Source organism: Dreissena polymorpha, chromosome 1, assembly GCF_020536995.1.
Source record: "Dreissena polymorpha isolate Duluth1 chromosome 1, UMN_Dpol_1.0, whole genome shotgun sequence".
NCBI classification, from domain to species: domain Eukaryota; kingdom Metazoa; phylum Mollusca; class Bivalvia; order Myida; family Dreissenidae; genus Dreissena; species Dreissena polymorpha.
Window position 1 is genome coordinate 51,884,292 of NC_068355.1, and position 120,576 is coordinate 52,004,867.

General features: G+C 36.1%; 1 protein-coding gene across 4 annotated transcripts; it reads right to left on the reverse strand.

Annotated features, from left to right (window-relative positions):
• Positions 1–10,946: 10,946 nt before the first annotated feature.
• On the reverse strand, positions 10,947–119,054 carry LOC127880612 (uncharacterized). Of its 4 annotated transcripts, XM_052427923.1 has the most exons (20): positions 119,012–119,054; positions 105,692–105,779; positions 100,956–101,048; positions 98,926–99,117; positions 95,564–96,848; positions 54,771–55,084; positions 53,225–53,269; positions 50,682–50,825; positions 38,596–38,688; positions 37,610–37,750; positions 34,508–34,568; positions 32,731–32,879; positions 31,219–31,233; positions 29,184–29,264; positions 25,788–25,980; positions 23,391–23,533; positions 20,692–20,807; positions 19,901–20,047; positions 16,209–16,308; positions 10,947–15,623 (listed from the first exon to the last, which is right to left on the reverse strand). In XM_052427923.1, the coding sequence occupies exons 3-20, from the start codon at positions 101,040–101,042 to the stop codon at positions 15,477–15,479; spliced, it is 3,453 nt and encodes a 1,150-aa protein (XP_052283883.1). In that variant the 5' UTR covers positions 101,043–101,048; positions 105,692–105,779; positions 119,012–119,054; the 3' UTR covers positions 10,947–15,476. The 4 variants fall into 4 exon arrangements, with proteins under 4 accessions (XP_052283883.1, XP_052283896.1, XP_052283889.1 ...); XM_052427936.1 differs by lacking the exon at positions 119,012–119,054 and having other exon boundaries at positions 34,508–34,565; XM_052427929.1 differs by lacking the exons at positions 105,692–105,779; positions 119,012–119,054 and adding an exon at positions 101,965–102,833.
• Between the last annotated feature and the right edge of the window lie 1,522 nt (positions 119,055–120,576).

Here is a 120,576-nt window from a genome sequence, read left to right on the forward strand (position 1 = left end):
ACTTGGTCAGAAGATTTGTCCCATCGATATCTTGAATGAGTTCGAAAATGGTTTCGGTTGCTTTAAAAACATGGCCACCAGGGGGCAGGGCATTTTCCCTTATATGGCTATATATGGCTTTAGTAAAACCTTGTCAACACTCTAGAGGCCACATTAATAGTCCAATCTTCATGAAATTTTGTCAGAAGATTGGTCCAATTGATATCTTTGATTATTTCGAAAATGTTTACGTTTACTTTAAAAACATGGCTGCCAGGGGGCAGGCCATTCTTCCTTATATGGCTATGTATGGCTATAGTAAAATCGTGTTAACACTCTAGGGACCACATTTATTGTCCGATCTTCATGAAACTTGGTCAGAAGATTTATCCCAATGATTTCTTGGACGAGTTCACAAATGATGCCGGTTGGTTGAAAAACATGGCCACCAGAGGGCGGGGCATTTTTCCTTATATATCATAGTAAAACCTTGTTAAAACTCTAGAGGCCATACATATCGTCCGATCATCATGAAACTTGGTCAGAAGATTTGTCCCAATAATTTCTTGGACATGATCGAAAATGGTTCCAGTTGGTTGAAAAACATGGCCACCAGGGGGGCGGGTCATTTTTCCATGTATGGACTTATGAATCTTCATGAAACTTTGTAAGAATATTAATTAATTTGTTTGAATGATATTTTGGATGTGTATGAAAAAGGTTCTGGTCTGTTGAAAAAACGTGGCTGCCAGGGTGTTCACTAGTCATGAAAGTTGGTAAAAACATTTTGTTTTAATGACATCTTGGGCTGCACAGAACAGGTAAGTTCCTTTGAATCTCAGGTGAGCGACTTTGGGACTTAAAGGCCCTCTTGTTTCTATATGTGTATCAATTGTACTGAATACAAACACAGAAACGACTATAATTTCCAAATGTTGACAAACACGTTTGTTAACATATCTTAGAATGTCTCATTGCAGAAATGTATCAGCTACTAAGTCAGTGACACTTTGTTTGTTATGCAGGATTTTGAAGATATCTGAAACAAGAAATATCTTAAAACTAGAAGGCAAAGATGGCCCTAGTTCGCTCACCCTTTTTTACAAGGCCTTGTTCATTGCTTTGTTGAAAATTCAGTACTCTAGAGCATATTAGATTGGTTCTCTGCTGTTCACATTTGAAGTGTGAGCATATGATTAATTCTGATTGAGTACTGTCAATGTGCATGTTTTTTTTGCATGCAAACATTGGCAAGTAATGCTTATTCTACATGTGTTTACAAGGTTTTTGTAAGATTTGGACCTCGTGACAAAGATTTTGACCTCACATGACCCAATAACAAACTTTGCCTAGATATCATCAAGAAAAACATCCTGGTCAAGTATCATCATTATTATTGGACCAAAACTATGGCCTCTAGTGTGTTTACAAGGTTTTTGTAAGATTAGACCCCATGACCTAGATTTTGTCCCCATATTACAAAATGTCAAACTTGACCTAGATATTGTTCAGACAAACATCCCGGTCAAGTTTCATCATTATTGAACCAAAACTCTGGCGTATGGAGTGTTTACGAGGTTTTTGTAAGATTTGACCTGGTGACCTATGTTTTGACCCCTCATGACCAAACATCAAGTTTTGCTTACAGAAATAAATATTATGACCAAGATTCATAAAATATGAAACAAAATTGTGACCTCTAGAGTGTTTACAAGGATTTTGTATTATATCATGAAATTTTTGACAATCTAATGGCATTTATTATGCCATTTTGCTCATTATCAAACTTGACTGAGATCTTGTGGTCATAGCTTCTCAGCAACTTTGATAAAGAATGCTTGAGAAATGTGAATGCTAAAGTGTTTACAAGCCAAATGTGGGCAGACGGATGACGGACAAAAACAGATCCTCAAACCTCACCTGAGCAATCAGGTGAGCTAAAGTGTTTTTTAAAAGGCCTTGTCCATATACACATGCATACCAAATATGAAGGTTACATCTGAAACGACGTAGAAGTTATGAGCATTTTTTGAAACCTAAACGCAAACGTGTGATGGACAGACAGACAGAGGGACAGTGCGAGCACTATAAGCCCTCTTTGAGGGCATAAAAACGTGACTTCTAGAGTGTTCACAAGGTTTCTCTATAGTCATTTAGAGACTGCCCCACCCCCCTGGCAGCCATGTTTTAAGACTGGTCTGGACCATTTTCGAACTCATCTGAGATATAAATATAAAAATACCAAGTTTCATGATGATTGGGCAAAAATGTGACTTCTAGAGTGTTCACAAGCTTTTTTTACTATTTAAATATAAGGAAAATGCGCCCCCCCCCCCCTCCCTGGAAGCCACGTTTTTCAACAGACCGGAACCATTTTCAAACTCAACTCTCATATCTAGAAAACAAAGGTTCTGACCAAATATCATTGTGACTTCTACACTGTTCACAAGGTTTCTCTATAGCCATATAAGGAAACTGCCCCCCCCCCACTGGCCGCCATGTTTTGCAACGGACCAGAACCACTTTTGAACTCAACCAACATATCATTGAGACAAACATTTTGACAAAGTTACATTAAGATACGACATGAAATATGACTTCTCCAGTGTTTACAAGGTTTTTCTTTTTTGACCTAGTTTTTGACCTAGTTTCAAACTTGATCAAGGTATCATTGGGAAAAATCTTCTGACCAATTTTCATGAAGATCGAACAAGAAATGTGCCCTCTAGAGTGTTAACAATGTGTCTCTATAGCCAAATAAGGAAAACTGCAACGCCCACTGGCGGCCATGTTTTTCAACAAACTGGAACCACTTTTGAACTCAACCAACATATCATTAAGACAATCATTTTGACAAAGTTACACGAAGATTGGGCATGAAATGTGACTTCTACAGTGTTTACAAGGTTTTTCTTTTTTTTACCTAGTGACCTAGTTTCTGACCCAGCATGACCCAGCTTCGAGCTCAATCCAGGTATCATTTGGACGAATCTTCTGCCCAAGGTTCATGAAGATTGGACAAGAAATGTGGCCTCCAGAGTGTTTACAAGGTTTCTCTATAGCCAAATAAGGAAAACTGCTACGCCCACTGGAGGTCATGTTTTTCAACGGACCGGAACCACTTTTGAACTCAACCAACATATCATCAAGACAAACATTTTGACAAAGTAACATGAAGATTGGGCATGAAATGTGACTTCTACAGTGTTTACAAGGTTGTTTTTTGTTGTTGACCTAGTTTTTGACCCGGCATGACCCAGTTTCGAACTTGACCGAGGTATCATTGGGACAAAGCTTCTGACAAAGTTTCATGAAGTTCGGACAAGAAATGTGACCTCTAGAGTGTTAAGAAGGTTTATCTATAGCCAAATAAGGAAAAGTGCCCTCTCCCCCACACAGGCACCCATGTTTTTCAACGGACCAGAACTACTTTCGAACTCAATCAACATATCATTAAGACAAACATTTTGAAAAAGTTACATGAAGATTAGGCATAAAATGTGACTTCTGCAGTTTTTACAAGGTTTTTCTTTTTTGACCTAGTGACCTAGTTTTTTACCCGGCATGACCTAGTTTTGAACTCGACCGTGGTATCATTGGGACAAAGCTTTTGACAAGTTTCATGAAGATTGGACAAGAAATGTGGCCTCTAGAGTGTTTACGAACAAATATGGACAGACGGACAGACGACGGACAAAGACCGATCACAAAAGCTCACCTGCGCAATCAGGTGAGCTAAAAAGATATACGGCGTTGATTGTGGTCGGTGTTTATGAACGATAAAAAGTTATTTCTATGAGATCAAAAATAGTGAATGCCCTTTTTCTGCGCAATTCTTAGCTGCATCAGACGCAAATCAATTTCGCTTTATTAGATATTATTACTCAGATATCTATATTTACAGAAAAGAAAAACACAAGAAGCATGAAAATAAATGAAAGCGTATAGGTCAGCCGGTAACACTCCAATCTTATTTGATTCCATTATTAATAGTATCGTGAATCGTCGTGCTCATGCTTAATAAATTGGTCTAAATGGATAAATATTTCTAATTAAATTAATCAAAATTGATCCATATCATGGTTCCAAGGTTGATATCACCGAGGAGTGACAATGGTGGATAAGCTCCCATTGTCTATAAAATGCTTCTCAATGGTGGGCGTAAAACATAGCCTCTGTCAACTAAGTCCAGCTCCTGGCCTGCTCGTGTGGCTTGTCTATAGCCCGGCAGAACTGCTACTACTGACAGGAGAAGGGGCAAAGGCGGATCTGTGGCGCCATAACCACATGCTTCAGGCAGATGGAGCTCGCTAGTCTTGGAAGACAGTCCATCTAAGAGAAGGACAACTCTGACTTCAAACCTCCGCTGCCTTGTGGCCATACACCTCCATGGGAAAGTGCTAGGTGAAGGATATCACTGATATAAAAACCAAGGACAGAGTAGGTTCTCAAGCCATGGTAGGCCGCTATTCTTGGGGAGGAAGACAGCCTGAGTAAAAACCTCAACCACCGAAGTCGGCGATTGTCAGCCAGAAATGGCGTGGGAAGTCAACCGGACATTCACGCATAACCCATCACATGGTTGTACAACTAACGTTGGAACGATGTGGTGTCGTCCTGCTGAATCGTAGACAGGGTAGTGCGACATCAGGACCCGAGCCTCGAAGGGGCCCACCACAAGCTACTGGCTGCGGCTCTGATACTCCTGCAGTGACTAGGGGAGGACAGAGTACAGATACTAGCCATGCACAATCCCTCCGCATCATGCACTGGAATGCAGAGGGTATGCAGCGTAAAAAGCTAGAGCTGCAAAATTTCCTAAAAACCAACAGCATAGACATCTGCTGCATCCAAGAAACCCATCTAAACGAGAATCACAGGTTCTTCATCAGAGGGTATGAACACTATAAACATGATAGACTGAATAGACCAAAGGGAGGGGTCTGCACCCTTGTGAAGAACAGTATACCATCAGTGGAGAAACAGCGCTCCTGTGACTCTGACACAGAATACATCAGTGTTGAGGTTATTCTTCCTGACAAGAATCTGACAGCGCTCAACCTCTATAGTCCTCCAAACAAACATATTGGGCTACCCCAACTTGAAGCAAATCCAAATAACTGGATAGCTGTAGGCGACTTCAACAGCCATTCTCCTAGTTGGGGGTACAAGGAGCTAAATGCCAAAGGCGAAGAGGCTGAAGACTGGATGGTTTCAAATTGTCTTGTCCTTCTCAACAAACCAGATGACACACCAACATTCTACTCCAGAGCGTGGCATAAGACAAGCAGCCCAGACTTAGCTATTGCCACAGATGATATTCAGAAAATATCTCAACGGGAAGTGTTATCACAACTAGGAGGTAGTGACCACCGACCGGTCATTATCAAGGTACAGAAAAACATCACCAGAGAAGGCAAATGACCACCAAGTTGGAATTACAAGAAAGCCGATTGGGAAATCTTTAAAACACTGGCAGACAGAAATCGTGCCGACATCATCACACAGACGTCAGACATGGACAAGGCTGCAAGCTTATTCACTGAAGCAATTCTCAACGCAGCTCACAAATCTATCCCAAGAGGTAGAAGGCGGGACTACAAACCCTTCTGGTCACCTGAGCTAGACAAACTCCACAACCAACTGAGCGAAGCCAGAGAAGAAATGGAAGAAAACCCTTCAGAGCAGAACATCCTGAAAAGCAAACAACTGAGAGAACGTTTTGAAGAAGAGAAGGCTAAACAGGCAAGGAAAAGCTGGCAGGAAAAAACGGAATCTCTGAATCTCGAAAAAGACACAAGAAAGCTTTGGCATCTCACCAATCTGCTGAATGACGACAACCGCCGGCAGAAAAAACTGCTCTCCTGGTAGATGGCACACCTGTCACTAGAAAGGCAGCCGCGTTATTGCAAAAGTCTACGAGGCAGAGAGTAGAGTAAACCTCCCACAAGAAAGAATCAGAGATGTAAGACGAGAGACCAAAACACTCTCAAATCGCAAGGCAGAAGAAGAAGTAAGCCCATACATGTCAGATAGTCTCACCATGCACGAGTTACAGACAGCCTTAAAGAAGCTGAAGAAGAAGAAATCACCAGGCGCAGACGGCATCACAAATGAAATGCTGACACAACTAGGTCATAAAGCATAGACTACTCTTCTACACATCTTCAATCTAAGCTGGCACTGTGGCAAATTCCCATCGAAATGGAAAGAAGCTCACATCATTCCTATTTTCAAAAAAGGTAAAGACAAAAGCAAACCAGAAAGTTACAGACCAGTCAGTTTACTTAGCTGCACCGGCAGACTTCTGGAAAGAATAATCAACAAGCGGCTTGTCTGGCACCTAGAGTCAAACAATTTACTTGCCCCAACACAGACTGGCTACCGACAACACCATAGCACAGAAGACCAACTAGCCTACTTCACACAAGACATTGAAGATGCTTTTCAAGAAAAAAAAGGTGCTGGCTGTCTTCTTTGACCTCTTAAAAGCATTCGACAAAAACTCCTCCAAAATGGGAAACTTCACAAATGGATCAAGGGCTATCTATTCAACAGAACAGCAAGAGTCAAACTTGACAACACTCTCAGCCAACAAGTAAAAATGAGAGAAGGAGTGCCACAAGGGGGAGTTATATCCACCACATTGTTCCTCGTATACATTAACGACCTTGTGCCAAATCTACCAAGATACGTGTTGAACACCCTAGATGCTGATGACCTTGCCATTTGGAGCTCAGAGACAAGTGTTGGCACTGCTTCTGTCAGAATCCAGACAGCAGTTAACAAGGTAGAGGTGTGGACAGACAAGTGGGCATTGAATATCAACAAAACCAAAATAGTTTCATTGCTCTTCTCACTATCTACTTCCAAAGAGAGAATCAATCTACCTTAAACAAACCCCAGTAGCAAACGTAGAAACAACAACATTCCTTGGAGTAACGCTTGATTAGCGCCTGACATGGAACACACACCTAGACAAACTACAAGAAAGATCCATCAAAAAGACAGCCATTATGAAAAAGCTTGCTGGTACAACCTGGGGAGCCAATAGAAAAATTCTGACACAGATATACACGGGCACTGTAAGACCAATAGCCGAATATGCCTCTTCATCAAGGATAGCAGCTTCCAAATCCAGCAAGAGCAAACTTGACAAGGTACAAAATTCATGTCTGCGCATCATACTAGGAGCCATGAAAACTACACCAATCACAGAAATGGAGAAAGCAGCCAATCTAGAACCATTAGAAACAAGGCGACAATACAAAGCTCTAGTACAATCGGAGAAAGCACGGAGACTTACATCCCACCCCATCCACTCAAAGCTACAGAAGAGACCAAAATGTATACTCAAAAGACAAAGTCTCAACCACGTTGTCAAACAACTAATCAGTGAAAAGGGAGTGACAATAGACACAGACATCGAACCACTCACCCCAGACACATGGATCCCAAGACAACAAACCTCAACCATCATAGTCGATGTTCCAGGAGTTGAGAACAAGGCACAAAACCCTGTCCAACTGAAATTCTGTACTCAAGACATGATCAGCCAGCGCTACCCACCACACTCATAGATCCAGGCCTATACTGATGGATCAGCAGAAAAGGCAGTCAAGAACGCTGGAAGCGGGGTTTACATAACATACCCAGCAGGACCCACTTTTGCCTCTTCAGTCAGCAGCACTTCATCTGATTGAGCAGAGTGTACAAGAAAGAAACATTGTCTTCCTCACAGACTCACTGTCAGCCCTACAGTTCCTCTCAGCAGGACCATCAGATACCACAAGACAGCTGCTGGCACACATTTGCCACCTGTCAGACCACAACAATGTTGTGCTACAGTGGATACCTGCCCATGTAGGCATAGCCGGTAACGAAGCTGCAGACAAGCTTGCCAAGGAGGGATCAAAGAAGGAGCAGCCCCAACCCCCAATATCATACCATGATGCAAAAACCTTACTCAAGAAAAAATTCACCACAGAATGGAATGACAAAAATGATGGATACCAACCCCAGAAAGACAGCATCGACAAACTCAACAGACACAGTCAAACCATCATCTTCAGGCTCAGAACTGGACACTGTTGTCTTCAAAAGCACATGAATAGACTTGGACTTGCTGAAACAGCTTCATGTCGATGCCGAGCCTAAGAACGCCCTTCCACATACTACAGAGCTGCCCCAACCTGGAAGAGGCCCGCCAAACATATTGGCCAACAGAAACAACCCTTTAAACCAAACTGTGGGGCAATTCCAGACAACCTACCACAAACAGTGCAGTTCATCACTGCATCACAACTGCAAGTATAACGGCCATAAGAAGATGGAACGCATAAGTAAGTAAGTAAGGTCCTTATTATGCAATTGTTGAAAACACATTAAAAATCTATGATTAACATACCATAATAATATCGCCGAATATCTTTATTAAGTATCTTTCTGATAAATAAACTTCAAGTTTCCCGATAGCATTTATATAACAATTTCTGTAACTGACCGCAAACTGACCTTGATACCTTGCGGGTTGGAATGCAATGCATTGAAGTGAGGTAAAAATTCCACTGCTGGATTGTGTTTAATGGCCAATTTGAAAACAATTTTAAATATTTTAGTCAAAGCATATATCAGGTTACTTAACAAAAATACTAATATGATCTAAAATTTATGAGTGCACAGAATGCAATATTGTAATAATTACCAAATATGAGAACACATCCTTTAAGTACAAACGCTCGGGCGCTGACATTCTTCTTAATAATAAGGGGCACACACTCTGTATTAATGTTGAGAATTGAGTGTGAAACTGGTCTATCTCTCAAACCTTATTATTAGAGATACAATATTATAGTTTCATGCTGAATACGCAGTTAACATCGTTGCTGAACGAACTGTAGTATCCCTTTTCATACCTTATACTTCCCAAAAATAAGACAGTCTATGAAATAACATATTAATGTTAATGTGAAATCTATTTGTAGAATGCACGTTTTCTACTGAGAAAAGTTTAAGGCCTTCTGGCGGTCAATTTTATATTCAAATTGATTGGTCGCTTACAATGGTCAGGATTAGGTAAAAAGCTGGCGTATACAGCTACGCCAAAAAATGTAAGAACATAACAACAAAGCAAAAAGGACACACAACCATTAAATGAACAAAAAAAATTCGCTGTATGTTTCTATAATCTTTATAATATACATAAACACATATATTTTAAAAAGCAAAAGTAAGTTACAGTATGACATCATTTTCTTCTTTAAACAAGTAAACTGTATATGCCCACAAAAAAAGAACAAGGGAATAACATATACAACACATGTGGTACACAACACCTTTGGAAATCACAATGAAAACAAAATTGAGGATATTAATATATATAAATTTAAAAGAAGCATTTAATGGTATAATTTAACAAGAGCACCGCCGTGCAGACGGCTCATCTATTTTTCTTTTTAAAGGTGAAGGGACCTATCTCAATTTCAATCACAAAGGAGGGAGGGGTGGAGTGGAGAAGGGTGTATAGTGTGGGGGTGTGGTCATTTATTACATTATCTTCCAAAAATGAAAAAAAAAATTGTTGGGGGGGGGGGGGATTCTTGGATGAGATGGTTGGACGGTATTTCAAAAATAAAATAACCAGTTTTTTCCTTCGGAAAACCTGGTTAATAATAAAAATAAATATTTGTGTTTTTTTAACCATGTTTAAAAAAATAATAATAATTATTTTTTTTTTGGGGGGGGGGGGGTGGGGGGTTATATTGTAAGAGTGTGGTGGTCATTTATTAGATGATCTTTAAAAAAAAGGGGGGGGGGGGGGATTCTGAGGGGGGGGGGGGGGGAAGGGGCGTGGGGAATGGTTTGGGTGGAGTCTATTGTGGTATGTCAGGTAAGAGTTGTTTTGTCAAAGTATCAATCAAATCTAATCATAAATAAAGAAGTTATGGCAATTTTAGCAAAATTTAATAATTTGACCTTGAGAGTCAAGGTCATTCAAAGGTCAAGGTAAAATTCAACTTGCCAGGTGCAGTACCCTCATGATGGCATGAAAGAATTTGAAGTTTGAAAGCAATAGCCTTGATACTTTAGACGTTAAGCGGATCTTAACACAAAATTTAACAATATATTCAAAGTTACTAAGTAAAAAAAGGGCAATAATTCCGTAAAAATGACAACCAGAGTTATGCAACTTGTCCTTTACTGTCCCCTAATGATAGTTTGCAAGTGTTCCAAGTAAGAAAGCAATATCTCTGATACTTTAGGGGAAATGTGGGCCAAAACACATAACATAACACAATTTTCAATTTTTTAAGTATAAAAAGGGCACATAATTCTGTCAAAATGCCAGTCAGAGTTACATTACTTTGCCTGCACAGTCCCCTTATGATAGTTAGTAAGTGTTGCAAGTATGAAAGCAAAAGCTTAGATACTTGAGGAATAAAATGGACCTAAATTTTCAATTTTCTAAGTATAAAAAGGGCACATAATTCTGTCAAAATGCACGCCAGAGTTATCTAACTTTGCCTGCCCAGTCTCTTCATGATAGTAAGTAAGTATACCAAGTTTGAATGCAATAGGATTGATACTTTATGAGAAAAGTGGACCTAAACGCAAAACTTAACCGGAAACCGACGCAGACGCCAACGCCAAGGTGATGACAATAGCTCATAATTAAAAAAAAATAAATAGATGAGCTAATAAAAATATCTTAAATATCATTCAACAATTTACATAAGGCATGAAATACTACAAAGGGTAGTACAATCATTAAACTACAACTGTTTCAATTGTTTTTACAATATCTAAGATCAATTTTGTTTAAATTTCAACTGTTAAATGCCTAATCCTGAAACTACATTTCACTTTTACTCCTGCTTGTTATATTTTCATTTTTGCAGGATGCATTTACAACAAGAAAATAACTTAAATGTATGTATTCAATAGAACAAGTGAAAATCATGATGTGGAATTAGAGAAACAAATTTTAACTCGGATGTATTTTTATCGATCTTTGAAAGCACTTTGAAATGCCATTACTATTAATGGTAATAATTATTCCCCAATGGCATGCCTCAGTGTATCTTACCTACAGGTATTCCTACAGTTTAATGTACTAATGACCCTGTAAGGAATAAATACTAAGGTGCAAAAATCTGTAGCAGTTTTTTAACTTGCAGTTATCTTTACTATAAGATTTGACATACATAAAACTAAACTGGCACTTCTTTTTCTTAGAAGAATACAATATTTGGAGATAAAATCTGTATTACACTAAATGTACCAAACCCACCAGATACAACATGGGAGATCTACAACAAAATGTAATTCAAAAGCTGGAATGTGGTTTTGGACACCAAAGCTATAGTTTTCACTGTCTACAAGAAAAACAAAAACAAAATACACATGTGTAGGAAAACTTGGTCCCATTTTATGAGCAGGCACGACTACACCCTAAATGGAATGTCATTGAACAGTACTTGAATTATAATAAATGTGGTTATGCAAGAATGATAAGTTGAACATAATGTAATTATGCTTATAACCAAAACTCATTTGTGCAACTTCCATTATGCTCAGTATATTTCAATCTTTGTAAACTTTTTATGGTCTTGATGAATGATAACAGAGCTAATTTGCAGCTGTTTCAATTTTAAAAAATCCTTAAAAACAACAACAATTCCGATCAACGATGTAAGAATTGCAAAAAAAGTGTAATCGCTAGGTACAATTCAAATGGATAAAATCACCAAATCAAAAAATATGTACACTATGAAAGCAAATAATTACTGAACGTATATTTTTAAAGGCTGACACGACAAAATTGTGTAGTCAGTAGGCTAATATCACAAAATGTATACAAATGTATGGAATGCAAAAGTAAACAGCATAAAATGCACAAACACAATCACCAACATCCAATACAGAGTCCTCTAGTTTTAACACTTTACCACTTTGATAGGTATTTTGACGCATTTGTACACCAATAGAAAGTTGAATTTATTTAAATACCCTTCTTAACAAATTCAAGGCTTCATTTCTAACCCTTAGATACTGATGAGCAGCAAAAAGCATAAAACCTGAACAGACTGCCAGTTACTCGAAGGCTGTTATGGTTTTATAGTGGAAAAGCCATTTTCACTTTGCTTCTTATGGGGGAAAGGGTTAACAAAAGCTTGCCACAATAGTGGCAAACACACACACACCCCATCATGAATGTTTTTATGTGTAGCAATTTGTTAAAATCATGGTTATATAGAAGTTGTTATAATCATGGTTATATTGAACAGACGTCAATGTTGTTTCCAGAATAGAGGCTCCAACTTCTTCACTGTGGTATAAGTGGTATAATAAATAAGTATTGACATAAACATTCATTACGTATAAAGGCTAGAGAAAACCAAAATATAAAACAATAAAGCTATTTGCCACAAAATCATTTGAGAGCATCATAATATACAAATACATATGCAAATAGTCCGGTAACCAAAGCATGAAACATGAAATCAAAATCATGCAGGTAAGACAAAAAGCATTTTACCGTATCACAAATGTAATTATGATATAATAAACATTTGATAAGACAATCATATTATAAAGCCTTTTTATTTCCACCAAAATTTCATTTGACCAAACACAAAATTACCTGTAGCCAAGAACAAATATTCACTACATTATACATAACAGACTATATTCCTTATAAATGAAATACTTGCCTTTGAGTCTGATTAAAATCCAATACAATTTTGTTTGTAAGATCTAAAACAGTAAGTTTAAAAATTAATTGATTCCGTTATCACTGCAAAACTAACATTCGTTTGAAGTACAAAATAGTCACTTTTCAGGGATTGTGTGAAAAAAAAAAAAGGATTACAATCATAAGTAAAAACGGGTCATAAAATGGTGTAAAGAAACTTTGCAAATTAATTAATTTTCTTGGGGGAAATCATCAACTATACTGTACGCATGTCAGAGTAAAGGCACCATGGTAACCAAATGGTATGTGTTTACAAAATCCTCATGCAGCCATATAAAAAGCCTACAAAGTGAAGAGTAAATAGATCAGTATATCTTACAATATTCTCATTACTGTAAAGTTATGGGAACTCAATATAATTTTCACACAAAACTAGAATATTTTATCTATGACAACATACATTTTAAATTGATATATATTGAAGTAAAATGTGTTTATCTATTTGATATATGCTAGTAAATCTAGCTTAGGTTGTTTAAATTTAACAAATGAATAATATATACTTTTGCAATATATAAAAATAAAGTCATATATACTCAAAGATAAATAGCATATTTATATTATATCTACAATATCAAACATCATTCTTGGTGTACATTTGTACATAAAAACATTTGGGTATTCTGAAAGAAAATACATTTCTCTAAGAGTCTTTTCATAATAAATAAATAAACATATCTAAACTATTTCTTCTGCACCTGTGGCCTACTTACATGACAATACTAACATAAAATCATATATATTCAAGTTTAACATATAAATGTGAAATGATTGAATATCATAATTGCTTATGACAAATAAACAACTGTATTGAACAATCCATTTTTACATTTTATATCACATAGCTAGACTACATACTTTTAGTACAGAACAATATTTGCAATTTTAATTTAATTTCTGTGACCTTGCACCTATGTTCAAAACGTCTCTTTTCAAATAATAGGACTGTATATTCTATTTAACTGCAACATTTTATCAGAAAAAACACACTTTGTCAACTTAAACATGACGACCTCGGACAATTTAGTATAAAACTTAATAGCAAGCAATCTTTTAAACATCATCCTTAAAGTTGAAGCTATGAAAAATCATTAATACTTAGATAGTATTTTGACGAATTTGTTGTCCCATAGATAGTTTAATTAAAACCTTTCTTACTAAATTCAAGTTTTAAAGGCTTCATTTCAAACCCTAAGAATAATAGATACTGATGAGCAGCAAACAGCATAAAACCTGAACAGACAGCGAGTAACTTAGGCTGTTCTGGTTTTATGCTGTTTGCATATAGCAATTTTCCCCTTGCTTCTGAGCGGGAAAGGGTTAAATAAATTAATACCATATAATAAGTTGCCATGCAAATGACATCATAAAGATGAAGTGTTCAAATCAGTCTAGTTCTGGAAAAACTCAGCTTAATGTAAAGAGTCATCCCAGTTTAGTCTGTACAGTTTAGGGACGACAATTTCCGCCTTGACTTTAGTTTTGTCTTAAAGAGACTTTCTCTGAATGAAAAATTCCATAAAAGCGGAAAAAGTAGTCCCTGATTAGCCTGTGTGGACAGCACAGGCTAATCTGGGATGACATTTTCAATACATGCATTAAGCCCAGTTTTCCCAGAACAAGGCACACATGTTTATGCCATATGACATCATCAATCAGTGCACTTCACATTTTTGGTGATCAAGTGACCAATTCACTAGGCCACATAATAATCACTTGTATTGAAAATGATATGATAAATTGTGTTAACAAAATTATCAGTCTACCCAAACAACATTAGTAATTTTTGTGCACAACATTATAGTTGAAAAGCACATGATGTGACATTTAAAATACTACTAATTTTGTATGATAACACACCAAGTATTTATTTTTAAGCATTCTTGTTTGACCTTATCTGAACAAAATAAAAGAATGCATTAAAAAAAGGTAAAAATTATGGGATACAATATTTATACTGAATACTTCATGTACGCATATTTAATCTTGATTAATTGATTAATAAGCCACATTGCTCTTTGCTTATTCAATACATGTTTGAGTTATAATTTCAACCATTAGCACTGCATGATCAATGATTGGTATCCTAGTGACATCTTCCATTGCTGTGTATCGCATAAGCCTTGTGCTGGGAAAAATGGGTTTAATGCATGTTAATTAAGTGTCGTCCCAGATTAGCAAGTGCAGTCTACACAGTCTTTTCAGGGACAACACTTTTTACCTAAACTGGAATTTTAGCTTAGGAGAGACTTCCTTTAAACGAAAAATTCCATAAAAGTGCAATGTGGCGTTGCAAATTAGACTGCACAGGCTAATCTGATGACACTTTACGAAAATGCATGAAACCAAGTTTTTCCCTGAGGCTCACAGGATCAATTCGATGGGGTACCAGTGACATCTCCATATATGGGCATCACATGGTAAGTTAGTTGTGATCCAAGTAACATCTCCATAAATGGGCATCACATGATCACTCAGTTGTGGGCCCAGTGACATCTCCACATTATCAGTTGGTGCCCCAGTGACATCTCCATATATAGGCATCACATGATAAATTAGTTGTGATCCAAGTGACATCTCCATAAATGGGCATCAGATGATCACTCAGTTGTAGGCCCAGTGACATCTCCATATATGGGAATCACATTATCAGTTGGTGCCCTAGTGACATCTCCATATATGGGCATCTAATGATCAGTTTGTTGTGGTCGCAGTGACATGTCCATATATAGGCATCACATGATCAGTTGGTTCCCCATTTACTGCAGGCTTTCACTCCGTGCTTTCTCCACTCCTCAGTAGAGACACAGCTCATTTCAAATATGTCCATGGAGGCCACAGAGCAGGCTCCAATATACGCCGCATGGTAGCGCTGTGGAGAGGCATGCACCTACAAAGCAAATACACTATGCAAGTACACAGGAGACATTTTGACAATATGAAAACAACTACAGTATCTTCACAAATAAAAATGAAGTATAATGAGGTTTTTGACATAACGAAAATCTATAATAGTCTCTAAACACATTGAACATGAGATATATCTGTGACTTCATTCAGATATGTAAATCCATATTCGATTAAGAAAATGGACAAAAATGTATGGTATTTCTTTAGTCAATAAACATTTCTGTATATTTTGAAATTTATCTCATCACAAAATTTACGCATCCAAACAAAATGCCCTTGAACACAAAAACTTGTATATTACTTGAGCCTCTCTCTATGATAACGGGCTTAATGCAATTGCATTAAGTGTTGTCCAAACTGGTATTAGCCTGTGCGGACATTGGATGACTCCCCGTTTGTGGGGGGTTTTTTGGTTAAGGAAGTCTCTTTTTAGCAAAAAAACAGAAAATGTTGTCCCTGATTAGCCTGTGCAGACTGTACAGGCTGATCTGGGATGACATTTTACGTAGATGCATTAAGCCCTGTTTTCCCAGAGCGAGGCTCGTATGTAAGTACTGCACATTACCTCTACAACCACGGAAGGAGGGGCAAGCTTATGAAGCTCCTCCTGGAGCCGCTCTGCAAACCCTGGGATCATTGTCACACCTCCACTCAGATAGACAGACCTGCAAGCAGACGCAAAAACATTTGAGCCGTGTTCTGGGAAAAACCAGGCTTTGCGTAAAGTGTCATCCCTGTTTTGCGTGTACAGTCCGCACAGGCTTATCAGGGGTGACACTTTCCGCTTTTATGGTATTTTTTGTTAAAAATAGGTCTATTCAGAAAAAGTCCAGTTATGGTGGAAAGTATTGTCCCTGTTTTTCCTCTTAGTTTCTGGAACTTATAATTATTGAGCAGGCAACTGAAAATTAGTTTATCATAAATGACCACATTTTGAGAGTTAAGCATGACATTCATTTCCAGTTAAGGATTGAAAAAATACTTTCTTTATAGTTATGACCATATGAATTTCAGGAAAAAAACAGTTTTGACCCTCGCACCATTATTTTAGAATAGAAAATTTTAACTTAAATGTTATTTTAGCAAATAAAATCTGTATAAAATGTTTGACCATTAGGGTCTCATTTAACAAAAGTTTGTATAGGACGTCAAATAGCAAATATATTAGCTCTGGACCTTGTGGTTTCAAAGAAGAATTTACAAATGTTAGTTTGCTATATCAGTTTACCGATATATAGACCCTGTTACTCCAGGGTCATCATTTGAGCTACCTTTGTAGTAGACTACACTATGATGACAGGATAATAATCCTCTGGGAGTTGTAGTTTTTGTAGTTTAAGAAACAAAGACTTACACTTTTTAAAATCTATTTTTAGCTTTGGGGACTCACATATGCAGCGAACCAGAATGATTTGAACAAAGTCACCAAATGATCATTCAATAGTTTCATGTAAACCTGTCCAGATGTTGAGGAGGAGATATATTTTGAATGAAAAATATACAGACAATTACAACTGACAAAATGTGCAAACAAAAGCTCACCCTGTAGTGAGATGAAAACAAAACCAAATGGGCAATGATGGTCCTTAAACACTGACCTATTTTCTCAGATATCAATTGTTGAAGACATCACCTGGTCATCTAGTGCTTGACCTATCTTGACAAAGATTCAAACTTATTTACAAAAACATTCAGACCAAGTTTCATCAAGACTGAGTAATAAATGAGTCCTATAGGGTTTTAACAAGTTCTTTTTAAGCATTTGACCTGGGTCTGTATTCAACAAACAATTCTTAAACTTAAGTCTAAGAATCAGTTGGTGAATAGGGGCCTTTGTGACGTAGGTTTTGGATGCGCCTGATCAAGATTAAAACTTGACCTAGTTTAACATTCAGACCAAGCATCATGAATGTTTTCCCTAGAATGGTAAGTTTAGTTTGAACTGGTGACCTAGTTTCCAGACACAAATTAACCAAATTTAAACTTTGCCTTGATATTGTGCAGATAAACATTTTGACTAAATATCATCAAGATTGCATCATGGATGTGGCCTCTAGAGTGGAAGCAAGGTTTTTCTTAAATTTGACCTAGTTTTTGGATGCACATGACAGCGATTCATGCTCGGCCTTAATATTGTTAAGATAAACATTATGACTAATTTTTTATCACTATTGTGTAATAAATGTGGCCTCTAGCTTTTTAAAAGGATTTTTAAGATGTGAACTGGTGACTTAGTTTGTGTTTGCTCTGGTGACCTACATATGCAAAAGACCAGAACAATTTCCATAAATTTGAAAAAGAGTCACCCAAAATCATTCCTCTTACCTTTAAAAAACAAAACAAGGACTGTTTTTAAAACATGATTGCCCCCCATATGGGCTGACAGTTGTAGTGGCAGCCATTGTGTGAATACGTTTTTTGTCACTGTGACCTTGACCTTTGACCTAGTGACCTGAATTAATAGGGGTTATCTGCCAGTCATGATCAATGTACCTATGAAGTTTCAATATCCTAGGCCTAATTATTCTTGAGTTATCATGAGGACACCATTTTACTGTTTCTAGTCACTGTGACTTTGATCTTTGACCTAGTGACCTGAAAATTAATAGGGGTCATCAGCCAGTCATGATCAATGTACCTATGAAGTTTCATGAATCTAGGCATAAGCATTCTCTAGTTTTCATCCGGAAACCATTTTACTATTTCGAGTCACTGTGACCTTGACCTTTGACCTAGTGACCTGAAAATCAATAGGGGTCATTTGCCAGTCATGGTCAATGTAACTATGAAGTTTCATGATCCTAGGCATAAGCATTCTTGAGTTATCATCTGGAAACCATTTTACTGTTTCAACTCACTGTGACCTTGACCTTTGACCTGAAAAAACATAGGGTCATCTGCCAGTCATGATCAATGTACTTATGAAGTTTCATGATCCTAGGCCTATGCAATCTTGAGTTATCATCCGGAAACCGTTTTACTATTTCGAGTCACTGTGACCTTGACCTTTGACCTAGTGACCTGAAAATCAATAGGGATCATCTGCCAGTCATGATCAATGAATCTATGAAGTTTCATTATCCTAGGCCTAAGCGTTCTTGAGTTATCATCCGGAAACCATCTGGTGGACAGACCGACCGACCAACAGACAGACCTACCAACCAAACGACATGTGCAAAACAATATACCCCCTCTTCTTTGAAGGGGGGCATAAATATACCCAGCAGTACAGTAAAAAATAAAACATGAAAAACTAATGAATGGACTAAATTACGTCTGATGGAATCCTAAATGATCCCCATGAGAACTCTGAGCTTTCATGAGCAAAAATAACTATCAACAAGCCTAGACAATAAAATGTTCTTAACTACACCTAATATTTCTAGACCTTATTTCTGGGACCTAATGGCCGCTAAGCCAACACCAGATCCACTACTGCCCTGTGACCTCCAATTACCATCCATTACCTGTACATGTGTTTATGTGAGTCCATGGGGCACTGCTGTATGGCATTGAACACCTGTCTCTGTCCATTACCTGTACATGTGTTTACTTGAGACCATGGGGCAATACTGTATGGCATTGAACACCTGTCTCTGTTGATTACCTGTACGTGTGTTTATGTGAGTCCATGGGGCATTGCTGTATGGCATTGAACAGCTGTTTCTGTCCATTACCTGTACATGTGTTAATGTTAGTCCATATGTGTTTACATGAGTCCATGGGACACTGCTGTATGGCATTGTACACCTGTCTCTGTCCATTACCTGTACATGTGTTTACGTGAGTCTATGGGACACTGCTGTATGGCATTGTACACCTGTCTCTGTACATTACCTGTACATGTGTTAACTTGAGTCAATGGGGAACTGCTGTATGGCATTGTACACCTGTCTCTGTCCATTACCTGTACATGTGTTTACGGGAGTCCATGAGGCACTGCTGTATGGCATTGAACACCTGTCTCTGTCCATTACCTGTACATGTGTTAATGTGAGTCCATGTGGCATTGCTGTATGGCATTGAACACCTGTCTCTGTTCATTACCTGTACATGTGTTTACTTGAGTCCATGGGACACTGCTGTATGGCATTGTACACCTGTCTCTGTCCATTACCTGTACATGTGTTTACGTGAGTCTATGGAACACTGCTGTATGGCATTGAACACCTGTCTCTGTCCATTACCTGTACATGTGTTTACGGGAGGCCATGAGGCACTGCTGTATGGCATTGAACACCAATCTCTGTCGATTACCTGTACATGTGTTTACGTGAGTCCATGGGGCACTGCTGTATGGCATTGAACACCTGTCTCTGAAGGTTCTTGTAGTCCATCTCCCAGAGCTCAGTGTTGAAAAAACCCTCTGGGCTCTTGAAGCATGCATAGTCCAGCTCCACCAAGCTAAAATGGAATGAAGAAAGCACTTTTTTCATCAAATGAGCTGCCATCTAAATGAAAATCCTGTGAAGGCAGAAAGCATCCTCACTGATTAACCTGTGCAGGCTAATCTCTGATGTCACTTTACACACATGCAAAACAACAGTTTTCCCAGACGGCGACTCAAATTATTTATATAATAATTCATAATGTCTTATAATCACCAATCATGTTTTGGTTTTAAAAGTATCGAAATTCCAGTCTAAGGTGAAATTGTATAAACAATTTAAATGAAACTTAATAATGATAATTCAATACCATCAAACATTTTATGAAGATTTGGGAATAATGTTTGAAAAACTATTAGAACTACCATGTTGTCAAAAACATATTACAATCATTTATATACGCCTTGTTGTGGTAAAACTGGGCTTAATGTATGTGAATATTAAAGTGTCGTCTCAGTTTAGACTGTGCAGTCCACATAGGTTAATCAAGGACAACGCTATAGGCCTTATCTTTATTTTTATATTGATTTTCCTTTAAACCCAAAATACCATAACAGCGAAAAGTGTCATCCCAAATAAGCCTGTGCAGACTGCACAGGCTAATCTGGGACGACACTTCACGCACATGCATACAGCCAGTTTCTCTCGTCTGCATCGTACCTATGAGCACCCTCTGGCAGGTCAAACTCTGTGAGATCCACCTGGCGCCTGAAGGGGGTCGGGTCACCATCACACTCCGTCTTGGCCTGATTGTAGTCACCACTCACATAGCACGCCTGCATGGGAGAACACAACCATTGAGATTGACTTTATCTTAACCCTTTCCCAGTTTAAGTCACCACTCACATAGCACGCCTGAATGGGAGAACATAACCCTTGGGATGGACTTTATTTTAACCCAATCCCAGTTTAAGTCACCACTCACATAGCATGCCTGAATGGGAGAACACAACCCTTGGGATGGACTTTATCTTAACCCTTTCCCAGTTTAAGTCACCACTCACATAGCATGCCTGAATGGGAGAACACAACCCTTGGGATGGACTTTATCTTAACCCTTTCCCAGTTTAAGTCACCACTCACATAGCACACCTGAATGGGAGAACACAACCCTTGGGATGGACTTTATCTTAACCGTTTCCCAGTTTAAGTCACCACTCACATAGCACGCCTGAATTAGAGAACACAACCATTGGGATTGACTTTATCTTAACCCTTTCCCAGTTTAAGTCACCACTCACACAGCACACCTGAATGTGAGAACACAACCCTTGGGATGGACTTTATCTTAACCCTTTCCCAGTTAAAGTCACCACTCACATAGCACGCCTGAACGGGAGAACACAACCCTTGGGATGGACTTTATCTTAACCCTTTCCCAATTTAAGTCACCACTCACATAGCACGCCTGAATTGGAGAACGCAACCCTTGGGATTGACTTTATCTTAACCTTTTCCCAGTTTAAGTCACCACTCACATAGCACGCCTAAACGGGAGAACACAATAATTTAGATTGACTTTATCTTAACTCTTTTCCAGTCAAAAGCAAAGTGGAAATAGCTATAAGCAAACTGCATAGAACCATAGCAGCCTGTGAGTAACTTGCAGTCTGTTCGTGTTTTATGCTGTTTGCTGCTCATCAGTATCTTTTGGCAGGAGATTAAGGCTTTAAATCAAGAATGTTGAATGCAAAAACTTAATTTCACTTGATTTTCTTAGAGACCCAAATGCATATCTGAGCGGGAAATAGTAAACTTATACAGAATACTTGTGTTAAGTTGGCTAAGCAAGATCGATCACATGGCTACAATTTATTTTCCCGATATGTTCAACACGAGTGATTTATATCCTGTTTGTAGTCATTGTTTAAAATTAAAGTTTAATAACATCATGGTAATAACTGAGATGACATTATTAAATACAGTATAGCTATGATTAGTTACATTATGATGTTGATGGTGGGTAAAGAATGTTCCTCAGAAGGATTAATTCGTTACACAGCTCCTTCCAATGTCACAATAATTTATACATGGTAGTAAATTGATATTTGGCTCAAGCTATGCTCCCATCCAATATGAATTTTCTATCACAAAGTTCAGGGTCAGTAAGAAGAGATGTTACTTATAATTTAGATTGACTACAACTGCTTATAAACTTGTAGTCTGACAGGCTGACATGTTGTTACTATAATTGTGCCTTGGCCTACATCTTTTCACTTGCAATAAAGCATGCCTGCATGAACTACAATTTGTGACAACAGTAACAAAGAATACCTCTGACGCTACATGTTGTGATTTGAAGAACGATGTTATAAAATGACTAAGTTGAAAAAGGGGCATAACTTTTGCAATGGGGTATATCTTTTGTATAAACGTGGCATAACTCTTAGAAAGGGGCATAGCTTTTGTGAAGGGGGCATAGCTTTTGTGAAGGGGGCTTAGCTTTTGTGAAGGGGCATGACTTTTGTAATTGGACATAACTTTTGTAATGGGGCATGGCTTTTGTAATGGGGCATAACTTTTGTTTTTTTAACATAGGAAGGACAAAAATAAAAACAAGAAAAACTTCCTATGATATGATAAAAGGCTTTCAAGTTTGAATGTTGTACATAGAACAGTTTATGAGAACACAGACAGACAGATTTCCTTGGTCATCCCAGTATACTACCATTTACTTCCCCATGGAGGCAATAATCAATACAGTTCAGCATTACAAGGTTATGAACTTTCTAATTATATTATGTGGACACGTGCATCAAGGCAAGAACCATTAATGATGATGAAGCAGCTGAGTACAAATAATGCTTTATTTTCATCTGAGAATGTTCATTTTGATTTATTGAACTTTTGGACTCGATAAATACTTCTTGTAATGCATCTATTCAGATTGTATAACTCATAGTTAAAGTGGACTCACCAGCTATTTCAAGAAATCTAAACTTGGGTCTTCTTATGGTGGTTGACATTTGTGCGAAGTTACTTTAAATCAAACAATGTAAGGCAAAGTTATGGCTGAGGTAGGAAACTTCGCATAGAGGTACAGATACCCAGACATTGAGACAGAGAGAGTGAATGCTTTAAGCCCCATTTTTGGATAAGGCGCAAAACATTTGAGGTAACATATTAGCCTGTGCAGTAAACACAGGCTTATCAGGGACGACACTTTCTGCTTTTATAGTATTTTTTGTCTGAAGAAAGTCTGTTCTTAGTAAAAATTCACTTAAAGCAAAAGTGTTATCCCAGATAAGCCTGCATGGACTTCACAAGCTAATCTGGGACAACACTTTAAGCACAAGCCCAGTTTTAGAACCAGGCTCCATTAAACCCCAGACTGACAGTCCTAGTGAATGACACCCTACCTGTTCACAGATGTACTTCACAAGCAGTTTCTCAACTGGTGTGCTGAACTTGTATCTATTCTCCAGGAGGGAGATGTGAAGCGAGTCCTGTATCTTGGTACCACCATAGGCTTGCCTGGATACACCACCCTCAATAAGAACTCCTAGAAACAACAAAAAAACACTTTTAGCTACAATAGTAGCTATGACCAAAATATCCTTAAAACAAATACAATGTTTATACAGAACAGGCATTCAACATATCTTTTCTACTTTTCTGCCAGTTAATGAACGTACACATACTAACAGACTACTATCAGTAGTAGCATTTTAACCCTTTGCATGCTGGGAAATTTGTAGTCTGCTAAAATGTCGTCTGCTGAATTTCTAAAATTAGCATTTTCTTAACAAAATAAGAATACTATCAGAATAGCAAACAGTTTGGATCCTGATGAGACACCACATTCTGTGGTGTCTCATCTGGATCCAAACTGTTTGCAAAGGCCTTCAAAATTCGGTTCCAGCACTGAAGAGTTAACAGAAAAGTTTACACAGTGTTTATTTCGCACAATTTTGGTAATGGGGCTGGGGCCAGTTGCATTGGAAGAATCGCTTTGTTTTGACCAATGGGGAAATAGGTGTTGTTGTATTTTTGGTAACAAAAACCATAATAGTTGTAGATACAACAAGATGTGTTTGTGAAACACAATGTCTCCCTATATGATGTTTGACATTGTAGGATGACCTTGACCTTGTCAAGGATGACCTTGACCTTGACCTTTCACCACTCAAAATGTGCAGCTCCATGAGATACACATGCATGCCAAATATCAAGTTGCTATCTTCAATATTGCAAAAGTATTAATAAAATAAGCGATTTGGGCCACATATATTTGACCTCTGACCTTGAAGGATGACCTTGACCTTTCACCACTCAAAATGAGCAGCTCCATGAGATGCACATGCATGCCAAATATCAAGTTGCTATCTTCAATATTGCAAAAGTATTCATAAAATGAGCGATTTTGGCCACATATAATTGACCTCTGACCTTGAAGGATGACCTTGACCTTGACCTTTCACCACTCAAAATGTGCAGCTCCATGAGATACACATGCATGCCAAATATCAAGTTGCTATCTTCAATATTGCAAAAGTATTCATAAAATGAGCAATTTTGACCCATATATTTGACCTCTGACCTTGAAAGATGACCTTGACCTTTCACCACTCAAAATGTGCAGCTTCATGAGATACACATGCATGCCAAATATGAAGTTGCTATCTTCAATATAGCAAAAGTTATTGCAAAATGTTAAAGTTGGCGCAAACAGACAGACCAACAGACCAACAGACCAACAGACAGACCAACAGACAGGGCAAAAACAATTTGTCCCCCACTACTATAGTGGGGGACATAAAAATATTCAAAAGATACAGATGTCCGAAAATTTAGAGACAAAGATACAGGTGTTCAAAAATGTAGAGATACTTAAAAAATATTACATTGACGATCGGATACGGGTATGCAATCTGTATCGGGTTTATTGTTGAAACGAATACTAGCATGTGCTTGTAAAATACCACGGCGCATATGGTATAAATTACATTGACATATGTTTCACTTCAAGCTTTTGGGTAAAATACCTTTCTGTCATCATCATACATACATGTACATAGCTGTTTACCTCATAAACCAAATTTAATGGTCCATTGACTAAATGGCATTCATGGGCCAGGTTTAATGACCTTAATCAATTGTAAAATCGCATAATTGAAGTGTCAACAGATAAGTGCAACAGGGCAGAATTCTGGGTAAATAATATTGTATAATTTTTTAGAGTCATTAATAATGGACTAAAACCCTGTACATTGGAAAATTTAGAGACACAAAAAAATAATTATTTTGTCCATAGATTTAGAGTGTCTTAATTAAACCGAGGCAAATTACGGTACTTTTAAATTGATAATAAACATGTTTTCAATATCATATTTAGTTAGGTTTAAGTTACACATTTGAATAGGGAAATGTTTTTTGTGGATTTTTTTTGTTATTAGAAACCTTCAATTGGGAATTTAGGCATTGATTTGGGAAACATATATACTTTTTTAGATTGGGAAAAAACAAAACTGTTATGTATCACAGAACACAGACCTTCATACATGGGCAGTAAAACAGAACACAGACCTTCATTATGGGCAGTATCACAGAGCACAGACCTTCATACATGGGCAGTATAACAGAACACAGATCTTCATATATGGGCAGTATAACAGAACACAGACCTTCATATATGGGCAGTATAACAAAACACAGACCTTCATACATGGGCAGTATCACAGAACACAGATCTTCATATATGGGCAGTATAACAGAACACAGATCTTCATATATGGGCAGTATAACAGAACACAGACCTTCATATATGGGCAGTATCTCCAGTCTCTCCCCAATGTCCACAATGATGCCCGACATGGCGTTGTACGAGTAGAGCGCCAACAGGGACTGCTGGACCATGCACGCACCGCGCACACGCAGCTCATCTATCAGGATGTGCATCATGGCCTCTCGCATCTTCTCTCCCAGCGTCTGAGGCGTGCTCAGCATCACCTTCAACAGAAATGACTCGGATTATAAACCCTTTTATCACAGTATCACCTTCAAGAGAAATAATTCGGATTCGTGACCGTTTTTTAAACTCAGCATAAACTGCAACAGAAATAACTCAGATTCTTAAGTTTTATCACAGCATCAACTTCAACAGAAATAACTTGGATTATTAAAAGTTTTGTCTCAGCATAACCTTCAACAGAAATAACTCAGATTATTAAAAGTTTTGTCTCAGCATAACCTTCAACAGAAATAACTCGGATTATTAAAAGTTTTGTCTCAGCATAACCTTCAACAGAAATAACTCGGATTATTAAAAGTTTTGTCTCAGCATAACCTTCAACAGAAAAAACTCGGATTATTAAAAGTTTTGTCTCAGCATAACCTTCAACAGAAATAACTCGGATTCTTGAAAGATTTATCTCAGCATAACCTTCAATAGAAATGACTTGGATTCTTGAAAGATTTATCTCAGCATAACCTTCAACAGAAATGACTCTGATTCTTGAAAGACTTATCTCAGCATAACCTTCAACAGAAATGACTCGGATTCTTGAAAGATTTATCTCAGCATAACCTTTAACAGAAATGACTCGGATTCTTGAAAGAATTATCTCAGCATCAGCAAATTTTTGTTGAAGTTATGATACTTGCCTGGAAATAGTAATACTGAACATCTAACATGCTCTAAAATATCCATTAAATGCATCTTTTGACTATTTAAAAACCTGATAATTATTAAGCGTCACAAACGCTAAACGATTGAATAATTTGGAGAGTTCAATTATTATCGTTATATTTTGTGACACTACCATGATTGCTTATATAAAGAATAAAATACACCACTCACTGTATGAAAACGGATGGCCGAGTGGTCTAAGTGAAAGATTTTACTTCAAAGGAGAGTTGTGCCAGCTCAGAAACTGATTCCTTTTTTTCTTTCTTTAATTGCATTTTTGTTTGCTTTTTAATGGAGCTTTTTAGTTCCAGTGTTTATATTAATCAATTTAAAGCATTCAATGACAAACTTCAGAACATGCCAAAATCTGTGAAGAGGTCCCTTTAATTTCTTTGTACCCCATTTAAAGAACATGCTGAAAAAAATGCATGCTGGCATGAGCTATCTATCAAAATTTGAATAGGGTTAGACAGAGTGCATTTGGACAGTTAACTTCCAAAACCCAGTTCTTTCCGTTTTGTCGCCATATTATAGTTTATTTATTGATATTGCAAGTTTAACAAACACAACAATGTTGACAATAATTATCTCCACACAAGAAAGACCCATGCACACAAATAAGCCTGCTCACTCTGGGAAAATGGGGCTGAATTCATGTGCGTAAAGGGTTGTCCCATATTAGCCTGTGCAGTTTGTGCAGGCTAATCAGGGACAATATACTTTCCGTCTTAACTGAATTTTTGCTAAGAGGCTTAATTAAAACAAAAAAACATGTACAATAAAACCGAACTAGAGCTCTGTCACAGATGTGACATATACCCCCAAATACCGCATTGACACATAATATTTTGCATGTTGTCTTCACAAAAAACAGCGGACACCATGCTCAATTTTTAAAACGCACTTAGTGACCCCTTGACCTAGTTTTTGACCTAGAAAGGCCCATGTTCTAACTTGGCCTAAAGATCACCTCCATTAAACTTCTGACCAATTTTGGTGAAGATCGGATGTAAAGTATTTGAATTAGAGAGCGGACACCATGCTGAATGTTAAAAAACGCACTAAGTGACCCCATGACCTGGTTTAAGGCCCGGAATGGCCATTGTTCAAACTTGTCCTAGAGATCATTTAGATAAAACTTGTGACCAAGTTTGGTGAGGATTTGATAAAAACTACTTGAATTAGAGAGCGGACAACATTGTGATATTTAAAACGCACTAAGTGACCCCGTGACCTTGTTTTTTGACCCGGCATGACCCATATTCAAACTTGCCCTAGACATTATCAAGATACAACTTCTGACCAATTTTGGTGAAGATTGGATAAAAACTACTTGAATTAGAGAGCGGACAACATGGTAGGTTTAAAACACACTAAGTGACCCCGTGACCTTGTTTTTTACCCGGCATGGCCCATGTTCGAACTTGACCTACACATCATTTAGTTACAACTTCTGACCAAGTGTGGTGAAAATCGGATTTAAACTACTTGAAATAGAGAGCGGACACCATGCTCAATGTGTAAAACGTACTAAGTGACCCTGTGACCTAGTTTTTGATCTGGCATGGCCCATGTTCGAATTTGGTCTTCAGATCATCTAGATAGAACTTCTGACCAAGTTTGGTGAAGATTGGATGAAAACTACTTGAATAAGAGAGAGGACACCATGCTGAGCGTTAAAATACGCACTTAGTGACCCTGTGACCTAGTTTTTGACCCGGCAAGGCCCATGTTTGAACTTGGCCTTAAGATCATCTAGATAAAACTTCTGACCAAGTTTGGTGAAGATCAGATGAAAACTACTTGAATTAGAGAGCGGACAACATGCTGAATGTTTAAAACGCACTAAGTGACCCTGTGACCTAGTTTTTGACCCGGCAAGGCCCATGTTCGAACTTGGCCTAGACATCATGTAGATACAACTTCTGACCAAGTTTGGTGAAGATTGGATGAAAACTACTTGCATTAGAGAGCTGACAACATGCTGAATGTTTAAAACGCACTAAGTGACCCTGTGACCTAGTTTTTGACCGGGCAAGGCCCATGTTCGACTTGGCCTAGACATCATCTAGATACAACTTCTGACCAAGTTTGGTGAAGATCGGATGAAAACTACTTGAATTAGAGAGCAGACAACATGCTGAATATTTAAAACGCACTAAGTGACCCCGTGACCTAGTTTTTGACCTGGCAAGGCCCATGTTCAAACTTGGCCTAGACATCATGTAGATACAACTTCTGACCAAGTTTGGCAAGATCAGATGAAAACTACTTGAATTAGAGAGCGGACACTTAATACGGACCGACAGACCGACCGACCAAGGGACCGACCGACCGACAGACAAGTTCACTCCTATATACCCCCCTAAACTTTGTTTGTGGGGGTATAAAAATGTCGTCTCTGATTTATCCTTTGCAAACTGCATAGGCTAATCAGGGATGACATGTTACACCAATGTATTAAGCCCCATTTTACAAGAGCTTGGCTCAAATGTAAGTGTTGTGTGAGCACCAGTCTACTAACCAGGAACTGGGTGGGATTGATCTGTAGGTCGGAGAACACCTTGTGGAAGATAGCCTGCATCACCTCCATATCAATGTTGAACTGCAAAGAGAAGACAATATATAATAAATCTCCCATTATTTCAACAAGAAATGTACAGATATTATAAGAGTTACCTCTCTTCATACATAAATAATCAAAATAAGGTAAATAACTATAATAGTCAAAAGCTTTTTAAGGTCACCATGGCATAGTGGATGTGGTGTATTTGTCCTACCCAAGAAATGGACTCGAGAGCATTTTAATAAGCCTTTCGATGCAATCAAATTAAAATACATAGGTTTAAACTTAAAAAGCTTACATAATTGATAATAGCAAACTATTAAGTATGTATTCCTTTTAGTTTTTAATATTGTTTTCTGTGTTGGAGATTTATCTTTTACTAATTTGTAATTCAACATCATAAAATAAATATTTTTTTTACATTTGACCTTGAAAGATGACCTTAACCTTTTACCACTCAAAATGTGCAACTCCATGAGATACACATGCATGCCAAATATGAAGTTGCTATCTTCAATATTTCAAAAGTTATGGCAAAATGTTAAAGTTGGAGCAAACTTTAGTGGTGGGGGACATAAAAAGGATGAGTGGCTGAAAGGAATATCTCATTCAGACATGACTGACAGTGGGTTTAAGATTACATAATGGATAAGGACGCTTAGTAGAATGTGTTCACATGTTTAAATATATTTAATGCAGGAAAGGGCATGAAAGTGGTGTTATATTAGCCGCAATCTCGGAAAATCTGGCTTAATAAATGTGTGTAACGTGTTGTCCCAGATTAGCCTGTGCAGTATCCACAGGCTTATCAGGGGCATTATTTTCTGCTTTTATGGAATTTTTATTTCAAATAAGTCTCTTATAACGAAGGTCCAGTCTAGGTGAAAAATGTCGTTGGGGTTTAGCGCCTGCAGACTGCACAGGCTATTCTGGGACAACACTTTACGCACACAAATTAAGCCTGGTTTTTCCAGAGTAACACTCATATCAATTTTTCATTACACAGATTCAATTCATGCTCAAACTTTCATATTTGTCATCATTTTTACTATTTTGAATGAAGATATGCATTTGCTCACACATTAAATTAATTAAAAGCAAATTAAACGAGTACTATTTTACAGTTATGTCCATTATGTTGACAAAAAGACCCTCCACCAATAAAGCAAGTTTTTTTTAATGAAACTTTGATTAAGAATATAAAATAAATCAATTGCAAACACCTAAGAAAAAATACACTGTCGATCAAATATAACAAGCTCAGTTAGGAACACTGATTTTTTATGACAAAATATTTTGCAAAATGTTAGTTGATTTTGAGTATGTTACTTTAATGTTTTTACTTTTTATATACCATTTCAGGTAAGAGATTGCACAGGTGTGAAGTTGTATTTATTTCAAAGCAGAGAAATAAGAGTACAACACGATAAAACACTGCACATTTATTTTTTTATTATTATTTTATTTATTTTTATGTTTTTATTTCCATATAACAATTCATTAACAATTTTAACATATTTGTCCCAAAATGTTTGGACATCTGTATTTTTATATACATTTTTCGTATCTTAATTTTCGGATACAAATTTTTAAGTACCCAAAAACTGACAGTAATTACGGTATTCACTGGAAGTTTGTATATGAAAGCAATAAAAAATTATATGGATTTGCTTTTACGATGATCCCTCCATTATAAATAAAATACTGCCATCAGCTTTTACTTAAGTTTTCTTAAGTTGAAATTTAGATTTATGGAACTGATGAACCCACTTATATAATGTGGAAAGATTAAAAGGCATGTCTTCTGTTAGCTCATCAGAAATTATGTGGAAATGTTTTGCATTTACTAAATGATAATTTAAAGTTTATATAAATAATTAATGAATCTGAAGCACTGGGCATTTTGTAAGCAAAATCCTATAGATAGAGAACCACAATGAGTGATGGTGTGAAGACACAAAGGAAAGGCAAAATGAGATGAAATGGAACTTACTGGTAGAACCTGGCCCTACAAAAGTAAACAACACTGATGGTGAAGGTACCTGCTGAATGAGGGAATGGGGGCATGCAAACAATAACAACTTGGCATGCAAAATTAAGGTAAACAAACCAAAACCAGCTTCAGTTATAACAAATAAGCATAATGGAAAATTTGGCATAATGGCTGTGTAAAGTGTCATCCCCTTTAAAGCCTGTGCAGTCAGCAAAGGCTTGTTATCAGGGTTGACACTTTTCACTTTTGTGGAATTTACAGTTTTAAGTCACATAAATACTTAAAATCAAATAAATTTACCCATAACAAATCAGTGTTCATTATAGCAATAGCCTAAATATCAACACTAGATGTTGTATGGTAACATGGATTGAAGATTTACTGAGATACAAAATGCTTGCTTTTTTGTGCTACAATATATTCCACGTCATGATGTGAATTTCCTGCGACGATATCCAAACATTTAGAAGTGAAAGCGTGACTGGCTTCGGGCAGCGTCGGAAGACCTACGTATTCATGAGAACTACAGCGTGCTGCAGACGCTGCCCAAAACCAATCTCACTTTTGCTTGTAAATGTTCGCATATCGTCACAGGAAATTCACATGGAATATATTGTCACAAAAAAAACACTAGCATTTTGTATCGCGTTAAATCTAAGTTACCAGACAACATCTAGCGTTGAAAGTTTGGCTATTGCTATAAGGAACAATTTTTTTTTTCTTTTATGTGTTAACTGAATTTTTCTAAATATTGTACGAAATATTCATTGATATTGAGGGTTTATGGGATTTTAAAGGAAGTCTGTTCCTGTCTAAAGGCTGAAAGTGTTTTCCCTGATAATCCCTGATAAGCCTGTGTGGATGCCTGTGTGGACAGCATGGGCTTATCTTATAAGGATGACACTAAACACACATGCATTAATCCAGTATTCCTAGAGCAAAGCTCCTATTATCAGTCAAAGGGCAGGCAAAATAATTGTCAGAACAGGTATGTATTTCTTCAAGTTAAATGTATACTGTAACAATATTTTATTTTGAACTATGCCTCTCAGTACAGAAATTAAAAGAGCCTGACTCTGGGAAAACTTTTGCTTAATGCGTATGCGTAAAGTGTTGTCCCACATTAGCATGTGTAGTCCAAACACTTTAAGCCTCTAAGACTCGATTTTCAGTGGACTGCACAGGCTAAATCTGGGATAACACTTTGCGCATATGCATTAAGCCCCATTTTTCCTGACCAGGGCTCAAATGAATGTGTGTAATACTACTTGATGACCTTTGCTTAAGAAGATTTGGATGTTTTTATATTGTACAGTAAATACAATCTGCACACTGACTTAATCATACCGGTTAATTCAACCAAATGATTTGTGCTTTATTTTATATAACACGATGATTAAACAAATTTATGCATACAGATGAATGCTTTTTGTTAAAACTGAGCACCTCTCAACAACATCACATGAATGTTAGTTGCTTTTAACCCAAAAAGTACACCAAAATCAACCCTACCTTATCCACCTTGTTGGTTGGTTGGATTGGATTGATCACATTGGATGACTGCCGAACTTCAGGTTTAAGAGCATGAGGTCCAACAATGATTTTCCCTGTGGACTTATCGATGGCAACAACACTTGGAAAGAACACCTGGGGCAGAGTGGCTGTGTGCAAGGAAAAATATCAATACATGTATATAATTATTTATAACTTTACAATACATAAAATGCATGACTAATGTGCAAATATAAAATAATAGAAACAACAAGATTCATGAAAATTTTAAACCATATTAATAACAAGCAAACAATTTAGTTTTTAAAATACTGTTTTATTTCATTTTAAAGTGGATTGTATACTATGCATAGTATGTGTTTTCAGATATATACATCTTATTTTGAAATTATTCTTGAAAAAGATGGCCATGAGCCTATTTTTAAGTCACTATTCTGACTCAACTAATAAAAAAAAATTGAGATAAGTTTGACCATATGCAAAACTTGGCGTCAAGAAAATATTTTTTGAGTTTTGAGTCTGACTCAACCCGGAGTTTGAGAGGGGAATATGTGCATAATTGTATACCAAACATTTGAGATTGTTCATGAGCTGACCCAAATTCTAAATTCTCAGCTGAGTGAATGCTCAAAGCTCATCTTCTGAATTGAGCAAACAATTAAGACTGTTCTTGATACTGGGCCCTGGACACAAGACTGTTCTTGATACTGGGCCCTGGACACTTTTAAGGCGCCATCATGATCTGTAAGAGCTGTTCAGCATGTGAGCTTACATTCACAGATCTGCTATAGCAGTTGGTATTTTCTACATGGAACACAATACATTACCATATGGTGCTTAATATGTGAGCATTGGTCTACGTGTATACAAATAGTTTTAACATTTTAATATTAAGACATCAGCTTTTGTACATGATTAATCCCCTGCTGTTATTTTATAAATAACAAGCGCCCCTTTTCATTTTATGAAATGGATAAACTAAGCATTTTGAAGATTGCAAAGTTTTAATAAAGAAGGCGAAGTGGACTTCTACTTCATGTCATTAAAGGGAAAAGTATTACTTTTTGGCACAGTTATCACCCAGGTTGCCCTCTCAGAAGAGCCCTGTGTTCACCATATGGCCCTCTATGTGAACAAAGATTTTCATCAACCCTGCTCAAATATTTTTTCAGTTGTCCCAGGATGTAGATGTTAGTTTTCACTTATTGCTGTTATCACAATTTTTGCTTGACAAAAAACTGAAATTTAAACAAGTGCATATTCCCCTATTTGACCGTCTATAATCATGCCATATTTTGTCAACCTAGCTAACACACTTTTTAAGAGATCACAAGAACCAGATCTTTTTTTTTACTTGTTTCCACAACCATAGCATTTGTAACCATAGCAACCACAATTTTTGCCTTAAGAAAAAAAAAACAACTGAAAAAAAACCATAATTATTCCCTATAATGCTCTCTCTAACCACATACCAAGTTTCATCAACATAGCTTGAGTACTTTTTGCAGGATCAAGATTTGATGTTTTTATATCATTTCCATGACATCATCAATCACAATTTCTGTCTAATTTAAAACAACAACACTGAAATAAAGTGCACACATGGGGACAGACCTATTGTCCTCACTGGTAATTGATTAATAATATGGTAAAACCCACCATTGCTAACAGAAAAACAATTTCTTAACATTATGTTTTGGTAAAGTACCCCTAATCAGTATGAAAGAATACCAGCACCCATTCTAACAATCCGGGAGAGTGCACAGGCAGGACTTACGTCTTTCTCCAAGAACACCAGCTCTGATCCCACTTGTGCCAATATCAATGATTATCACCTTCTGAAAAGAGTCAAATGTTTAGCAAACTTGGTTTATTAATTCCTCTTGTATATTAACTGCAAGATCTCATTTTATAAGAAGATCAATCTTTTCTCCACCCTTTCTTTCATCAATCGCAAAGCTTGCGCAGTTAATAACGTCAACTTTAGATATGACATTAACAAAAGGAAACTAAGAAAGACAAAGTTATTTATTTCATATCTTTCTTTAACTATCTATTCAATACATTTTTTCTTGTATTCATAATAAGAAAACAAGAAAATTCGTTGAATTTATATCCCCCGCCAATATGCTTCTGGACACAAAAGTGTTATATTTGACACTAAAAAAGCATTTTTTCAAGATAAAAAGGGCCATAACTCCGTTATTAACAGATGGTGTACAATGCCATTTGGCGTGCATCATCCTGTTATCCATATATATACTCATACTAAGTTTCAATGAAATCATCCAAAGCACTTCCAAGATATGGCTCCAGACGGACGGACGGAAAGATGGAAAGTCGGATGGACAACGCGAAAACAATATCCCTCCGCCTATGGTGGGGGATAATAACTTATTGAGGTTTGGACACATAGTAAATAATAATTTATCGCAGCTTGGTAGGATAGTAAGTGGATAATGACCTTCTTATGCGTTGGTAGCATAGTAAGTAAAACTGGGGGATTTGAGAACATAGTAAGTAAATACCTTATTGTGGTTTTGTAGCATAGCAAGTGAAAACCTTCTTGGGGTTTGGTAGCATAGTAAGTTAATACAAATGTACCTTCCTGAGATTTGGTAGCTTAGTAGGTGAATACATTCTTGGGGTTTGGTAGTCAGGGTAAAGAATCACATGACTTTGTGGGGTTCACAATTGAACTTAAACAGATGTAAAAACACACCAGTATGTGGTGCGTTTCTTCAAATAACTTTTTACAAAATTTCTTTAGAAGTGCAAAAAGTGCATAAAAGACAGTTTTTTATGCTGCTTATGGCAATGGCCTAAAGCTTGATGTGTATCGCATTCATTTACACGGTTATGCTGCACACAACGTGAAAATTTGGCACTGATTTCAGACGTATGAAATGGTTTATTATTAAATCTTAAGATATCTGCAAAAACTGCAAGAAAAACTGTCTTTTAGTCATGAAAGATGTTTGTTAATGTATTTCAATAACTTATTTGCAAAAAATTAAGTTATTAACAGTGTGTTTATTAACAGTGTGTTTACATTCTGTCCTGCTCGTGTGTAAACCCCATGTGAACCCCCGTTGATCCAGCACCCTGTAGTATAGTAAGTGAATACCTTCTTGGAGTTTGGTAGCATAGAAAGTATTCAAATACTTTCTTGGGGTTTGGTGGCATAGTAAGTGAACACCTTCTTGGGGTTGGAAGCATAGTGAGCGAATAATGTCTTGAACTTTGGTAGCATATTAAGTGAAATATGTGATATGGTAGCATATTAAGTGAAATATGTGGTTTGGTAGCATATTAAGTGAATACCTACATGGACTTTGGTAGCATAATAAATAAAACTGGGGTTCGATAGCACAGCAAGTGAAAACCTTCTTGTGGTTTGGTGGCATAGTAAGTGAATACTTTCTTGGGGTTTGGTGGCATAGCAAGTGAATACCTTTTTGGGATTTGGTTGCATAGTAAGAGAATACTTGTTTGGGGTTTGGTTGCTAAAGTGAATACTTTCTTGGGGGTTGGTGGCATAGTAAGTGAATACTTTCTTGTGGTTTGGTTTAATAGTAAGTGAATACTTTCTTGGGGTTTGGTAGCATAGTAAATGAAACTGAGGTTTGATAGCATAGTAAGTGAATACCTTCTTGGGGTTTGGTGGCATAGTAAGAGAATATTTGCTAAGGCTAGGGTGGCATGCATAGTATGTGAATACAGTCCACTCTCGTTATCTCGACATTGAATATCTCGATATTCTCGATATGTCGAAGTAAGCTCAATGTCCCAACTTTTTTCCTTCTTTATCTATATAAATAAACATCGCATATCTCGATTTTCCTTATGTCGAATAATTCGATATCTCGATATAAAATTTTGTCCCGAGGTCCGATTTTACATGTATTTAATGTGGTTTATCTCGAAGTGCGAATAACTATTCCAGTGTCGGCAAAAGGTGAGAAATGTTGTCTTTGATACTTCACCGTCCCGCTTCACCCGGCTGCTCCCGATACTGTGATGTAGGAAATTAATCTGTTAATTGCATCAATGATCACACGTGTGTAATGTCGTTCGCCATTAACACTTGAGTAAGGCCTGTTACTCTGGGGATATTGAGTAATAAAGATAATAAGACAACACTCAAAATGGCTTTTCATTTTTATTCGATCCTGTACTAATAATGGATTGAACTTTGCATTTCAAACTACAAAATGTACATGTACAGTTCAGTATTCCGGATATACGCATGTTCAGATGGAAAACCCTCGTCTTGATTGGAAGTCAATTGCATCATAACTTTAAATAGCAACATTACCGGATGTTCACTTGACAGTTTAGAAAAATTAACTGCATGTGTTCATGCAATTCTGTAATACTTAAAACGTCATTTTAAGCATTTAATAGCAACATTAATCGTGCCTCGTAAAAACGCGTATATATCAGGTAGAGAGTATTATGCCACACGGTGACGGCTTTAGTAAGACCACTTAGCAGGTATTTAGAAAGGTAAATTTTCGTCTCATTTTTTTCTTTGAAAACGCCTAATCGGATATCTCGAACTCTCGTTATCTCGATATTTTTTCTTGTTCCCGCCGACTTCGAGATAACGAGAGTGGACTGTACCTTCTTGGGGTTTGGTGGCATATGAAGTGAATACCTTATTTGGGTTTGGTGGCATATTCTTGGGCTGTGGTGGCATATTAAGTGTATACTTTCTTGGGGTTTGGTGGCATAGTAAGTGAATACCTTCTTGAGGTATGGTGGCATATTAAGTGTATACTTTCTTGGGCTTTGGTGGCATAGTAAGTGAATACCTCCTTGGAGTTTGGTAGCATAATAAATGAAAGTGGGGTTTGATAACATAGCAAGTGAATACCTTCTTTGGGTTTGGTATGGATGCAGGAGAGGGTCTGACGTAGGTGGCCTTGACATTGTCAGCAGTCTGTGACTCCAGAGCGATCTTCCATTGGCCATACTCATGATCCGTAGGCACTCGTACCATCAGGTATTTCCCACGCTAGGGAATGGGAGATTAACAATTTTCATTAGTAATAAAAAATAATCAAGTTTTATCTGTTCTATGGTGAAGTAAAATGGAATCTTCAAAAAGCGCTTTCCTTTACAGCATTAGTATTAACCTATTTATGTTAGCTTCATGGCATCAAAAGACTTAGGCTTGAGAAACTCAAGTAGAATGACAAAAGTCTGACGTGATACAATTATAGATCCTTTTTTTAACTGCAACTATGTGTTTGTGAGAACAATCCTTATGTGTGATATATACCTATACATTATAATAAATGCATTAAGAGGTACTATAAGTATTAACACACAGGGAACAAACATTAATCAGTTACTTTTGACCTCTTTTAGTTACAATAAATAACTCATATAAAAGTTTGCCATACTTACACATGGTTTAGTCCTTGTATGTGTTTCACAAATTAAGCGAAACACTAACAGTATTTTCTGTGCCAAACTCGTTTTTACGAGTACATTCTTCAATTTATAAACTAATGAATGCATAATAAAGGCTTTTTTCATTCAGAACTACATCAAGGTAAGTGTAAATAGCTTACGAGCTATATATAATATATATATGAGCAAACCTCATATTGGGCTTAATGCATGTGTGTTGTCCCCTTTAGACTGTGCAGTCCACAGGCTAATTAGGGACGACACTTTCTGCTATGGAATTTTTGTTTAAAGGAAGTCTCTTCTCAGCCAAAATCCAGTTTAGGCAGAAAGTGTCATCCCTGATAAGCCTGTGTGGACAAATCTGTGTGCATTAAATCCCTTTATCCCAGAGCGAGCCTCATATTATAGAATTGTAAGACATTGCCTTTAAAACCAGGTGCGTACCCCGTCATCGACGCCAAGTACCCTGGGTCCAAGCTCCTCCACCTTTCCTCCCATCAACTGCAGGCTGTCACTGGGCTTGTCCCGATTGCTTGTCTGTAACCATGGTAACCGTAGTACTATTACACAGCTGATTGCAGTCACATATACTATCACATCTCTCATGTAAAAAAAAACAGTACATATAAAAAGTAATATGCAAACCTCATAGCGTAAACCTAACATCAATATCACATTTGCATTTACTATCAAACAAAATTACGCTGGTCTTTTAAACCTGCTTCTCACATACAGAAAAGTGGTAATGCCTCTTTTACACATGACAAGCTTCGATGCCATTAAAGCAGGCTCATGCTATATGTGTCTTCAGCAGGGACATGTCTGTTCAAATGCTATAGAAGTAGTCAGAGTTCTATAGTCAATTTCATGTTGTTGTTTTTATCAATGGCCAATTATAACAAGGTAAATTGTCTCAAAAACTTTGAATGACATCAAATGCATCTGTATAAAACAATATTATGGGTACACAGTAGAAGTATACTTATAATGTTGTATTTATAACCAGGGATCATATTTTTTTCGGTTTTGTCGGTCCTAGACCGATTAGGGTCATGAAAGACCGATTGAAAATCCCAAACAGTCGGTCCGATTCTGTTTGCTATTAAAATTCCCATGTCATGAAATCGATTACACAGTGTACATGCTAACACACCCTTATGACATTCTTATCTCGAGTAGGTGTGATAAACCATTCGCTGCAGTCTCTAAACCGGTCAGGACCGGTTTATTGCACGTCAGACCAAGAATAAAAAACTTGTGAACAGCGGATTAAAGACGCATCCGAAAAGACGCGTCTGAATGCACGCGCTGTAACTAAACAAAACATGCCGATACATTTTCCACCAGCGTAATAATTCGGTAATATAATTATGAATGAAAATCGCGAATCTGATCGACAGAACAGCCGAAGTTATTTTTATGGGCGGAACTTCACATAAAATAGTACACAAGAAAAATAATATACTGTGAATAAATCTTTAGTAAAACCGTGTTAGAATCGAAATAGTTCGTGTACTTTATACTTTGTTGTTGAATAACTCACGACCGGAAAATTAGATGCGTGGTTTCAAATGCTTCGCTCTCGTGATTAAATCCATACTCATCTAAACTATCGGACGTGGGTTATTTGACAACAAATTATTTCTTAATTATTTGGTTTGTTGTTGTCAGTAGCCAACCTATGCACAGACATTTGTTTGGTTCAGTGCATGTTTGTAAGATATTATCGAGTCGACAACAATTTAAAACATCGGTATAGACTTACACAGATTAATAATATTGACAACGATGAAAAAAGTCTGATAAAACAGCGCACGAAACAACAATGAAATACCAAATGATAAAAGCAGTTGAGAAAACTCGTTCCGTTTAAAAAAAATGCGTAAGGAAATTTTACTTGCACATGTAGTATACCACCTTCATGAATGACAAAATCAATGGTATATATTTTAATGTAATTTGTCATGATTTCGGATACACATTTTCGGATACTTTTCCCCATTTATATCCGGACCGATTGATGTTGCGGGAAAATATGATCCCTGTTTATAACACACATATTAAATTTTGTTATCTCTAGCATCATTTGATTCTGCATTTGTAAATGGTATAAACTATTTAAATTGCTGACAATTGCAGATAAACCAACTGACAAATATTTGTAAACCAAAATGTAAGTGGAGAGCATACAAATCTGTTGAAACATGTTTATCCTTTGGTTATTTTGTATTAAATATGTTGTTAATATGATTATACTATACACTTGTCTTAAAATATTTAACTATACAATCTTTTAGTTCATGCAAATAGAAAACTAAACTACCTTGATTAGTTTGATTACACACAAGCCAAAATGTAAGTTTTGCTTTAGCAAAAAGTCAACCCTTAACCACTTAGAAACGTATTATCACTGATTTGTAGTCCCTTAGAAAGTTACATTTAATTTAATACCTTTCTTACTAGATTCAAGTTTTAATGGCTGCATTTCCAACCCTAAGATACTGATGAGCAGCAAACAGCATAAAACCTGAATAGACTGCGAGTTACTCTCAGACTGTTCTGGTTTTATGCTTGTTGCAAAAGCCATTTTCACTTTGCTTCTGATGGAAAAAGGGTTAACTAGAACTGCTACTATTGTGCCTGAGATAATGGCTACATGCCACTTATTATTATGCTAAGATTAAAGAACTGGTTTCCCAACAATGCAAGCTTCCTATTGATGAACTATTGATATCTTGATACCCAATATTATAGTCAAGTTATGCCCTGTACAAAATTTCAGCATGAAAATTCATGTGGGCAATAACTGCGAAATTGTGAAAGCAACAATAAACAGACACATTTAAAAAATAGCCAAATTAATAACATTTGCAAGTAAAATAAACATTAATCTGGTTTCAAGGTAATTGAAATACTATTTATACAATACTTAAAAGTTAAAAGGTAAGTGACCAAGATTGTTAATAATAAATCAGACAATTGTGAATGCTATATATACAATAAAAAGTTTCAAGTTTAATTTTTAGTTTAGAATTCAAACGAGGTACATGTTTAAGAAAGATACAGTTTCATCTATTGTACATTTAAACTGACAGAGCTTGTACATAAAGACTTGATTTCTACTAGGTGTGATGAACTCACCAGTTTTGACACCTAGAAACAGGTTTGCAGATGATTACAACATAAGAAGATGCAAATACATGCAGATTTTCATGCTCTGTATATCCTTTAGAGTTTTTAACAATACTGTATTGAACAAGATAGCAGTATGATCACTAAAGAAAATTAATGACAGGGAAATGTGTTTGGAAAATAAATTTCAAAAGACATTTTTCTTTATTGTTTGAAATTTGGCGTTCAATTTTAATTATAAGAGACAGCAAACCAAATTTGTTTTTGAAAACCAAACACTTGAGGAATTATATACCAAATAATTCTCCAACATCTATAATTGGTTATTTTCAGACCTGTTGTAAAAAGATAATTACATGTATGTAAACAACTTTGACTTAAAGTTAAGCCATATCATTAACTAGCAGATTTTTTTTTAAAGAAAATACAAGGTTTAAATTTGCAGCCCATACAAAACACATATGCAACATAATATAGCATTTCAATAAAATATAACAACCAGATCAGCTAGCAGACAGAAGTGCATGCAGGTTGCCATGCAACACAAAGCCTGGAAAATAAGGGCCCATATGAGAATTGTACAGAGAAAACTGGGCATTATGCATGTGCCTAAAGTGTCACCCCAGATTAGCCTGTGCAGTCCACACAGGCTAATCAGGGACATAACTTTCCGCTTTTATATTTTTTTGTTTAAAGGAAGTCTCTACTTTGCAAAAATCCATTTTAGGAGGAAAGTGTCGTCCTGACAAACCTGTGCAGACTGCAAATGCTAATCTGGGACGACACTTTACACACATGCATTTAGCCAAGTTCAGCCAGAATAAGGACCCTTATAGTAATGAGATTGCTTCAACAATGTAAAATTAAGAGCATTTAAACAGTTCTTGGATGCTGACTTTAAAACAAGAGATGTGTTTGTCAGAAACACAATTCCCCCTTATTGCGCCTCTTTGAAGCCATATATTTGACCTTTGACCTTGAAGGATGACCTTAACTCGAACTTTCACCACTTAAAATGTGCAGCTCCATGAGATACACATGCATGCCAAATATCAAGCTGCTATCTTCAATATTGAAAAAAGTTATTAGCAAGGTTAAAGTTTTGTGACACACACAACGAATGAATGAATGAATGATGGACAGACAGGCCAAAAACAATATACCCCCGATCATTTGATCCGGGGGCATAAAAACCAGAACTGACAATTACAAGAGATCTGTGCTTGTGGACATAAAAAATTTGAGTGTGTCTATAAAGAATTATTTACCAACAGTCAATTACATTTTGCATGTATGATAATTCAAAATAATTAAAGAAGACCAAAATATATCAGTCATTGTTACTTTATTATTCTCTTACATTGTGCTTTTTTATTACAAAATTGCCTGCCGATGTGTTTTTTTACGAGCCTTTTAAAGGCATCATATTCAAATGTTTATGTTTTAAATTTAAAATAAATTCAGGTCATTGTTCTGGGTAGTAAGTGCACTTATTTTTTGCAAATAAACTTTAACATAAACCTGCAGTTCATCACACATCATTTATTGATTGCAGGCATTATGAAAATATTTGTTATTATCTAGAGCAATAATGGGCTGACTTCAAAATGTTTTTTCAGGCAATCATAATGTCTCAATGGCAGCAAAGAATTTACAAAGCCAGTGGTTGTTTGGACAAAATTTAGACGGTTTGATTGCGCTCAAAACATAAGTTCTTTTCTTTTCTCAAGTGCAGGCAATTCAATTTGGGTATAATTTGACATTTTATGCTTAATCAGCCATTAAGCCCTTTAAGCTCTGCCAATCAAGCAGCTTAACCATAAAAAGCTGACACGAGGTTTAAAATACCTGCCAAAATATTTGAAGTTTAAAAGTGTTAACAAAGAATCTAGAATTTAAATTGTGTTCAACAAATACTTTGAATGAACATACATTTATCACACCTTGTTGCATTTTAATGTCAGCACAGAAATTATCAGAAATAATAATTTAAAAAAAACTACTTTTAGCTTATAGACCCTGTCATTTGAATCCCATACTATGATGGCTGAGTAAATAACAATGAATATAACATGTTTACAGCATTATATTAAGCGTATTTAAGCATTATTCAGAGCATAAACATTGGTTGATAAATATATTATTATTCTTTTTTTCACCAACTAAACTTATCACTCAGTTTTCTGACAGAATTCTCTTTTACAGATTTAAAGAGAACTTGTGCTTTGTTACCTTATAATAATCCAGCTAACCTTTTCCCAGCGAAGTAAACAACAGATTAAAAAAGAACTTGACCTTTTGTTACCTCATAATAATGCAGCCAACCTTTCTGACAGAAATAAACAAGAGGGCCATGATGGCCCTGTATCGCTCCACTGTTTTTTCTTTGCGAAAAAAACGTGTAATGCGCATGGGTTGAAATGTACTCAAGCATGTGACTTTCTCTTTCTATCCCTCGTCCTACTGGGCGCATAAAGTTGGAAGGGTGAGCATTTTTATATATGGAAAAAGTTAATACCGTGTTAACTAAACAGACAAAAAAGCCCGGGAATTGTTACACAGGTCCTTTGCTTATAACGTAGGTACATTTATCTCTCCAAAAGATATTGTCGTTCTTTCTATTTCACATATTTTTAGATGCTGAAGATCAAATCTACGCATTTGATTTGAAACAGATTCACAAGACCCATAGGAATCAAAATGCCTTAACCCTTTACCAAACAACACATTTTGGACTTTCCCAATTTGAAAGAGGTTGCAGACGTCAATTGAATTAAAATGGAATATGAAGGAAATAATCAGGTAGGGTAGAAATAATTGTGATAAAAGGAGAAATTGCTCATCAACCCACACATGCCTAAGACCAACAGGCCTGAGAATATTATGATAATCTAAAGATTATTTCTTTATATTTATAAATGTATTTAATTAAGTAATACATTTGACTTCTAAGATCAATTCATAACTTGTATTAAGAAAATTATAAAATGGTCAGAAATATATATGGATTGTTGTGCAATTGACAATCATTTCAACAATTCATGATCAGTCACTATTCACAAATGGAACAATTAATCATAAGTTATTAAAAAGCAGCATATACGATAGTTAAGAACATTGCACTTCATTAATTTCAACACCTTCTCTTGGATACAAAGTTTGAGTTTACCGTGCAGTATCATATATTGACTTTCCTTGAAATAATAATGTTCATGGAAGTTGTGTTTTTAAAATCAATAATATATTATTAAACTGGTTTTAACACTACAAAAAAGACATGAAATTAACATGTCATCCAAAATATTTTCATCCGGATATATGGTCACTTTCGACATATTTAAATAAAACCCGACTTTTTACAGTTTATAAGAAAAACATTCATAACACATGTTCTTACTTCAATGCCTTTGTAAGCAGTCACCATCTGACCTTAAATGGCACTAAATGACAGGGTTTTATCTCATGTTTACAAGATGTTGATTTTGTTGTTGGTCACAGCCAAACGGCCGCAGTAATCTCCACTGGTAAACGTCATATGTTCAGTTTTGTGACCCCCGGGGCCGGGTCAAATTTGAGCCCACGGGAATAATTTGAACAAATTTGGTAGAGGACTATTAGATATCACTACATACCAAATTTAGTAGCCCTAGGATCTATAATTAAGAACAAGAAGATTTTTAAAGTTTGCACAAAATAGGCCTTATTTAAGCATATGTTCATTTTTGTGACCCCTGGGGCAAGGTCAAATTTGTTCCTAGGGGCATAATTTGAACAAACTAAGTAGAGAACTATTAGATGTCACTACCTACCGAATTTGGTAGAAATAGGCCCAATGGTTATGGACAAGATTTTTATAGTTTGCACAAAATGGGCCCAATATAAGCATATGTTCAATTTTGTGACCCCTGGGGAACGGTCAAATTTGATCCCAGGGGCTTAATTTAAACAAACTTGTTAGAGGACTATAAGATGTCATTACATACCAAATTTGGTAGCCCTATGCCATACAGTTATGGACAAGAAGATTTTTAAAGTTTGCACAAAATAGGCCTTATATAAGCAAATTTTCGATTTGTTGACCCCCCAGGGCAGGGTCAAATTTGACCCCAGGGGCATAATTTGAACAAACTTGGTAGAGGACTTTTAGATGTCACTACATACAAAATTTGGTAGCCCTAGGCCCAATGGTTATGGACGAGAAGATTTTTAAAGTTTTCACAAAATAGGCCTTATATAAGCAAATTTTCAATTTTTTGACCCCCCGGGGCAGGGTCAAATTTGACACCAGGGGCATAATTTGAACAAACTTGGAAGAAGACTATAAGATGTCACTACATACCAAATTTGGTAGCCCTTGGCCCAATGGTTATGGACAAGAAGATTTTTAAAATTTACACAAAATAGACCTTATATAAGCAAATTTTCAATTTTTTAACCCCCCGGGGCAGGGTCAAATTTGACACCAGGGGCATAATTTGAACAAACTTGGTAGAGGACTATAAGATGTCACTACATACCAAATTTGGTAGCCCTAGGCCCAATGGTTATGGACAAGAAGATTTTTAAAGCTTGCACAAAATAGGCCTTATATAAGCAAATTTTCCATTTTTTAACCCCCCGGGGCAGGGTCAAATTTGACCCCAGGGGCATAATTTGAACAAACTTGGTAGAGGACAATAAGATGTCACTAAATACCAAATTTTGTAGCCCTATGCCATACGGTTATGGACAAGAAGATTTTTAAAGTTTGCACAAATAGGCCTTATATAAGCAAATTTTCAAAGTTTTGACCCCCCGGGGCAGGGTAAAATTTAACCCCTGCGGCATAATTTGAACAAACTTGGTAGAGGACTATAAGATGTCACTACATAGCAAATTTGGTAGCCCTAGGCCCAATGGTTACGGACAAGAAGATTTTTAAAGTTTGCACAAAATAGGCCTTATATAAGCAAATTTTCAATTTTTTAACCCCCCGGGGCAGGGTCAAATTTGACCCCAGGGGCATAATTTGAACAAACTTGGTAGAGGACTATAAGATGTCAATACATACCAAATTTGGTAGCCCTAGGCCTAATGGTTATGGCCAAGAAGATTTATAAAGTTTGCACAAAATAGGCCTTATATAAGCAAATTTTCAATTTTTTGACCCCCCGGGGCAGGGTCAAATTTGACCCCAGGGGCATAATTTGAACAAATTTGAAAGAGGTTCACCACAGGAACATTCCTGAGAAAGGGCTAGGTTCACGAAGGGGTGAAAAATGCCCTGTTACAGAAATAAATTAATCTACTTTTATTTTAAAGGGAAATATATTAAGTAAAGGAAAACGACAGTTTTATAGTTAATATCGCTGTATTATGGTTGCCATGGCAACATCATAAATACATGTGAAAATGTGTTATAATATATAACATCAATTGCAAATGTAAATAAATATACATTATACGTCATTATTAAAATTATAAAAATGTACATGAGTATTGAACACACACAGCATGTCGTGAAACAGCAACTTATTGCCGTTGGTTGTCATGGTAACGAGCTACATGCTGAAATGGTGTAGGCATTTTTTTCCAAAGAAATCAAATAGAAGACAACTATCATGTATTATGAACTGCAGCTTTTTCCTATGGCATACCCTATTGATCAATATGATATGCAGAAATGTTTTAATTCATAATGTGTTTACCAACAATAGCTGTTTCCATGGAAACAATTCTATATGTATATGATATGATATGTAATTTTGCTAAGTAAATATCGACTGGAAAACAAAATAAACAAAACAACTTAACAAATATTTATCTTAATTATTTTCCTTATTACAATTAATAATTATTACATGTACAAATAATCGTATAATAAATACTTTTACATGTTACCATGGTAACGGATTAAAATTAAAATTAAAAGAACAAAAACATAATGTAAATACTCAATACACGCTCAAGTATCTGATAAAAAATGAAACATAAATCACCAGTATCACATTATAATCCACTACGTATTTTCCCACTGCATACTATGAATATAAAAACTTAATAAAATAGTGTCCTATTGTTGAAACAATTATGGGTTAAAAGTCGAGATACGCATTTAACAAATTCAGATACACATTACGTTTTACCAATAGAATACTTACATAATACGGAATCCGGAAAGTGCCGTCTATAATCTCGCACTTCTTTCATCAAGGGCGACACTAGACACACAAAGCGATACTTGATATTTTTCTTGACAGTCGCGGCGACGCACGACATATTCAACACGATATATCGCCCTTGTGTAGGTAGCCCAAAAGGCGATATATCGTGTTAAATATATCGTGCGTCGCCACGACTGTCAAGAAAAGTATCAGGCGTCGCAGCAACTGTCATGAAAAATATCCTGCGTCGCCGCAACTTTCAAGAAAAATATCAAGTATCGCTTCGTGTGTCTAGTATCGTCCTTGATGAAAGAAGTGCGAGATAATAGATGGCACTATCCGGATTCCGTAACATAAGGAGGAGTATATAAGACTTAAGTCGTTGTTATTCTTTTATAAATATTTAAAAGACTTAAAACTTTTTTACTCCTAAACAGTACTGACCTCGGACTCGGAGTCGAAAGTGTCCACAGTTTGTGGCACATGAGACGTTTCATCAACATATTTTCCCCAGTCCTGAATGCCACAATCGTTTATTGGCCCAGATAAACCAGACAAATACCAAATGACCGATGCAACGTGGCAACACGTGCCGATAGTACCCGCACCTGCCCTGCATTGACAATACCATGCTTTTACATGGTCCGAGTCATATTGAATCCAAACTTGATAAGTCTTTGATGAAATATTACAGCTTTGAAGACGAACACGAATGAGATCACAAGTTTCTCTGAACACATCGATTGCACATTTAGAGCCCTTATATTCCTGAATGTAAGACGGACAGAGTAACTGGTATGTGCCTAGTGTCAGGAGTTTTAACATAGTTTCATCAAGTTGAGGAAAGTTAGAAACAGATTCATTGACAGACGACCATTTATTGATGCTACGGCGATGGAGGTTGTTCTTTTCTACAAAGATCTGCATTTAATTTTCTTCATTTAGTTTGGCCATCATCATTTCCGCACATAACATATCTTCAGAAGATTAACAATTGGCACTCAAGGGTGGCAGAAACTTGTTACATAAAGCACAAATAATTTTAACATAGTCGCCTATGTATGGCACTTGATTTGTTGGCAGGATGTGATCTAAATACTTCCACCGCTTGATTCTTGCCTTAGCCGCTTCAACTACCCATCTCACCTAGAAAGGTATTGTAAAATATTTAAAAGTCAATAAATCGCTTTTGCAGCTTACATTTGGTTTAAATAAGCCCACTTCCATACAACGTTCGATGTATCTACCTATAAAGATCAGTTTATTACGGAATCCTGATAGTGCCATCTATAAACTCACCCTTCTTTCATAAAGTGCGACACTAGACACACAAAGCGAAACACGATATTTTGCGCGACAGTCGCGGCGACGCACGATATTTTGCGCGACAGTCGCGGTGACGCACGATATTTTGCGTGACAGTCGCGGCGACGCACTATATATTTAACATGATATATCGCCTTTTGGGCTACATACTCAGCGGCGATATATCGTGTAAAATATATTGTGCGTCGCCGGGACTGTGGCGCAAAATATCGTGCCCTTGATGAAAGGGCTAGATTGTAAATGGCACTATCCGGATTCCGTAGTTAATTGTTCCAATGCATAGAAATTAAGTTAAATCGGTATGCTGACATTTGACATTCATGCGCGGTTAAGACACACCGTTGGTCAATTGCAGATACAAACGTGCATTTGAAATATTTATATTCCAGTGATTGATCTTGTGTTGTTTCTATAAGAAAATTCTTTTTTAAATATTTTGAGACATGTTTATTTACAGGACGGCGCTGGTGTATTTACAGCCGTTTTTCGCATAAAATACACGTTTTGAGAGGCATTCTGCAAGAAAAAGAAAAATTATATCAGCTTTCTCTTTTTAACACACTCATTAAAATAATGTTAAAATATAAGGTGCAATAGTTTTTTTACAAAGTTACGTTTATATTTTTGCAGTTATTGTAACAAAAAAGGTGACTTGAACGAGAATCGAACTTCTAACACTCTCGTGTAAGTCTAACGCTGCATCCATTACACCACTCATGCAACTGCAAAGCACCGACGATAATAATTTATATATATTGAGCAATTTGACGTTCACTGCAAGTATCATTCGTCTTTTTAAATGGGTTTTATTGTTTATATCGTAATTTCTCCAAGCTTGCACGTTTTCAAAAGTTTAAACATTGTTTCAATCGATTCTATACAACTATATATAACATTACGATAGAAATGAACAGGTTTCACAAGAATATTGCTCTAGTTGTCTGCAGTCGCAATACACCAGAATACTCCGAGTGGATTGTCAACAATATATTGACTATTTCAACAGAAGGAAAACCATTTTAACGATAATAAAACATTTAAAATGGTAACCTAAAATTATGAAAGTAAAATAAAGGTTAAAACTTACATGAATGCTAGTGATCCTTTAAATTATCCATCTGAGTGTTGACTACATGTTGTCATGGAGCGATGTAAACAAACGTGAGAGTTGATTCCCTTACTAACAGTAGTTAACAAAATTCGTTAATTTACATAAAAAATAGTTTTCTTCCCATAAATTAAAAGAAACATTACATTGTGCATGGAAAACGTGTTCTTAATATAACTACATATGAATTGACAACAAAACACATATAATTTTCTTTGTGTTTTAATGTACATAAGAACAAAGAAATTGGGTTACACTGTAACTTAAAGCGCAATTTTAAAATTCACAAAACTTCAAAATTAAATATGAAGGCATGTTTCCCACACAAAGAAACTTTTTGTTTGCATCTATCTCCGAAATATGAATCCAAACTTAAAATATAAAAGTGAGGGAAACTTGCCTTCATATTCTTTTATGTCATTAAATGTCCAAAAATTGTCAAAATTTAGGTTATTTTGCTTAACTATATGTGTTTGTGTTAAATTTTAGAGATGTTTAACGCGATTTGTACGGTAAAAGTGCTTTTGAATGAAACAGTTAAGATGTTAAGCTCCACAAATATACAAAATTTATGATGATTTGTTGAACTTATTTTTTACAATTTCATAGGGCATATAAAGCTGCTTCGTGAACCTAGTCCTTTCATCAGATTTGGACGAGTAGTTTAGGACAAGAAGATGTTTAAAGAAAAAGTTAACGCACGCACAGACGCACGCACCGACGCACACACGACGGACACAGGACCATGACATAAGCCCTGCTGGCCTTTGGCCAGTGGAGCTAAAAACGGTCTCAAAGAATATACACGTCCTTTCTGTTACCTCATAATAATGCAGCCAGCCGTCTTGTGCTCGGAAGAACCTGCGTTTCCAGGTCTTGAGTAGCGTGGCCTTTTTCTTGTTCATGGGCAGCTTCTCCATCAGTCCCTCCATGCCTATGAACTTGTGAGAGATGTCCTCAATGTTCTAGGGACATAAAGGAATGGGAGAAACTGTGGCACTGTTGTAATTTGTACTCAACGTTTTTATATATACCCGATAGATACAATAGTTTTATAGATGTCTTCATAGTTATGGGAAAATATGGGCAAATACGGGAATGGGGTCAAGAGGGACACTGTTCTATGTACTCAACGTTTCTATATACAGGGGTGTCAATTGTCCCAAATTTGAAATCCGGAAAATTAAGCCGAGAGTCTGAGGCCGTAGGAGGGCCCAACCCCCCAAGCCCTAGCTTATTGTTCTTTTTTTATAGTCTTTCTAGGTGCAAATTCTGGTGAGTACAATGCGAAATATTATAAACCAAACCATCCGTAACAACGCATGTGTATTTGTCATTCTAAACAAATGATATTAAGAACTTCAAAATTAAATTAAAATGGACAAACCATACCGTATCCGAAAACGACTGTCCGAAAACATGTCCCGATATATCATTAATTTTGCAAATGAAATAAAATATGCATATCGTTTGACTGCAGAAAATGTAAACCAGTAACCAGTAACCTAGCAAATACGCAGTCAATATATAATTTGATTAACATATTGTTTTAAAAGATGATATTGCAGTGCTTTACTTTGTCAGTTACTGCTCATGTCAGTGCCAGCCGCTTACCGATCAGAAATCAATAAATAAAATCGGTACCAAGCGCAAATGTCCGGAATGCCGACGATGCTATAACAATATTCGTTCTGAAATGATCCCGCACTAAAAGAATTTTGTCCCTACCCCCACCCCCCTTAAACAAACTCATTGGATTTACATTCACCTCAAAATCAACCCTGGACGGCTCAAATCCGGATTTCCGGAATAATCCGGAAATTTGACACCCCTGTATATATACCTTGGTCTGGGAACATACGGGAATGGGTGATCCCTTTACTGCTCAGACACACATTTTGACACATTTGCAGTCCGTTATTAAATTAAATTAAATTGTAGACTTTTCTTCAAAGATTCAAGTGTTAAAGGCTTCATTTCCAACCCTTAGTTATTGATTAGCGGCAAACAGCATTAAACCTGAACAGCCAGCGAGTTATAGGCAGGCTGCACTGGTTTAATGCTGTTTGCAATTAGCCATTTTCACCTTTGCTTCTGAGCGGGAAAGGGCTAAGTGTGACACTGTTGAATGTCCTCAATGTTTAGGAACTATATGAACCGCATTCTGGAAAAACGTGGTTAAAGCTTGTGCCTTACGTGTTGTTTCAGATTAACCAGCGAAGTCTGCACAGGCTAATGAGGGACGAAACCGTCTATATGTATGTGTGTTTTTTGTTCACGCTTTAATGGTATATAATATTTTTTGTTTAGAGGAAGTGTCTTTTTAGCGAAAATCCACTTTAGGCGGAACAAGTAATCCCTGATATGTATAGACTGCATAGGCTTATCTGGGTAACACTTTAAGCGCATGCATTAAGCCCATTTTCACAGAGACAGGTTCATATACACACTATAGATACAGTACGACAGTTTCATTCAGAAACATTTAATAATTTACGGAGAGGATATTTGTTGATGTCTATGTCTCGGTTTATTTCTAGTGTGTTTCTTAACATATATTTTTTTCATGTTGAAGTAAAATATGATATAATACTTAAGTTAACAAAATTAAAATTGTGTTTTTATTGTATACTTGTTTTTCATAAATTCATTTCAAATTGAAACAAGCAAATTTGTTGATTTGATATCCCGCAAAATAAATTGTGTTTATGGATGGGTGCAAATCCCTAAATAAACAGTATAAACCTAAACAAAAATAATTTATTGTTTTCATGAATAGCACTTCTCTTCTTTGATATCTATGAAGTTTCATGCTGAAATCTTGTAAGGTATCTAAGATATAGCTCTGAAAATTAGATCATACAATAACAACAAAGAGCAATAACTCTTATTTAAAATAGTGTAAGGTTATTGTTCTTGTGCAAGGCGTTTTTCCCCATTGATCTGTACACCCCCTTGCAGTTTCATGTCAAAAACTTATATCATATCTGTGATATTACTGTTAAGTTACTTCATACACAACAACACAGGGCAATTACTCTTATTTAAGAAAGTGTAGAGTTATGGTTCTTAAGCATGACACTTCTCTATATTGATAATCATACACGCATGAAGTTTCATGTTGAAATTCTTTTATGGTATAAGAGATATAGCCCTGAAAACTTTTTGACAGACAGACAGATGGACGGAAGGACGGAAAACACCAATTCTATATCCCTCAAACTTTGGTGGGGGATAAAAAGAACCTGAACTAGAACTATCTTTAATTATAAAGCATTCAAAGACAAACACCTGAATTAAAAACAATATGAATCTCAACATGTTTAATGCAGTCGCAGATGCAAATGTGTATATTTGTACATACATCTGGCATCATTTTAACTTCATACAGCTTTGCCAGCAACTTGCTCTGGAAAAAATGGAAACATATCAGTAACATTACAAACTGACTCAGTAATTTATTCATGGTATACAATTTTGTTCACATATAATTTGTCTGGAAAACAGGTGCACATTGTTATTTAAACAATTTTACAGGCATAACTGTGTAAATGAGTACATAGAAAAGGGTTAAGATTTTAACTTTTTTATGCCCCCCTTCGAAGAAGAGGGGGTATATTGTTTTGCACATGTCGGTCTGTCCGTCTGTCCGTCCGGCTGTCCACCAGATGGTTTCCGGATGATAACTCAAGAACGCTTAGGCCTAGAATCATGAAACTTCGTAGGTACATTGAACATGACTCGCAGATGACTATTGATTTTGAGGTCACTAGGTCAAAGGTCACAGTGACCGGAAATAGTAAAATGGTTTCCTGATGATAACTCAAGAACGCTTATGCCTAGGATCATGAAACTTCATAGGTACATTGATCATGACTTGCAGATGACCCCTATTGATTTTCAGGTCACTAGGTAAAAGGTCAAAGTGACCGGAAATAGTAAAATGGTTTCCAGATAATAACTCAAGAACGCTTATGACTAGGATCATGAAACTTCATAGGTTCATTGATCATGACTCGCAGATGACCCCTATTGATTTTCAGGTCACTAGGTCAAAGGTCAAGGTCATGGTGACCCGAAATAGTAAAATGGTTTCTGAATGATAACTCAAGAACACTTATGCCTAGGATCATGAAACTTCATAGGTACATTGATCATGACTCCCATATTACCCTATTGATTTTCAGGTCACTAGGTCAAAGTTCAAGGTCACAGTGCCAAAAAACGTATTCACACAATGGCTGCCACTACAACTGATAGCCCATATGGGGGGGCATGCATGCTTCACAAACAGCCCTTGTTTATTCTGCTTTTTTATGATTAAATCTAATCAGCTATTTTTTCAAAAATGTGACTACGAGTAATACGCCATGATCAATGGCAAAATATTCAGCAGTCTGTGGAACAAAGGGGATGATAAGGTGTCTTAGAAAATAAAGTTTTATTGTCTTAATATATTTGAAGTTTCAGTTTAATTGCTGAAAAAATGAGGTAGAAGATTCCTTGACTAAACTTGTATGCATACAAACAAATGACTGACAGACTGACTCTTTTATACCTCTTCCAATGCAGGGGTATAATGATTTATCTCACACCATCATCAGATTGATCACATGTATTTGTTAACCATTTACCTTCAAATACAAAGTTTGACTCTTTTGTACTCCCTTAAAAAAAACAAATGAAATTTAAGACCTTTTCTACTAGATTAAAGTTTGAAAGTTTAAAGGCTTTATTTCAAACCGTAAGATACCCATTAGCAGCAAACAGCATACAATCTGTACAGCCTGCAAGTTACTGTCAGGTTATTCTGGATTTATGCTGGTTGCTGGTTTGCTTCTGAGCAGAAAAGAGTAAAGTTTACTCTAGATTTCAAGAACGTATTTATCTGCTTCAAAAACAGAGCTTACTGGGTCCCAGTCCCTAAACTTGACCCTTGTGTCCTTGACCAGCTCCTCCCCAGCTGCATTGACCTCAGGCTCCATTCCAGTGACCTTGACCTTTGGCTCATTCCTGGTGACCTTGACTTCAGACTCTTTTCCAGTGACCTTGACATCTGGCTGCTTTCCTGTGACCTTAACAATGCCTTTGGCCTCTGGCCCATTTTTAGTGACCTCATTGCTGCCATTTGGTTCATTTCCAGTGACACGTATCTTGACCTCTGGCTTGACCTTGACAGCAGACTTCACCTCATTACTGTCGCCATTGGTTACATTGTTGGGCTCTAAAACATATCGCAAGTCTCGTTGTTATTCATAAATAACTTAAAGATATTCGTTTAACAACTTTTTATATTTTTGTTTATACCTTCTAAAGTCAAAAATATTTTTTGGGGGTAGTAAATTTAACTTGAAATCACAAAGCATTGTGCATAAGTATAAAAATTCAAGATAATATTGCAAATCTCATTTTAGTTATGAAAGGATGAATTAACAAGAGGGCCTGAAAGGCCCAAAGTCGCTCACCTGAGATAACAAGATATTATTGGGACAAATCTTCTGACCAAGTTTCACGAAGATCGGAAAATAAATGTGGCCTCTAGAGTGTTAACAAGGCTTTACTATAGCCATATATAGCCCCGCCCCTGGTGGCCATGTTTTCAAAGCAACCAAAACCATTTTCGAACTCATCCAAGATATCAATGGGACAAATCTTCTGAGCAAGTTTCATGATGATCTGAAAATAAATGTGACCTCTAGAGTGTTAACATGGTTTTACTATAGCCATATAAGGAAAACAGCCCCGCCCCTGTGGTGGCCATGTTTTTCAACCAACCGGCATCATTTTTAAACTCTTCCAAGATATTATTGGGATAAATCTTCTGACCAAGTTTCATGAAGATCGGACTGTAAATGTGGCCTCTAGAGTGTTAACAAGATTTTACTTTAGCCATATAAGGAAAAATGTCCCGCCCCTTGGCGGCCATGTTTTTCAAGCAAACGTAACCATTTTCGAACTCATCCAAGATATCATTAAGACAAATCTTCTGACCAAATTTCATGAAGATTGGACAGTAAATGTGGCCTTAAGAGTGTTAACAAGGTTTTACTATAGCCACATAAGGAAAAATGCCCCACTCCATGGCGGCCATGTTTTTCAACCAACCGGCATCATTTTCGAACTCGTCCAAGATATTATTGGGATGAATCTTCTTACCGAGTTTCACGAAGATTGGACAATAAATGTGACCTCTAGTGTGTTAACAAGATTTTATTTTAGCCATATAAGGAAAAATGCCCCGCCCCTTGGCAGCCATGTTTTTCAAGCAAAGGTTACCATTTTTTAACTCAACCAAGATATCAGTGGGACAAATCTTCTGACCAAGTTTCATGAAGATCAGAAAATAAATGTGGCCTCCAGAGTGTTAACAAGGTTTTACTATAGCCATATAAGGAAAAATGCCCCGCCCCCTGGCGGCCATGTTTTTCAACCAACCTGCATCATTTTCAAACTTGTCCAAGATATTATTGGGATGAATCTTCTGACCAAGTTTTATGAAGATCAGACAATAACTGCGGCCTCTAGAGTGTTAACAAGATTTTACTATAGCCATATTAGGAAAAATGCCCCGCCCCTTGGCAGCCATGTTTTCAAGCAAACTTAACCATTTTCAAACTCATCCAAGATATCATTGAAACCAATCTTCTGACCGAATTTCATGAAGATTGGACAATAAATGTGGCCTCTAGAGAGTAAACAAGGCAAATGTTGACGCCACATAACGCACAATGGACGACGGGCAGAAAGTGATCACAAAAGCTCACCATGAGCACGTTGTGCTCAGGTTAGCTAAAAAGCAAATAAGAAGGGAACAGGAAATATTCATCTTCTCGTTAGATAAGTTCCTTCTTCATACATAGCGTACACAACTATTGTTATGATGTACAATCCTTGTTTGGCAATTACCTGCAAAAAAATCTTGTCACAATATTCATGTTACAGGACAATTAGTATGATTCACATTACAGGATGATTAATTCTGCCCCTAGACGAACAATTAATAGCTGAGTCTCAAGATGTGACATCAACATTTGTCCTGCTAGGCAAGTCTGCAGCATTTCATATGGCCTTCAAGCGCTGTGCACAAAGATGCAGAGTATAATTAACAACACTGGTATAAGCCTTGTCAGTGTCTTGTTCATGCGTACACAGATGAATTGAGACCTATAAAATGACAGAATAGCTCCCAGCATTCCAACACGCAAACAGTCAGTCTCGCACACAGTCAGTCTTGTGTTAAATAACATATCACTACAGTTATTAAAAAGCTTCTTGCCTATTTCTGCAACGGCAAGCAAGAAAACAATATGTAAAAACTAGCTAGATAACCACGGGGTACATTAACGTCAAACTGTTAATTTTTTATCCATCATACAGTTATTTAATAGCTTCTTGCCTTTTTCTACATCAGCAAGCAATAACATTTGAAAAATGACTTAATAACCACGGGGTACATGAATGTCCAACTGTTACTTTTTCTATCCACCAACAGCCTCATAACACAAGGTTGTGTGTGTGTGTGTATTAATCATAAACATAGATGATGGTGATTCATAGATGATGCTGATTCATCATTCATTTTTAGAAAACCTAATATTTGTAATAATATTGCGAAAACACATGACATATGGTAAATAAAGTATATGAATGTACATGTCTTTGTAAATTGTGTGTATATAAGTATATTAGAAAACGAATAAAAGAATTTACACAAGAATATATATAATTCAAATAGATCTGAGCGTCGCTCTGTGAAAAGAGGGTTCAATGTGTGTGCGCTAAGTGTCCTCCCAGGTAAGTCTGTGCAAAAGGAACGATAATTTCATCATTTTTGTTCCAAATGTGCATTATCTGCCAGTGAAAAGAATAAAAATAGCACTGGAACTGAACATTTGAAGTCAAAATGTGTGTAAATAAATATTTTATTTATTTTATTTGTTTTGAGCAATTAAAAAAACAACATAATTCTGAATATGAAGATTTAACAATGCAAAATTCACCAACTTCAGGGTTTTTCGCACTAATTTTTCCCAAATGGTATGGAACCGGTACTTTTCCAATTGGAAAAAAATTTTGCTGACGTAAGTGAACTAAGTACTGGTAATTCAGCTATGCTGGGAAAAGTGTGAGTTAGGTAACCAGCAGCCATGAATTGACTGAAATACTGTTGAAAATAGAAAAAAAATAGACAAAAAAAACAAAACATATTTGTCGTAGTCAAATGCATCTCCATTGAACAGTTATCTAACAGCGGTTGTTGTTAATTTACTGCTTTCGTTAACAAGCCTGAAGCTTGTTTTGGCTTACTATAGGTACTTATTTTTTGTCAATTTATGCCTTGCAAACAACATGTTTTCGTTCTTTTATCATTTATATGATGAATTTATGTTTTTTTTGCCCTATTTTAATGCTTCTTTCATTACATCTGGGTAGCCATCCCATGGTAGCCATAAATTGCTAGGTTCCAACTTCAGTTTGTGATTATAAATAATAATTTATTTAATCATTTTAAACGCCCAAACATGCAAGCATTTTAATTCATTTTCAAGCTCTCATTTAATACCCCTAAGTTAGGCACAGCAAGCACAAGCTATTCATTCTGAAGGATTGTGATAAATAACATCAAACTTGTGGACCATTTACAAAATCTCTCATGCATATTTTACGATGTATAATTTATATTAAATTTCACATTTTAATCTTGATGAAGGATATTACATAAACAGCTTTTTGCAATTAACCCTTAAATCCCACTCAGAAGCAAGGTGAAAATGGCTATGATTGTGCAAACTGAATAAAACCAGAACAGCCTGCGAGTAATTCGCAGTCTGTTGAGGTTTTATGCTGTTTGCTGCTCACCAGTATCTAAGGGTTGAAACTGACGCCTTTAAAACTTGAATCTAGTAAGAAAGGTCTATAATTAAATTTAACTTTCTAAGGGACTACAAACATGTCAAAATATCACAAGGGCTTTTTGTAAAACATGCATGCCCCCCATATGGGCTGTCAGTTGTAGTGGCAGCCATTGTGTGAATACCTTTTTTGTCACTGTGACTTTGACCTTTGACCTAGTGACCTGAAAATCAATAGGGGTCATCTGCCAGTCATGATCAATGTACCTATGAAGGTTCATGATCCTAGGCCTAATTATTCTTGAGTTATCATCAGGAAACCATTTTACTGTTACGAGTCACTGTGACCTTGACCTTTGACCTAGTGACCTGAAAATCAATAGGGGTCATCTACCAGTCATTATCAATGAACCTATGAAGTTTCATGATCCTAGGCGTAAGCATTCTTGAGTTATCATCCGGAAACCATTTTACTGTTTCGAGTCACTGTGAACTTGACCTTTGACCTAGTGACCTGACAATCAATAGGGGTCATCTGCCAGTCATGATCAATGTTCCTATGAAGTTTCATGATCCTAGGCGTAAGCATTCTTGAGTTTTCATCCGGAAACAATTTTACTGTTTTTAGTCACTGTGACCTTGACCTTTGACCTAGTGACCTGTAAATCAATAGGGGTCATTTGCCAGTCATGATCAATGTACCTCTTAAGTTTCATGATCCTAGGCGTAAGCATTCAGGCATGGCGAAATTAGAAAAAATCTGCCGGTCATCCGGACAGGCATTTCAGAAAATGTGCCGGTCCGGAGAAAATTTAGCCGGACCGTAAAGCAACAACAACTTAACTAGAAAATTCAAAAATGGCAGCGATCACATCTTGATCTCTTTATTCAACCGGCCGTTAAATTGATTTTAATCGCTTAGAGGTTACACTGGCAGCTAATTGGTGTTAATCGGTTGTGTAATGTCAATCATGTTGTGAAAAATTCGCGTGTCAGTTTTTATTACATGTATTCCCTATTAGAACGGTTCGGTGCGATAATTTCAATAACGTATGTGCAAGCCGAATAATTATCAAATTAAAGTTATTCGAAACGATTTAAACATTCTTACTTTAATATGATTGCAGTTTGGAGCGGCTGTTAAAATATACTGCGCACAGTACAAAACACGTTACCTGACATTTAATGATTAAGGCATTTCATTTTTCAGAACGTTTACTAGTAATTAATTAAATAAAAAAGACGATTTATTTACATGCTAACGCAGTGTAATTGTTAACATAGATTCATTTTCATTTTTGACCAGTATCAGAAAGTCCCCGGGAAGCACGTTTTTTTACATGGCACTGCATATGATGCAATAAAAACATTTCTTTGTACATGTATCGCATTGCATTCAATCTAAATTTAAATTTGCTCGTCCAATGAAAGCTCTGCCCCATAATGCACTGTACTCTTTACACTTATGAAAAATGGCGTATGCATATGGTTGTGTTGATCACGATACCATATTTTATTGTCCTTATCCTACTCGAAAAATATGTAAAAGCTATCAAGATCTTTTTTGTTAGAACGCAGTTGGCGATTTTGCAAACGAGTTTAAAGTAGGTGTTGTGTAACAAGTTGGATTTGCTAATTGTACATAACAAACCTACAGCAAACATCAAAACAACGAGCGATTTCATTTTCATGATGTAGTAAGCGATTTGCTCTTCAAATTTTCAACTTGAAAAAAAAAAGATTTGTTTGCAATCATTTCACATTTTTCCGGTCACCAGGACCGACATTCTTGTTAAACCTGCCGGACCAAATTGAAATCTGCCGGTCAGGACCGGCAATTTCGCCAAGCCTGAGCATTCTTTAGTAATCATCCGGAAACCATTTTACTATTTCAAGTTTCTGTGACCTTGACCTTTGACCTTGTGACCTGAAAATCAATAGGGGTCATCTGCCGGTCATGATCAATGTACCTATGAAGTTTCATGATCCTAGGCTTAAGCATTCTTGAGTTATCATCCCGAAACCTTTTTACTATTTCGAGTCACTTTGACCTTAACCTTTGACCTAGTGACCTGAAAATCAATAGGGGTCATCTGCCAGTCATGATCACTATACCTATGAAGTTTCATGATCCTAGGCTTAAGCATTCTTGAGTTATCATCTGGAAACCATTTTACTACTTCGAGTCACTGTAACATTCACCTTTGACCTAGTGACCTCAAAATCAATAGGGGTCATCTACAAGTCATGATCAATGTACCTATGAAGTTTCATGATCCTAGGCCTAAGCGTTCTTGAGTTATCATCCAAAAACCATCTGGTGGACAGACGGACGGACCGACATGTGCAAAACAATATACCCCCTCTTCTTCGAAGGGGGGCATAAAAATACTTATCAAAATGGTGAAGGTTTAAGTCTTAATCTTGAAAGGGTCCTATACAGGCCTTGTAAAATATTTCCAGAACCACTCACCCAGCTGTTTAATCTACACAACCTGCATTATTTATATTAAAAAAACCTTATATTTATTATAAAAAACCACAACTTTTTCACTGCGACACTCAAGACTGACAGACAATGTTGATCACATGAAATATCCCTTATACCAGTATCAAAAAAGACTATGTAAAAATTCATTCGATTATTACAAACATTCCAAAATTAAATAAAATTCTTCATGAAATACATAACTAACAATGTTTTCCACAGTATAAAAACTAAATAACTACTCAACTAGAAACAGCGCGGCAGAGGCGAGACGCGTATCCCCACGCCGCATGTTTGACCCAGGGCTCCCCAGAGTTGGTAATGGGGCCATGCATAGTTGAGATTGACCGTATTGTCATAAGAGATGTTCAGTATTAATTTGAAGCAAATCGGTGTAGAAATGAAGAAATTAATGTAAAATAACATAAAAAAATGAGTGAAAGTCTCTGACCTGGCCCCACCCCAACCCCCATTACTTTTGACCCAGGGGTAAAATCAAAATTCCAAACAGTGCACTACATGTCTCACATATGCTCATAGCTACTATGTGTGTAAGTTTCAAGGTTCTAGTGCTAATAGTGTAGGATATAGTGGCCAGGACGAATGGACAGACGCGGAGTTAACCACATAATAGATTTCAAAATCTAAACGCGGACCCCAAGTTCAAGGTCAAGGTCACAGGGGTAAAAAATTGTATGCACATGGAAAGGTCTTGTCCAGATACACATGCGTACCAAATATGAAAGCAATATCTGAAGGGACACAGTAGGTATGAGCCTTTTTCGAATCGCGGTCGCAGATTTCGAAACCTGAACGCTGACCTCAACTTCAAGGTCAAGGTCACAGGGGTGAAAAATTGTATGCACATGGAAAGGTGTTGTCTAGATACACATGCATACCAAATATGAAAGCAATATCTGAAGGGACACAGTAGATATGAGCCTTTTTTGAATCGCAGTCGCAGGAAAATCTCTGACCTGGCCCCACTCCAACCCCCATAACTTTTGAACCAGGGGTCAGATCAAAATTCCAAATAGTTCACTGTCGCACATATGCTCATAGCTACCAAGTGTGTAAGTTTCAAGGTTCTAGTGCTAATAGTGAAGGAGGAGCAGGTGGCCATGACGGACAGACAGAAGACAGAGATAACCACATAATCCCCACTTTTTCTCCGAAGACCAGATTTGAAGCTGCACCAAGCACAAAACTCAGCAAATTCTTGGCAACTGATTTCGAAATTTATTTTACTGATTCTGTGAAGTCATCGACAAAATGAAAAGAACTGTTTCTCAGAGTACATAATTTTGTGCGTTCGGCATAATTATTGTGAACACTTTCTATCGATGTGGTAGGATATTTTGGAATTGGATGAATTATTTCCAGCCAGAAAAAGCACCCCAACAGCAGACGACATTTTAGCAGACGACAAATTTCCCAGCATGCAAAGAGTTAACAGAACTACAAGACATCTCCATGACAATGTTCCCAGCTTTCTGAATGGCCAACCAAGAGCCGGCCAAATCTTGTTTGGTTGGTCAATAAAACCTGCCTCTTAGTTGCTGGCATTTAACTTGGTCTTCTGCTTTTTGTAACCTGTGCTACATTTATCCATATGTCCTTATGAATTCATGATTGCCCAGCTTTTATATGCAAACCATGAGCCTCTTCAAGTAAAAGTAAGTATTCACATATGCTTCAATGTCTTGGATTGTCGTTGTCGTCGTCATCGTCATCATCATCATCATCATCATCATCATCTTCATCATCATCATCATCAACAAGACATTTATAAAAAGTTGACAAACACTATGTCAAAAGCATACTTTTAATGTTTTATAATTTATGTTTAAACATTTTACATAAAATGTTCAATCAAAGCTTACTTTCTAAGCTCATAACAGTTCTATTTAAAAATAACTACTCTAAACAATGTGCATATGTGACACAAGTAACAAGCAAAAATTCAATAGTGTAAAAGCCTAAATAATGTTTCTGATGTGGGTGAATATTTGATTAGGTTCCATTTACTGTCCATATTCAACAATTATCTAAATGTTAGACATTAACAGAGATAAGTTTCATAATTACAATGTTAAATAATATGTTAACAATATTAGATAAGAGTTCTTAGCAGATCACACGCTTAAAGCAGTTTTATGCTTTGTCGAAGCAACTAACCCCCATGTATTTTAGTAACGGTGTGTTGTCCCAATTCTTAAAGGGTAATTTTCTTGATTGTTTTATAAAAGAATGTCAAACGATAATAAAAAAAACAACAACCATTTGGAGCAAAAAAATATTTAAACTTAACTGAATAACAGTAACATTTAGTAGATTTATATGCAGAATATTTATAAATGGTCAGTTATGGCTCGATCTGTCCCTAATTTTTCAAGTCGACACCGTTACGAAGAAAATTTCATCTACCGCACGGGAATGATACGGGGATACAACTTTTTCCGAAAAGTAAACATACTTTCAACCTTTTACGTCATAATGAAGCAATGAACAGAGCGCAAAAAATGTGAAAATCATTAAAAAGTAAGTAAAATATTGAACGTACTTTTATTCAGTGTCAACACCGTTCTTCCATTTTCTTTGCTATTTCCACTTCCTGTTCTTTTAGGATTTTCAAATATTATGTATTCTTATATGCCACAAAATAATGTGTGCGTAATGTGTTTTTGAGACAAGTAGCATGCTGTTTGTGGATGATCAAATGCCTGAATGTCATCACCGTTACGGTCCACACCGTTACGCTGAATGAGTAACGGTGATGACAACATCGTAACGGTGTGCACAAATATATACACACATTATGGTGTGAATAAACTTCGTTTTCATATCGCCGATTGTTTTTCAAACAACATGGCAAATTTTACATGGAATTTATCAGACAAAAATGAAGAATTATTACAATTGGAATCAGTTCTGTCAGAATTCCCGAATGTCATCACCGTTACGTTCCACACCGTTACGCTGAATGAGAAACGGTGTTGACAACATCGTAAACGTGTGGACAAATTTATACAAACAATATGATGCGAATAAAGTTCGTATTCATATCGCCGATTGTTTTTCAAACAACATCACAAATTTTACATGGAACTTATCTGACATAATTTCTAGTAAAAAAACACGGTGCGAATTAACAAGAATATGAAAGTATATGATAATCTGTCCACACCGTTACAAATGAGACAACACCGTTACGCCGCATGAAAAGGATACTTTTATATACATACAGATTCAACAAAAACTGCAAACGTGTTTAAACATCATAAAGTCTTCAAAAAGGTGTCCGATGAAGGAAGAACGTAGTATATAAACATGTACCCAAACATTTTATAGAAAATCTTAAAGTTGTAAAACGTAATTAAAATGTGTATTTACACCGTTACGCACTTAATGTTCTTAAAGTCACTTAATAAAGTCACTGACGATTTGGAATTGAAGTAAATAGCCACTCATGATCACTTTATTCAATGAAACAACGCCGAAAAATTCATTTAAATTAAGTTGAAATAAAATAATATTATCAAACAAATATTTATGTCCGTAACGGTGTTCTCTTCACAGCTTTTGACGTGCGTCAAATAAGCCTTCATAATCGCGATCTGGGTCACATTAGGTCGTGCCCAGCTTAGGTTGACGTCCGTCTGACATGTACGTAACTGATAAACGGTCTGTCGACACTGCTTAACTAAATGTTTTTTTGAATATTTTTTTATTAAGAATGGAACCTAATCAAATATTCACCCATGTAAGCCATGACATCTTATTTGCAAACTTAAAATTGTATTTATAGGCAAAATATGAACATCATCCAAAACAATTCAGGATACATAATTAATGTAGTGGCAAGTAAAATATGTAAATATAAACAATAATCAAGGTTTTAATAACATGAAAACACGTACAATTAAATGACTAAAAGAAACAAAACACATTAATGGTCATTTGACAATGAATACTTTTTTTAAGATGTTGATGCCTTAACACAACTCACAGAGAGACTTATAATCAAAGATGACAGTGTAAGTAATATGAATTTCGTATTAATGGTATTAAATAATGAGAAAATTACAAACAACAATGCAATATATTCATGTTAAATCCACCATAAAACCAATTAAAAAATGACATTTATACAATATTTTACTTCTTAAAAAATTTCCCTCTCAGTCCTTTTTTCGGTTTCTTTGGTTTAGTGCCATTGGTGGTGGAACAATTAGCATCTTGTTGCTTCAAAGATGACCCATTGACCTTATCTGAAGGAACAGCATTGCTCAGGTCAGGATTTATTTCCTGTTTCGTCTTAACTTCCATGTCAAGCAAGTGTGAAGCTCGCTTGGCAAACTCAAGGTGTGCTTTGTTTACAGTTTCTTCATTGTGTTCATTAGCAGGAATAATAGGTTTTTGTCCTATCAAACCATCGTTAAACACAGCATCCAGATCAGTTTCACCAGTGACACCTAGATTCAACACAGTTGTTGGTTTATCCTCAGAATTCGACGTTGTCTCAGACTTGGATTCTGCAAACGCAGGTTTGTAGTTCAAGCTTCCATGAGACCCTTGTAAACTGGATTTGGATCTCTTAGACTCTCTTGACTTATTCAAGCTCCCAGATGATCCTGAATCTGACCAGGACAGTTGCCCTAAGCTGGACTTCTCACCTACACTTGTATTTGACCTCTGAAGAGATGGGGACCTTGAATTCTGTTCAATATCACTTGTGGAGCTTGACCGCTTCAACGAAGAGTCTCGTGACCTCATTTCTTTCTCCCACACAGATTCCCCTTTGTCACGACCTTTGAAACTTTGACTACGTTGAACATCATTCTTGATGAATGGATTATCCACTATCGTTGTAAATTGTCCTTTGGATTCAACACTTTCCCCAGAGTTCCCAATGTCAATATGTCTTGGACTTAGGGGTTGTGGTTTAGGTGATAACAACGGAGGCCTTGACCTTTGTGGTGACCTTGGAGAACGACCTCCAGAGGACTCCTGTTTCTCAACGTCTGGTTCAGGATGTTTACTTTCTGTCTTAACCATTTTATTTATGTCACAGTTTTGGACATCTTGAATCTCAGGTTCTTTGCTTGTGACATCTTTCAAAATATCTACTTGATCAACGCTTTTGCTCTTTGTCATAGCTTGTTTCTTGTGATCAACTTTTACGATAGTAGCATTTCTGTCCGCACTGTTACCTCTAAATAAAGAAAACATTGGTCTTGGTTTTTCTCTGCTCTTTTGAGATGTTGTTTTTTTCTGGCCTGTTGATAACTTTGTACTTTTTTGAGAATCGTTTACAAACAACATCATTTCTGGAGTGAGTGTTTTTCTGCTGCCATCTGCTTCGCCGGATGTGTTTGTTTTAAGTCGACTGCTGGTTGTGCCTTTCATGTAACTTGATGTTTTAGACGAAGTTGTTTTTCCTCGTGTGGTACTGTCTGACTTCAGACTTACTTCACCAATAGACTTAACTGAATCCTTTGAACTAATTTTGGGTTCAACAACATTGCCAGTTTCAGAACCGAAATCATTTTTCTTCCTTTTTAGGTTTTCTTCAGTCAATAGTTTGCAGACTTCATCAGAGCTTGATTTACCACAGTGCTTACAAATATAACCGTTCATAATGTCAATCATAAGATCGGTTTGTACACTGATTTCCTTTGTGACTTTCTTTTCAGTGGGGCTTCTGCTTTCAAACAGTGGCTTTGTTGGTGATGTTACAGGGGTGTTTGACTCAGAACACTGTTCCCTTATATACTGCTTCAATTCTCTTACATCTTTCTTCAAATCCCTAGCAGCTGGTTTTGGGGATGAATCTTTTCCACGAGCCAGTTTTTTCTGGCTTGCACTTGTGCTGCTCATGTAGCTTGGAACTGACTTCTCGATTTCTGCTTCACCTACAGACCTTTTTCTGCTCTTTTCTTGAGTCATTGATTCTAGTTTTGCAAGTTTGTCTTCCAAGCTCAGGTTATGTTCTGTTTCACAAGAACCATTTATTACAGGCGTCGAAACTGCTTTGAATCCTTTAAATGACTTATTTTCGTGGCCATTATAAGAATTTGCAATTGACTCGCTTTCACTTTCTGAGCTCTTCTTTCCATTCGATGACTTCTTTGCTTTTTCAGCAGGTGTTTTTGTCCTCGGTGGTGTTTTAGCCCTGTTTTTCTTCACACTTGTAGGCGTTGTTGGGGCAGGCCTTTTCTGGTATTTCTTCTCTTCAGCAAAGCTTCTTTCTAGCTCAGCTTTTACTTGTCTTCCATCAAGCTCCCTACTTATGTTTGGGTCATCACTCACCTCTTGGCCAGTAAAAAACTCATGCATTTTGTCCAGTTTTGTAGGACTTCCATCAATAACGACCCATTCAGATGACCCAGATTTATACAAGCTGTCTCTCACTTTCAATGTTTTACCCTCATCTTCTCCAGTATCATCATAGTGTAATTCCTGTATCTCATACCTGATGGATTCATTTGGACCCACCTTTTCAGGACTATTGTCAATATTCACTTCTGGAACATCTGATTCTGCCATATTAGAGCTTTCATCTGAAATTCTTGACAACCTTTTTGACCTATTTACTCCTACAGGCAAATACTCAACTGTTGTGTCGGGACTTTTGTTTCCAAATGAAGAGCTAATACTTTGTGCAACAGCTAGGATATCTTCAGTTGGCTGAACTAATTCTGGCATGTCAGAGTATTGATATTCGTTAAGTCTTTCACTTTCGGATCTATATGGTGGAACAGATGGTAGGGCACTTAAACCATACTCGTTTTTCCTGCTACCATGGAAATTAAAACCTGCATTATTATTTTGAAATCCTTGGTTTTTCAATCTCTCAATAAAATGTCTTGGCTCTTCATCTTCATCATCAACATCATCATGTTCAACAATTTCATGCCCATTTTCCCCACCGTTTTCAGAATGATCATTCCCATGACCAATTTCATTGCCATCACCAGATTCTTCTTCAAAATGCTCATTTCGGAAACTTTTAAATCCTTTGTCAAATACATTTCCGTTTGAACCATAGATATTGCTCTTATTGTCTCTATTTAGATAGGTCTTTCTTTCATATCCACCTCCAGTTTTTTCATTCAGAAATGATCTTTTCACATCTGCAAACAATGACTCTTCTTTCGAATTCTCTTCAGGTTGGGAAACACTTCGTGTGTAAGACTGCGAACTGATAGTAGGCCTCTCAGAATAACTCGTAGTATAATCAGTCCCAGTCCTAAGTGTACGCCTTGGTCCCAAAATTGAAGACTTGACATCACTGAACAAATTCCAGGAATCGCCATCTGAACTAGTTGTTGTTGTATCACTAGACAGAAAACCACCCACCTTTGGTCTAGCGCCACTTAAGTTTTCATTGTCCTCCTTCATGGAAAGTGTGCGCCGAACTCTCACCCGCGACCCTAATCCTGAACTGGTATCACTTTCAGCTTCTACAGGTTGTATTCTAGCCGTTCTCGTTATAACGCCAGTTGTGCCACGATTTTTCAACAATTCCTGTCTTTTTGCTTCTCGTTCTTTCCTCATTTGTTCCAATTCCTGTAGACGCCGGAGTCTTTCATTGATCTCGCTGCCTTCTGGCGCCCACATTCCACTCAGAAGAGTTTCATAACTTGTGGTACTCATTGTCATTCAACGTTTACTTCTTGAATATTTTTAAGATATAGACACAAATCTTCTCAATTCTTCTTCTGCTCTGAACTTTTGTTTTTACCTCTCAAAACATTATCGTCTAGTAAGGTTAACATAACATTCCACAGATAGAATTGTTGCATGTCAGTGACAGTGTATGGGTTTAACTGTCATAAACTCTAATCATGTAGTAGTGTGACTCTATGGCTCAGTTAACACTAATGTAGAATTGAATCACACCTCGCATGCCGGTACACTGCCCACGTGAGAATCAATACAGCACATGAAAGGTTGATCATAAAACCCGGCACAATGTCCTTGATACAGGCTGTATTACTTAAAATAAATGTCTTATCCACTAATCAATATTAATCCTGCTTTTCCTTCCTGTTAATCTTATACTTGGACAAGAGAAATCACAAACAAGGTAGTATAAGCTGATCACAGATGTTGCCTTAAATGTCTTACTGAAACATTCCCCTGCACATAATTCAGTAAATCTACCGTGTCACAATGTGTCAAAATACACTGGCCACACTGTTTACAATGTAAATCAACAGGAAAATAGATTGACTGTCAAACAAAAACAACTATCCCTTTATCAGCAAATATCTTTTCTATTTCCTTCATTCATACTGGATTGAACATATTCTGTTATCATATTCACTCAACTGTGACAATAACACTCTAGTCACACACTGCTTGTTTCAAGCTCATTTTAAATTCCCTCCGCACTTAGATTTTAAACACATAAAATATTTAAACCTATCAGTCATTTAACGGTAATCACTGTCGCAAACTTCAAACATGTAAACCACAAGACTGGAGAAAAATGTACAAGCAGGTAAGTTCATACACAAACAAATGTAAATCGATGTCTTTCTTAAGTGGTCACGCTCTTTGAATAGAATTTACATTGGCAAAGTTTTATCTCAATGCAAAGTCTTCCATCTCTTCTCCACACAAACATCCAAATGTGGTATCACACCATCTCAACATTAAAACAATCCAGTATACTTAATCAAGTAAATGCTCCATTAAATCAGGCAACAGAACAACATTAACAATTCAAGTCATTAAAAAAACATTAGTGTTAGATTGATTTCTCAACGGTCTATACTGTTGCATTCAAATTGCCCGCATTCTATCCAGCTACGATACCATTCACACAGTATGCTCCCCAGCCAGTGTCTCACTTAAGTGCAGGTATTAAAGCACCTCCCATTGTTACGATAGGCAATTAGTAAAGCCTGTCCAAAATAAGGCTGAGCCTCCTAAATGTTTAAGGCAATCAGTCAACCAGTACAGTCACTGTACCACAAAGATGGTAGACTTTACAATTAGTCAATTTATTATACTTCCTTTACCCCAGCCATGCCCATATTGTGATATAGAAAACTCTGCTTAGTAATTTTTTAACATGATTATTTGTTTTTCTTCGGTTCAAGAAAAGCCTATCAAATCTGCAGAAATCATAGTTGAGTTTGAAAATATGTCATTTAAACCTCTTCTGTCCATGTTTACATTTTTTTTAAAGGCGCAGTAGAGTAAAACGGTGCAGTTTACACGTGCATATTTTTTTACATAGCTGCATTATTATTCACAATTCACAACAAATTGTCCAATTTTATTATATACAGAGTTCAAGTTGTTTGTTCAGTTGTTTGTTCAATCTTTTATTACACTGTACTGACATATTAATTACTTTTATTTCTTGTTGGAAACAGTTATTGCTGCAGAAATATTCAATATATTCAAAACCATGTCTGAACATGTACCTCCATAAACTGCAGTCAGCTTTAATAAATCCCACATTATTGGTTAGCACTTACACGTTTTCAAACAAACACTTCTCACTAGTTTTAGATCAACCATATTTGCAACAATAGTGTCATTGTATAATGTTGATCATTAAAGTTTCAATTCAAATTTTTTATTGCAAACAAATGACAATGAAACTTAAATGGTGCCGTCAAGGTAGTAAAATTGCAGCTATTTAGTAAATTTCAACATAAAAATTACCAAACAATTGCTTGTATGAGGTCTGAGTCACTCTAGCATGTAATTATAACAAAACAAGTTATGTTTACTGCGTAAATTGATACCTACTGTGTGTATGATATATTTTCGGCTCACAAGTGTCCAGTTACATTTCCTAGACATGATTTTGTGAAGGTAATGTACTGATTCACCTCTTCAAATGATCCACCAACCACCAGAACATGACTGAATTTTATAAATTTGACATTTCAGGTTGTTCACTGAAAAATCAACAATTCTGTTAAGCGCATTTAAATAGCACCTTCCTATTTGGCCTATAATATGGAATGTATATACTGTATTTTAAATAATTGAAACCATAAATGAAAACAACTGCAAAAAGGGCTCAGTGACTTGAACCTCTCCCACCAAGAAGCAAAGTAAAAACGCCTATGTGCAAACAGCATAAAACCAGACATACAGCGTACGAGTATTAACTCGCAGTCTGTTCATATTTTATGCTGTTTGCTGCTCATCAGTACCTAAGGTTTTGAGATGAAGCCTGAAAAACTTGAATCTTGTAAGAAAGGTCTTAAATTAAATATATCTTTCTAAGGGACAACGAATGCGTGAAAATACGTATCTAAGTGGTAATGGGTTAATAAATTTAACAGTCCAGCTAGGCCTAATCTGCTGGGCGCAGCACACAGCGCCCTGGAAGGCCCCAGCCTGCCCTCTCTGACCCAACCCATGCATGCCCTTTTTTCATATGATCAAATTTACCGTATACGTGCGCTTATAAGACGCATTTTTGAGACTTAAATTAATAAGTTACAGTTGGGGTCGCGTCTTATAAGCGAGATACTGGTGAAAATAAACAAAAATTTCAAAATATCGAGTTTACTGGGCTTATGCTAGCCAAGTTGGACACTTGTCAGTTGTTTTGAATCATCGCGGCAGCCATTTGCATTTTCTCTAAAGTCTGTATTGGCCCGTACCGTGTATCGGAACGCTATGTTCAGTTACCGATTTATTTGTTACAAGAAATGGCGCGGCAGAGGCCGACGCGTATCCCCACGCCGAATGTTTGACCTAGGTGTGCCCCAGGGTTGGTAATGGGGCCATGCATAGCTGAGATTGACCGTATTGTCATAAGAGAAGTTCATCATCAATTAGAAGTGAATTGGTGTAGAAATGAAGAAGTTATAGTAAAAGGCAATTTTGGGTGGGTGTGACATATGTGGGTAGGGCGCCCCAGGGTTGGTAATTGTGCCATGCATAGTTGAGATTGACCGTATTGTCATAGGAGAAGTTCAATATCAATTTGAAGTGAATCGGTGTAGAAATGAAGAAATTATAGTAAAAGGCAATTTTGGGCGGGTGTGGTCTATGTGGGCGGGGCCCCAGGGTTGGTTATGGGGCCATGCATAGTTGAGATTGACCCTAATGTCATAAGAGAAGTTCAGTATCAATTTGAAGTGAATCCGTGTAGAAATGAAAAAATTATAGTAAATGGAATTTTTTGCTGGGTGTGGCCTATGTGGGCGGGCGCCCCAGGGTTGGGATTGGGGCCATGCATAGTTGAGATTGACCCTAATGTCATAACAAAAGTTCAGTATCAATTTGAAGTGAATCCGTGTAGAAATGAAAAAATTATAGTAAATGGAAATTTTTGGTGGGTGTGGCCTATGTGGGCGGGGCGCCCCAGGGTTGGGAATGGGGCCATGCATGGTTGAGATTGACCGTATTGTCATAAGAGAGGTCCAGTATCAATTTGAAGTGAATCGGTGTAGAAATAAAGAAGTAAATGTAAAATAACCTAAAAAAATGAGTGATAATTTCTGACGCGGCCCCACCCCAACTGCTATAACTTTTGACCCAGGGGTCAAATCAAAATTCCAAATAGTGCAGGGTCGCACATATGCTCAAAGCTACCATGTGTGTAAGTTTCAAGGTTCTAGTGCTTTTAGTGTAGGAGGAGATAGTGGCCAGGACGGACGGACGGACGGACGGACAGACGGACGGACGGACGGACGGCGGAGATAACCACAATATCCCCACCTTTTTTTCAAAAAGCGTGGGGATAATAAAATGTATTGTTACTGATTTTGTTGTCTATTATTTTTAATTTGAATTTTGTTATTTTTGGGGCGTAAGACGTTATATTGTCCGTGATTATTCTTGAAAAGTTTTTATCACCCGATTGTCTGCGCGCGACGTCGTTAAATGCCATACAAATTGTCCATTATAGTATACGTGTGTAAGCGGCTACACGATGCCAACATGCTTAAAACAACAGCAAAATCAATTCTCAGTTTGAAACTGTCAATTGTTTAATAAACACGCTGCCGATTACAAATGCTATTTGACAAGTTTGTATCACCTGATCGACTTTGTTCCACATCGTTAATTTTTAGACATAATTGGAAATTAGGGTATCCTCTGAAATAAGTTACCAGTTTGCAACTGTCAATTGTTAAATAAACACGTTTATTCAGACTACCCACTATTGCCGGTGACACATTATTTATTAGGGGCCAACAACGACGGGAGCAAAGAGCGACCGCATGCAATTATCCGCATATGGCTTTCTGACTTGACACGTGATTTCGATCTGCGCTTCGGAGTCTATCACTCTATCACGCGATTGGCTAATTTTATGAAAGTAGGCGTTACCTATTGTTGATAGACAATGGGCGTAAAATTTGCATAATCTAGGTAATAAAACTAAACGCTTTCAAAATATCTGCCTATTAGATTTCAATACCTGTCAAACAATGCAATTAAGATGACTAACACAATCAATTTTGCTTGTGCATTGATATTACGAACGTAATATGTTTGCAATTGTTAGGGCAAATGATTAATACGCTATTGTTAAAAATTTTGTCAATTTAAAAATTATTTTTATTGTATGAATAATACTTGATAATAAATTAAAACCCACTAATATATCATAAAATAAACAAATATTATTTACTTTGTTGTTTGATTGTTTTATTTTTCAGACTTGCGTGAATTACTAATTGTAATTTTTGTATGCAGCGCGAGTTTGAAAAATTCTCAATGTTTTACTAATTGATGATTTTCTTTAACATTCTGCCATTTTTCGGCCATTTTCCGGCCGATGAATACGGCAAAATTTGACCGCGTCTTACACGCCGCTCAGTCTGAAATCCACCCATAAAAAGTCCGAAGTCGGGGTGCGTCTTATGAGTGAGGGCGTCTTATAAGCGCACGTATACGGTAGTACTCAATGAAATGTATTTTGAGTTGTATAATAACTCTACTAAATTTTTTCATTGAAATTAGTTTTTTATTTATTATAAAATGATGTTTTAAATAAAAATACATATAATATATAAAATTACATATTCTACATGTATATACCACATGCTATATTGAAAATATGCTGTAGCAGGGTTGTCATTTTTAACTGACTGCAGATCAAATTCAAGGGTTAAAATCTCCATAAACTCTGTTGTTTTTCCCGAATCTTTAAAATTGCGATTGGAAGTTTTGATCTCGCAAACCGACAATAATTGGCGAGGAATAACCATAGAGCATTTTGACCTGGGGCCGTTTTGACTAGCTACCGTGACACTGATAGCTTGCCGCATTTTGTAAAATGGTTTTTGATTGGTTTATCGCGTCGGCATACAACCAATCATGTCGGGCGGTAGAAATTAGTTAACTCTTAAAATGGCAGAACCAAAGAAGAAGACAATTAAAAGTCTTGAAGACTTCGGTTTTATGCATAAACTGAAACTTATTGAGATCAATTTGGACTTGGAGTTTATTTATTTTTCCCCTTTTGTTCAGATGAATGCGTATACATACCGCACGATAATTCAGCCGCAGACCCGAAACTGCAAAAGCGTCGCGCCTCGTGGAATAATTATGAACTTAACATTCTCAACCAATATATGATGTTTCAGTGATAAACGAAATTAAACATGAAAAAATATAATGCGGTGTTTATACTTGTTTCGAGAGTTTGTTTTGTTGAACAAAGTGTTTATTCCAAGTTGTGTTTTTGCATCGATTTTTGCAAGGCACTATTAGGAGGAGGCGTTTTTCATTGCTTCGTTCTGTTGTTACACTATTCAAGGAAGAGGCTGGGGAGTCTGACCAAGAAGATGACAACTTTTACTTACTTGTACAGTATACTACAAATGTGAAAATCTTTACATTTTCTCTTCTTTTGAGACCTCATTTTAACTTTGTATGCTTTGAGAATAGCAGTATTGTGTCCCTCAAAATGTCTAGAATTCATTTTCGGTCGGGGGGCTTCACCCCCCTGACACCCCTACCAAGGAGTTGCCCTGGGCCCACATCGGGGCCTGGGCAGCCGCCTTGACCCCAGGCCTAATCGGTTACTATTCCAAAATAATCCCTTGTTTGAAATCATAATGACAACCCTGCGTAGGGATAATATGATTGTGCGCACTAGTATGCCTTTTTTGAAGCACAGTACATGATGTTGTAGAGAATATGTTTTTATACATTGGGTTAAATCTTACTTATGACTTTAAAATAATGAATGTATATTCATAAATCACAAATAAATCAAATTTCAACCCCAATTAATATATCTATTGGCATATCCAAAGGTCAATCAGATAGGTACAATACATCTTCATGGCTTGATTTTATCATTAACACAATCTTAAGGCCCTCACAATAGACATCTTGATTAAGGAAAAATGATATACCTAATGACTTCGAGTTAAACAATAACTTTATTTAAAATATTTACATTTTACAATACAGAACTTAATTGCTATCAATTAATAACAGTTGAAAGCATTATTATTCAAATAAGTTTTAGTAAATTTTGACTTTTAAATATAGCAAGGTTAGTATTTAGGAAATAAGTGTTATATACCAGATGTTCTGACTTATTTGGAAAGCAGAACATATCGTCGCTGTCGTTCTCATACCTCGTAGCTACAAAATGCCAACTTTTCAGGAGAGAGAAAAAAACGTCTCATTTTTTTATAACGATGTTTTAGAAATTGAAATTCTGTAAAAATACCAAACAAATGAAGCTGCAAAATACGGTATAAGCCGTAGACGCGTAAGTCATACTGATAAGTCATACTGACAGTCAGACATGGTAGCTATGATATTTTGTCACCACAGTTTTGTCATTTTTATGAGGTACGACAATTCGTCCTGATAGGAAACCTCGTAGTTGCAAATAAAAAAAATTATAAAAACGTTTTTGTCAAATTTGTCCAAACGAAACGACGTACCTATAGGTGAAATGGCGTCGCTACGACTTTTCACCGGGAAAAAAGCCAACAATCATTCTACAACATTTTCGTCACGTGGCTTTTCCAAGGGCTCTTATTGGCGTAGAGCTATGAGATATAGCACAAAACATGCGCCAGACTCCATATATTCGGAAAAGACGAAAAAAATATTTTGAAAATTTTGGAGCTACGAGGTTTGAGAACGACAGCAACGATATATGATATTATTTTTATAGGGATTTGTCCCTTTGCCCCCCAGGTTGTTACTAATATTGAAACTTTCTAATTTTATCAATAATGATTATAAAAGCTTATTGCATATTTCCAATTTTCTCAATAATGCTTATAAAGCTTATTGCATAACTTTACATTTTCACAGCTGATTGTGGATCCATGTACAAAGACATTTGTAATAAGTTTTTATAATCATTATTGATAAATTAGAAAGTTTCAATATTAGTTGAAAATAGGGACAGATCCCTGTGAAATTATTCATACAAGTAATTAATGTGTGAACATGGCTTATATACATTAAATGTAAATGTGAGATTGCAGGGTTATGTTTATTGATAAGATATTGAATTAAACAGTATTTGCTAACAACAATGCATGCATGCACTCTGGCTATAAAATTACTAATAAAGGTCTGATAATTGATACAGCAATCATTAGTCATGTCCAGGCCAGACAGCCAACGGGATAATGAAGCTTTCCAAAGCGGGGATACAAACATAGAGTCACTAATAAATGACCCAAGTATGACCAGCAAATAGCTGATATAATGCATCATTAACTACAAGACAATTCATATGAATGCTGTGACAGGATGCAAACAACTTTCACTATGACTATTGACATATTCTGGCCATGCCCACGTTCATATTCAGCTTGCAGTGATCCTTACAAAAAACTGGTTGTCGAAAATATGAGCCGTGCTCTATGAAAAAGGGGTTTAATGCATGTGTGTAAAGTGTCGTCCCAGATTAGCCTGTGCAGTCTGCACATGCTTATCATGGACCACACTTTCCGCTTTTATTATATTTTCTGTTTAATGAAAGTCTCTTCTTTAAAAAATCCAGTTTAGGTGGAAAGTGTTGTCCCTGATTAGCCTGTTCGGACTGCACAGGCTAATCTAGGACGACGCTTTACGCTCATGCATTAAACCCCCTTTTCACAGAGCACAGCTCATATATTTGTGGCCTCTGTTTACTTCAGAAAGGCTGTCTTGTAGATAATTACTTAAGAATTCATTAATAAGAAATTCTTAACACTAGGTTTTGTGTGTAGATGGTAACAATGCTTTTTTACAAAATAATCTTAGTCGATGTGTGCTCTCTGCCGCTTCTGAACCATGGCAATAAGAGCATTGTGCAATATACATGTATAGTTGTATGTCATTTTTCCCATAGTCAAACATATACATATACTAAAGAAAACAGGCAGTGATTTTTTTTTTACTTGTTCACCGTAGTGCAGACAAATATTACCAGTATGACCCATTAAAAAGCAACATATATTATTTACATGAAAAATTCTTAGGATTGTTATAAACATCATCATCCCACATAAACAAACAGCAAGACTTTAATTTGAAACGCCTTCATAAAAATTGAAAGATTTAACCATACACCCACTTAAATTTGCCATATTTTCTTTGCTTAGTTCATGTCATTCCTATATCACTAAATGTTTGTGTCGGTGGGTTTTTATAAATGTTTTTTTGTTAAATAAAGTGGCTGTGGGCGATAATTGTGGTGACAATAGGTTGTTTTTTTTTTAGAAGGATGGGCATTCCCATTAAGGTGTGAAAAACATTTAATGAGATATGTAGATGGTGAAGACATAAAATTTGCTTATGTGTTACTTGATCAACCAGGCATGAAGTCAGTGTCCCATAAATTCTCACTGCAGTATTCATCTTTTAGGATGAGCATGTATATACATTTACTATATTAATGAAACGACCTACATTTCACTTACCATCAATATTTTTATTTCACCATACATGACTGTATGGTACACAGTTTTGATCTCTTTATCAAGGTCTTTTAACAGGCATTACTATTTTATAAAATAAACTACAATAACAATATTATTGTAATGGAGAAATATGCCAAACCTTGTTAAATTTATTATGTTATTGTATCATGTTTATTATTAGATTCATATTATTTACATAATATAAATTGCACTTAGATTATAAGCACATAATTTTTGTACATACTCTTTTTCTTATTAATGTTTCATATTTTAACTGTGTTACTTTTTAGTTTTTACTGTTTTTATTAAAATCCCATTTATACAGAATACTAGAACTCCCTGAGTTGGATGTGTCGCCTGATGGTAGATGATACCTGTGTTAATTGTTTACTATTATATCAGGGGTGGGACTTAATTCTTAATCTTGTAACAATCTAACTTTTACCCTTTTTTGTCCTATTTAGTTATATATTGAATAAGCAAAACTTTTTTAATGAATGACCAAAATAATTTTGTATGAATATTGTAAATCTAATAGCAAACAGACAAAAACACACAGACAGACCAAACACAATAAAAAATTATGTGCTAAAATTTGTGAATTCTCTTCAATTCTAAACTGCTATCAACACAGGTTTGTGGTGGCTGTAGTACGTTTCTAGTTCACCAACATCTTTATAACTGTCAAAGTTCACAAATATCAAAGTATTTATTACTATTATTAAAAATGTTCAAAGTAAAGCTCAAGACATAGTAGTTATAATGAACCTTCCTTTTTTGGGTCGCGGTCGCAGATTTCGAAATCTAAACGCGGACCCTAAGTTCAAGGTCATGGTCACAGGGGTAAAAACTTTTATGCGCATAGAAAGGTGTTGTCCAGATACACATGCATACCAAATATGAAAGCAATATCTGAAGGGACACAGACATTTTGAGCTTTTTTTGAATCGCGGTCGCAGATTTCGAAACCTGAACGCGGACCCCAAGTTACAAAATTTCGATCGCATGGAAAGGTGTTGTCCAGATACACATGCGTACCAATTATGAAAGCAATATCTGAAGGGACACAGTAGGTATGAGCCTTTTTTGAATCAAGGTCGCAGATTTTGAAACCTGAACACTGACCTCAAGTTGAAGGTCAAGGTCACAGGGGTAAAAAATTGTATGCGCATGGAAAGGTGTTGTCAAGATACACATGCATACCAAATATGAAAGCAATATCTGAAGGGACACAGTAGTTATGAGCTTTTTTTGAATCCCGGTCGCAGATTTCGAAATCTGAATGCTGACCTCAAGTTCAAGGTCAAGGTCACAGGGGTAAAAAAATTTATGTGCATGGAAAGGTGTTGTCCAGATACACATGCATACCAAATATGAAAGCAATATCTGAAGGGACACAGTAGTTATGAGCCTTTTTCGAATCGCAGTCGCAGATTTCAAAACCTGAACGCTGACCTAAAGTTCAAGGTCAAGGTCACAGGGGTAAAAACTTGTATGTGCATAGAAAGGTGTTGTCCAGATACACATGCATACCAAATATGAAAGTGTGACGCCTCCGACACCGCCAAAAGTTACACCATAGTCAGGCAACACAAAAACTAATATTGTTGGAAATAGTCATTAAAAATAATTTTAGCTGTAATACGTACACATGTGTCTCTGCAAATCAGCCTTGAAAGCATTCAAACCAATATAGGTATGCAGACTAAGCAGGTACTTTTTAACCCTTTCCCACATAAGAAGCAAAGTGAAAATGGCTATGTGCAAACAGCATAAAACCAGAACAGCCTGCGAGTAACTGGCAGTCTGTTCAGGTTTTATGCTGTTTGCTGCTCATCAGTATCTAAGAGTTTGAAATGAAGCCTTATAAACTTGAATCTACTTAGAAAGTCTTAATTAAATTGAACTTTCTAAGGGATAACTGAATTGCGTCAAAAAATGTCTCTAAGTGGTAAAGTGTTATGTATTTCGCCACCATGAAGTCACATGAGGGTCAAGCCTCGATGGATCTCACCTCTTGAGACTCTGGAGAAAGATTACCCATAACAATCCCACCACATAATTCAAACACGATATGATTTAACCTTTGAAACCTTTCAACATTGGTCGTTATTAATGGAGCATATAAAGAAATGAAAAATTCTATTCAGACAGAAATGTGGGCTTATAAACTTGGTGCTTAACGATTCATTTATCAAATCCATTACATGTATGATTTATTCATTAAGCAATATCACACTTTATGAGGTCAACAAGATAATTCATTACAGCAAATGCCATCCTGTTTAACCCTTTACCACTAAATTACGTTTTTTTACGCATTTGTAGTCCCTTAGAAAGTTAAATTTAATTAAAGATCTTCCTTTCTAGATACAAATTTTAAAGGCTTCATTTCCAACCCATAGATACTGATGAGCAGCAAACAGCATAAAACCTGAACAGACTGCGAGTTACTCGCAGGCTGTTCTGGTTTTATTCTGGTTGCAAAAGCCATTTTCACTTTGCTTCTTATGGGGGAAATGGTAAATAAGTAACTACCTTCTCGCATTTACTTTCTTTAAACACAATGTGATAAGTCAACGCTTTACTACTCTTGTCTTTAGTGACTCATTTCTTTTTCAGATTTTACCGCCAAATATTTGCACGCTTAAGCAATTTTTCACATAATGGGACAAATTTTGCTATCGACAAACAAATTTATAGAGCAGTCATGTATTCAGCAATGCGAGAACTTTACTTTAACAACCGAAGATTGTGATTTTTGAAATCCTCTTGCTTAAGGTTGATAACATATTAGCAAATATCAAGTTACAATTAAAAAGAAATATTATAAACTTCATAATCTCAAGAAATTCATAAATATTGAAAACGTTTTCGTCAAATGGGTTTCTAAGTAACTATTTCAAACATTTCTTTCATATTGATTTCCATGTACAGTTCTCGCTCAACAAAATATTTATTTATAATTCCTTTCTTCAATAAGTTGATTATAAATATTGCTCAATAATATTGAATAACATGATAATTATATTACGGAATTACTCTTTTGAAATATACCTTTGTTGATGAAAGAGAGGTAAAGACAGCATGATCATAGTTGAACCATACATTTTAAGGGAGACATTTTAAGGGAGTATTGGTGTTACAACACTGTTAACATGGTTTAAAATTATGTTATACCAAGGGATGGAATGAACATAAATGAAGGTGTGTGTCATCAAACAGTCTGAGACCTATTGGGTTTGATAAAGACCAACTGAAATAACTGGTATTCAATTCGACCATTTTTCATAAATTTTCATGTCACTATAATGCACCATGACCCCCCAAAATGTTTACACAATGCACATGTTTTATGGCCCCAGTATAAGAGTGCACTAAGGTGAAGCAGTGATTTGTGGTAACTCCAGCCTTGTAATATCAATTGATATATTGAGTGGTTTCAAATTACGGGTAGTTGTTTGTCTGCTTTGTTTTTCTTCCCACACCACACCTAACTGTCTCTGCCATGTACTTCACCACGATACCATTTAACCCATTTATGCCTAGCATCTCGAAAAAAGGCCTTAGCAAACATGATGCGGCGTCTCATCAGGGTTTGAGCTGTTTGCTTAAAGGATTTTCTGTAGGAAATATTCTAAATACAGATATAAATATACTAAACATCCCTAATTTTGGAAATAAATTGATACGATTTAGAAGGATGGAAGAGCCTACTAGGCATAAATGGGTTAATAATGGCCTATTACCAGGGATCATATTTTTTTCAGTTTAGTCGGTCCTAGACCGATTGGGGTCATGAAAGACCGATTAAAAATCCCAAACAGTCGGTCCGATTCTGTTTGCTAAAATTCCCATGTCATGAAATCGATTGCACAGTGCACATGCTAACACACCCTAATTACATTCTTATCTCGATATGGTGTGATAAACCATTCGCTGCAGTCTCTTAACCGGTCAGGACCAGTTTATTGCACGTCAGCCGATGTTGTGTATTAAGTCATGCATGAATAACCCCGTGTCAATATCAATCGATAATTTCACTGGCTTATACCTAGCACACTAATCAGTCCGTAATGTGTACTCGTCCACGATAAAATCGTTGACACTTACATCGGAGATGAAAACCTTGATGTTATCCTCGTGGAAATTGTGCATTTTATGCATGAAACAGTAAACTTTCATATAAACAAAGAAGAAAATCGGATGCAATGATTGTCGGCGGACCTTATACACTGAAAGCACCCGCTGTAACTAAACAAACATGCCGATACATTTTCCACCAGTGTAATAATCCAGCAATAAATGAATGAAAGTCGCGGATCTGATCGACAGAACAGCCAAAAGTTATTTTTATGGGCAGAACTTCACATAAAATAGCACACAACAAAAATAATATACATTGTATAAACTTTTAGTAAAAATCGTGTAAAAAATCGAAATAATTTGTGTACATTATTGTTTGTTGTTAAATAACTTACAACCGGAAGTTTAGATGCGTGGTTTAATCCATATGCATCTTAACTATAGGCCGTGCGTTATTCGACAACAAACTATAACGTACACAAATTATTTCTAAACTATATGGTTTTGTTATTGTCAGTAGCCAACCTACGCACAGACATTTGTTTGGTTCAGTGCATGTTTGTAAGCTATTAACGAGTCGACAACGATTTAAAACATCGGTATAGACTTACACAGATTAATATTCATATTGACAACGATTAAAAAAGTCAGATAAAACAGCACACGAAACAACAATGAAATAGCAAATCATAAAACCAATTGAGAAAACTTTTATATTCCGTTAAAAAAATGCATAAGGGAATTTAACTTGTACATTTATTATACCACCTTCATGAATGGCAAAATCAATGGTATATATTTTAATGTAGGTTGTCATGATTTCGGAAATAAATTTTCGGACATTTTTTCCCCCATTTAAATCCAGACCGATTGATGTTGCGTGAAAATATGATCCCTGCCTATTACATATGAGACTAATATTGAAGCATCCTGACATTATCCATGTGGAAATCATGCATATGTTATATAAGGGTTTCATTGATGCTTGTGATGCCTCGTAATGATTTTTGTGTGGAAAATTACCCTTTTGTTTAACATAATACAGTACAACCCACGCGGAACAAACAAATTTCGCGATCTGCAGAGTCAAGGCGCAACGAGTCGATGACGATTCTGCCGTTGAAGCCACATCAGTAGGCAGCGGCACGTCCCATTTCGCTGCGATGCTTCGCATCTGTCCGCCGAGACATGCCAAGGCAAGCCGCGATCCGCGATATGACGCCGAGTCGATGCGCATCATAAAATAAAAATCTTTCAAAAATGATTAGTCAATAAATTTTAAAAGAACAATCATAATTATATTTAAAATCATAATTATTTTAATGTGCGCGGATTGTATTAGCATATAAGCATATTAAATGTGTCTGGCCAAGTAAGTTTGTTTCCTGCCTGTAGTGTATGTATTTCACACATTAACAAGGTCACCCAATTATGTACTTTTGTTTTCCCTTTCATATCGAGACATCAAGGAGACAAGGCAGCTGTTTTCGCACCTACAAGTGGTACTTAGTCTCCAGCAGATGGTGGATTTATAATTGCATGTTGTTTTTGCTATTATTTTTTAGCTGAGACAATTAGCAGTTTGAAGCCACATCAATTATCAAGACTTAATTGTTGTTTTGTTAATTATCAGATTATTATAACTTTTGTTTGCATATGCGTATATAAACTCGTTTCATTTTGTTCATATTATACAGTTGATATCGCTATTCATTACTCGATTATCCCGTACATTCCAGTTTTAAAGCAAATTCTGGTAAATATTTACGATAAAAGTGCTCAGGAAACATTCGCCATTTTTCTGAAGTATCAAATAAATTTTGGCATTTGTTTCTATTAAAAGATTTGATGATAACGTCCAAACGGGGCAGTTTTTTTTCCCACTGAACACCCGTAAATCGCCTGACGTAATGTTCATGGTTTTATACAACACAAAATACACCAACTCTTTCCATGCGAAGTTCTACAAAGACTACATGTCTGCATAATTTTCGCGTGCTTTTTATTGAGACAAAGGATATTTAAGCACTGTTTATTTGACGCTAAAATTTGTTAATGTCGCGTTAGCATTAAAATTCGGAAGCGTGTTTCTGATTACAAATTTAAAAATGCTAATTTGAAAATTGAAAGAAACATTTACAGTTTTGCGTAATTAATTCAACTGTAATTTGTTAAAGCGCATTTCGTGCCATATCGCTTATTAAAACATGAAAATAATAATTATGAAAGAAGCGTTTATCTAGGTTTCTACGCTACACAAATGTACATGTAGGTGTATATCTTTTACACTTGATCTGCTGCGTACGTATGCGATCAATTTATTCCTCGAAAGTACAAGAGGTTAATACAGACTCGGCGTCGTTGCGCGGATCGATGCCGAGTGCCTCAGCAAAACGCCGGATGAATACACGACGCGGCCACAGAGTACTAACGATTCTGGCCGTGGTTTGACCGAGGATTATGTTTGTTTCGCGGGGGCTGTACTGTTTGTTAACTTGATAAGTGACATACTATCAAAAGTTTACTGTAGTTTGTTGTAAAGAAACACTACTGCTTTCTGCTAACATGATTTTTTTAATTAAATATAGGTACGCCCCTATTTGTTAAAACATAGAATTCTAGTACCAAATGACCGACACTCACGTCATGTTCACATGTAATATGATGCATAATGAACAGGAACAGGGGTTTTTTTTACTAAGAAAGTGACGCCGATATTCGGCGTCTTCCCCTACCAGAATTTTTCCCCTAAAAATACCATTTCCCCTCCAAAAATATAATTTTTCACCAAAATATAATATTTAACCGTCAAAGAAATGTTTTTTTTCTTTTGGGAAGTCAACACTTATCCAATTTGTACCATGTACAACGATCTCGCTCTCTCTCTCTCTCCCTACGAACACTCAAATCTGGGAATCCCAGTGATTCTATATATAGCTCTTAAATTACGTCATGGAAACCGGGCAACTAATCGTATTAATCATGTGACTATTTTACTGGATTCCGGTCTTGCGCGAGAAGGGTGTTTCGTCAAATAATTACCGGAAACCAGTCGAATTTTGATCCGGGTTATGTGAAAGCCAAGATATAAACATTAAAACAGAAAAAAGTCTCACAATTTGCGTTCATACACGAACAAAATAAAACGTTCGGACTCGGAAAATATTAATTGCGTCGACGCATTTTTTAAGAATGAATCATCAAAAACCGTTGAAACCCAGCAGGATTCGGAGGTACATGTAATCAACATCGATTAATACTGTCGGATTATTGTGAAAGTGAAAGTAGACAATCGGCAGCTGCCGCACCTTTCCCTTCCAATACTGTAGCAGATCTAGATCATCAACCCATTCATCATGAAATTGAAATCATAATATTGACATCGTTCCCCGGCCCCAGTTGAAAACATTTCCCATTATAAGATCTACACCTGCAATTTTATTTAGGACTTTGACTTTAATATCATACTTGTATATGTGTTTAAGAACAAAAAGGTCAGAGACATGCCTCTTTTTCTAAAAAAAACCCTGAAGTCTGTAGGTGAGTAATAGACATTGAAATGAACAGTTGTTATTTTTTCCCCAAATATGTCTCTTTTGCGCTTGATTTTCCCCTTTTACCCAGCGTCCAGCGTCTTCCCCTTTTTCTAAAAAAAACCCCTGAGGAAAAAAACAACCTTTGTCACAGACGTTTATTTAAATGCAGTAACAGCATCAAAGTTTATCAGACAACATTAAATAAGGCAAAGTGGGCTTTTATAAAGCAGCAAATATTATGACTTAACAATATTATGTTTGATATTATCACATTTCATAAAGCACCATCAATTTAAGCAGTTAATATTGAGATTGAACAAATATTGGGTCATTAAATAACAACACGTATTTCAAGGCTTTCAGGAAAACTTGAAATAAATAACAAATATTAAGTTATTAAATAAAAACGCCTATTCCAAGCACATATACTTTGTTTTCAGAAAAACTTGAAATTTCTATCAGTGCAAAGTTATCAAAATAAAATAATCTGTCTTCTTTATCAGTATAAGTTACGAAATCACAACAGCTGTTATTTATTGAAGCGTGAGCAATGCAGTTACATATTGTGAAAAACACACAGTTACATTTTAACAAAGTTGACAACAATATTTTCACAGCAGTTTTGAATTGCACTTATTAGTTTAGCTTCAGGAATGGCATCGAAAGTCAAACTAACGTCCTGTGGCACAGTTAGACAGGAGCTGGGGACCAGTTAGACACTAGGAATGTCATCAACAGTCACTCTGACCTCCAGAGGACCAGTTAGACAGGAGCTGGGGACAAGTTAGACAGGAGCAGGGGACCAGTTTGACAGAAGCGCACTAGGAATTGTCTGCACAAATTCCTCAAACACCATTGTCACGGAGTCACTCCCTGCTGGAGATGGAGCTTCCGACCCGCTCTGGCTTCTCACCAATGGGGACGTTGCAGACTTCGGTGTTCCGCAGCTCCCACGCCTGACTGAGTGAGTAGGACTGGCTCCAGAACTGTCCGGTATCTCTATCGAAAGTTGTGAGTTTACATTGATACCGCTTTTTGATGAAGGCGAACTTGATGTATCAGGTTTATTTTTGTCCATGTTTGAAGCTGTGTTTAGTGTGAAGGCTGAAGTTCCAGAAGCTTGACTGAAATTAAAGACTGTGGAGTCTCTGCCAGGACTTCCCTGGCGCTGCGAGAAGTCCATTGATGGCAAAGGTAGCAAAGAATCACTTCCACTTGATGACAGCCTTTGTAACCGTGGGGAAGTCTCACCACCACTACCACTAGACGATATTCTCTGCAAACGGGGAGTGAAGCCACGCAATCGGGCCCGCTGTTCACTGATAACAGACGAGGAACTAGCGGATTGAGTTTGAGTATTAAGAGACACATTTGTAGGCACACTGCTAGTCTTGGTTTCATTTACATTAGCGATTGACCGTCTCTCAGAAATAGACGAAAACACTTGTGCTTCCGATTCCAACAGACTTGACGAAGTCTGACTTTCTTCAATGTGCTCAATTTCTGACATTGTAACTGACAACTGTGAGGTGTTGTTAGAATTGGAGTAGGATGCAACAATATTATTATCACCAGCCTGGGTCAATGCCCGTTCTACAAGCTGACCTTCAACAGGGGCTGACCCTTGAGAAGTCTGCCGCATCTGCCGTGTGAATGACCCATACTGCCTTCGTGAAGGTAACGTCTCTAACTGTGGAGTCATGGGAAGGATTCTCTTTGGAATGATAGTCGTCTGCTCTGGTCTCGGGACCTCCTCAGTGACTTGCAGTCGAGAAATCACGGATGCATCTGTTTGGAGTCGCGAAATTGTGGGAGTCAGTCGAGGAATTGTGGAAGTTTCTGTTAGACTTGGGAAGTATGACACCTCCGGGGAGTCCTGAGTTTCTGGAAGGGGCTGAGGACTTTCAGGGGGACTAGGGTTCTCTTCCAGAGCCTTCTGTATCATGAGCATCTCTTCATAGTCGAGGTGACTTGTGTCAAGGACCTGACCTGTGGCACCCTGCATCAGTTGTAACCTTTCCATGACAAGATTCACTTCAGAATCGTCTTCTGCAGGCTCAGGTTCAGGTTCAGAAAATCGTACACGTGCCCTGGACCTTTGATGATCATCAAGTGACAGATTATTTGTTGTCAAACTGGACTGCGAAAAGGATGAATTCTCAGAATTCACATAAGAAATTGTCTCGCTTTCTAAGCCATTGTCACTTCTTGAGTAAGAAAAATGTTCTTGTTGGTTATCAAACCTGTTTTCTTGGGTACTGGTCATAGTTCCATTGCTTGCTGTTACATAAGAGGTTGATCGATGGCTAGATGCAAACCGACTACTACTCAGCTCATAGACAAGTGGAGACCGAGGGCCAAACCTATTTTGAGATATTTGTTGAGGCAGAGACTCTGAATTACCATTAGTCCTGTCAAACACCGACATGTCTATTCCTTCATAAAGGGGTACAACCACTCTTGTAGATAAAAATTCCTCCAAGTCTGGCTTTGGCCGTGGAGTGGTATAAAGACTAAACGACTTAAACTTTTCATCAATGTCAATCACACCATTGTTAGTTTTGTTCAGTCTTGCAACTAAATCATTCCGTTGACATAACTCAATCAAGGTGACATTTCGAAAGTCTGCAATAGCAGAGTCGGTTTCATCACAGTTTTGATCTACTTTAGAATCTTTAAGATGAGCAAGTACTACAAGTTCTCGAAGTTTTTCATAGCGCTTATTAGCATCATTATCCAACTTTGCAATATAACTCTGATTTTCTTTATCATTTTCTTCAGGGAGTTTATCTTTGACGACAATCTCTGGCACCATGTTGCTGTTCTTCATGGAGCGCACCAGCTGATGATTCTTATTCAGCCAATGACAGTGGCCCTTGTTATCTACAAATTTAACTTTCTCTTCTTCAAGTCCTAAGACAGGAGCCGTCTCTTCTGGTAATATTTCAACTGCCTTTCCTCTGCCATTGTAAGAATAAGCTGAATATGACGATGATGCATAAGAAGAGGTTGTTGAAGACGTAGCAGTTGTTTGAGCACTTAGAGTAGCATTTCCTTTGTTTTGAACAATTTGAGCGGCTGCAGATAATGTAGTTTGAGAAGAAGACCGTGTAATTTGCCCCCTGGTAACCGAGCTAGATCTGAGAGCGGATCTTGTTTCTACACTTGTACGATCACGTTCCACTGTTGTCCGGTCACGTTCCAACGCCTCCATGACGTTGGTATCCACACCTTGAATAGTCCTCCTTCGAAACCTGGACTCACGCCTGGCCTCTCTTACTGAAGCCGATCTTGTCAAAGGTGAGTCAGAGCCTGGACTTTGATTGGACATGACAAATCTCTGAAAGTTTGTCGAAGGGCTTCTTGACTCCCGAGTTGTGGAGATTGCTGCTCGGTTCGTCTCCCTACTTGCCAGACTGCTTTCAATCCCCAGGCCCAATCCTGCCCTCACACTTGAGAATGCTTCTGCTATGCTAGCCAGATCTGAGTCAGGCCTTGCCCTTGTGTTTGAAGTTGATTCCGTTTCTTGTGTTAGATTTGACCTCGATGAATACGTGGCCACCTCTGGGGTTCGTCTGTTGAACAGGGAGGTCAAGTTGTCCGTGCTGGCAGTAGCCCGCAGCCCAAATAAATTTTGCCGAGTACTTTCAAATGCTTCACGAAAAGTTAATGTTTCTTCATTAGTAACTGAACCAGTAGTCTCATAACTCTGTGACCTATGCACAGGGGTGCGTTGTACATTAGGTGCAATGCTACGTCTTTCAGATGATCGTGTTGTGGACTGGCGAATTAAGCGTTCACGCCTTTCAAGACGTGCTGAAGCAGTGCTAGCATTCGGAGGGGGATGTGCAGCCAAACGTTCCTGGCGAAGCCTCTCAAGTTCTTCAATACGCTGAAGTCGAGCATTCACCATCTCAGTCGCAGGCTGAACCTGCTCTGAAAGTGCCGTCTCAAAGCGATTGGCAAAAGCCGATGAAAAGTCTGTTGCCATCTTGAGGCCTGAGTAGATATGTAATAATGCTATGAAACTTTTCTGCAGTATTTTGAATTCCCACACAAGTCTGCTGTCTTTCCTGTCTTCTTCAGTTTACTTAAAATGTATTTGTTTGGAATTCAAATGCATTTCTACGCACACTATTCAACATTAAAAGTATTGTATTACGTCTCATCTCAATGTTTGTTCACGCATGGAAAATTTAATGAAGAGTACCTCTCTGAACAATTGTCCTATAGCCTCACAACGATTTTGTTTTTCCTGAACAGTGCAGTAAAATGCTTGGCTCAAATGATGGCACTCACAATACACGCAGTCTAATCACAGATGTTCCTCAGACAAGTATGATAAAGCACAGCACTCAATACATGTATCATGTGCACAGATGAGATCATTTATTACTGTTGTGTGTCTCCAGTCATGCTATTGTACACAGGATACATACAATTGTCCTCAGCAAATATTACCATACTTGTCAATAAAATCCAGGCTACATTATTTATGTCCCTTCAAAGAAGGCCACCTGCTTGCACACTTAGTGAGGTTTGTCAGCAACTCAATACTGTATTTTAATCAAATACACAAAATGTGTCTATTTTCCCCAACACAAAAAATCTTCTTATTCAGTTTCCAGCATACATGTATTAAAATGTGCAAGTTCTCTTTTATTTAAAACACGGTTCATTCGTTTAACCCTTAAACACTATTTCACGCCTTAATCTTTGCCACGCTAAGATGAGCAGAAGTTTAAACTATGATTAACTATCAGTCCACTATAATTGTACACTTTACAAAATTTAAATCTTCTTTTGGAGGTAAACAAAGCTTGCAGAAGACTGGTTTAAAATTCTCCATACAGAAATCAATATAAACCCCCAACTCAAACCATACATTAAACCAGTCGGTCCTTGCAAGCAATCTGTGTAGTTATTTGAGCAGAACAGCTGTCACAAATACAGCCCATAATGCTACAGCTGTCTTTACACAAGAAGCATATCAATAAATCTGCCTTAAAGGGAAATTACAACATATTACATACCAGACACACTCGAAACATGAATGAACTGCCCTTGATCTCTCTGCAGTGGTAGATGTTTATTCACTACTTAAGGCATTTAGATTGTACTAGTATAGATATCATTTCACAATTATGGTTAATTTAATGTTGTCACATTAAATTATGATTTGCCACGGATATTAATAAATTTAGAAAGTAATGCCTACAAATAACTTTGTTAATATAAAGAATCAACATTTTTTATAATTAATAATAATTATCTTTGAAACTACTTGTTCACATAAACTATTACTGTGTGCATGCTTTGCATCAGTGTTTGCAAGATTGAATAACCAGATAACAAATAACCAGAATAGTAAAATACAACCAAATAAGTATGTATTTCTCTCTTCGTGTTGTTTCTTGGAGTTGTTGCAAATTATTTTAAAACTAGTATTTAATAAACTAGTACTTGATTTAGAATTGAAAATTTGTTATAAATTCCATTCGCCAATTGTAATGAGTATACTCTCATTTCAGATTAAGGTCAGTGAAGACAGAGATTACTTTTGAATAAGGTCATTAGCATTTTTCCTTAATGTATTGAATTGTATAATAGAATTAATGACTCATCTACATCAAATTAACCAATTTCTATAAAAATGATACTTGTTTTTATATGAATAAGTGTACCAGTCACTGCACTCAGCGAACAGCAATGTGTTCCTTCCACAGTGTAAGTACGTAGACCAAATATAAACTAGAAATGGCGCGGCAGAGGCAGACGCAAATCCCCACGCCGCATGTTTGACCCAGGAGCGCCCCAGGGTTGGTAATGGGGCCATGCATAGTTAGGATTGACCATATTGTCATAAGAGAAGTTCAGTATCAATTAGAAGTGAATTGGTGTAGAAATGAAGAAGTTATAGTAAAAGGCAATTTTGGGTGTGTGTGGCCTATATGGGCGGGGCACCCCAGGGCTTGTAATGGGGCCATGCATAGTTGAGATTAACCGTATTGTCATAAGAGAGGTTCAGTATCAATTTGAAGTGAATCGGTGTAGAAATGAAGAAATTTTAGTAAAAGGCAATTTTGGGTGGGTGTGGTCTATGTGGGCGGGGCGCCCCAGGGTTGGTAATGGGGCTATGCATAGTTGAGATTGACCGTATTGTGATAAGAGAGGTTCAGTATCAATTTGAAGTAAATCGGTGTAGAAATGAAGAAGCTAATATAAAATAACCTAAAACAAGAAAAATGTGTTTGTCAGAAACACTATGTCCCCTTATTGTTTTACCTTTGACCTTGAAGGATGACCTTGACCTTTCACCACTCAAAATGTGCGGCTCCATGAGATACACATGCATGCCAAATATCAAGTTGGTATCTTCAATATTGCCAAAGTATTCATAAAATGAGCGGTTTTGGCCACATATATTTGACCTCTGACCTTGAAGGATGACCTTGACCTTTCACCACTCAAAATGTGCGGCTCCATGAGATACACATGCATGCCAAATATCAAGTTGCTATCTTCAATATTGCAAAAGTATTCATAAAATGAGCGATTTTGGCCACATATATTTGACCTTGGACCTTGAAGGATGACCTTGGCCTTGACCTTTCACCACTCAAAATGTGCAGCTCCATGAGATACACATGCATGCCAAATATCAAGTTGCTATCTTGAATATTGAAAAAGTTATTGCAAATGTTAAAGTTGGAGCAAACCGACCAACAGACCAACGTACAGATCAACAGACAGGGCAAAAACAATGTGTCCCCCACTATAGTGGGTGGGGGACATAAAAATGATTGAAAATCTCTGACCCGACCCCACCCCAAACCCCATAACTTTTGACCCAGGGGTCAGATCAAAATTCCAAATAGTGCAGGGTCGCACATGTGCTCAGAGGAGATAGTGGCCAGGACGGACGGACAGACAGCCAGACGGCGGAGATAACCACAATATCCCCATGCTTTTCAAAAAGCGTGGGTATAATAAAATGTATCTTTGTACAGAATATAATCCATTGCTGGTACACGTCAAATTTCTATATTGAACCCGTTGAAAGGCTAGAAATTAAATGAGTTAGATCTTTACTTTTCTATATTTACTCATCATAGATCTTTGTTTACCTATTGTTGGTTCGAGTAGCAAAGGCAAATAGATCACTATTGATACAAATGCACTGTAAACCAAAATTACTCACACACCAGTAGAGCATCATACAGGGGATAAAACTCTTCAAAAACCACCATGAAAGAAAACTATATCTATCAAATGGTGACATACATTTTATTGCATAACTCCATAATATTATATTTTAGTTTTCTAAACTATATGCTTTAAAAGATACTTAGTTTGAAGAAGTTTATGTTTTTATGCCCCCCTTCGAAGAAGAGGGGGTATATTGTTTTGCACATGTCGGTCGTCGTCGGTCCATCGGTCTGTCGGTCCGTCTGTCAGTCGGTACGTCCACCAGATGGTTTCGGGATGATAACTCAAGAACGCTTAGGCCAAGGATCATGAAACTTCATAGGTACATTGATCATGACTGTCAGATGACCCCTATTGATTTTCAGGTCACTAGGTCAAAGGTCAAGGTCACAGTGACTTGAAATAGTAAAATGGTTTCTGGATGATAACTCAAGAATGCTTAGGCCTAGGATCATGAAACTTCATAGGTACATTGATCATGACTGGCAGATGACTCCTATTGATTTTCAGATCACTAGGTCAAAGGTCAAGGTCACAGTGACTCGAAAGAGTAAAATGGATTCCGGATGATAACTCAAGAATGCATAGGCCTAGGATCATGAAACTTCATAGGTACATTGATCATGGCTGGCAGATGACCCCTATTGATTTTCAGGTCACTAGGTCAAAGGTCAAGTTCACAGTGACTCGAAACAGTAAAATGGTTTGCAGATGATAACTCAAGAATGCTTACGCCTAGGATGATGAAACTTCATAGGAATATTGATCATGACTGGCAGATGACCCCTATTGATTTTCAGGTCACTAGGTCAAAGGTCAAGGTCACAGTGACTAAAAATAGTAAAATGGTTTCCAGATGATAACTCAAGGATAACACCAAGGATCATGAAACTTTATAGGTACATTGATCATGACTGGCAGATGACCCCTATTAATTTTCAGGTCACTAGGTCAAAGGTCAAGGTCACAGTGACTCGAAACAGTAAAATGGTTTCCTGATGATAACTCAAGAATAATTAGGCCTAGGATCATGAAACTTCATAGGTACATTGATCATGACTGACAGATGACCCCTATTGATTTTCAGGTCACTAGGTCAAAGGTCAAGGTCAGTGACAAAAAACATATTCACACAATGGCTGCCACTACAACTGACAGCCCATATGGGGGGCATGCATGTTTTACAAACAGCCCTTGTTGGACTTGCGTCTGATTCATTTTTACTTCAAAAGTGTAACAATATATAAACTTTTTTGATTTTTAAAGTGTTTGTTTATGGAAAATATATGATCCATGCACTGGGAAAAAAATGCTTCATTATGCATAATGTTGTCCCAGATTAGCATAAGCATGCAGTTTGCACAAGCTAATCAAGGACGACACTTTCTGTCAAAAGTGGATTTTCGCTAAGAAGTGACTTCCTTTAAAAGAAAAATATCATTAAAGCGAAAAGCATTGTTCCCAATAAGCCTGTGCAGACTGCCAAGGCTAATCTGGGATGACACTTTACTCACAAGCCCCATTTGCCCACAGCGAGGCTAAAATTAAGGTATTGAAATTGGTAAAAGTATTGTGTATTATCAATCTGCTTTGATAACTCCAAATATAAGGGGTAAAAGCCTCGATAACGCTCAAAATCAACAAAATTTCGTTAAAGTATTTTGTAAAATAAAGCTGAAACCTAAACAATCAGTGTTCCTTATAGCAATAGCCACAATTTCAACATAAGATGTGGTATGATTACATAGATTTTTGTAGATACAAAATGCTCGTTTTTATTTATTTGTTACACAATTAATTCCATTTTAATTTCCGGCGAATATATCTATTCATACGACAAACGAACACTAAAATGGTACCATGTTAAAGTTCATGTGTCGTATGAATATATATCGTTGCGGAAATTAAAATGGAATTAAATGTGCAAACCAATAATAAAAACAAGCATTTTGTATCTATAAACATCTATTTTACCAGACCACATCTGGCGTTGAAATTTTGGCAATAGCCATAAGGAACAATGATTTTAAATTGTTTAACTTTATTTTACGAAATATTGTACGAAATTTTCGTTGATTTTGAGAAGTAATAGGGCTTTAAAATTATATGCTCACAATCAATGGTATTATGAAGCATTTTTTTTACAATTTTCAGGTAACAGCTCCATTCATAAGGGTCTGAATTAAAACACACGGCATTATCATTCTAACTGAAACACGATTAATCCTTGCTCTGGAGAAATGGGATTCAATGCATGTTTGTAAAGTGTTGTCCCAGAGTAGCGGTGCAGTGTGCCCAAGGTTATCAGGGACGACACTTTCCGTCTGAAATGGATTTTCGCTAAGAAGAGACTAACTTTACATGAAAATGAAATAAAAGCGGAGTGTAGTTCCTTTGACTGTGCATTAAGCCTGTTTTTCCTGAGCAAGGCTTATTCAGAAATTCAATGATACCAGAGCTTTGTCACAAATGCTTTGATTGAATAATCGAAGAAATGTGGAAGTAGTTCTTTCTACAAACTTATAACATTTTATGTGCACTGAATGACCAACAAGCCGATTGTCAGACAAAGCAATTCAAATATACCTCCTCTTAAACTTGTATTTATGTTCATTTGTGGGGTTTCAAATAAAGTAAAATTCCTCTTACCAGTTAATGAAGCAGCCTTCGGCGCAGCTTGAATATTTGACAGCACAGAAGGGAACGAGAACTCTGTCACAAATCTGTCATCATCTGTTGACATGTCCGACGTCTGACTCACACAGTCGTCACTCTCTTCCTTAACGGTGTCTATTGTCCGCCACTGGGGAGCAGTAATCTCATCTGACGCTGGAATCTTTTGGACCATAAGAGGGTTATGTGCTTCTAGAATGCCTGTGTCAGTGTCCTTAATAATCACAATATTCTGCTCAATGTCAGTGTTAACGTCATCTTGGGTTTCTTTTTCTGGATTTTTGTTAAGATCTGCACTATCAGCATCCATATCATCTAAAAGACTATCAAACTGTTTAGCTTGATCATTTTTGTCATTTTCACTATTGGTTTTGGAATTGCTTGATGGCCCATTAGTTTTACTGGTTTTTGAAGATACTGAATTATCTGAAGGTTTCTTGACAGCTTTTATTTCACCAAACAGGGCACTTTTTGATCTTACATCAACTTCGAAGCCATGTGGTTCTTGTTTGATATCTTCATCAGGTTTACTTGCATTCATTGCAACCTTGATCTCACTTACTGCGTCAGATTTCACTGGTACTGATTTCAAATGCTTGTCAAACTTTTTCAATTCAGAAAGCATGTTTTTTCTCTCAGTGAAGGAATCAAGGTCAATCAGTTGCTTGTCTACATTTAGGACAACTTTAGATGCAGGTTTACTTGGCTTTTCACTACTTTTCACAACTTCTGGTTGTTCATGTTGTAGACCATTCAAATTTGCAGCTTGTGCAGAATCTTTTGTAAGCTTATTATCAGCTAGATTATCTTTAACATCTTCTGTTACTGACATCACCAAAGTTGCTTTAAGGTCAGGTTCACTTGCGTACCCATTTGTAGCACCACTGTTTTGACTACTAATATCTTTAATTTGTTGGGAATTAGACACTGCAATTTGACTTACATTTTCTAAAACAGGTTGACAACTAGTAGTGTCTTGCATAGAGGGCAAAGCATGGGAAACAATATCTTTCTTTGCATCAAAACTCAGTCTGTTAATATCGTCATTATTTGCACCATTGATCTCTGCCTTGTTCACTTTCACTGGATTGTTTGTCTTTAAGGATTGCACCTTGATCATCGTTCTTGATCCTGCAGAGTTCTTCAGTGATGGAGGTTTATCGCTAGTGCTTAATCGATTGACTGGCAAGGGCTCTGATTTTGGTTTGACTGGCTCTGATTTATTTTTGTCTGCAGTCTGGTTCTCTGAATTTCGCATTTTCTAAAAAAAATGTTAATGTATTAAATTGCAGTACTTTTAGCAATGGATCACATGCACAATTAAATTTAAAAAAGAGTGTTATAAGCACAGAACATAAAACTCAACATTGTGCAACAGGCTGTGAATCTTATTATTGAATGTAGAAGTACCATAAGGCATTCATAAAACAATAATTGTGACTTATTTATTACATAATGTACACTATTTTCAAAAAATGGGATTTTCATATCAAGTTGGGCAACCAGTCAACCAGATAATGAAGATTTTGAATGTACTCTTAACATAATCTCAATATGTTTTAAAACTTGTATAAATCTATTCAGTCATGAAAACTGTAAATACAGCAGGTAAACTACTATTATTTCTTAAGGCACAACCTAAAGGTATGTATGGTTACCATGTAACGTGTTTAACACCATGGCACAAATTTATATATAGCCATTAAATTGAACAACCATCATTTATATTTGGTGCTTGCAAAGTCTCATTACTGTGCTACAGTGGCTGGTTCCGTAAAAGCACTCTAACTCTTGAATATCTTATCATAATTGTTTTTTTTACCTCTATTCTTACCTCTAACTACCTGGTTTCAGCATCCATAAAATGAATATTGACTTTTTTCATTAAATTAAATTTCATTAAATACATGCAGTCATAATCCCTTACTCTGCAAATTATTGAAAACAATTTTTGATGGCACAGTTTTTTTCCTGAAGCCTTAATCTGAACCCTTATCCAGTGTTAGCATTACCACAAGACTAAATAGCCATTGGCTACAAATCGTTATAATAAACTACTCAAATTACTAAATGGCTTAAACAAAATCTGAAAAATTGAACATTAAGCATTTGTTTAAATTCTTTGTTCAGTCGAAACCCGATGGCTCGAACTCGTCTGGACCGGCAACAATAGTTCGAGCCATCCGGAATTCGAGCCATCCAATTTCTTATAAACTTTCGTTTATGAACAAGTCTGCAGTACATTTTCACCTCCAGTTGAAGAGTACACATATTGCTTAAACTCCGTACTACTTCGCACCACTTACTGCTTTTAAATTTATAAAATAAGAAACTATTTAAATTTACGAAAATTGTAAAACAGTTACAAATACAATTAACACATAGCATTTATTAAATATCAGCATGTTTAACGTAGCACATTTTATGGTAACACAGAGCACTAAAGAACAAAACATGCATCAGCACTATATACACATTATTTACATACGAGACGGCACTACATTCCTTTATTTATTTATAATTTTTCAAGAATGACATTATGTCCTTCTGAGTTGCGTTCGGTAGCTGTCATCCAGAAATGAAGCTTTTTAGCGATTTAGCCGTTGCAGCCATAATGATACAGTATCTGCAAGAACGCCAGCTCTTATACAAAATGTCATCTTTTACTCAAATCAATTAACGATTGAGTCGATGAAATGTTAGCAAACAGGTGTTAAATCAATTATTGTGTGCCTTTAATGGAGCAGTTATAATCGATTAACACTCTATGCGACCGGTGTTAAATCAATTTGTACGTGCCTTTAATCAAGCTGTCCTAATCGAATAACACATTTTGGGACACGAAGCGAGTTCGAGCCATCCGAACAAAAGAACGTGTGAAAACTGTAGCCGGGACTGTGAAAACAGTTCGAGCCATCCGATAATTCGAGCCAAGCGAGTTTGAGCCATCTGACAAAGTTTTATATGAATATATAGGCATACAAAATCGGTGCTTTGATGCGAGTTTGAGCCAACCGGAAATTCAAGCCAAGCGAGTTCGAGCCATCGGGTTTCGACTGTATATGGAAACTTATCTAAATTACTCATTTCTTTAGAAAAATACTGGTAAAAGAAAATGGCTTAAAATAAAAGAGCCAATCTAGCCCCAAGTACTCTTCAAAGTTACAAGTTTTCTACAAAGTTTGGGTACGGAAAATATACTTAAAAAGTACCTAGGGTGCCTATTAGGGTATATTCCTTACCCAGGGAACATGGCAGTAAACTCAAGAGTACCCGGGGTACTTTTAAGTGGTACCTGAGCCAACAATGACCAATTGAGTCTAACTGAATCCAGTTACCTGGTTGAAGCACTTCATGCTGCGGTCCATGAGAAGGGTCAGTCTGGCCTGAGAGGCGGTCATCTCCTTGGAGATGGACTTGTACTGACCACTGGTCTTCTTCAGGCCGCTCAGCTCTGACCCCAACGCTGTGAAGTTCTCTTGTTCTCGCGTCATCTCCTTCTGTATCAGGGTGATGGTCTCAATAAGGTTCTGAAATAGTTAGTTTTCTTGTGTTGCCCAAATTTAATGGTAATATACCATGTATTGTTAATTGTTAGTGTTATAATAATGGTAAATTATGCAAGATTTCCAGAAGAGAAAAACAGGTTGCTTTACTTCATTTATTCAGTTTCAATAGAATACATGTAGTAGAAACACAGATAACTTTTTTGCATGCAAATGTTAACCATAGCATTACTATTAATGACACAAACAAACTGTTGAGTAGTATATCTTGACTATTTGATCAATAATTGAGCTAAAAATTGTTGAGAAAACATTATGTTCAGCGTTACATTATTAGTTGGATTTGAACAAATGTCAATAGCTGAAATCAACTTAAAAACGCAAATTCATTGAATTATTGATATCCCCCACCAAATAATTTGTTTTCTGGGTGTGTGAAAATCCCAAAAAGTATGGTAGAAAATTAACAAAATAAGGTATAAAAATAAAAATTTGTAACATTTGACCCAAGACTGTGATCTTGACCTTGACCCTTGAGACCTGAGTCTTACCGGTGACACACAGCCCAATAAAAAGAACACTTGTAAACAGTTATTAAAGAATCACTTTATGCACAGTGAAGTATTGGCTATATCATAAATGATAAATTATTTATAATAAGTCATCAAATTTGTGATCTTTGATCTCAATGTGTGACCTTGCCTCTAGAGTTATGGGTCTTGCAGGCAACTTAGCCAGTTATTATTGAGAACCTTGGTGTTTGGTAGAATCATAACAAAATAAGGTATATTTAATCAAAATGTGCAACATTTGACATCAGTGTGTGACCTTAACCTTTACCCTAGACACCGGAGTCTTACCTGTGACACAAAGCCAGACAAAGGAGAACAATTTTAGAAATTCATCATAGACTCCATTGATGCATTATAGTGAAGTTATGGCTGAATTATTAATCATTCATAAATTGTGTGACCTTTGACCACAATGTATGAGCTTGACCTTGCCTCTAGGGTTATAAGTCTTGCATGTGACTCAGACCCAGATGATTGAAAACAACTGTGGTAAGTTGCATGGCTGTGGCTCTTATGTGATTGGAGATGCAACTCAAGACTGAAAAAAATCCTATATAAAAATGGTATTTTAATTAAAACAAGGGCCATGACTGGGTAATCAACAAAAGGTTTTCGGTGCAATTTGACATTAATCATCCTCTTTTGCATATATACACTCATACCTAGTTTCACTGAAATCTGCCCAAGCAGTTCCAAAATGTGGCCCCAGACACAACAGTTTCAAGTTAAAAAGGGCCATAACTCCATTACTTGCCAATGGATTGCGATGACACTTGACATGCATTTTACCAGCATCATCCTCTTATCAATAAATACACTCATACCAAGTTACTATGAAATCGGCCCAATCAGTTCTGAGCTATTGCTCAGGACACAAACAGCATTTTTTCTGCCCACTTGGGAAAAGTACCGTTTCTGTACCAATTGGTAAAAATAGCATGTAAAACACCTCAAATTGGGAAAATTTGCGTTGTGAAATCTTCAGATTGGGAATTATTGGTCTTTTTAAATGCACAAAAAAAATAAAATTCCTTTACATGCCTTTTGGCTTGAGATGTTAAATTTCAGTACTCTTTTTTTTTTGTTCACTTGCAGAAAATGCACTAATTTCATTTTTTTTAGTTTTTCTTCTATGCGAAAAGTACCTCTAACAGGTACTTTATAAAGAAGGAAACAAATCCCTCAAAAGGTGTTCTGGACAGAAGGACACAGGAACAGACTATGCCAAAACAATATCCCTCCGCCTATCCTGGCAGGGGATAATTACCCATTGGTTCCCAGCTCTATTACCGTGATGGACATGTCTCCGATTGCAGTGTTAAAGTCCGGCTCCTCCATTTTCAGAAGTTGCGGTATCAACAGGGCACTGGACGTCATCCTGGTCTGCATGGGCAGGAAAAGAAAAACACACAGTTTAAACAATGATAAAATGGAGATGATTTGATCCTCGTTCTGGGAAAACTGGGCTTAATGCATGTGCATAAACTGTGGTCCCATAATAACCTGTGCAGTCTGCACAGGCTAAGCAGAGACAACACTTTCTGCCAAACTATACTAGATTTTTGCTTAGATGAGACAAACATTTACCGTAAAAGTGGACTGCACAGGTTTTTCTGGGACGACACTTTATGCAAACACTTTAAAAGTCCAGTTTTCTCAGAACGCGACATATTATAGAATGTTAAGTTAGCTTCTGCATTCTGATTTCCTGCTGATATATAATAGGCTTCTCTGTGATTCTTTTTATATTTAATAAATTCTTCTAAACTTCTCACACTTGTTGAAGCATTCTTGTGTAAAGCCTATGCTTATATTGGCATTTAAACAACATGTTCTGTATAAAGATATTTGATTTTCAAATGTCAGTTGTCTGAAATATGAAGAGGCTACGGAAATTGTCATTTGAAACTATTGTAAAGAATATGGAAGTAATCGTTAATTTGACAATTAACTACAAAAAGCTATAAGCAGCACAGTTTGAATCAAATTAATAAGCTAGTCTTGAATTAAATCTTTCAAAACAGATGTATATTATGGTCAAACTTAACTGAGTTTACATTAAATGATGAAGTAGTTATGTTGATTACTTGCAATTTCTATACATATTTCTTTTGTAATAATTTTACACATCATGTGAAGTGTTTATATAGACCCTCTTTGATATACAATGGTAAATTGTATTCCAATGGTAGAGAACATGCTTTTTACATTCAAAATAGGTATTTATATGAGTATTGGTGGACATTGACCCATTACAACAATAAAACCATAGGAAGCATTCACACATCTGAGTACAAACCTCTGAATGTATCCACACTGCACACAATTATACATGAACAATTCACATGTACACTCTATTTACGTTCAAACCACAATGCATACAAGATTTCATGTACAAAACAATGGTCATTTATCTCCTAATGCTGATAGTCTGAAGTAATACTGTATGGTAATTGTAATCAATCCAAGGGCAATAACCAATGGATGTAACATCTGTTGCCAAAGATACATGTACAACTAAGCTATTCAACAACAAGAGGGCCATGATGGCCCTGTATCGCTCCACTTTTTTATGCGAAAAAAGCGTGCAATGTGCATGGGTTGAAATGTACTCAAGCATGTGACTTTCTCTTTCTATCCCTCGTCCCACTGGGCGCTTAAAGTTGGAAGGGTGAGCATTTTTATATATAAATTTGGCCCCAGGGGCATAATTTGAACAAACTTGGTAAAGAACTATAAGATGTCACTACATACCAAATTTGGTAGCCCTAAGCCCACTGGTTATGGACAGGAAGATTTTTAATGTTTGCATAAAAGAGGCTTTTAAGCATATGTTCAGTTTTGTGACCCCTGAGGCAGAGTCAAATTTGAGCCCAGGGGAATAATTTGAATAAATTTGGTAGAGGACTATTAGATGTCACTACATACCAAATTTAGTAGACCTAGGCTCTATAATTATGAACAAGAAGATTTTTAAAGTTTGCACAAAATAGGCCTTATTTAAGCATATGTTAATCTTTGTGACCCCCGGGACAGGGTCAAATTTGACCCCAGGGGCATAATTTGAAAAAACTTGGTAGAGAACTTTAAGATTTTAATACATACCAAATTTGGTAGAAATAGGCCCAATGGTTAAGGACAGAAGATTTTTAAAGCTTGCACAAAATAGGCCCAAAATAAGCATAGGTTCATTTTTGTGACCCCTGGGAAACGGTCAAATTTGATCCCAGGGGCTTAATTTGAACAAACTTGGTAGAGGACTATTAGATGTCAATACATACCAAATTTGGTAGCTCTATGCCATACGGTTATGGACAAGTAGATTTTTAAAGTTTGCACAAAATAGGCCTTATTTAAGCATATGTTCATCTTTGTGACCCCCGGGACAGGGTCAAATTTGACCCCAGGGGCATAATTTGAAAAAACTTGGTAGAGAACTTTAAGATTTTAATACATACCAAATTTGGTAGAAATAGGCCCAATGGTTAAGGACAGAAGATTTTTAAAGCTTGCACAAAATAGGCTTTATATAAGCGTATGTTCATTTTTGTGACCCCCAGGGCAGGGTCAAATTTGACCCCAGGGGCATAATTTGAATAAATTTGGTAGAGGACTATTAGATGTCACTACGTACCAAAATTGGTAGCCCTATGCCATACAGTTATGGACAAGTAGATTTTTAAAGTTTGCAGAAAATAGGCCTTATATAAGCATATGTTCATTTTTGTGACCCCCGGGGCAGGGTCAAATTTGATCCCAGGGGCATAATTTGAACAAACTAAGTAGAGAACTATTAGATGTCACTACATACCGAATTTGGTAGCCCTAAGCCCTACGGTTATGGCCAAAAAGATTTTCAAAGTTTGCACAAAATACGCTTTATATAAGCATATGTTCATTTTTGTGACCCCCGGGGCAGGGTCAAATTTGACCCCAGGGGCTTATTTTGAACAAATTTGTTAGAGAACTATTAGATGTCACTACGTACCAAATTTGGTTGCCCTTAGTGCCATACGATTATGGACAAGTTGCTTTTTAAAGTTTGCACAAAATAGGCCTTATTTAACGTATGTTCATTTTTGTGACCCCCGGGGCAGTTTCAAATTTGACCCCATGGGCATAATTTGAACAAACTAAGAAGAGAACTATTACATGTCACTACATACCAAATTTGGTAGCCCTATGCCATACAGTTATGGACAGAAAGATTTAAAAAGTTTTCACAAAATAGGCCTTATATAAGCATATGTTCAATTTTGTGACCCCAGGGGCATAATTTAAACAAATTTGGTAGAGGACTATAAGTTGTCACTACATACCAAATTTAATAGCCCTAGGCCCAATGGTTATGGTTGAAAGATTTTGAAAGTTTTCACAAAATTGGCCTTATATAAGCATATGTTCAATTTTGAGACCCCCAGGGCAGGGTCAAATTTGACCCCAGGGGCATAATTTGAAGAAATTTGGAAGAGGACTATTAGATGTCTCTACATACTAAATTTGATAGCCCTAGGCCCAATGGTTATGGACGAGAAGATTTTGAAAGTTTTCACAAAATAGGCCTTATATAAGCAAATTTTCATTTTTTGTGACCCCCGGGGCAGGGTCAAATTTGACCAAAGGGGCATAATTTGAACAAATTTGAAAGAGGTTCACCCCAGGAACATTCCTGAGAAATTTCATCAGAATTGGACCAGTAGTTTAGGAGAAGAAGATGTTTTAAGGAAAAGTTAACGCACGCACGCACACATGCACGCACGTACGACGGACACAGGACCATGACAAAAGCCCCACTGGCCTTTGGCCAGTGGCCAGTGGAGCTAAAAACTATTCGAGGCAATTATAGACTATGGAAATCCTTAAATACTGAAAATTGTTTGGATCTAACATCATAACCGTATATTTTAGAATAATTACATTACAGAATTTTATAATGCTTACTTTATGTCAGCACTTTAAATCACAGTGAATAAATATAAACATAACAAGATGTGTTTGTGAAACACAATGTCCCCCTATATGACGTTTGACCTTGTAGGATGACCTTGACCTTGACCACTCAAAATGTGCAGCTCCATGAGATACACATGCATTTCAAATATAAAATTGCTAGCTTCAATATTGCAGAAGTGACATTACATGAGCAATTTTTACCCATATATTTGACCTTGAAGGATGACCTTGACCTTTCACCACTAAAAATGTGCAGCTCCATGAGATACACATGCATGCCAAATATCAAGTTGCTATCTTCAATATTGCAAAGGTATTCATAAAATTAGCGATTTGGGCCACATATATTATAAGGATGACCTTGACCTTTCACCACTAAAAATGTGCAGCTCCATGAGATACACATGCATGCCAAATATCAAGTTGCTTTCTTCAATATTGCAAAAGTACTCATAAAATGAGCGATTTTGGCCACATATATTTGACATCTGACCTTGAAGGATGACCTTGACCTTGACCTTTCACCACTCAAAATGTGCAGCTCCATGAGATACACATGCATGCCAAATATCAAGTTGCTATCTTGAATATTGAAATACTGCAAAAGTGTACATTAAATGAGCGATTTTGACCCATATATTTGACCTTTGACCTTGAAGGATGACCTTGACCTTGACCTTTCACCACTCAAAATGTGAAGCTCCATGAGATACATATGCATGCCAAATATCAAGTTGCTATCTTCAATATTGCAAAAGTTATTGCAAATGTTAAAGTTGGCGCAAACCAACCAACCAACCAACCAACAGACCAACCAACCAACAGACCAACAGACAGGGCAAAAACAATATGTCCCCCACTACTGTAGTGGGGGACATAAAAATATAAATATTAACAAAGACCATGCACATAGAACATAAATAACCAAAATCAAACACTATCAGAGCAACCATTGTTATAGGTAACTTTTTCATCAATATTGGTACTGATATACCAAACAACTAAATGTACATTTAAAGCAATAAGTACTGAAGTAAAAATAATACAAGACCTTAAATTTATTACATGTATACCTCTGTTCTTTGCTCCAAATACGTCAAAGTGTCATCTAGAATGCATAACTGCTAAGCTGTATGAAGTTTTGCGATATAAACTGCACCTCTGAAATGCACAAAAACACAAATATTGTTTCACTGTTGCATTATATGTATTTATCTCTCATGAAACAAAATTATTGCACATATTTAAAGTGTAAGCCTTGACACTGTATTCAGAAAACTACATGCACTTAACAGTTGGATAACTTAAAAATTAAGCTATACACAATTTTACCAGCGTTAATAAAGCATACAGAATTAATGTTCACTTTGCATGCAAGAAAAGTTTGTTCGTTCTCAATGAAGATGTGCACCCATGGCACATGTACATTTATATGACTTAAGAGTGGGTTTTGACCGTGACTATAAGGTCATAATTATTTTTACCAGGTTATGAATGACACTTTCCTTTTAATACAAATTTACGGGGCATGACATTCTGTGTTAAAAACCCATAAATTACCTGTAAGGAAAGAATTTTGTTGTTTTTTACTTGCCCCACATTAGACAATAAAATTATCTGGTGCATAGGTTCTCAATATTAACAGGAAAGACAACTCCAGAATGATATATTGTAAAATGTAGAATGGTATTTTTTTGCTGATGAATCAAAGGCTTGCCCACCTGCAAATTTCAATAAAGGGCAGAGGCTCCAACTTTGATGCAGTGAGTTATGGTTTTGTAGCATGCATTCAACAAACAGCACTGCATCCTTTACTTAACCCATTTATGCTTAGTGGACTCTCCCATCCTTCTAAATTGAATCAATTTATTTTCAAAATTAGGGATGTCTAGTATATTTATTTCTATATTTAGAATATTTCTTACAGAAATTTCTTTAAGCAAACAGTGCAGACCCTGATGAGACGCCGCATCATGCGGCGTCTCATCTAGGTCTACGCTGTTTGCCAAGGCCTTTTTTCTAGACGCTAGGCATAAATGGGTTAAATACAGTAGCTTCCAGTAAAAACTGACTGACATTATGGTGACATTTTGGACATTTGGACACTCAGAAACTGTCTTCAAGTTTTTCTGGTTAATAACTTGCTACCTACAGTTAACCCTTGCCGACTCAGAAGCAAGATGAAAACGGCTGTATGTAAACAGCATAAAATCAAATCAGCCTGCCAGTAACTCACAGTTTATTCAGGTTTCATGCTGATTGCTGCTCATCAGTACCTTATGGTTTGAAATTAAGCCTTTGAAACTTGAATCTAGTAAGAAAGGTGTTGAATGTATGAGATTTTCTATGGACTACAAATGTGTCAAATGACGTGTCTTAGTGTTAAAGGGTTTAATAGTCCCTTGGCAGTATTTCAGCATCAGTAATTAGACCAATAAAATATAGCCTGTGTCCTGTCTTTGTACCTTCAATAAGACTAGATTTCACACAATGTTGGCACACTATCAATGTGTTAACAACTAAAGTGGAATTCATCAATTCACTTAAGAGTGAATATCAAAGTACCCTACTGAAAGCAAAGTATCAGTTTTCTCTTATATATCAGTTCATTGACTGTCAGTTGATAACAGAACATGGGAAAATTAGTTCAAATTTGTACATATCAGGTGACCCTATTATGGCAGCTCTAATTTATTTCATAGGTGGAGTGCATTTCAAGTGTTTATTGTTACCATAAACCTGACCTTCCCAATCAAACTTGCTCACTATGTAGAGCCATAAAATGTCACAATATTTGTAGCTATAAATTTGAACTAAACCCATATAATGTTTGCCAAGGAAACCAGCTGGTGCAATTGCAAATGAGGAAAATGATAAATCATAAGGATTTACATTTTTTGTTTGGTTTCGTTCCTCAGGAAATAACAAACATGCACAATTTCAGACAATTCACAATTTCACAACGGGTACAAAAAACACAAGCTATTGCTTTTCTAATTTTAGAAACAGTGACCTTGATCTTGACCTAACTTTTCCTAGATGGAACAAGAGATGTGTTTGTCAGAAACACAATGCCCCCTCTGCGCCGCTTTGAATTATTTATTTTTTTAATTATATCCCTTTAAAAAATATTACTTCCCTTGTGAAAATGATCTGTACCTGCTAAATAATAAATATAAATTATCTCCCTTTCAAGCTTGTTACTTGGATTTTGGTTTTTGACCTTTGACCTTGAAGGATGACCTTGACCTTTCACCACTCAAAATGTGCAGCTCCATGAGATACACATGCATGCCAAATATCGAGTTGCTATCTTCAATATTGCAAAAGTTATGACCAAGGTTAAAGTTTAGTGACAGACACCAGTGATTTTTTTTGCTTTAATTTGTTACAGCCTGTGCCTTTTGAATTGGGAAAATTAGCGCGATAAACCGTGAAATTGGGAAAAATCGCGCAATAAACCATAAAATTGGGAAAAATTAAGCATTATAAATAGGATTATAAGTAACAGAAGTGATATTGTTTTTAAGTGCATGTTCAGGGAGTTTTCTAGAAAAGGAGTCTGGTCAAGTTGGGATTTTTTTTAATCAATAAAAGTGGCAAGTTTGGGAATGATTTATGGACAAAAATGACTAAATTCAAGTTATATATTTTGTAAGATGTTTAAAAAAATAAAGTTGAGACCTAGATTTATGAAATCATAATTAAGTTATACGAGACTTCTTTCTAAAAAAAAAAAAAAAAAAAAAAAAAAAAAATTTTTTTTTTTTTTTTTTTGGAAGTTGGGCTTTTTTTGGAAATTTTTGGTCAGATTTTTGGGAAAAAACGTGTATTTTTGCGATTGGGAAGCAGCCGAAAATCGGCTGTAAATTTGAGCAAAACAAATCACTGGACACACACACACAATGACAGACAGACAGGCCAAAAACAATATACCACTGATCATTGGATCCGGAGGCATAACAAACAAATAGGTAAAGATGTCAGCTACCTTAAAGGGATCTTTTCACGCTTTGGTAAATTGACAAAATTGAAAAAAGTTGTTTCAGATTCGTAAGTTTTCGTTTTAGTTATGATATTTGTGAGGAAACAGTAATACTGAACATTAACCATGCTCTATTATAGCTATTATATGCATCTTTTGACGATTTGAAAACCTAAAAATTATAAAGCGTTGCAACGCGAAACGATTGAATAATTTGGAGAGTTCTGTTTTTGTCGTTAAATTTTGTGAAACTACGAAGATTGCTTATATAAGGTATAAAATACATACAACTGTCAACTCGGCGGAATAGCTCAGTAGGCTAAAGCGTTTTTACTTCAGGACTCTGGCAGGACTCCAGGGGTCACTGGTTCGAAACCTGCTCCGGGCAATGTTTTTTTCCTTTTTTAATTTTTTTCTTGATTTTTTACTGGAGCTTTTACGATCCAATGTTTGCCAAAATCTGTGAAAAGGCCCCTTTAACACGAAATTTCAGCATAATATTTCCATCCAAAATCAAGTTAAAGGCCAAATTATTTTTTGAAACAGAAACCTTGACCATTTCTGTACATGCCCAAAATGGATTGTCATGAAAAGTCCTCATGTAGCAACCTTATTTTAATACACAAAAGTTTAGTGCAGTACCTTATTCCAAACTAAACTAAATTTATTCACTGGAGTAAAATATTACGCTTGATAAAGATTATCTTCCTGATTTACTGTCACTTTCCTACTGAGTTAGCCTAGTATTATCAATATGATAGGAGTGATTTGCATAAAGTCAAAAAGATTCATCGACAATCTACACTATCCCTATGAATAGACAGGGACAAATGTAGTAATGATATTTGTGTGCAAAGATTTCAATATAATTTATAAACAAGAGCGAGGCATAATGGGTGCCAATGCTCGGCTACGGGTGCAATTTTGAATAAATGAAAGCTTGTCAGATTTTTTTATTTTTTAGAGGTCAAAGTGACCTTGACCTTTAACCTAGTGAACCAAAAATAGGTGTGGCGTGTAGAACTCATCAAGATGCATCTACATATGAAGTTTCAAAGTTGTAGGTGGAAGCACTTTGATTTTAGAGCCAATGTTAAGGTTTTAGCACCACCACGGCGGACGACACAACACGACGAGCTGGCTATGACAATACCTCGGGTTTTCTCCGAAAACAGCCAAGCTAAAAAAATCAGAACTTACTAAGATATGAACCATATGGGATCTTTACGATATTATTTTGATCTATTAAATAGCAGAAAATCTAATAATGTACATGAAAGTTAAGTTTACTTCTTATTCCAGGGTTCATGCTTTGTACAGTATTTTAATTTAATAACATTAAGCACTAAAAAGTAGAATGTTCAAGTACTGGACAAGTGTAAATTATAAAATATAAATATTGTAAAAAAATATGCATTGTGTTATTGCATTGTGCATATTTATCTGCAATTATCTAGTCTGCTTATTTTACATGATTTCAGAGTTAGTGAAAACATTAACATGAAGATTGCTAGGTACCGAGAAAACATGCAGCCTTATAACGCAAGTTGTAATTTTTTTCCAAAGAATAATTTACCTTTTTATGACATAAAAAAATATGTGACAACGCATGAACCCATAAATTATTATCTCAAAAACATGGTGATAACTTAAATTTACTCCATTGTGATAAGATACAAATTTCTCAAATTCTTTGCATTAAAATATAGTATAGTTGAAAATTAAGAAAGATTTTGATCGAGGTGATAACAATTTAAATTACCTCTAATTGATAAATTTCATTTGAACAATCAGTATTACCGTCATTTTCTGGCATTAATCCAGTAGAAAATAATGTAGAGGGAAATCATAATACACTGTAACTCCAATATAACGCGGATGACGGGGTCCAAGCCACGCAACAGCGTTATAAACGGATCCGCGTTATAAGTTTTGAGCTCATTTATTGCAGGGGGCTATAACACAGGTATAGTATAGCCTATAATATAGGTACTGTGTATTACCATTCTGTGTTGTCATCCGCGAATACATGCATATAAACCAAATCGTATCGATAACATTATACATACCGCTTTTCTAATGCGCACATTTATCCGATAATCCAATAAAGTTACAAAATCACTTACAAAAAAATAATAATCTTAAACATTTATGATGATCAATATGTTTACGAATTTCATAAACACAACTATATGAATATGCCATTTTTCAGAAGTGTAAAGAGGACAGTGCATTATGGGGCAGAGCTTTTATTGGACAAGCGAATTTAAATTTAGATTGCATGCAATACGTTACATGTACAAAAAAAGGTTTTATTGCGTCATACGCCGTCATGCAAAAAACGTGCTTTCCGGGGACTTTCTGATACCGGGCAAAAATGAAAGTGAATCTTTGTTGACAATTACACTGCCTTAGCATGCAAATAAATCGTCTGGATTATTTAATTAATTTCTCGTACAAGAACTGAATTAAATGACTAAATACTAGAATGATAATGAAATGACAGAAAAATTTGTTTTATACTGTGCGCAGTTTATTTCAAAGCCGCTCCTTTAATATAGAGTCAAACTGCATTCCTTTCAAAGAAAGAATGTTTTTTTATCGATTTAATAACTTTAATTTGATAATTATCCGGCTTGCACTTAACTTATTGAAATTAGCGCACCGTACTGCTCTGATAGGAAATACATGTAATAAACACTGACACGCACGTTTTTCACACCTTTATTGACATTACACAACAGATTAACACCAATAAGCTGTCGGTGTTGTTTAACCTCAGAGCGATTAAAATCGGTTCAATGGACAGTATAATAAAGCAATCAAGATGTGATCGCCGCCATCTTTCAATTGTCTGAAAATACATGAAATTGCATAACATGGATTTGAATCAGATATGGAAGGTTGGAGAAAAAACGGGATCCAAGACCCACCCCCGTTATATTGGATTCAGCGTTATAACCGAGAGCGTTATATTGGAGTTACAGTGTATATGCTAATAATGGCAAATAATGGATAAACAAAGTGCCTTATTTCTGCAATTCTTGGGTTTATATGAGATCAATTTTTTTGGCTTAGATGTGAATCATAAACATTTTCATGAATTTTAGAGAAGATTGGATATAACTGTTAAGACTAATAGAACTTTTGAAATTGGAATTTAGCAAAAGTTTGAAACTGAACAAAAATTAACAAATTATCAAAAAGGTTTTGGTCTTCACACAAAATTACAGTTGCTAGGGTTAGTGAAAACAACCTACTATTTTTAAGCCTTACTTTAGTCAAGTTTACGTCAAGTTTAATTATTATAAGTATTTCATTTGGCAGGTGGAAATTAAGTCAAATATGGGGTCAAAAATATACACTGTGAAGTTAAGATGTATAATATTGGATTTAACAGCAAATTCTCAAAATTTGAGTAACTGAACATTTTCACAGGTAAGTGGGCTGACAGTCATTTTGGCCTTAAAGGGACTGACTGACTTTCAACCACGAATGAAGAAAAAAGAAAAGTTCTAAAATACCGTATTTTTTTACAATTATTAGTTTACATTGATTAAAATATCACGACTGGTATATTACATTACTTGAAAAAAGTTCATATTTTCAGTATATTCGGTTATTAAATTTCGCGACGTGAAATCAAAAGTACATTGCGAAAATAGGTGACATAACGATATAAGCACCATAAATAACACAAGTAAATTGATCATTTTATGTATTAAATATATAGAATTCACTTTGCATGCACAATTTGCATTCCTGGGCTTACCACGTGACGATGATGATCAATCTACTTGCGTTATTTATAGTTTACTGGTAGTTACCTGGTAGACATACCCAGTAAAATTTATTTCCGAATATACTGAAAATATGAAAACTCAAAAACTTTTTTAAGTAATGTAATATATCAGTTGTGATATTTTAATCAATATAAACTAATAATTGTAAAAAAATGCGGTATTGTACAACTTTCTTTTTCTCCGTCGTCGTGGTTGACAGTCCCTTTAAGATACATTTTTGTATTATAAGGTAACCAAAAGTTTATTGTCATATTAGATTTGATGCGAACTGTTAGATGTTAAGGGTCTACCGACAGAAAAGAGAGATTATCAAGCCTATATACCATATACACCTGAATAAAGATATCATATTTGCTGAAAATTAAGCTACCATTAAGTATCCAGTGCTCCAGCTAGGATTTGAAAAGGGCAGGGGGAGCTATTTTGTCAAAAGGGCATTTTCAACGCGCAGTATTTTGTCAAAAGGGCATGAGCGCGCGGTCGTATCCGGAATGTTCCCTGTTGCATATGATTTTTATGTTATTAATAAGTGTTAGAATATATTATTTCCATTATTATAAAACCATGCGAATAAAATGCCTACAACGAGGAATAAATTAATTACAATGGAAAAAGAAATTTTTAAAGTATAATAATTATGTCTAAAAAATAAAAATAATATTGTTTTCTTAGCAAAAGGCCAGGGCAGGACGGGGCCTTGGAAGGGCAGAGCAGGGCCTGGTGCCCTTCCATTTAGGCCTTGCTGGAGCACTGAGCATCTACATGCATTATGCTCCCCTATTGCATTTATACTTACATGTATAAATGCAGTGATTTTTTTGCTTTAATTTGTTACAGCCTGTGCCTTTTGAATTGGGAAAATTAGCGCGATAAACCGTGAAATTGGGAAAAATAGCGCAATAAACCATAAAATTGGGAAAAATTAAGCATTATAAATAGGATTATTGGGGAATTTTTGGTCAGATTTTTGGGAAAAAACGTGTATTTTTGCGATTGGGAAGCAGCCGACAATCGGCTGTAAATTTGAGCAAAACAAATCACTGATAAATGTATCTAGATTTTGTAATAATTCACGAAGACAACAGTTTTCATTGATTTATATATTAAAATATAAACTAAACGTATACAAATTAAAAGTATTTTTGTAATTCAACATTGTTACATATTTTTAAAGTCCATTTTATCTGATTTGTACATAATGTATTTGAAATAATAACATATCATTGTCCCGCCGCATAACACATGTGTCAAAAAGACTTTACTTTGTGTGCATATTATACTGCCTTGAAGACATATATATAGTCCCCAACCAAATCAGATTTTATTTGTGTTCATACAATAACAATGTATCCTTACAATGTTCATGATAATTTAGTTTAATTATCATAAATTGTGTAAATAATCTCTGTTCCTGCTGGTCATATCCATTCATTATACAAAAGTATCGAGTAGAAATACCCATAATGTAAACCCATCAAAACAAAGAAACATTTAGGTTTATTTTGAAAACTCTTATTAAACTGTACTTTTGAAAGAGAAGTTCAATGTGAAATATGGGAATGTTATGCTAGGGAATTATGATTAATACCAGTTAACCCTTTCCCACTTAGAAGCAAAGTGAAACTGGCTATGTGCAAACAGCATAAAACCAGAACAGCCTGCCAGTTATTCTCAGTCTGTTCAGGTTTTATGCTGTTTTCTGCTCGTCAGTATCTAAGGGTTGGAAATGAAGCCTTAAAAGTTGAAACAGGTAAGAAAAGTTTTTAATTAAAATAGACTTTCTAAGGGAATGTAAATGTGTCACAATATGTATCTATGTGGTAAAGGGCTAAAAAAAACACGTTCTTGTCCCTCAACAAGATTCTGATGTTCAAAGCCTTGTATGATAAATTGAATTATTTTTCAAGACAAACAAAATATTCTCCTTTTTTTCCAAGTCATTTTGGACTTTAAACGGCAAAGAACACAGTCTGGACCTTCATTTTTAACAAATCTGTGTTTAGTAATCTACTCCAAACATGCACATTTAAGTGACGCCAAGATAACAAGCATTTGTTTTATGGTTGTGATGTTTATGCATTGATTACACTTAAAGGAAGTTTTGAAGGGTTTTAATTACCGGAACAACAACAGATTTCAACATGAACATGACAGCTTTTACCATGTCAAGAATCCAACAATTTTCTTTAATTTTTCTTCCTATAATGCATTAAATAACTTTTAAAAAAGTTATCACCCTTAATTTTTGTCATTAAGGGTTGAAAGTTAAACATTTACATTTTATTGCTTTGCTACTGATTATTTCTTTAAAAAAAGATGTGTCATTTCAGAAAATTGACACATTTATTTCTTTTGACCAGCCTGAAATAAGCAGGGTGCACCTATTTTTGTCTCAATCTGTCCATTTATGAATAAACAAAACTTCTGGTCTTAAAATAATCTGTACACTTTGGATTTATTCATGCACAAGCTATAAGGCACTATTAATTAAAAAAATAATGTGCTAAATTACAATACAAAACACTTATTCAAGACAACATCAGCACATCATGATCATGTTAAGTTAAAAACAACATTTGCAATTTAGAAATGGACTGCAAGGCATTTTAACAGATGCATTTAGATCATTATGATACAATCTCTTACAAATATAGAGGCGTTTTAAGTCATACATAACTTTTATATAAAAACCTTTAAAATCGCCTACGGCTTTTGTTAAGATTGTATGAGTACCGCAGACATAATGTTAATTGTATTAAATTGCATGGGAATGTGCAGTCACAGTGTTAACCCTTTGCATGCTGGGAAATTTGGCTTCTGCTAAAATATCGTCTGCAGAATTTCTTAAATAAGCATTTTCTTCGATTTTTTTTTAAGAATGCTATCAGAATAGCAAACAGTTTGGATCCTGATGAGACACCACATTCTGTAGCGTCTCATCTGGATCCAAACTGTTTGCAAAGGCCTTCAAAATTCGGTTCCAGCACTGAAAGTGTCCAGTATGTTACTAGATCTATTTTCACACCATTGTCGAAAGCCTAATATAATCTTTAGAAAAAAAAGACAATACAAACAAGTTAGCTGATAACAGATCCATTATCAACGTTTATATAATAAATATTGATATCATTACAGGTGTATGGTAAGAACATGGTATCAGGTAACCCCTGACCTAATGTGGTTAACAGTAAAACAATAACCTCGCACTTAAAGTTATTATAATTAATTGTTTATTGTGGCCTGCCCAACGTGGCTGTCAGAAAGGTCTAGGTGATATGTATCATCTTGTCATTTACCATTTGTCTTAATCAACCTTCTCTTGGGTGGAAAGGTGACCTGTCTTTAACTCAGCCACTGTGAAATGGTCAGTTGATTCAAAATACACAAATTAATAACACATTTGAATGGAAGTCTGAAGTGTCTTACTCTATATATAAATTTAATGAGCTTAAAAGCACATACACAATCAAAATCAACTAGTATTTCGTACAATATTTTCGAAAAATTAAGTTAACAATAACACATTAAAACTCAGTGGTCTATAAAGCAATAGCCAAAATTTCAACGCTAGATGTGGTCTGGAAACAAAGATTAAACAGGATACAAAATGCTCTTTTTTCTTTTTTGTGGGACAATATATGCAACACAAAGCCATGTTCATGTACCAAGTTAGTGTTCATGTGTCGTATGAATAGATATTGTTGCAGGAAATTAAAATTGAGTATATTGTGCCACAAAAAAATAAAAACAAGCATTTTGTATCTCGTTAAATATATATGTGTTACCATACACCATCTAGAGTTGATATTTTGGCTATTGCTATATGAAAAACTGATTTTGTATGGGTTAACTTTATTTAACGAAATATTTAACGAAATATTTGTTTATTTTGAGCAGTTATGCTACTTTATTTTTTTTTATTTTTACAATTATGTACTTGTAAGAGATCTCAAGTTTGAAATCAAATTACAAAACGCACATCAAATAACCATTTCTGGCCTATGTTACATACAAGAATGTTACAAAAAATGTATATGAAACAATGGTATGCATCTCCATTTTCACTCTTGCCATAGAATTGTTTTTTCAAATACAGAATACCAACAGTTGCAATGTGTTATTTCTTTAAATAACTGTCATGTTTAGTTATTATGGGAATGGGACTCCGACTGGGGCCCTTTGGATATGGGTAAATCTATGTTCTTTTGACTAAAATTGGGAAATTCAGATATTTGTTGCCATAGCAACCAGAATTCTTGACGAACAAACAAATTAAATGACATGCATAATCTCCATATTGCCATCTATCCATGTCTTAAATTTTATGAAAGAGATTGCCAAGCAATATGGTTCCCTACCGGTGAAACTCCACCATTGTCAGATTTTTTATTTTTTATTTGTTGCCATAGCAACCAGAATTCTTGACGTACAAACAAAATGAAATGACATGCATAATCTCCATATTGCCATCTATCCATGTCTCAAATTTTATGAAAAAATATAAAGAACTTTTAAAGTTATCGCAGGATCCAGAAAAGTGTGATGGACAGACTGACAGACAGACAGATTGACAGACAGAGCGCAAATCATAAGTCCCCTCCGATTTCACCAGTAGGAGACAAAAAGAATTTAAAAAAAAGAAATACAATGCAATTGCTAAAACAGGGTTGGGGACTTGTCCAGTGGTAAGTGTTTATTGTACTCTCTGATAAGAAATTTTCCATGGATCTGTTTAATGTAAATGATTTTAAAAGTTGTCAGTTAATAGTCATAATAATCATTCGTTAAAATTGTACACACTTAGAAAATTGAATAACAAATCTGTGTTTTTAAAAACTTAATGACAAATATATCAAGAAGACCCGTAACAAAAACTTTCATTTGGATAATCTGCTAATTCTTGAAGACAAGTAGATTTTGACAATGAATGTGTCCATAGAAGAGTGAAAATGTATGTATATTCCCTTTCTAAACTATAACAATGCATTTTGTTTACAGTTCAAAACACAAACATATTATACAACATGTTTACCTCTATAGATGAAATAGATTCTTTCTTCAACTGTTGTTACCAAATTCTAATACAGATCAGGGGCCGTTCATTAAGTATGTCACACTATATTTAACCATTATCAACCACCCTCTCCCCCTCTCACAAAACTGTCACAAATCACAGACCCCCCCCCTAAAGTATGTAACACGTTCAAATTATTTTTTTAATAAACACCTGATTAAAAAATACATGTAACAGTAACTGTGTTTGTTACAATGTATAACATGAAGGTAGATTGAAGTTGATTTTATACAAATACTTGACACTCATATTTTTACATGTTTTTAGTTCTTCTTGAATGCTCTGAGCTTTTATGGGTACACATGTACAGCTCAGAGTTCTTTCTGATTAAACCAAATTCAATGTAAAAAAAAAATTAGTCTCAAGTTTGTCTATAAAATCGAATTCAATCAACCTAAAACAAACACAATACCGGTTACAATCAGTATCAATTTGCGTGTTGTTTGTGGATAAATGCTAAAAACAAAAAGTTGATAAAAAAAGTTATCAAACCTAAAGCCGAAGTTTTGATGATTTAATCTATCTTATGTAGGTTCCGAAGAAAGTCGGTGTATTACAATTGGTTGATTAGACACTAGATCTATCTTGCGGGTGATTCCGGAGATAATCGATAGCGTATTTTCGCATTAAGAATAATCAGCTTTTTCCATTGCAAACACTTTATACACATTTTCATGAACCGTTGACGTGTTTAAAACTTTGGATTAATAATATTATTATGTGAGCACACAACATCACGTCAATTGTTTTAACTTGCGCATTAGTGATGTTTGTGTTTATTTATGCCAGAATATAGTGTATGTTGCTAATATTACCGATTTCAGTACCGCTTGAATTCCCAGCAGTAGACATGACATATGCTGTAACCAGTTGCAACTCCCAGCGACTCGGGAGGGTCAATAGCAGGGAGTTAGATTATTGCAACTAACATGTTTTTTGCCTTTACCAAGAAGAACTTTGAACTGGATGTATGCATGCATAAAAGATCAAAGCATTGATGAAGAACCTTTATCGTTTCATAATCATATGCATGTTTTACTTTATGTTTGACATTGAATTATTCTACTGATAGTGATATAGCACTAACTAAATAAAAGTGTATGGAAAATGTTACATTAAAAGGCCAATTTTCGGAAACATCATGTGATAAATTGAGATTGCATTAAGGAAAATGTTCTTCACATATTTAATAGGGCGTGTTTTTTCCTTGATAGTGAATCAAAGTATGGTGCTCTGTGATAAAATGCATTAAGTTATCTTTTTCTTTTGTTCGAAAAAAACGTTCAGTTTGTTAACAATGACCAAATAAAATTCCGTTACAAATTAGAATGATACAAATTTAATAAGACACACATTAGGAAGGGTGTTTGTTGATTATTTTATAAAAAGAAAACGATGTATCTTTAATTGCAAACGTTTCTTTGTTGATCCTTTTTGTGAAATAATTTATTTGCCTTTCAGGCATCGAATGTGCTAATGTATTTTCATTAAATACAGATAAGTATTTAAGATAAAAAAGAAAAAAACTCACCTGTGTGTACTATTATCACCTTAATTAGACGCCGGTGTTTATATAAACACATGCTCGTCTAAATATTCCGCACGATTTCGGGGGCTATTGTCGATATATTACAACACAACTGGACAATTGACATTAAATGTGTTTAACATATAAGATTAACATGAGCGTTGTACTTGATATCTAAATAAAATAAAATTACACAGTTTAACAGCCTTAATGTAATATGTATTACATTAAGGCTGTTTAACTGTGTAATTTTATTTAATAAACTAAGGGGTTTCCTCTGGGTACTCCAACTTTCCTCCATACTGTAGTACAAGTACTTACAAAAATTGAATATGTTTCAGTAAAAACTTAAATCAGGTACTTGCAACTATAATATAAAATTTGTCCCAACTTTTATGAGTCTAGAAGGTTACTTAGGTAGGAGTGCCACTAGTCACAATCCGGTATTTGATATAACCACGGACTCTAGATGAGTCAATATACGCTCCGTGATATAACCAAGCACGGAAATACCTCATGGACTGTGAATAACAGACTTGGATGTGTCATCAACAAAATTAAATAAAAATATTTTGAAGTCAAAACTTTGTCAACTGATACTTGTGATTTCTCGATCAAGTAGATAGGCCCCGAAAGTAAAGGTTTATGGGAGATGGGCATTCAAAAAATATGTCTGTATAAGTATGTGAAATCCAACTAATTGTTACGGAAAACTTGTTTTTACTATTCAATACAGCTTTATAAGTGAAAACAAAATAGCGGAGTATTTTTGCTGCTTGTCATTTAAGGAACCGTTAATAACATGTTAAAGTTCCCATTAGCATGTAAGGCAAAATTAAATGGTGACATGAGTATAAACGTGATAATTTTGGTGTTAGCAAGATATTGCACAAGACCCTAAGGCAAATTGTAGTGGAATTTGGACAATATGGTGTCATGATTTATGTTAGCAGATTATTTTGGTGATGCAACTAGTTAGATCATTCAAAGACCTACAATCCAAGAAAATGTAAATGATGTCACTTCTGGGCATTTTTAGACCATTGATCACACTAAAATGTCTAACATAAATATTTTAGACGTTCCTTTATATTCAGATTCAGACAATATCGCAATAAAAAAGAAGAAACACTTTTTTCGTGAAAACTAACTAGTTAACATGACTTTTGTGGACAACTCACAATTGTTATCATTAGGTTGTTCTATGCGATCATGAAGTTAAACAAGTCAACTTGTGATTTTTTTAAAGATTTTATCACAGTGAACATATAACATACATGTGTGATAGAAATGTAATACCCTACCTGAGAGAACAAAATAATACATAAGATCATGAAAGTTCTTAAAAGAGCTACATGTACTATTAATGTAAAATACAAAAATGAACTGTTTTTATACTTTGTTAAACAATCTTTTTTGCATAAATGTAAAATAGACATTGGCTATCATGAATCTATGATGAAATAAAATATTTAAAAACTCATGAAACCAAAGGATATAATTACTTTGTGCTTAATTATACAGTAGACTCATCATCAACTCAACACTATGCAATATCTGACCATTAT

Excerpts from the sequence above, each read along its gene's own strand:
- LOC127880612 (XM_052427923.1), bottom strand. The coding sequence starts at position 101,042 with ATGACGTCCAGTGCCCTGTTGATACCGCAACTTCTGAAAATGGAGGAG. Across the intron at positions 50,826-53,224 it reads AAGTTAAAATGATGCCAGAT|AACATTGAGGACATCTCTCA; the intron begins GTATGTACAAAT and ends TTATGTCCCTAG. Across the intron at positions 34,569-37,609 it reads CCATACCAAACCCAAAGAAG|AAGGTGATAATCATTGATAT; the intron begins GTATTCACTTGC and ends GACTCTTTTCAG.